The sequence below is a fragment of the Aythya marila genome (assembly GCF_965140915.1).
Source record: "Aythya marila genome assembly, chromosome: 14".
NCBI classification, from domain to species: Eukaryota; Metazoa; Chordata; class Aves; order Anseriformes; family Anatidae; genus Aythya; species Aythya marila.
In genome coordinates, this window is record NC_139055.1 from 1,722,486 (window position 1) to 1,858,994 (window position 136,509).

At 37.4% G+C, this 136,509-nt stretch overlaps 1 protein-coding gene across 3 annotated transcripts; it reads left to right on the forward strand.

Moving 5' to 3' along the window:
• The first annotated feature begins 49,030 nt into the window (after positions 1-49,030).
• On the forward strand, positions 49,031-93,409 carry GABRA1 (gamma-aminobutyric acid type A receptor subunit alpha1). Of its 3 annotated transcripts, none has more exons than XM_082771268.1 (10): positions 49,031-49,299; positions 51,485-51,572; positions 55,415-55,527; positions 67,600-67,667; positions 73,854-74,074; positions 75,812-75,894; positions 80,163-80,306; positions 84,817-84,969; positions 87,628-87,830; positions 90,702-93,409. In XM_082771268.1, the coding sequence occupies exons 2-10, from the start codon at positions 51,499-51,501 to the stop codon at positions 91,008-91,010; spliced, it is 1,368 nt and encodes a 455-aa protein (XP_082627394.1). In that variant the 5' UTR covers positions 49,031-49,299; positions 51,485-51,498; the 3' UTR covers positions 91,011-93,409. The 3 variants fall into 3 exon arrangements, with proteins under 3 accessions (XP_082627394.1, XP_082627396.1, XP_082627395.1); XM_082771270.1 differs by lacking the exon at positions 90,702-93,409 and adding an exon at positions 89,286-89,404; XM_082771269.1 differs by lacking the exons at positions 49,031-49,299; positions 51,485-51,572; positions 55,415-55,527 and adding an exon at positions 62,897-62,977.
• The last annotated feature ends 43,100 nt before the right edge of the window (positions 93,410-136,509 follow it).

Genomic DNA, 136,509 nt, shown 5'->3' on the forward strand with positions numbered 1-136,509 from the left:
CTATATAATAGCTCTGTTGTAATAGCACTATACTGCTTAAATCTAGTATGGAACAACCTATTACAAAAAATTACCTAAATCCATTTACCATAGATAGAGATGCCTAAAAAGGCCAGCTAAAGAAAAGCAGACTCCACAACTTCCAGTAATTACATGAATGCATTCTTAAAAGCTAAATGCATTCTTAAGATTCTTAAGAATGCAAATGCATTCTTAAAAGCTAAATTCAGAAATGCCTGCTATTATAGTACATTTTTTTTTAAAGAATTGAAAGAAAAAACAAACAAACAAACAATAAAAACCTCCCTCCATGTACCCTATGAAAGCAACACAAGGAAACTTTAACAGTGAATAAAGGACAAAATCCTCCCTGGCAGGGGAACTTAGAAACCAGAAAAGAGCACAGATGTGTTTAGGAAGCTCTGTATACAATGTACCTATTAATATACTATTAATATACTTCTATTCTGCAAGCATACAAGTATTCTGTAGCAGAAAATGTCTTTCTACATCTGAGATCTGTTCATTAACAGCTCTTATGGAGCAGTCACAGGAGTATTACTGTGTGCTTGAAATAAATTAAAACCACTGGATAAATGTCCCCTATTGAGGACCAGTAAGGACCAAAGTGAGTTTGAAAGCTGAATCAGCTTAAAACTCTTAGTTCTAGTTGTACTAAGATTCGCAAGACACGTCTACCTCTATGTCTATCATAAGACTGGAAAGTAATTTGTTTGCTTACAAGGTATCACTACATTAGGGGGCCGACCAAGGAGTCATGACTTTTATAAATGAGCACCTCAATGTTCTGAAATCACCAAAATCACCAAGAAACTATTCAGGTCAGTGATGTGCAAATGTAACACTTTTTCTCTCTAGGAGTTCCATTTAAAGGTGCAGCAATCTCAAAACATCTCCCATGACACCCTAACATTAAAAAAAAAAAAAAAAAACAAAAAAAAAAACAAGAAACAACAAAAACACAACAACCTGACATATCAAATTGTAATGGAAAGCTGTTCTGATTTTAGTACTAAGACGAGAAGTCAAAACAGGATTTTGTTACTTACATATTTCTACAGGAGAGAGTTTGGCCATCAAGATTATTACAATTCATGTCATTTGTAATGGTGTCTGAGAAAGCAATCTGCTAGTAACAGACAAATGAAGACAAATTCAATAACTGAGCCTATCGCCTTTTTGGCCATACTACTCACATTGCTTTGAAGGCTGAAGAGATGGTAAAGATGATGGCATGGTAACAGGGAAAGTCTGGACCTAGTGATTTTGCTGTGGTACTGAAGGACAGTGGGTCTTCTAGGTTCTCTGCATCACTTGAACTGCAAAAATTGTACTTGAGTACGATCTGAATACTTGCTATTAAATGTACTTTGATTGGCATAGAATGTTTCATGACAACAAAAACATCACATGAAAATAGCATCAATTACATTTTAATATGGAGAGTCCCTGAGATTTAGGAGTCTCTCTGGTCCTTTCCAACTTGACATCATATACTGACGAAACCCACAAAACCAGTTAAACAGAGAATATTCAAGTCAGCACAACTCTGCTTTACATAGTTTAAATAAATAAACACACACACTTGTGAAGCTTCAGAAATTGTTAGGGAACTGTTTTCCTCAGTCAGTTTTCATATTTTTCTGCTTACGTTTCTAGATACTTAAATAAAAATCTGATAGGTTAAGGTCAACACATAGTAATCAGTAGTGACACCAAACTACATCATCCCTGCTTAATAATACAAATATTACATATATATTTATGTATATATACATAATATAAAATATAATAATACAAATTATTCCAAATTTTATTAATACAAATGCTTTCTATGCATGAAATGTGAATTCTTCTATCTCAGAGGAATGCCAAGTATGGTTGTTATTTCTGTGAAGTGCAGCATGTCCCATGCCAAGCAAGGCTCAGTTGACACCTGGATGAAGGGACCCCAGAAAGGCTCCTGGACAGGTTCTCCAGAAGAAGGGTGAGGAGGCAGGAGATTTTGCTCTGATTAGACTCAGAGCAAAAGTGGTTCTTGCACTAGAAAGTTTATACATAGAATTGGCAGCAAAAATCATCCTGTCTTCCTTTCCTGCGAGATTTTAATCAATATAGATTAAACCAGAACATTCATGTAAGTTATTTGGTGATTTTATTAAGACCAAAAAATTAGTCTTTGAAATCTTCTTAATTTTAATCCTTTTGACTGAAGTGGTTTAGGTTTGGGTCTAAATTCACCCCCACTCCCACCACACCTTCCCTAATGAAAGCAGAAGGTTTACCATGTGTAAAAAAAATCTCAGTGGACAAATGCTTTGTTTTCCACTGAAAAACAGTACAAACAGAAAGTAATCAGAATTTTAACTATAACGTAGTCCAGACGGAAGAGAGGTGGGAAGTAAAAGACACGACACTCAAGGAAGTTGCTTCTTACATAAAAATCACACAAAGATCATTTAGTTAAGATGTACACCTGTCCAGAACACTATCCCTGGGAGGGGACAGCATTTAGTATTAAGAATTATAGAGGGTAGGAACTCTTACTTTGAGAGCAGACATTTTCACTCTCATTTTTGAGAATGCAATGGTTCCTGCTCTAAGTGTGAAGAAGATGAAACGAAGAAAACCGAGTGTGCCCTTAGGACTGGGAGGGAGGTCACTGTCCCCACAGCTGCCCACACAGTACCATACTCTGCACGTGCAGCCAGAACCTCCCTGACACCCTGCCTGTGTTTTGGCTGTGGCTGAGCGGTGCTGGCACAGCACCAAGGCTTCCCTAGCATCAAGGCTGCCGGTCCACTGGTCCAACCCACCCACCCAGTGGCCAGGAGGCTGGGGGTGAGCAAGAGATGCAGAGGGGACACAGGGACACAGCCAGGACGACTGACCCGAGCTGACCAAAGGGACGTCCCATACCGTGGGACATCATGTGCAGCAATAAAAGCCTGGGCAAAAACAAGGTGGGGGAGTGGGGGTGAGGCTCTCATTAGGAAAGTGTGGGTTTTCTTAAGAAACTGCTGTGCATGTTGCTACTTAACAGGAAACAGCTGAACATCACTTGCTGAGGAGAAGTAGAGAATATATTTTTTTCAACTTGCTTCTGCACAGCTTCTGCACAGCTTTTTTTTTTTTTTTATTAAACTGCTTACCTCAACCCATGACCTTTTGTTCTTCTTTTGTTCCCCCTCCCCCACCCCCCTGGTAATGTCTGCCCCTGTCCCCTCCTGAGGAGGAGCAGGGAGAGAGCAGTGTGGTGGTACTTCACTGCCCATCGGCTCTTAGACCACCTCAAGAGCCCCCTGTAACAGAACCGTGCATCAACTGAAATACAAAAATGCATATTGCTCCAGAAATAGAGCATAAAGGTACATGGTGGCAGCTGTCCCAGATACTGCCTGAGATACGGATACAAAATACAACCAGAGACTTACCAAGAGACTTCTGAGAAAGGGCACAAACCGAGTGAACAAAGTAGCATGAATCTGTCTGCAATATAATCTGGTTGATCTAAGGGTAAAAGCAAGAGGTGCAGATATTCACATAGAATGAATTCACGTAAGAATTATGACAGATTTCCAGAGAATGCTTACAGCCTGACTTATACAGCTAAAAATCTGATTCAGACATTGCCTGCAGCAGGGCGAATATTCTGTTATGGGTGACAAGCTGCTGCTGGTGAGGACAAGAGGGATGTGCAGCTGTGGCTCTGTCACAACTGTGACAGAAAGCAACCCTGACTACTTCAGTCACCAAATTATCTTGCTCCAAGTTTGCTGAAAAGCTTCTTCTTGCTTAGAAGGTGTCCAGGGACACGCAGTCCTGTGAAAACAACTGTTTTCACAAGTTCTTTGGTTGATCAGTATCACAACAGATTTTTTTTGTTTGTTTGTTCATTACATTAAAAACATAAGAGCAGCAGATATCTTTTAATGCGTTGAGTTATGACACATGCGTATTCCTGTGGGTTTATGTAGCCATCGCCTGCCATCATCCACTGAAGCCCGTGGCAGTCAGTCTCCGAGCATTTCTCATCTCTATAAAATGTGGTTTCCAGAATCTCATTCTCATCATTTCAAACTACACTCACAAAATTTTCTTCCAAAATATCAAGGCTATTTTCTTTCATAATTCCAAAAACCTGAACTTGCTCTATACAATTACTTCATTTTTTTTCTTTTTCCACATTAAAGAAATCTTTCTACACATGGCTGAATAATACAAATCATTATTTTATAACATTTTTGTCAACTGCTGAATATATTACTCAGGAAAAGGCTTTTGTTACTGCTGAACCAGCTCTAGAAATAGTGAAATAACATGCACCAAGTAGTTTTATCATGTCTTTTAGTTTTATAAAATGAAATAATTTGGGAATGCATTTTTTTTTCCCTATACAATAGACTGTGCTCATTTCAGGGCCAGCATATTCTTGTTACGAAGGACTTTCATAAATGCATTACCATGAGGAGGTTTTAAGACCAGCATATATCTCCTGATGGCTATTCTAAAAGTAGAAAGTATTCCAGAGTACGATGCCATCTACATATTTAAGGGCAGGCAAATGATCACCCTATACCTAAAATCCACAGTCCTTCTGGGGCTGTGTCAAACCGTCAAACCATTATTTTGCTGTAAGATTTGCAGACATGTGCTTTGTAAAAGCACAATGGTACCAAAATAAGCTAAGTCAACAATTACTTTTAGATCTTAAACAGCTCTTACCTTACTATTAATTTAATATCTACTTGCACCCAAGACTATTAATTTGGTTTACTAGTACATATTTATCATATGAACAGAGTTTTATGTCCAGCTTAGAATGCACAGTTTTGGAGAGGACTATTTACCACTGTAATATTATTTAACTATAGGGCAGTTTTCCTTGAGGAGAGATGAGTTCTTAACTTTTTATGGCACATACTCTGTGGGAAAAAAATTACGATAATTTATTTGAGTTCTATAATTATCTTACAGATGTTAAAACACACGTGATATGATACTAGAAACTATATTATTGAACGTAGGTACCAAGGAAGAACTTTTCTCCATTAGCACCATACATCCTCAATTTTCAATCTGTATCAGTCCTTACTACTAATTTCACCATCTCATAGCAAAGTCTAAAAGGGACAAAAGCAACTCAAGAGGATAAGAGGTAAAGACATGCCAAGTTTCCATGAAATAGGAAGATACCACTCATGAAACCCAAGACTCTAAATCAGTGTAAATCTAACACATTCGCAGAAAAGAAGTGTCTCTGAAAGTCATTTTGTAATCGGCTCCAAATGCAGACATTCCCAGCAAATCCATATTGATTCCCTGTTACATAATCACATACATGCCTCAGATGATGTGGCAGTTGTCACATTGTTCTATGGTACAGTACAAATCCTCAGAGGTACTTTTCCACAATAGTTTCCTCCAAGGGCTCGTTTCTACCTTTTCATTTCTAAATGTTTTGATTAAAATACTGTTGATATTCCTGTAATATATAGATCTTTTATTTACCTTAGAGACACACTTGGGTTAATCTGTTATTTCAGTGTATGCCAGTTAAGCACCCATAATGCATAGTTTATTGACTAAAATGCCAGTGGTTTGCTGGGACCAGTCAGTCTTTCAGATCAATAAGAGCTGGCGCACTTAAGTAATAAAATGACGCTAGAGTTGTTTTCCGTACTGTGTGTGCCAGCTGAATACACAGATTAATTAACCTCATGACAGAGTAATTATGCAGAAAATGTAGTATGTTAAGGAGATGTTTCCAGTCAAAACAGTTACACAAGCAAGTATGTTGAGAAGCCTCTAAAACACCTCATTGTACTACAGCTGGATTAACAGTTGTAATTAAACTCTCCATACAATGTTTGTGTAATGACATATAAAAAGTGTTGACTAATCTGAGTTGAAAAGATTAGGGAGAAGAGAGCCAAGAGAAAAAGAATATATATGTACAAAAAGCAAAGATGTAAATTATAGTTTACTGTAAAACACTGGTTATAGAACAACTAGAAACATTTGTAAATTTTAAATACACCAAGCCTCACTAGGTTTTACTACTGTGATTACACGTTATGTAATGCAGAATTCAGAAGTGAATTTGAGTGTGCCATGAAGCACTGATGAGTCTGAAGCTCAGCACTAGGGCTTCCCTCCCAATTTCGGTTTTGCTGAGGTCCCAGTCAACCATCAGATTAGACTGAGATAACTTGGGTCCAAAAAAAAAATAAAAATAATCCATTAGTTTACTTGGTCTATTCCTGTCCAATATTTCCTTACTAGAAATATTTAAGGTAATTTCAAGATGGAATTAGCATTTTTTCTTTCTAAAAACAAAATTGTTTACTTCAGAAAAGACTTAGCACCTGCAAGTGTCACTTAGTGGAAGATCCAAGGAAATTTTATATTAAACACATCTTTGATATCCTATTTTGGTCTATTTGGCAATCATTTAGCACATTTCTTAGCCATATTGCTCAATATTTCAAGATGTAATCATCATTCTACAGAAAGCACTTATATCTACACTTTATCAGTGCTTTTTGAGTTGAACTTGTTATTGTAGTTACATTATTAGCACCATCCATCTCAGCTCTGCACTTCATTACTATCCAAAAACAGTTATAGCAAATAATCCTGACTTTCTAATTCAATAAAAAATATCAGGTGTTGTTTTTACTTCCTAAACTGAATTAAATTGATATAAGCTTTCTGGTGATGGGATGCTTACTTGATATAACAATATTTGTAGTCAATTCTCTTGGACTGGAAAACATGTTGGACACGTGTTTTTCCTGCTTCTGTTTGGGTACACCTAAAATGGCCCCACAATGCTGGCAAATTAGAAAATTAACTTCTGATACCACCATCTTCTGCTTCTACATTTTCAAGCAGAAATTAAACATGGCACATTTTATTCAAAATGGGACATAAGGAGAATGAACATACAGTATTTCCATCTTGTTTCCTGGCATCTTACTTCTGTATAACCATGGGGAACAGGGGGACACAGGAAGCAGGTGTCATCATACACAAAAAGAAAAAAAAAAAAAAAAAAAAAAGAGGCCAAGTACAAAAAACTGTCAAAGCCCTGAGGATCACTAGCACTGCAGAATGGATTCTTATTTTACTGTCTCACATAATGTTTCTGAAGAGTAATTTTCCTTTCTATTGTAGGAATGGAGCAGGCAATGAGCTATGATAATCATAAACTAACAGCAGAGACCCCCTTGGCAGTATCACTCAAACCGCTTTGCCATTTTGAATGAGAGAAGGAAAGTTTGTTACAAAACACACTTTTTCTAAGCAAAACAGATTGGATTCAAATTTTCCAATATGAACAAAGACTTATATGGAAAATATTTCTCAAGAAGTTCTTAAGCAAACTAACCACTTCAGGTTACTAAACTTTTTACTGAACTTTGTGAATAGAAAAGTGTTCCTGCTTTAGGCTTCTCATTACTTCCTTGCCAGATTTGCAAAATTTGCAGTTGACTGCTAGAAGCTAAAAACTGGTACTAAAGTTCTCCTTTAATTAAGAGAAAACAATGTTCACAGAGCTCAAGGGGTTCACTCATTTTGCTAAATTTAAAAATTGTCAGAGGTGCCTGTTAACATGAGCAGATAATTATAGAAACTCATACATATACATACCTTTCAGACAAATTCTCACTTTGTGACCTTACTAAAATGATTTTAGGTACTGCTCTTACTAGAAAAGAGGTGCACTCTTTTCTAGTCTAAAAGACTGAGGGGTAGGTGAACATCTGTTAATGCCATTAAGCAGTTCTGTGATTTAACAGCCACATTTTTCAAGGATCAGAAACAACAAATTTATTGTGTATATTACTTATTTTATTGTAATTTTTTTAAAATTTTATTGTGTATATAAAATTATTACTTTAATAATTTTGAAGTAACATAGACAACTTGCACCATGTCCTTAAAACAGGAGATTTTCCAATCACTTCAGCAATGACAAGTCCCATTCATTCATTTCCAGAGCATAATTCTTTAGTGACTCTGAGCAAGCTGGCCATACAGTTCACCATGTTGTCTTCAATGGCAAAGAAGACAATTGTAAAAGTTTTCTAATGTGAGTTCTGTGCCATTCATTTACTTTTAAGTAACTATAATCTCTTGTAATCAGCTCTCATCTTTCAGTGTCTTCCTCCAACCAACATAACTTTTGTTACATCTTTCTTAAGATGAGGTTATCAGAACAGAATATGATGTTCCATGCAAGATTAGTGAGGTATTAAACATAATAGTAATTTGAATATATTATACTAATAGGTATCACTGGTTGATGCAGTTAAATGTAGTATTACTAATTCATTTTCAATTGTGAATAATCTGTTTACAAGTATGTTTTGCATTCCAGATTATGTTGGTCACTTGTTTTAAAAGAAAAGGGAAAGTCTGGTTTGGTCTAAATTTTTTCTTAGTTTTGGAACGGAGATTTACACTCTCCTCACTGTCCCCTCTTTCAACCCCCAGCCCCAAAACCTAATATTTTTACAAGAACTATCAATTAAAGACAAAAAGAAAGATAGCTATGCCTTCCATCTGTTGATGAACATCTGTTCAAAACAGTTAGGAAATTCATGTTTCTTGTTTAATTTGCTGGGTAGGCTCAACATCACTGATTTCTCTCCCTACAGGAATACTGTAAGTACTGATGTTCAAAGATCTTCATTGTTCACGCTCAGTTCAGCATACTGAAAGTTTGAGGTTTCTTTCCAGCCATTAGCACACCCATAAGTGCTAGGAATGAGAACAGACAATGTCCTTAGTAAAAATGACATTGATTATGTATATAAATCATATGTAGGGATGAAAATTAGTATCCATTTTAGAAACAAGAGGTTTTATTATATATAAAATCTGAAAGATTTAGTTCCAAAGTGCCTGACACTTTTTCCTAGCATATATATTAAAAAATGCTTAAAATTGGAACAATCATTTAAAAGGATTAAATTTCTATCTTTTTCTCCTTTGTTACAACAGTAATTCTTTTTAGTAGAAAATTTTTCAGAAGACTTTTCAAAGATAAACTACTACATTTTACATCATTCCTATGAGGTGAACACAGGGGTATTTTTTTTTTTTCTTTCTTATTTTTTTTTAATCATATAAGAAAATAAGTACAACAGGGTTAGCTATTCAATATGACATTCACCACCAGATGCACTCAAAACTTCTAAATCTCATTTATTTTATTTATGGTTGTATATATCAGCTGAGCTGTACATCAAACATTCAAAATTAGAGGCTGCTTTAAAGATCTCAATGCAACTTTCCAAGGTCAGATGAATCAAGACAGAACAAAAGTCAGCACTTACAAGTTTGCTCCTCTGTGGCATGTTTCATAATTACCAATAAAGCAACAATATCTAAGCAGCAATATCTATACAAGGAGGTCTAAGTGCTGTACAATTGCAAAATAATACATTTTGCAAAGGAATAAAATCCACCTGCTCTTTTCTTAGCTGGAATTTTCCAACACACTTTTGCACATTCAGCAAAACCTAAATTCCTGTTTTACAGAGAAAAAGGATAGTACTCGCTACCTAGGTGGATTTGCTCAAACATTCAAAGCAGTTTAAAGAGCTAGTACACAGTTTTCAACCACAAACCAGATAGAAGTATATCAATCCAGACCCTATTCTTCTTTACAAAAGGAAACCAGTAAGATGTGGGACATTATAAAACATGCACTAAAACGCAATTTTGAGTATTTACATTTATTTCCTGGTGTTGTCAGAACTCTTACAAATGACCTTGGGAAGTTCATGATCTATCTGGAATTTACATTTTGGGATTACACATGGTAATGATTTCTGTCCTTTCTACACAGATTATAAACACTAAACTCCCCAAATCTGGGTCTGCCTTATTACGTTCTTATTGTAGTGAAAATACCCAATTAAGTACCAAAATTATGATCACTCTCTGAGTTTCCACAATATATAAACACACCAAGAATAACCTGAGTCTTCCAAATCTTGCAAGTTAATGTCAGCAGACATTCTCTCTAGTTAAAGAGAATGTCAGGAGCCTCTTCATCCCACTTACTCTGCAATTGGTGAACATTCATCCACCTCACTGTGGGTAGAAACACCTCTCACTTTCAGAAGATATATTTTTATGCACACACTTATATGCAGCTGTTATTAAGAATGCAGTCACATCATTTTTTATTCTAATAGTGGGAGTACATAATCAGTTCAAGTGCTGTGCTACTAAGGAGAATTCAATATAAATTATAAGTCACAGATAATTACTATTAATAGAAAATTTGCCTCAAGGGGAATGGAGTTATTAGATAAACATCACTGCAGTGCTTAGCAGTTTAGGAGTAGATAAAAGAAAGAAGGCGTTGCTTTGGGATTCCTGCGCCCTGTAGTATCTGGTGAAGGATTTTTTTTATTTTTTTTTTAGCATCCTGCCTGTTCTTAGTCACGGTATATCATAAATGAAGATGTCATTTTAGAAAACACATGAGATCCTATAGGATGGTGCCACTGCAAAACAATGAGACATTTGGTGTTGTTGCAGGAGACTGCAATAGCTCCTCAGCCAAAGCAAGGCTCACTCTTACACCTGCACACCTTTCTGCCTCAACTAACTGACCTTGGTCAAACCTCCTTGTCAGGTTAGTATCGAGAGCAGGAATTAGTTATCACAACCAAGTTTGTGTGTACACAAACTGGTTGCTTTAGACCTCAGTTTGCAGAGAACTGATATAATGTGCATGCTGTGTTAAGTTTTATGCCTTGTACAGGAATAAATCTCTCCAAGCCTGTCCTCCTTCCTCTCAGCTCTATTTCTGTTGAGCAATTGGCTGGCGTTCTACCTGATGGTAGATGTTTTCCCTTTCTTATAGTATTAAAAAAAATTAATTGAGAAATATCCCATTTGTCGCCCAGATAACCTATCCAGAGAGGTGTACTGTCTTCCTGGAATGTGTGTCAGAGATGTTAGGAACGCTTTGCCACAGCTCATTAAACAGGAGGACTACTGTCCTCTTATAGTCATTCAGGCTGAGTCAAGAAAAATGAGAAATATTAAAAAGGACTTTGCATCCCTGGGAAGGTTGTTGAAGGGATCGGGGGTGCAGGTAGTGTTCTTCTCTGTCCTCCCACGGGGTGACCAGGACCCAGAAAGAAGGAGGAGAACGGGACAGATGAACAAGTGGCTGAGGGGGTGGTGTCTGGACCAAGGCTTTGGGAATTTTGATCTTGGGCAGTCCTTTGAGAAGCCAGGTATGTGGGCTGCTGACCGACTCCAACTCCAAAGTGGGGCACAAGTGTGTTGGGGAGCAAGCTCTCTGAACTAATTACTAGGGCTTTAAACTAGGTTTGATGGGGAAAGGGAGGGGAGCTAAAAGTGTTAGAGAAGGGCTGGGGGAAGTTGTCACTGCTGTCATTGTTGAAGATAGTAGGGAAAAACCTTTGAGTTGTCCCATAGGATTGTCCGAGGGCTCCTCAGAGAAGGTAATGATCCCGATACCCCATCCAGAATCTTCTTCTTGCATCCTTCCAGGGATAACTGCGCCTGCTGCTTCCATAAAATGCCTGTATACCAATGTGCAAAGCACGGGAAATAAACAGGATGAGCTCAAGGTCTGTGTTCGATCACAGGGCCACGATCTCGTTGCGATCACAGAAATGTGGTGGGACAGCTCGCATGACTGGAACTCTGTAATGGAGGGCTTTGTCCTTTTTAGGAAAGACAGGCTGGGAAAGTGAGGCAGTGGGTTGCCCTTTATGTGAGGGAGCAATTAGAGTGTACCCAGCTCCACCTGGGGGAGGGTGAAGGACAAGTGAAGAGCTTGTGGGTGAGAATTAAGGGGTGGGCTAGTATGGATACTGTTGTGGGGGTGTACTACAGGTCAGCAGATCAGGGGAAGGAGGAGGTCAATGAAGCCTTCTACAAGCAGCTGGTAGTAGCCTCATTGGTTCTCATGGGGGACTTCAATTATCCAGACATCTGTTGGGTAAGCAACTTGGCCAGGCATGCACAGTCCAAATGGTTCCTACAAGGCGTTGAAGATAATTTTCTGATGCAGGTGGTGAAGGAGCCAACAAGGTGGGGGGTGCTTCTGGACCTTGTCCTTACTAACAAGGATAGGCTTATTAGGGGTGTGAAAGTTGGGGGCAGCTTAGGCTGCAGCGACCACAAGATAGAGGAGTTCAAGATGGAACTTGGTGGAAGAAGTAAGGCTAAAAGCAGGATTGCTACCCTGGACTTTTGGAGAGCCAACTTCAACCTCTTCCAGGATCTGCTTGGGGGTATCTCATGGGATAAGTTGCTAGAAGGCAAGGGTGCTTGTGAGAGCTGGGCAACACTGAAACAGCACTTCTTCCAAGCTCAGGATCGGTGCATCCCTAAGAGTAGGAAATCAGGGAAGGAGGGCAGGAAACCTGTGTGGATGAGCAAGGAGCTCATCAACAAGATCAAAAGGAAGAGGAAGGTCTATGAAATGTGGAAAAAGGGCCTGTCCTCTTGGGAGGAGTATAGAAGTGTTGCCAGGGCCTGCAGTGACATGACAAGAAAAGCTAAAGCCCACCTAGAGATGAGGCTTGCAAAAGAGATAAAGGATAATAAGAAGTTTTTTTTTAATTTTTTTTTTTTTTTTTTAAAAAAAGCATGCAAACAGTAAAAGGAAGACTAGGGATAATGTGGGTCCCCTGCTAAACGAAGAGGGGTGTCCTGGTAACGGTAGATGCCAAGAAAGTGGAGATACTGAACGCTTTCTTTGCTTCAGTCTTTGCTTCAAGGACTCCCCCCAGTACTCCTGGACCCTGGAGGGAGGAGAAAGGGTCTAGGAAATGGAGGGCTCCCCCCTGGTTGATGAGAGAGTGGTTTGTGAGTGTCTGAGTGGGATCAATGCACACAAATCCATGGACCCGAAGGGATGCATCCATGTGTGCTAAGGGAATTGGCAGAGGTGATTGTTGAACCACTCTCTATCATCTTTGAAAGGTCCTGGAGAACAGGAGAGGTGCCTGAATACTGGAGAATAGCCAATGTCACTCCAGTCTTCAAGAAGGGCAAGGAGGAGGATCCAGGAAACTACAGGCCAGTCAGTCTCACCTCTGGCCCTGGAAAGGTGTAGGAACAGCTTGTTCTGGATGCCATCTCCAAGCAATTGGAAGAGAAGAAGGTTATGAGGAGTAGTCAGCATAGATTCACCAAGGGGAAGCCATGCTCAACCAACCTCGTTGCCTTCTATGATGGCATCACCAGCTGGGTAGATGGGGGGAGAGCAGTGGACGTCATCTACCTTGACTTTAGCAAGGCTTTTGATACTGTCTCCCATGACATCCTGCTAGCAAAGCTGAGAAAGTGTGAGATAGAGGAGTGGACAGTAAGGTGGGCTGAGAACTGGCAGACTGGCTGAGCTCAGAGGGTGGTGATCGGCAGCAGAGAGTCTGGCTGGAGACTTTTGACTAGCGGTGTTCCCCAGGGGTCAGTGCTGGGTCTAGTCTTGTTCAACATTTTCATCGATGACCTTGATGAGGGAATAGTGTCAAATATGCCGATGATGCAAAACTGAGAGGAGTGGCTGACACGCCAGAAGGCTGTGCTGCCATTCAGTGAGACCTGGAAAGACTGGAGACATGGGCAGAAAGAAACAAAATGAGGTTTAATAAGAGGAAGTGTAGAGTCCTGCACCTGGGAAGGAACAACCACATGTATCAGTACAGGCTGGCGGATGACCTGCTGGAGAGGAGCTCTGAGGAGAAGGAGCTGGGGGTCCTGGTGGACGACAGCTTGACCATGAGCCAGCAGTGTGCCCTGGTGGCCAAGAGGGCCAATGGGATCCTGGCATGCATTAAAAGGAGCGTGGCCAGCAGGTCAAGGGAGGTGATCCTCCCCCTCTGCTCTGCCCTGGTCAGGCCTCACCTGGAGTACTGTGTCCAGTTCTGGGCTCCCCGGTGTGAGAAACATCTCAAATAATTTTCTTCAGACAGGATCTTATGTGAAGCTATTTTATTCACAATTGCAATGGCGGGCGTCCTGTCAATCAGGATCAAATTTTAGTAAACAAATCATAACCTTTTATTCCTTATTACCCGATGCCTGATCACCTCCCTGATCAGTACTCACTCCTCATTGGCTGAGTACTACAGGTTCACAAGCTACTTGATGCTCCTCTATACCATATATGTACATTTTTTCTTTTTTTTTTCCAACCCTTTAATTTCTCTTTTCTTATGTTTTGAGAACTTGTGGTCTTTGTTTTACTGTTTTCACACTGCTTATCCAGTTTTTCTCAAGCTTCTACCTTATTTTGGGACAGTGAGACCTTCTACTGTCCACTTACCTATTTAGCATTTCTCCTTATTATGACTACTACCTTGGAATACAGAAAAGTAATTCTCTACTACAAAAAACACAACTTTGTTTCTCACACCGGTACAAAAAAGACAGGGATCTCCTGGAAAGAGTCCAGTGGAGGGCCATAAAGATGCTCCATGGCCTGGAGCATCTTTCCTATGAGGAAAGGCTGAGAGACCTGGGCCTGTTCAGCCTGGAGAAGAGAAGACTTAGAGGGGATCTCATCAATGTCTATAAGTACCTGAAGTGTGGGAGGCAGGGATTTGGCCAACCTCTTTTCAGTGGTTTGTGGGGACAGGACAAGGGGCAATGGCCACAAAATGGAGCACAGGAAGTTCCCCACCAACATGCAAAAGAACTTCTTCACTCACTGTGAGGGTGACGGAGCACTGAAACAGGCTGCCCATGGAGGTTGTGGAGTCTCCTTGAAGATATTCAAGGCCCATCTGGATGCCTACCTGGGCAGCCTGCTCTAAGGAACCTGCTTTGGCAGGGGGGTTGGATCTGATGATCTTTCAAGGTCCCTTCCAACCCCTACAATTCTGTGATTCTGTGATCCTTTCACCTTGAAAAGAAAAACGTGAATGTTGAAACACCTGATGTGCCTGCTTTCATGGCATAACTTTTGACTGTCCCACAGTTCCTCTAAACATTTGGTAGTTGGTTTCCTAGAACAATGCTCAGGGAAGGTTTACCTTTTAAGCCTGATGGAGCAAAGTCACATCAAGTCAGCCCACTTTCAGCCCTTAAGTAGCTGGCTGCTGTACTACGCTTGGAGCACACCTAAGATGTGAGGTGAGTGGTCAGAATGGCAATGCTTTTGACAACCTGAAAAATAAATCAATATCTTACTAACACACATCCTGAAGCATCTCAGGACTAACAAAGAATAGATTATTAACCTGACACAACAAAAGGTTTTAAAATGAATGTCCCTAGTATATTGTCCAAACCATTAAAAAAAAAATAAAAATAAATGCTTGTTTTAAAACCCTTTTACAGAAAGTAATAAGGAAGAGATCACAGCAATATTTCTTTTTCTACATTCAACATTTCTGGCTTTATTATGGATCCTTCCCCCCTTTTTGTAACTAAAAGAAAACAATATTTTCTCTAGCTGTCTTTAAAAAATAATCTGCAATTGTTTTAAACTCATCTCTTTTTTGCTATTTGGAAGGAAGGCAAAGCAGAAAGATGAGGGCTGGGAAGTCTGGGTATTGGCTTTCCTGACAGGCACAGAGGGGCTGTTCAGTCGGGAGGGTGTCTTTGGTGATCAAGGTCTACCCAGCATTGCTTTGTTTGCTTTTCAGTTGGAGTAGTACAGGATTATATATAAACCTCTGTTTGTTCTTAAGGTCTTCTTAAGTTCTGTTCTTAAAATACTTCCAGTATTTCTGGCAATGACATCACACTATGATAATTACTTGATAAATTAGGCTGATTTCACACTACTTTGCAGTCAATGACTGCAAAAGAGAAATGTTATCTGGCATTTTCTGTTCTATACGTCCATAGGCAATGAAAGGATATAGAACATTTTTCACAGAAAATATCCTTGGCTTACAGGTATTTCACATTTCACAGTAGGCTGATGTATGACCAATTTACAGACTCAATTCAATGTGATTTTTGTAAAAGCAGAAGATTGGGTAATTGTAGAAAACCAAGCATTATATTGGGCATCTAGGAAAAGTAGCATTACAAGCGTTTGTGCTGGGAGAAATGAAACTGGTGTTGCTGACAAAACTGCTGATCTCCAGATCACACACAGTGATGCAATAAGTGCCCAAGAACAGCTATTTTGCACCTCCTGATCACCCTTTTGAAAATTGATTCTTTCTGAAAACATATGAGCAAGATACAAGATACAGAGCTTCCTTGAATCACAAGTGATAACAATTGGTCTATTTTTTTCCTCATGAACAGTTCTTTTCCTCACAAACTGTTTGATCCTCTGTCTCATCCCCATCCAAAGCCGGACAGGGTACATAACCAAGTCGGTCGAGGCAGAAGGAGCCTATCCCTCTGAGCAATCGGCCTGCAAAAGGAGGTGTGCTCTGGCAGCAGGAACATCAGAGCTGGCATAATCACTATTTTTTCTGCATGTTATAAGAGAACAGTCCCCATAGGAATTAGACCATAAATCACAATCCATGTAACTGCCTGTTTGAGTGTGCCACGTTATATATGACTCCCCAGATATGGTTCTATGGTTTTGTGGTTTTTTGTTTTGTTTGATTGTTTGTTTGTTTTTTAAAATCAACATATCTACATGAGTTCACAGACGTGTAACTCCCCCTTTTGTGATGAACAACAGTGCCAAGTCTGGCACAGTTTGATTACACTCTGTGTAAAGACATGTCTCAGAAGGGACATCTGTGAACTCAAGTGGGAGGCAGGGACAGAGCTCTCCTGCCAGCTGCCCAAAGGGCAGCACGGATGTCAGCTGGGAAACATCTGCTCTTCCACCTGCAAGAGTCATGGTGTCAAGCTGTTGTCAGAACAGTGGGGGGAATATACAAATGTATATTTTCTAATTATGCAATTGCACTCTTCTGCCTATTTTCCATTTGAGAAAACTGAGCAAATTGGCACAACTAGAAGTTGGCCTAGTTGGGCTTAACTAATGAATACATGGATCGAACTACAGCCTGCATTACAGAAGAGAAACAGTAGTCAAAACAATTCTCTATACACTGTAATGTCAGGAGTTACTATATCCAATAACTTGAAGTCCAGAACTTAATAGTCAAATTGTAATGCAGAAGAAATGACATGAGGAAATATTTAAAGCCAAAGGCTACATTCCATGCTACATACAGATTTTTCCTCTCTATAAATCACAACAGTCAGAAGTAACATGATGTTTTTCTTTGAGACACTTCACAAAAGACATTGCTCATGAAATTGGGAATCTACAGTAGTTTTATCTCTTAGCACTATGCCAGAGCAGCCCCAGGACGTACACTCATTTGTTCACTTTGTTGGCAGAAACAAACCTGGACACAATCTTCATGGTGTGCTGCACAGTCCTGCTCTTAAATGCTTGACAGCTTGACTTCTGTGTTGATGCTGGCAAGGTATGTGAATAGGCACTTATGGTAGCACATACAGTAGCTGCTTTTGATACTTGAAGCATAGGTATTCTCCACCAAAATACAGGGTATTAATAACCCTTTTATTGTAGTTTCAGCCACTAAAATACCTTTCTATACCAAATAGAAAATAGGAAGGTGTGAAATAACAAAGACTGAGTAACTTGAGCAAGGCTTCTTGCTCATAACAGGCTCACTGGCTGAATAGTATATAAAGCTGTTGGTCATGCCTGAAAACCTTCATATGAAACAAAATCCCACTTAAAAAAAAAAAAAAAAAGCGCTATCTAATAATATATTACCTTCCTCATCCTACTGTTATCAAAAAAAAAAAAAAAAAAAAAAAAAAAAAAAAAGATGCTTTCAGAAAAGGAACACTAGAAACCCAGAGGCAAATACAATGCAAAAGGAAAGCTGAAAGCTACTTCTATCAGCATCTTGGTGATAAATAGTAGGTCAAAAGCCTCAACAATATGCTCATCTACAGAAAGTGAAAGGATTTGTGTTTTTAAAAGTGAGGTGTAAATCATTAGATAACAACTGAATATTTCTCAATAAGCCCCCTGTGAATCAGGGGCTATTGGCAAACCAAAGTAGCTTTGGACCCGAGCTTGTCAGAAGCTCTCAGTGACACATTTTCAGGCTTTTAGTGTTGGTGTTTGGAGCTGTATTTCCAAAGAAGGGCTGAGAATAAAGTGCTATCATTAAAACCAAAATACTAAACTTTTCTTTCAGGAAAAATAAGCAGTGTTACATAAAAATAGTTACAAATATTCAGGATTGTTTTGCTGTTGCTTTATGTTTATTTTGTTGGCTTTCTTAAAGATGAGAATATCTCTTCCAAAACTAGTGTTTGAAAAGTGTCTTCACAAGGCTGACTAAAATTAGAATGAATAGAATTAGAATAAACACAATTTCATATTAGTTTTCATCGGTTATTATTTTCAGCTCTTCATTTAACTGTGAATGATCATGAACAAAATTTGTTTCTCTTACTAATGATACAGTCTCGTTACTCTTTCATGTGGGATCACTCAGATTGAAACACACTAATGAGGCTTTCAGAGCTGAGCTCCTACTTCCTGAGCATCCCCTCAGAAAGCACAGATTTGCTATTCATGGAAGCAGGGGAGAGGAAGAAGCTTTAGGAATGAACCCAGGGCGGGTCCAAGGGATGATGCTCAGGATGCACCACTGCCTTGTGAAGAGAGCAGATGGGGGTGGGTGATGGAGGAAGGAGTCTGAGCTACCTGCATCCAACATCATTCGAGAAGTACCTAAGGAGTGGTTTCTAAAACATATACAGCACTCCTCAGTTTGTACAGAATGAGGCAGGCAATGAGCAGTACAGGTCCATGCTACATCTAAATAAAAGCTCTGAACCCAGTGCTTCTGACAGGCCAAGAAGCAGAGAATCATTATGAATGGCTAAAAACAAACAAACAAAAAAGCTATAGGAGCTCATTTGTACAGAGGTTCACTTTCCCCAACACCTGTACAACAGGTCAAAAGAATCAAATACTATCATGTCTGGGATCAAGCAGCAACTCATGCAGGCTGTTCATACCTATGACACTGTCGTGGTTTAACCCGGCCGGCAGCTAAACACCACGCAGCCGTTCGCTCACCCTCCCCCCTCCCTCTCTGGGACGGGGGAGAGAAATGGAAAGTGAAGCCCGTGAGTTGAGATAAAGACAGTTTAATAAGACAGGAAAATAATAATAACAAAATAATAATAACAATAATAATAATAATAATAATACAATGGTGATAATAGGAAAGTAATAATAATATGTACAAACAAGTGATGCACAATGCAATTGCTCACCACCCGCTGACCGATGCCCAGCCTAACCCTGAGCAGTCCGGCCCCCTCCCCCTGGCTAGCCACCCCTATATATTGTTTAGCATGACGTCAGATGGTATGGAATACCCCTTTGGCTAGTTTGGGTCACCTGTCCTGGGTCTGTCCCCTCCCAGCTCTTACTGCACCCCCAGCCTGCCTGTTGGCAGGACAGAGCGAAAGGCTGAGATGTCCTTGGCTTGGTATAAGCACTGCTCTGCAACAATTAAAACATCGGGGTGTTATCAGCACTCTTCTCATCCTAAGCCAAAACACAGCATTCCACCAGCTACTAGGAAGAAAATTAATTCTGTTCTAACTGAAACCAGGACAGACACCTCTGCTGTTGCCACATGGGTTCCAAACACAGTTTTCATGCTACAGAATAAATATGAAAATATTCCTGGAGCTGGAAAAGGGGCAAGGGAGGAAGAGACAGTTCTTGCATTTAAATCTTATACACAGTCAGATTATCAACTCTGTGTACTTGTTCCAATCTTATACTTGCTCCTTGACCTTCAGAAACTTAGCACTTGGATAGTTGTTAAAACTGGTGAACTTATTTTTTAAAGCAGGTGAATTGGAAACACGAGAGATCATATCCCCCAAAATAAGCTAAATTTGACAGATAATTTATTATTGTTTAATAGGGTTTTTGTGAAGGCAAAATAAAAGTTAGAAATATAACATCTTGCTTTCAGTAGTGTCTTAAGCCAGCTAGAGTAGATGTGTTAACAAGACCCCAAGGAAGCTATAACTGAAAATTTTAGTAGAAAAACTTCTTAGCTATTTGAACACTAGAAATACATTTAAAATCCTAGAATATTTGGGATGGTTAAAAATCAAGAAGCACATAGTTACAGAAAATATTTGAGACTGAAATTTATTCAGGGAAAAAAAAAAAAATTTAAAGAATATAGTTCTTAAGAAGGACAAAAAAAAAAAAAAAAAAAAAAAGAAAAAAAAAAAACCTCTACAAGTATTAACAGGAAGGCAGAAAAAAAAAATAAAAATCAAACATCATTCCAAAGCTTTGAGAAGGTGATTTCAAAGGAAACTGTGACATAAATGGATGACAACATACATATTAATGAGCCCAAAGCAATTCTCAATTACAGTTCATTATCATTAACCATTTGAAAAGTAAAAACCAGATAAACAACTCAGCCTACTCTAGGCAGGAGTTGAAAATTGCCTGGCAAGAGATGCTTCCCTCTCAGGAATTCTAAGTAAAAGCAATAAGCCTCTGAATGTAACACTTTGGATTCAATTCAGACAATGAAAAAGAGTTGGGGAAAGGGGAATTGAGCTGCATTGTCCAGAAGGACAAAAAGACAGACCCAAAAACAACACACTATTCACGCTATTATCAAGCCTCCATTAAACACCTCCACCTACGCTGGCTTGCATTAATACTCGAGTCTGAGCACCAGGTTGTAGTGCTATTCCCTGACCTATCCACCTTCATTTAACCTCATCTCACATCCAGCCCTGCTTGTTCTGATATAACGCCCCATCAGCATGTTTCAGGGTCTGATGATTGCTTTTTTTTTTTTTTTTTTAGGCTTTTTTTGGGTGCTCAGTACAATAGAAACCTTCCCTGAAAACTGCTGAGTAAATACAATTCCCATGACTGCATACATGCTGGGGATCTATTCACAGCACTCACTATACAGGTTCAATGTCAGGAACTTCTTGCCTTGAAAGGTAACATGAGTCACCTGCTTCATTTAGATCCTGAATTAAGTTTTGGAAGGAACAAGGATAGCAGAAAGACGCAGGATTTGAAAACTAAAAGAGTACACTAAGGGTGGCAGAGGAACTTCAAGAAGCAGACTGCACAGAGTGCAATGTACTCCTTCTCACACTGGAGAAGTTTTAGTTTCCTTCCCCTCCCAGAGTCTGTGGCTAACTCTCCTGGAGCCTAAGCCATCCCTCAGCCTCCTTGGGAGAAGCACCCAGAAATCAGTACCTTGCAAAAACCTGAAGTGGTTTTGGTGACCTGCTGGAGCTGGAAATGAAAGAGCAGAGCATGCATTGTTTTGCACCTCTAACATCTACCAAAATGCATTTTTTTCTATGGAGAGTACAGCATACAGCAATTATTTCACAAGACCAGATGAAGCACCTGAGGGAGGTGCTGGAGCACTCTCCAAATCGATTAAGGATGTTTGGCATCTCTGGAGGGGTTCTCAGAGTGTTACTACTGACAGGAGGGCTGTAACTGCCCCCTAGGCAAGCCTCCTGCAGGTGCTTGACCCCTGTAGATGCCGCAGCCCCCCCAGTGCAGCATAGGCACATGACCCCCAGGCGTGCAGCCTGTGAGCTGAGGGACCCTGCTGTGGGTAGCACCTCTGCAGTCAAAAGAGCTAGTTTCTATTTATTTCAGGACTTTGCCTTTATTTAACCATATTTCATCTATATTCTAAGACTATTTCATTTGTACTGAAAAAAAAAAAAAAGTAGTTCAAAGCTTCTTCAACAGCTAATTTATAGGCTCTTTTCCACAACCTCATCTCTCAGACCACTATGAGGTGGGACTGCCATGGATACACTTCAGTTTCAGTCAGAATAAGTGCATTTGTATGAATCTGATTTGTATGTCCCCACATCAGGAAAAGAACTAGAAAAAGACTGGCAGAGAAAAAGAACCCTACAATAATTTGATATAAGGACCAATCAAAAGGAAAAAAGTAATACTACTGAACCTCTCCTACTTGTTCATTCCCCTCTTCTATTTTTCTGCTTTTCAAACTTTTCACTTTTGGCAAATTATAAGCATTCTTAGTATTTTCATCTCCTCATGTTATGAAATTTGCTGCTTTCGTAGCCTTGTCTTATACAAAGTAGGAACCCATTTTGCTAGCCTCCGTATATTTTTTTAATAGACATTTCTAATCGAAGCTTGAAAGAAGCCATAACCTGCCACTTGGTCCGCAATTAATGATTCCCTTGATGACAGAAACATTCATTATAATTTACTCTAAGAAAGTAAACTGTTTTAAACTTTTATTGCCATCATGCATCTAGTACACAGGGAATAAAGTATTTGTCTAATACAAAGATTTTCAACTCTATGAAGATTTTATTTCTTAACATAAAGGCCAGGAAAAAGCTAAGAGCTTGTACATACTAACAGGAAAAAGAGCTAGAAAATGTATTTGTCTTGGTGCTGTTTGGGTGTCTTGAGTGACACTGTATGATCAAGATACTGGAAAGAATTTGTTGAGAAATTCAATTTATTTAAACAGAACAACGTGGTTCTTCTTATCTGTAATGAAATGAGGTGATTATCCTGTTCTGTACAGTATGGTCTTCATACTAACTTTTTTTTTTTTTTTTTTTTTCTCTTCCAAAGCCGCTGTTGTCTAGTCCTCTCCAGAACTTCAGCACAAGACTAAAACTTGGAACAGAAACCTACCAATCTGAAATCTTTTCCCTAATGAAATAAGCAGAACTGATGCCAAGTTCTATGCAAAAATTCAAGCACCTCTAAGTGAAAAAAAAATAATAATTTTCCAAACTTTTAATAGAGTAAGCAGGAGGTGTTCATCTGTGCATTTGTTCACTATTTGTGTTAGGTCACTAATATTTAGGAATTGTATCCTGATATTACAAGCTCTTGATTAGTTTAAAATATCTTTCCAAGAAAGATTTACATAGCAGCTCCTGTGTAGCACATATATATATATATATATTTTTTTTTTTTAATTCACTGTCGGAACACTGTGGGATTCTTTCCGATAAAAATATTATTTTTCCAAAGCAATTATGTTTTCTTGAAATGACTGGGATTGCAACGTATTCTGGGAATTATTTCTGCAGAGCAGAAATAATTAATCTGGACAGAACCCTAAATTATGAGACATTAATTTGTGCAGATACCCTTCGAACATTAAAACCAGAATCAACCTATCATAAACTCTTTGTCTGAAAAAGGTTCCGATGATATTTCTTTCTGCAATTAGGAATACCTCTTTTGAATTGAGATGAGTTGTTTAGGCAGGAAGAGACAGTGTGGAAATCAGGGAACAGAGAAGCACACTACTCTTACATGGCCTATTCATATAATGTGCTCATCTTTTAAACTACCTCTCTACATACATCGACTCCAATGAGGCTCAGGTAGTGAATGAGTAAATATATTTAAAATTTAAACTTTCCAAAGCAGAAATTTCTGCATAGGAGTATTGCATGATGAACAAATACAAAATGGTGATTTTCTGCTTGTATTTATAGCAGATCTACACCAATTCACAAAACTTCACTAGCACGTCATATATTTATGAAATTTCATTTACCTTTCTGTTATCCTTCATGGTGACTGTGATTTATATGACTTCTCGTAAACAGGTGACTTGGAGAAATCCCAAAACTGTTCAACAAAGCCTCTGAAGAAATCTCAGCAACAGTTACTGTTCTATTCTTAAAGTCACTGGTAAGTAAGATGTTAGGGATAAAGAGGGAAAAAAAAAAAAAGCCCTGAATTTACTTGATAGTTATTTTTTTCTCCTACACCTTTAATTAGAAAAGTAGTATCTATACAACATTAAAGACCATTTTCTGCTTTATTGCTCAATATCACAACAACATTGCATTGTTTCATGTCAAAAAAAAAAAAAAAAAAAAGTATTTTATTGTACCATTTGCTCAAACAACTTCTTGTGGACTACCAAACCAGAAGATTTACCACTGGTTTTGATAAGCATAAGCTGTCAGACTTATGTTAAGGAACATGTCTCACTGATGTGCCAGTAAGGAATGCAATTATGGAATATATTACACATCTATCATTTCACTGCATTGCTATTGCAATAAGATATTGGTTCTAACTAAATGCTTTGAAGTCTTCAGCAACCATGAAAATGGAGCATAACAAATGCGTGAATGGGAGACCTCTCCAATCTGGAAGTTAATTTGCATGAAATTATGACCTTGTTTGCATTGCAGAATATTAAAATGTTCCTTTTAGAAAACACTAGCATACTGAATACCCAGGAAATGCAGCATTGAGATTTTACTTAATGGGTTATTAGCTATATTTCAGCTTTCCCCAATTTTTGCAGATGTGTGTAACATAAAAAAAAAAAACTATTATACTAGAAAGAGTTTTTTTTTTTTTTTCCCCTTAAATATCCAGGAGAACAATGTTAACATGTATTAAAATATTAAGTTACTGCCGGTCCTTCCTGTTAATATTACACCACAGTTTATAGTAATAGAAAATGGTAGTGGTTGTGTAAGAAAAATATCTTGCTCAGAATAAAATTACTTAAGGGGGCAGTTTCATAAACCACTGAATATTGTTATTACATTCCTTAATGAAAGAATATCATGAAATAAGTGAGGAATCCACTTAGTTTGTCTTCATTTAATGGCACAAAATCTTCAGCATTTACAGCTTTAATGGAGTGGTAATACTTTATTACACACTACACTGGTTTTGGCTGGGATAATTAATTTTCTTCATAGCAGCTCTTATGGTGCTGTGGTTTGGATTTGTGATGAAAACAGTGTTGACAAAGCACTTGTTTTAGTTGTTGCTGAGCACTACTTAGACTGAGTCAAGGCTTCTCATTTTCTCACCCAGCAAGGAGTCTGGGGTGCAGAAACAATTGGGACAAGATACAGTCAGACCTAAAGAAATAATGTCTTTTCTTTAGCAGTGCTACTAGCAGCAGATAGCCTGCTTGACAGGAGTGGTTTAGTGTGAATATACTTAGTTCCTGCTGCTAGACAATCTGGTCATCACCTTACCCAGTATAGACTACAAGCTAACCCTAGACCTTGCCTATGATAGAATAGGTTTGTCACACCAAAGGACCAGAGACTCGGAAGAGTCTTTAATGAAGCATGTCACTTTCATATCTGTTTGGTCTGGACTCAGTGAGTAGTGCTGTTCACAGGTTACACAAATCTAGCCTTTCCTTTAACTCAGCGCATGTGGTTTTAGCAAAGCATTGCACCCTATTTTTTTTATTTATTTTCCTTAAGGGAATAGTCCCTGTGTTTCTTTAACCTTTCATTATTTAATTCTAGATAGTATTATGAGGCCCTTCCCCAAAAACATTCCACCAGAGGAAATCTCTAGGGAGGTGCGCTAGTTGAAGGACTTGTGAAACAAACTCAGCAAGAAGTGGTGTGAAGGGAGGAAACAGATTCCCTACAGCTTCCTGTTGCGACTTGGGGATCACCTTTACCATGGTAAGTTTCATAAATCTGGGAAAGTTTACGCTTTGATGCAGAAGCCTTTGGGAACACCCATTTCACCACTTGGATTTTAGGTAAGAATGGCAGTTAATTACTGGAAAGGCAGAAGCATGAGTTACTTAGAGCAGGTGCATGGAATCTCAGACTTGAATTATGCCCATGGTCAGATAACATACCTGAAACCTAGGTGCTCTGTTGACTTGATCTGACCATTCCCCCCTCATGCCACCCCCCAAGCTTATATATAGCAAGAATTATTTGTGTGCTCTGAATCATTATTTTTCTTTGAAGAATCTAAAAATACCACTGCTGGAGGAAGCCAGCCATCTGAACTATGTATATTTAGTCTTCTCCAGCTGCTGGAAATGCTGATAGGATTTGAATTTATCAGAATTTTGGTTTAGGCTGCAGTTTTTTTCTTAGCAACAGTTGCTATGCAAATTATTCAGAGAGTTTTTGCTGCAACTGATACTGGATGGAGATTTGGAATAGCAGATTCTTAAAAACCTTTGCTGTAAAGCACCTCCCATTCTTAATATTTTGATGTGCTGAATCAATAGAATTGCTTGCCCTTCCTTACTATTCTTCAGCAGTGCACTCTTAATACTTTCTAGGCAAAGAAAAAAAAATGGATTTGTAACATCCTCAGTATTACACAAAAAAGCACCAGAGCAGATGAACTTGTCCTTCTCTCTACTGTCGTTACCACACAATGCTCAGTCCTTTGTGGCAGGGAAACACTGTTCCTCTAGTGGCAGTCCCAGACTCCTCAGGAGAAAAATGGGGAGAAAAGCAGAACTTACCCAGTATTACATCTGTTAATATATTTTTGAAGTTTGGCTCAATTTTTCATCCATCCTACAGACAGGTAAATCAAGCCATGATAGGTTGCTTAAATCGCGTTGGAATTGCATAGTAGAGCTAGGAATAGAAGAATCCTGAACTCTGAGATTCCCAACACTTGCTGCAAGTCTGTAATAAAAAAATACTTCATACTGCTCATCTTTCCTAGGTCACCCTTTGAAGGTATTGAGTTTGCTGCTATTATACATTTATGCAACAGTATCTCCAACAACTTCACCTATTCTACCAAGAATCTCAGCTGGAGAACTAGCCCTAACTCTATTCCTGCCTTTTAGATGTAGGTATTAGATAAAGGCTTAGTTCTGATCATATTTCCTGTTTAGTGTAAACAAGATTTCAGTATTTGGGCTTCTCACTAAGTCAGAACTATAGCTGTACTACTCAGGCATTTTCTTTCTGCTAATAAAAAAAAATCTAATGAGATTAACACAAGTGGAAAAAAAAAAAAAAAAAAAAAAAAAAAGAATTGCTCTGCAAAGAGAATTTTTTATTTGATCTGGAATGAAAAGATTAGCCACTAATAGTTTGAAAACCAGAAGTATATTTCTGGAGCTGCAAATCTGCACATCCTTTCCTTAACCAAGGAAAAAGAAGATTCAAAGCAAAACTTCTAGCTCCCTGTATGATAAACATGAGAAAAATTAGCAAAAGAATAAATTTACCAATTGGGGGGGGAGAGGGGGGGGAACGACAGGACAGGCTAATCAGTGGACAAGAGGCATTTGGTTGATAGCTCCTGAACTTATGCAAATATGAGCAGATGGGAGAACGGCAGGTCTTTTTATACATTTTGCATATTACTACAGAATTGATCAGCTTAGGGGAAAACTTCAGTTTCCATCCAGACTAAGTGGTCACCAAATCACCAGCCTCAATCTCCACATAACAACCATGGGTTGGAAACACTAAGCAAAAAATCAAGTAACTTGTCAGAGATAACTACGGGGTAAAAAGAGTCAAAAGACTATTCAGATCTTGACAAAAACTGGAAGAGAAGACAGACTATTTTGAAAAAAATCCTCAAGTTTTATAGCTCTATAGTTCTGGCTGTGGCAATATTGTATAATGACTCTAGAGTTTGAGCTCAATCTCTACATGCCCTTCTGTAATCAGTGATTGCATTTGCAAATGTCATACTGATTAGCTAGATTCTCACTGTCAGAGAATTGTGCACTGTTTACACTGTTTTGTGTAAACAATGAACAAGAAGTCCTCTTCCAAGGACATAACAGACAAATACATTATGTAATATGTTACATTAAAGAAGTGGCAAGCAGAACATTCAGGACCTTCTAGACTCTCCAGCTAAAAATGACAGATCAGCAAAAAACATTTGTTGCTGTGAAGAGGATAATCTAGATTTCAATTATTATGTTAAATAATGTACAATGGAAACACTCACAACTTACATGCTCCCATCCTTAAATGCTCTAAGTCACTATAGCTCAGCATATGGACTGTGTGCTAACCTAACCTTCTTCTGTGTCAGCTACCGGAAGCGAGCATTTTGTAAGGCACGACCATGAACCACAACAAAACCTTTTGTGCAGGCAGCTTTCTCCCATAAAAGAATGTGGGCGGAAGGGAAGTATTGCAGTCACTTCTTTGTGAACCATTAGCAATGAATTTACTCACTGAACTGAACTAAGACATGAAATGCTAATAAAAGCTTGCCTTGGGCAACAGTGTTTTCTTTTTTAAACTCTATTTCTTTCTGTTTCCATCAACTCATGGCATTAAGAACCAAACTCCCCCCTCAACTCCATCCAACCACCCCCTTCCCCATCATCTGACTTGATTCACCAGAATATTTGTTCCCATGGCAGAAGAGCTGCAGTACTGCACTTGGGGTGAACGCTTAAATAACACATCCTAACCATTCAGTCTGCAGTCACTCTGCTGCAAGTCTGGAGCCACGGCATATGCAGGAAGTTACAGAACAGACTCAGAATAACTATTTTAATAACCATTTTTAAGCAGTGAGGACCACTGGATGGCTTCTTCATTCTTCCCTCTGCATATTCCTAATATTGGTGAAGGCGGCTTCCTCCTGCCTCAAGAATTCTTCTATTATGTCAGTAGTAGGCATTAGCATATTTGGGGTAACTTGTTTCTCCCAAGAATAAGTACAGTCCTCTGAAGCTGTACTGTGCTTTCTAGGTATGACATGCTCCAGAGTGTCACAAAATAAAGCTTTGCAATAATGGGCCTGTAAGGTGAGTCACCAAACAAAAAAAGAAGGGGAGAAATATGCTGTTGTATGGCTTTTTTAACCAAATAGAGCCCTTCCACTTGGAAGATTAATAGTATTCTCTGATTGAATAATGATAAAATTGCCCCGTGTTCCTTTCCGAAGAGTGCCTGTTCCTTGCCTGAGCTGTATACTGTGCTCATCTAGGGCAGTCAGAAAAAAAGTAAAATATTGTCTCATTAAATTTTCAAAGTACCATTCTCAGATCTTTTATATGCTATGGGTAGACAATTCTGTCATTATCATTCCTAGAAATATAATACAAAAATTAGAAAACTACTACAGTTCTAGGCATGAAGTCATAGGATGAGCCCTTGCAAGAGAGAGTAAACACTTCACCTCTTTTGCTTGAAGGGCTCAGCATGGCAACCCATATTTATTTTAATTGAGAAATGAATAAATACTTAAGTGAAATATTAGCATGAGTTAGATAAAAGACTATATAGATCATTATGATATGAAAAATTTAGTATTCTTTTTATTTTGTTATAAGGCTATAGGATAGTGATTTGAAAGTTGTCTTGAAAAGGAAGACAACTCCTTTTGGGTAGTTCCTGTTGGGTAGGAACTTTTTTTTTTTTTTTCATTTTATATAGCCTCAGCAACCTCAGACTAAGAAAACTAATTGCTTTGCTGTTTTTGAAATTGCTGTGAGCATTCCACTGTAGAGAAGCTGTTTTTTCTAAAGCAAACATATATGAATTTTTGAGATAGAAAGGCTTCAATTGACATCAGAGGGCTTAAGAATTGCTTCTTACTGTTTACATAGTTTTTAACAGGGCTGAATTCCCTTTATAGAAATCATTAGTGCAAAACTCTTTCACAGACTACAGTCACTTCAGTAATTTCAGTTGCTGTTTATTCCGAAAGGATTTAACATTCAAAGCAAATGATGGTCTGCTGCTGTAAAAAGACTACTTCTTGCTGTGCCACTGCATGTAATAAACAGAGCAGACAGTTTAACAGAATTACAGCAGAAGTGATTTGAACAGCAGTCACTTTTCTAATATGTTTAGTACTGACCAGTATTGCTTCTTATGCTGATATAACTCAGTGTGATTTTAACATCTTTCTTAGCTCTTTTGAAAAAGTCATATCATCCTATCTGACCTTAGTCACATAACACAATAAAAAGCTAAAATTTTACATCCAGTTAAGAAGGTAAACACATATCACCATTAAAAGCTATTCTTTTCTATGAGTCTGTCTCCTTATGACAATCCTTTCCTCACAGTTTTGAAATTCATAAGGAAGGTCTGGGCCAGTTTAGTATCAGACATTATTTCACCTTCCACAAGGTTTTCAAGGTAACCAATCGCTTGTCAGTCTCTGGCAAAATTGCTTCCAGTCTTTGGGATTTGCACAAGTACACATGCACACCAAACCTAGCTACTGAATTAGCATCAGACCTGAAGAAGTCTCCCCTCTCAGACCATGACTAAGTCACGTTATATGAGGAAAAATTAGAGAGACCTACACATTTGTTTCTTCCTCCATAGGGACTCTATTAAGTTCCTAGTGAAAAGGCACAAAGACAATTCAATCACCAGCCCACAACTCAGAAGGACTAATGCTTTCAGTGTATACCATAACACTTGCACACAAAGGAAGGAGCTGAACAAGTCTGTTTTCATCAGCATTTCTCCAGCACTAGATTTAGTTACCTGGAGACAGCTCATGTGGTCACACATAGCCCATCACAGTAGTTATTGTAGCTATGAAGCAAACCTGAGATGTCATTTTTGGTTGGAAGGAAGGGATAGTTTGCTTGGGAGGACAGTGTTATACAGAAAAACAAGAGACCCTGAAAACTGGATGTTGTATAGGAATTTCTTCCCTTTCGATTTAGCTTCCATTTCTTTAGACAAAAAAAAAAAAAAAAAAGGACAAAATTCCTCTAAATTATGTTTCAAACATCTCTAACTATAGCATTTCCTGTTATTTCTCTGCTCTTTAAACTGCTTTGTCAAATGAGTCTGTCCTACACTTAATAGATTCCATTTTAATCAACAGCTGTCTCTATGACTGAGAATAATAATAATTAAAAAAAAAAAAGTTAATCAGTCAAAAATGTATATAATCAAATAAAGAAAACTCACAGAAACTCCAGAAGACAGTCTGGAGATGATTAATAATTAACATTGCAATTTTCAAAAGGAAATTTTATTCTCAGAGGTGACTAATTTCCCAGTTCAAGACTCCATCTAGATACTACCTGTAGTATCCTTCCAGAGCAAGCAGAAGAGCTCTTCCAAAAATTCATAACTTTCAAATAAACTTTAACAGCAATACTTGCTTTCCAGTGGGTAATGTGGAACTTCTGTTGTTTTCCTTGTTTCATTTAATTGAAGTAAGATTAAGTGGATCAGAATGAATACTGATCAGAAATGGATCAATCAATTAACTATCCATTATCTGAAACACTGTACAAGCATGATATATTCTTTCTTGTCAAAATAGCTTCCATCTTAAAACAAAACCCATAATAAAATGTGTCAAATCTCATTGATAATTTCCTCTATTCTCTCACCTTCCATGCAGAAATATTTTGAAATTGGAGACCAGAGGCTTTTCTCACATTCCAAAATTAAAGAAATGTAGTAAAGGTAGGAAATAATTGGCATAGAGTATATAGCAGAAGGAGCTGCAGTATTTTTTTCTGCAGAATCAATTAACAGATTTGCTATAACCTTTAGTTGTTTTTCCTATCCCTCTAAGAAGATGAATCCAGTTCACATTTTCTAGTGGATCATGGTCAGTAGAAATTACTTGTAGTTTCACCATCCAGAACTCTAACACTTACACCATGAGTGACTGCAAAGTGTAGCATAACCTTCAGCAGTAAACCTCTTTGAAAAAGAACTCGTGCTCAGACTGCCAAGTGAATTTAAATACCTCACTAACAGTGGGGAAGAACCAAAATTCCCTGTACTGGCCTAAGCAGGCATTAGCTACCTAAGTATCCTCCTGTCCAGCTCTTTCAGATGCTGCACATGAACACTGTCTCTGCCAGAGGGCTCTGTCTGGGGCTCTCAGAAGCCCTTTGTTAAAATACCACCACCGAATTGAAGGTAGGATTGATTTCCCCATCTCTGGTGGAGTTCACCCCTTTCTGAATACTGCTTAATCATCCCTAATAGAAATAACTTTTCCCTGGGGCTTATGGAAAGATTTCTAAAGGGAAATACTTTTGCTTTCAGAATGTATCAGGCTGCCCAAAGTGGCAGGTATTTTTGAAGGAGATGTTCCCAAAGGAGGATAACCTCTGTACAAGGTCTTTACTACTTTGCTTTCCCAGCTCTGCCATCTGAGCACTGTGCTGGTATATTAGCATGCACAGCATCCCTTTATGAAAAAGCATAAACATTTTCAGCAAGGGCACTCTGTGCAAGTTTGTCTGCAAAGTGGCTTTGCCTTCTCCTAAGATTAAAATAAAACAGTTCTCAGCAAAACAGATTCCCTGTCATTCCTGCCCTGTAAAGTGTCCAGAGACATGACAATTTTAGACCCTCTCCCTTAATTCCTGTGAGTTTGCATACAGCCCCTCCAACCTTTTATAGTAAAGATCTTGTTAAAGGCTGACTGCCCTGTGACTGCACTTCACTGAAGCACTAGCAGCACATTGCTGGAGAACTATCACCCTCCACTTCAAATGGGCTCTGTACACTATAGGCAAAGGTAAGGCCTGGGAGCAGATACATGTATATTACATTATCTCAGAATCACTACAGAAGATATCAGTGATCTGAAGGTTACACATGATATGGGAAATTAGGCTTCAGTACTCCTGTGGAAGCTAGATTTTACTGGGAAAAAGTAGTGGGAGGAAGTCTCCTGCCCCTGCTCAGGTTTTGCTTGCAAATTAGGAATGTTAAAATACCAAACAGCCAGATATTTCCAGATTTATCTTCACAAACTACAATTTGAGGAAGTTCACAAGAACACAGCTGATTCTACTAACATGTCAAAGATTATTGTAGTGGTTCCCTTTTACAGCCCTGAGAAATGACTTTTACAAGTAGACCCAAAGGCTCAGCAGCCAAGATGTGCCTTGTGTTTAAAGGAAGAAAAAATGACTTATATGTATAAATATAGAATAATACAAGTTTCTGACGATCTAAGTTTTATTTAGTATTCATGGCTACAGGTCAGATATTTATATTATTTTCCTTTGAATTAATCAGATATAAAAAACAGGACACCAACATACATATATGCATTGCAATATATACACACACACATCCTTACCTGATGCTAGTCCATATTTGCTTCACAGAACAGTGACCTATTCTGAATATCATTTTCTTTATGTGCAGTGGTACAACAGAATCCAATTTCATTTGACTATACAATGGCATTTGAGGTACTTAAATTTCATCCTAGTAGAAATAACCATTTCTCACTTTGTCAATTTTTTTTGTATGGATTACATATTTCGATAGATTTTAAATACTATTTGAAATATTTAAAAACCTTTACACAATTCCTATTAATTTTATATTTGTCATTTTTCTTTCACATTGTATGGAAGATCTAAACAATTATATACATACACACACAAAAATATGTGCACACACACACATTACATAAACAGCAGATTCACACAACTGTAGAATATCTTGGGCTGGAAGAGACACACAAGGATCACTGAGTCCAACTCCTGGCCCTGCACAGGACCACCCAAAAAACAGACCATGCATCTGAGATGGTTGTCCCAATGCTTCTTCAACTCCCGCAGGCTCAGGGCCTTGACCACTGCCCCTGGGGAGCCTGTCCCAGTGCCCAGCACCTCTCAGTGCAGAACCTTTCCCTAACCCCCAGCCTGACCCTCCCTATCCCAGCTCCATGCAGTTCCATCGGGTCCTGTCCCTGTCCCCAGAGAGCAGAGCTCAGCGTGTGCCCCTCTGCTCCCCTCGTGAGGGAGCTGCAGGCTGCCGTGAGGCCTCCCCTCAGCCTGCTCTGCTTGGGGCTGAACAAACCAAGAGACCTCAGCTGCTCCTCGTGTGTCTTGCCCTCCAGACCTTTCACCAATCTTTATTGACCTCCTTTGGAGGATCACTAACAATTTTATGTCCTGATATTTTGGCACCCAAAACTGCCCATAGGACTTGAGATGAGGCTGCACCAGCATAGAACAGAGCAGGACAATCCCTTCTTTTGACCAACTAGCAGTGCTGTGCCTGATGCACCCCAGGGTACAGTTAGCCCAAGCACTGGGAGACCATCCAGGCTGATGGTTACTAATGCCTCAGTTCAACAAAATACTTCAGTGTCAGCTCCTCTCAATTCACTGGAACTACCTGCATTCTTTAAATAAAGGTCATGCTCCAGGCCCAAGGTCACAGAATACATTACTTTCATAACCACTCTTGGCCCCAACTCAATCCTCAAGTAGGGGGGTGAGCAGGCTTCATAATCCCCAGAGGATAGGTGTCTCCAAGCTAACTGCACGGAAGAGATAGTCACCAAGAAAGAGGCACAGAACAGGGCGTTGGTCCCCCCTGCCGCAGGGCCCGCTTCCCTGTCCCAGTCAGCACAGCAAGAGTGACAGACAGGTGGAGCAGATGAAAACATGAAGACACCATATACATGTATGTCTGCTTTCATACTCATAGGTACTTATACTTGATAATGCTAAGCACAGATTAGGAACAAGACTAGCAGCAAAAAAAGAATAGAAGCTTAATGAACACTACATTTTAAAATACCCACTGATATTTTTTTTAAGTGTAATAAATATAGACAATACAATCTCTGGCAGGGCCCCCCTCATTCTTCCCCCCTCCCCCTCCAAATCTATAGTTAGCTTAGCAAGAGAACAAGAGTAGAAGCAGAACTGAAAGTGGGTATATATTTTAAGAGAACTAATAAATCATTCATCAGCCTTTAATTATCATACTCTATAATCACAGAATCAAGTAATAAGTATTTCATATCCAAATTGAACACTTCTACCTGGCCATTGACTAAAAGTGGAAAGCACTTAAATACTTCTGTTTTGTTTTAATTATAGGCAGCTCAATTTCAATCTATTCATTTATTATATCATTTGCATCTCATCCTGAAAAATACATATGCATTTCATCATCTTTAATTGTGTGATTAGACCAATGATACTACTATCTGCAAGAATGTCTCTTATTTTTGAATAATATTACTCCCGTGCCAAAACAGATTCCATCAGAAAATATTCACTTACATTTTACTGTATTTTAAGAATGTTCTTCAGTATTCAAATTTTAGAAAAAATAAACCCCACCATCTCCCTTGACTCTTTATTCTTGTGAAGATCTATTCTTTGAAGCATGTTATTTCTACTACAAATCAAGAACTCTACCTGGGGCTCCAGGGAATCTATTCTGCTCCCATCCCTAGAGTAAACAACCTGCTAAAAAACCTGCATGCGCATGGAAGAAATGAATGCAGTTAAAGATCATTTTGGTGTCAGAGTCCACGCACATGGTTTTTTGACATGGACAATATTACATAAAGGGTGAGGTAATTAACAGATAATTGAGACATTTTGTTAATACCTAGAAAGAGTTATTTAAAGTAATACAAACAACAGAATTGTTTTAAACAAAACACCAAGCTTAAGACCTTTACCACTTCAAAGCAAATCTCGACCTGAGCAATTTCTCTTACAGACAGAATATATTAGCAATGCGTGGGTTTGACTATCTTACGGTGTACTTTTCCACTTGTTATTGTCATGCTCTCGTGCTGTAAAGAAATCCTTATGTAAAATATCATTCAATTTTAAGTTTGAAAAAGAGACCAAGGCTTTACTCTAGAAGGACAAGAAATACATGCAAGACCCCTCTCCCCCCCCCTTTTTTTTAATGTTAATTTAACTACATCATATAACCTCCAAGACATTTAAAGTTTTATTAGCATAGAATTTCAATACATAATTTTATTGCTTGCCATTTATAACATGACATACAGCTTAAATAAACAGACTATCAAAATCATATAACTATAAGCAATTTTTAATATCCGGTTTAAACAATCACAGTCAAAGCACTACAATTTCTGCAGTATATTTAGCAGGAGTATAAATGTACTCTTTATTATAACATCTAACACAACTTAAAAATATAAATTTACTGGTAATTAGATGTCCCTTGTAACAGGAATTTTTTCCCCCCAGGAACTTGATGAATACTTCCAACCCAAAATGGATTATATTACGGTGCCATCACACATGACCTTGGTTGACTTGATATTTTAAGAAGGGTGAAAATAAATCATCCAAATCTGTCTTTGGTATCAATTAACTTTTTCGTCTTGGTTTCAGCTGTATTGGAGACATGATTGGTTGGAAGTCTTCAAGACCTAGAGAGTCACAGGACTATTAAAGCTTCACCAGTCTCATCTGACAGACCATTGAACATCCAGCATAATGCTAGAAGCATCTATTGTGAGAAATGAGCTTTGGACCTTATATGCATAAGAAATATGATGCCTAGAGATAGTCTTGCCATATACCCAGAAAACCGTGCTTCCCTGTGAGCATGTCTAAAAAAGAAAAAAAAAAAAACAACACACACACACAAAGGGGTTCTTCTTTTCACAGAAGACTACTGGCCACATACAAGAAAGTTAAATCTCAAACCATGTATTAAATTTTATCAAAAGGTTCCGTTCTCAGGTTCTGCTCACCACTGCCAAATTTCAAACTAAATATGGTCCTGAAGGATAAACTGGCAAGCCAACTGGGAGAGTACATGATGGGATCTAGTTACACACCCTGCAGGTTAAAAGAAAAAGCTCCAGGACAGGGAGGGGTCTGACTGTCATGTAACTATGCAGCACTTCTCCACTGTTAAAACTTACGCATCTCCATGTGTTAATACTAAGGATATGCTTGCACTTCAGACTTCAAGCAATGAATGGCTAGATGTGTAATTCCAGACCCTGATACCTCAAGGTTTCAGTTCAGAGTTTGTTTCCACCCCAGCCTTTTTATAGGCAAAGAGCCAATCTCATCAAGGAAAAATAAACAGATTTTAGGTCCTTATATTTTATTAAAGGCAGAGAGATGACATTTCCCCCTTCCTATTGAAATCTCATCCATATTATCTTAGAATATAGTTTCATCCATATTATCTTAGAATATAGTCTTCATTCATGAAATCTATCCAAAATAACACTGTCAAAGAAGCTTGCCAATTCATTAAAGTTTTATATCCTGACATGCAAATCAGCTACTGGCAATCAATACTTTCAATTACATAGCAAGTTTTTTCCTTGAACTTGATAAACATACAGCAATCACACGAAAAGTCAAGGCAAGAAAAACAAAGGTCAAACATAATTGTTATCACTGTTCTCTAGATGTAAATTGGCAAGGGACTGGAATAGAAAATGTTTTCCATTTGTTTCTGTGCTTTAACCCCAACTACTGATTTACTGGAACTTTAGTGGCTGGACCTCATGCAATAGGATGTGAAGGTCAGGTGGTCTTGTGGTACATGTTATTTAGTTCACAACTACCTGTATTGTCAAAGGATCAACAACTATATAAGGATTGTTTCACTTTGGTTCCCCAGCTGTTGTGATACACCTCCGCTTTCTCTGTGTATGCGTTGTCTCTTTCTTGGTACACTTTTAACTATAAAATTTCTTTAACTTGGCAAACTCTCATCCCATGGTTGTGTGCTTTAAAAGTAAAACATGCACACTCACTGTCAAAAAGTTCTTTCCACAATTGTTATAAATTCAAATCTACACTGTCCACCTTTGCTGAAACAAACCTACCTGGACAGACCAAGCTGTAGGTTTTTGCCTGTGGTGAAACAAGAAAAAAGCATCTTGTCAAATGATTGGGCATAAAGACTTCCTTTCATTCCCTGTGTTGGGTCTGTCTGGGATGGAGTCACCTTTCCCTGCAGCAGCCCACACAGTGCTGCGCTCCGCATTCGTAGCTGGAACAGCACTGATATCACTCTATTGTTGTGTCTATTGCTGCATAGTGCTGGCACAGCATCAGGACTCCTTCCAAGCCCCCAAGAGCCAGCAGGCTGGGGGTGGGCAAATGATGGGGAGGGGACATCGCCAGGGCAGCTGACCTAAACCAACCAAAGGGGTATTCCATAACACCTGATGTCACACTCAGCAATAAAAAGGGGGGCTCTTGTGGGGGAGGGGGCTGTCCTCCTGAACAACCGCTACACGTTATCAGGCCCTGCTTCCCAGGATGTGGCTGAACATCGTTTGTTGATGGGAAGTAAAGAATAATTTTTTTTTTCTTCTCTCTGTGCTTCCGCACAGCCTTATTGTTTCTTTTGCTTCTTTTTCTCCCCATTCCCTTTCCCTTTAATTAAACCATTCTCATCTCAAACCTCAAGCTCTTTGTGTTGTATTTTCTCCCCCTTCCTCTCTGAGGAGAGGGGGAGTGAGAGAGCGGTTGTGGTGTAGCTCAGCTGACCACCCAAGTAAAACCACCACAGTCCTTTTTGGCACCCAATGCGGGGCTTGAGGGTTGAGAGAACGGTAGAATTGATTAAAGTATTTACAACTAACATAATGCTAGTCACAATGTTCGTTTTTTTTTTTTTTTTTTGTTAACATTCTTCTGTGTGGCCATGTTGTATGTAGTCCATTCTGTTCTCTTTTTTCCTCTACATCTGATCGGATAACGTGTTGAAATCTGTGTTTGGTTTCTTTATCATGCTGTGCTGTAACATGCTGGCCTTCAGTTTCGTCTGGTACTCAGGCCCTGCATTGTTAATCATTCTGGTCTCCTGGAGATTATCTTTTTGGAAATATTAAGAATTATGCCACCTTCTTCTTCTCCCCTAGCAGTCAATCTGTGAATAATATCAGGGCTGGTGCCTTCTTCTCTCCCTGTGGGCTAATTGCAGCAGCTTTTGAGTATTTTGGATACCCTTGGTCAGATGTTATCCTCCTATTACTAGTTCTAGTGTTTGTCTTCCTCCCTAAGGTCAAACAATTTATTAAGAATATCATCCAAGGACCCGTCCCGAGACAAAGTAGTTGTAGGTGGCAAGGTGTGTGGGGGGGATATGGGCAGGTACCTGTCATGGTTTTCTCCTCTGATGGTTCTTAACTTCACCCCTGAACAAGTGCAAAATCCAAGAAAACTGGTAAAATGTTTGAAAGACATGCCCTGACCCTGGCAATAGCAGAGAACTCTACCAGCTTGCTGCACTCTGCTGGGGTTTGGCTTATGCCTATCAAATGTCAATTAACACTGCCCAGCACCCTCAAGGGGATAGGGAAGTTTCTGAATTCAATGACAAGATAACACACACTGTGACCACCCCAGAAGACCAACCATTTATGGTATCAGTTGCCCCTATAGTCAAGGCAAAACAATGGAAACGGAAGTCAGCTCATTTAAGTAAGAAGCTCCTCCTAAGGAGGATGGAGAAGAGGAAAAGGCAAGCAGCTCTGAAGCAGCGTCATCACGGCAACATTAGTGAGAAGAGACCAAAATCATAAATGAATCAGAAACCACTCGATCTCTATCCCTGAGTGAGTTGTGAGAAATATGAAAGGATTTCAGTCGTCATCCAGGTAAGCACATCCTCGCCTGGCTGCTTCAATGCTGGGACACTGGGGTCAATAGCTAACAACTAGAAGGCAGTGAAGCCAAGCAGCTGGGATCCCTCTCTAGAGAAAGGCTCATTGATAGATTAACTGGGAGAGAGGCACAGGTTTTCAGCCTCTGGAGGAGACTCCTAGCAGCTGTGAAAGAAAGGTATCCCCACAAGGAAGATATTGTATATCAAGCAGGCAAGTGGACCACTATGGATAAAGGTCTCCAGCACCTGCAGGAATTAGCTGTGCCTCTGGGGGACTACTGAAAGTAGGGACAGTTGTACACAACACTAGAAAATCCTATAGAATTATTAAGGAGTAAGATACATGCAGGTGCTACAATTGATGGTCAGAGATGAAAAGGGTAACAAATGAATAGTTACAGCTTTCATTGACTTAAAATTTCTTCCTTCATGACAGTGAGCCTGTGTGGCCAAGATGAAGGGATTTTGCCTATTGTGCATTCCTATTAATTGCCTGTCCCCTGTCACTTGACTGAGGAAGCTGTCTTACACTATTATAACAATGAGAGAATCCATCAAATTCAGAGATGGAAAGTAAATGTAATTCCTCTGATTTATTTTTCCTAACTTTTAATGTAGAAAAAAAACAGTCATCTGAAATACCTTTTCAGGTCTCAATTCTTGCTTAATGGCTTTACTACATACTGTAAAGCACAGTTTCCATATTACCGTATATAAAAAGCCTTCCAAGCTACTCCTACTGTATTAGTGATATAAATTCCTCTGATGTTGATATTTAATTCTTACCATGATTATATAATCACCACTATCAAATAAGTGGGTCTTAGATTATTTGCTTATTACCCTATATCAGGACAACCCTGTGCATATTTGTATTTTCATGTTAAATTTAGCATCAGGAATTCCATGAGGATGAGATGTTTTATGAACACATTTCACAGTTCTCCACAGTATCTTAAGGCTTTGCTCAGATTTCAACTGCAATGGTTGCTACGTTATAGGTGAAAAGACAGCTCTTTTAAGGACTTCCTGGTTACACTGGGTGATTCTCAGCCTCTGAAAGCTTCAGGTTTCCAGTTTCTCCCTCCTGTAAAAAAAATAATGAGGTCCCTTCTGTACTGCTCCAAACTGTCAGTCATTTTCCATTGCAGTGGTCCTTTAAATAGCTTTTCTTTCAGGAATGTTGCTCTAAAGGTTTTTTAACTTGGCGTACTGAAATGAAGGCATTCACTCACCTAACTACAGAAACTGCTTCTTTTTATACATCTGCAAAATTATTTGGTTGAATAATACTCTAAGTTACAATTTCATTTTAAACATGATTTTTTCCAATCAGTATTTTTCTGTTGGATGTTGGAAGCAAGATTGTTCACTATATAACATTAATCATTTGGCATATTTTGTTCATTTTTGTGTAACATCTTTAATAACTCATATCTTGCAAAAGAAATAGAATAGGCTAACAGTTGTAAAACTGCATTTGCTGTTTCTTCACTAAAGACACTAAAACTAAACTTTTGACACATCTATTTCCCTCTGACTTTGTGCTAGTAACATTAATATTTAAGTATACACCAAATATTCCAGAAGGTATAGTTGAAGAAAGTTTATATTCAAAATAATTTGTCGTATTGCAGATGGAAGGGTCAACTCAATTTCTGTATGAGTCCAAGGCTTTTTTTCAATACACATTTGCTTTGACTAAGAATTTGGACTGAAATCCAACAGATAAGAGATTCACCTTGTGATGTAGCATCTAGCCCTATAAAACCTGGTTGAGGTCAAGAAACATTTTAAATTGTTCTACCACTTTTAAACAGTACTATCATCAGATAAATTTCAATAACAGGTCTATTAGAATAAGATTGTACATGAAAACAGGTAATTTGTTGAAGTGTAAGCTGTGTTCTCCCCCCCCGTGCATGCTACATTTTAATTTATACATTTCAATACATATATATCATGCAATTGAAGGAAGTTTTTTCCTTCTAAGAGTTGTTTTTTAGTTCTTCCCTATGTGTAAACAGTCACCATCTCACCATTGGTGTCAAGTTCTGTCAACAAATTTCCAGAAAATAAAAACAACAGAAGGAGACGTTTACAACAATAGCCAAAAGAACATTTTGAGAAAACATTTTTAAGTCCTAAACTTAAGAGGCACATGAACATACATCAGGCATTCCTGATTAATTCAGCAGCACTGCTAACATGCTTAAGATAGATAATTGCAAAGCATTTGTAGACCAGTACATAAGAGATGTTTCTTGTCAGGTGTTGGAGTTCTTGGGGCTTTTGTTTGTTCAAAGTATTTTCCTCATTTCTAGTGAGACTAAAGCACTCCATGCATCATCAGAAAATGAAACATCAGTTTACAGGAGGTACCCTAAATCACAGGATTGCATTCTAACTCATGCATTTCAATCATTGATTAATGGCATAAATGGTTTTATAGATAAATTATGCAAATATTCATAGAGAAAGAGCAGGACAATTCTTCACTTTTCAAGAGGGGCTTTGTATTTTATTCCTGCTAATGGACTGTTTTGTTTTAATTATATTTGAAGCTCATTCTTTCTTCTGAGGTCTGATACATTGTCAGTACACACTGACAACAAAACCAGAAAATACTGATTCTACAGAAGGACCTTTTGTCCTACTCTGACAAGGTAAACTGAAAGGTCTGTTCCAGATAGCAAGCGGGAGTAAGGCACAGGATGGGCTACATGTACATTAATTTCTTGACTTGCTAAAGAGGATGAGCCACCAGTTTTGACCATTCAACTTAGCTAGTTTAAGAAGTCATCCAAGTAGTCTCAGTTTTTAAAATAACAAAACCACTTTTACAATCAAGACGCAACAAATTAGAAAGGAGTCTTGCTTAAACTGCAAATCTACAAAGTTGTTTATACTATTCAACTTTAAAGTTACTGGTTTCATTCTAAAATAGCATTTGGATCATTATGGAATATCAAAGGCCTTCAGAAATGATATTGTTAAAGCTTTCCCTTAGTGAGGTAAAGCACAGATTTTGATTATAAAACACAGTTTCAATATTTATTTTTTTTTGCCTCTATAGCCCAGAAATTATTTCAGCTCTTTTTGAATGAAAAATAGTTTCCTAATATAACTACAAAGCCTACTGTAAATGCAGATTTCATATAGCAAAGATTGGCATATAGATATAGCAATTGGGAGGGATATTTAAATGAATGAATTACGTAAAACAGGAAATGTTACAACAATTAAGGAAAAAATTAAGTTCATCAAGCAGCACCACTCACATCAAAACTCCAGCTCTGCAAAGAAAATCAAAACATATAAACCAGGTTCCAATCTACAACAATAAAAGCAAATGAACAAGCACTAAGAAACCAAGAATAAATCAGAAAAATCCCACCTTAAAAGCCTATTGCAAAGAAAACAGGAGCCTGAGGCCAGAAAAGAGCTTGCATGCAACTCACTCTACTCTTATACTGCCTGTAAATGGCTGCCACTACCTGGGCCTTCAATCATCTCAGCACAGCAGTTTTTTGGATATTGTCTGTGTAATTCTCAACAGATTTAAAACCAAAAATGAGTAATTTTAAAATGTAAGGAAAATACAGAAGAGCTGCGTTAGGACCGTTTGGATAAGGACCTTAGAAGAGACAAGCACAAAAACTGTACATAAAATCATACCATTACACTACTACTTTGTTAATTATTGTCCCAGTATATTCTCATTTTTTTTTCTACAGCAGGCTTCCAACTGGAGATCAAGACAATGTATGCAAGAGTCCTTTGCCTGTGTACTGCAACTGGACGAGTGTATCTCTGTGCAACAACACCAGCAGGCAGGAAACATATGGTATATCCAGCTGGAGGGCAAACTCATCAGAAGAGCCTCCTGGCTACTGTCTTTAAGTGCGGAAAGGTGTGTAATATAGGACAGGTGAATCAAACATGGTGTGCTTCTACAGCAGTGGGAGCCAGCACCTGACTAGCTAATGTATGCATTACATTTGCTTCATAAACTTTTCCATGGTTCCTAAAGAGTATTTGCAGGAAAGCTTCAACATAGCACTACACTCACTGGAAAAAATCCCACTGAAATTTACAGGAATTTTGGCTAATTGAACTTCACAGGTTGCAGTGTTCTCATTTTAGATAAAAGCACCAAGAAATTAAATGTATCCAAGGTCACCAAAGAAGTCAGAAGGGTATTTGGCTTCCAAAGCAGCAAAATTCATCTCCGTATCTTAAACTCATTTAAGTTTAAGAATACTTATGGCCTACTGGCATTACCTGGATTTTTAAGTGTTTGGCTGAATAGGGATGGATTTAAACACATTTTAAGCATCTGTCTGAATTCAGGCTGAGATATTCTGACACTCCATCTTTTAGTTCAATCAAAGGCAAATATATACATGTATATACTAGGAAAATGGTGAACTGTGTTTTTCTCTGCTGTAGTTTTTTCTTCATTTAAAAAATGTATTTTACCATTTCTAATGTCTGGAAATATTTATTTTCTTTTCATGTTCACTGATTTTCTTTCCCTGCAAGTAATAAGTAACAAGGGCCTATTAATGGACTGAATGTTCTATTGTTATATAAATTCTTAAAAGGAAAAAAAGAAAAAGTTTCAACTTTAAGAAACTTTGAAGGTTCTAGAACTGTCTAGTTCTTCTGTTTACATAGATTTTACCTGATCTGATTTTAGGAGAAATCATCATTATGGATCGATTTTGTTTCTCAAGTAACTACAAAATTACAGGGTAGCTCATTGGTCCATAGGAATAGGAACTGTTGTTTAGGAATGTGAACTGTTGTTTAGTACACCAAATTGTCAGTCATAATTCAAAGATTTGAGTCTCAAACAAACATTTCCTTCCAAATGTTGAGCTGGAAGGCCAATGAGCCACAAAATCACTCACTGTTGAAGTATATTTGAACAGTAAATTGACAAGAGCACACACCATCTTCTGTGGAAGAGCTTTCTGGATGTAGTAGGCTTGCTAAATTTACACTAACGGTTCTATGAAAGCACCAGAAAGTTGTAGATATACAGTAAATACTTCACCTCATCGGAAGCAGTGAGTTAGAGAACAGGGAATAAAAACATACGGTGTTTGTATTCCAATACAGATAAATCCAGCTGTTGCAAGAAAAGCTTCCTGAAAAAGATCTGGTCAGTGATCACCACTGGATTTACCAAGCTCCTGTAATCCCTACAGGCTCCCAGTTTTGGCCTTTGTTGTTTCTCGTGGTTTTTGTTAATTCTGCAGTGGATTTTCTTTGCTTTGTTTCTTTGTTTTTAGAAAACAGAAGATTATCCCATTCTTCATTTCTGACATCAGGCAAGAATTCCTATTAACTAGGCTTTCCAGGTTGATGTTTGGCAACAGCAAGGGAAGGCAAAAGAAACTGCTGTTTCTGTGGATTAGAAATTCTGAGAAAGTAAGGTTTTCCATTTGAAACATCACATTTGGAGACTTTAAAAATCATCATCTCCAGGTTTCCGGGCATCAGATATTTTACATCTTTATTCCATTTTTAATAGATAATGGATTCAAAGACACCCCACTTTTAATTTTCAACACGGATCTAGAAAGCTCATATTTCTTTAATGGGCATTGTATCTCAGATTGACTCTTTGAAAATAGTGCAACTTGGTTTCGTGAAGATTCTCATTTGTATCTCCCTGGAAGTTCTTCTCTTTCTACTCATCTTTTGAAGAGGAAAGAGGCACTGGATAGAACCCTACTGTGAACTAAAAGAGGCGTAATGAGAGTGAACTTCTGTTTGAGCTCATCATGTGCCTTTTGTAAAAACATGAGGTGACAATGATATTTCCTGCTTTCTTTACAGTGGCTGCAAAGTAAAGGAAAAAATAAAGTTAAGGAACACTTTTATTATGTCTACTGAAAGGGCAATAGCTATTCTTTGATATATTTCTGAAACACATTAAATTACAAATCAAATTCAAATGATATATTTAACAAAATATTTCTGTGTAATCACACAAGCAAGACTTGTAAATAACAGAGTTCAAAGCTCTGGAGCAGATGGGCTTTCTGTTTTAATTCTTCATCTGATTTGCTGTGTGCCGGTAAATCTCTGAGTTTCATTTGCTTTATTCAAATCCCTTGGCTATTCAGGACACATTGTGTCTGTTGTAGAATGTCAGCTGTTTTATATAGACTCCTAAACTAAAACAAAACATATGTATATTTAGCACACACAAAGAATATGAAAAACAAAATGTTGAAAAAAAAATAATCCTGCACTGGTGACCTGTATAAATCCTCTGTATAGGTGTTATGTACACCTCTAAAGAGAGAGGATGCAGATACTCATGCAATAGGCCAGATTTTAAAAAGAGTTTACTAGAAATTCAAAAGCAAAAAATAGTGGTAAATTAGGAGTTAAATACTTTAAACTTTTACACTACTATAAAAATCTTTCTCTATGCCAATTTTAATTTAATTTAATTTAATTTGCCCAAATAGGATTCAATTGGTTTAACTTGATTGCTAGTAATCACTTACACTAACTTTAGAGCTCAGAGCACTGCACATAGAAGTCGTGCCAAGTTAGTTTGGGCTGACTGTTTAGATTTAATAATATTGTTTTTAAAGGATTTAGCTCTTTACTATCTTGTAACATCATACCATCATTTTGAAAACTTTCTGGACATAAAGCTGGCTTGGAAAAAAATAATCTTCTTTCCAAATATGACTATAACACTTTCCACTGAGATGCACATCAGCTTATATTGAGATACCAACAGATCTGTAGTGAATCCCTAACAGTCTTGGACTTGATAAATGCATTACCCTTAGTTGTGTTTGGGTAGGACAGGGAAAGAAAATAAGCATCATGCGATGTGTCTTTCCCTTAGCACTTGTTCTTTGAAAGAGCATTCCTGTTGCTAACAACAAATTATATTTGTCTTTAAAAGACTAGACATTTTCTTCTGTGATTTTTCCCTTAAAAGTCAGTTATTTTGTTACCACGGTCCATCACAAAACAGCCTGTTTGTTTGATTACATCCAAATATTTTTAGCATTTACTATGGAATGACATGATAACTGTGATAACAACCCTTGAAAAGAAAAGAGAAAATCTGGGTTACATGTGAGCACTGATGGACAGGAATCTCAGCCATGGAGGAAAAATAGTTTTGTCCTACTTTCTGAGCAGATGAGAATTAGAGACAGAATGAACCACTTCCAATTTTAGGTCAATATTTTCACCCAGGGAGAACTCAGAAAAACATGTCATCCTTTGGTATGCAGCACTCATGTCTGTGGAGGCAAAGACCATCCTGTGTAACCCTTGACACTTTTCTAAAATAAAAACAGTTGCCATTGTTTATATACCAATTAAAATAATTCAAGAGGGGAAAATGTGGGATGCGAGGTTATGTCTCTTTGGCTCTGAAGCTATTCCAGCTACCCATTTGCTCTTTATGGCACAGAGGTGCATGAACCTCTGCCATTGAATCATTCATTTTTTACTCTATCTGTCTGTCTGTCTCTCTGTTTACAGACATATAAATGCAGCAAATATACATAAAATTTATTTGTTCATACGAAATAAGGGGAAAGTGAAATACTGGAGCTATGTTGAAAATGTATTTATTTTTGCAAACACACTACTTGTCGAGACTAAAAGAGATTCTGTGTGTATACACACACAAGGTCATTGTAGATAACTTAATTACCTCTCTAGTGATAGGGCAAGGAATCTGAGCTGTTTTACAATACACAACTTCCATGTACTTTAACAAAAAAACCTTGTACTGTTTTTGTAAACCCAGGAAAGGATCTCAGCCTACTTGTTGCTTAAGCAAAACTCTGACATTTCACGTTAAGAATAAAAGCATAGTAAATATATTAGCAAAGAACGTGAAAACATTGCATATTTGGAAAATACCTTTAGCCACTAAGAGACAGTCTGCATGTTCATTATTTGAAAACTCATTTAAAATTCCCTTGGGAAGTCACTAGGTTTTCCTGTTCCCTACTTTTCTGTGCACTGCTAACAACCTTGAAGCAAACTAACATGAACTACATTGCAGATGCCAGGAAACAAAGTAAAAAGTCCATTGCAGATCTCTTTAAAATAACCTGTGGCTATGCTGATGATAAGAACTGTCAGGACTTGGTAAACTAAGGGACTTTGATTAAAAACAAAACAAACAAACAAAAAAACCTGCTTTCCTAGTGCTTAGGGAAATCATTGCAGTGTTTAGCCTGTTATAAGTCAGGCATTCATCCAAAATGACTGCCACCTTGGAAGTTATTGCCAGCCTTAGCTATGGTTTGTAGGATTAAATCAAATCCTTCTGATGCTGTTACAAAAACAAACAAATCATGTGTTCTGTGAGTATGTGTAGACTGTGCAATATTTGATTTAAAAACCTGGGTAAAGCTTGCAATAGATAGGTTAAGTGTGACACAGGATACTAACTCAAGTTATCTCTGGCAAAATATGTGGATTTTGCATCCCTTGGGGCAGCATCATAGGAAGGAGCAGAAACTGGATTGGTGATGGCAATAGGAGGGGAAGAGGGAAAGTAAGCAGTATTTGAGATCCAGTAGGTGCATATAATACGAGGATTTTTCTCCCCCCATGGATGCTGGCAGCGCCTTATAAGTAACAGATAGCGAGGAGCTGGTATTATCTTTACTCCGAGCAGAGCTGAGGCAGCTGACCATGCCGCGCTCCCGGCACTTCGCAGCGCCTGCCACTTCAGCAGAAGGCTGGGAGCGATGAGAGGTGCCTAGAGCCCGAGCACCGGTGCCCGCAGGTGAGCAGCTGCGCGGCGCGCTCGTGGGGCGGCTGCACCCAACTTTCTCGTCGCTTCTCTGCACGAGTAGCGGCGCCCTCCCAGCGCTCCCGCTTTGCTCCCGGAGGCCGGGAGGGGGGGGGGGGGTGTCCCAGCCCGGCCCTGCTCCTGCGAGCCCACGCGTGGCCCGGGCAGAAGCGAGAGCTGGGGAAGCTGTCCCGGCTGCAGCGCCCCGAGGGGCTGCGGGGGGCGTCCCCGGGGGACACCGGGGGTCGGGGGGGGGAGGTCGGGACGGACACGCAGGGCACGGCTTTGGGGCCCTCCCCGTAAACGCGGCGCCCACCGGCAAAGGGCGTGGGACAGCGCCGGGAGGTGTGTGTGGGGGGAAGCAGGTCCCTAAACCGGTTTCCTCGGGGTCTGGCCCCAAACGCAGGTTACCTATGGTTAATTAGGATTGCAAAGCATCCCTGGCCCCATCTGGCTACATGCATAGGCTACCGGCCCGGCTCGGTAGGTGTATGCGGTCTATAGGCGCACACGCGTAGTGCTGCATCTCCTACATTTCCAGCTAGCCTTCATTCATCTTTGTGCCGCGATTCAATGCTTGATCAAAGGTTGAACGCTAACGCGAGCCGCTTGTATTTTTGTAATGCACGGCTCTTAAAATAGAGTGTTTTGTAAACTGTAGGTGTCAAAAGGTTCCCAGTCCAGTCGTCCCCCTCTCTCCCCCCTCCCCCCCCCCCGCGCAGCCGTGCAGCTACCCCCTCCAATAACAATAATGCTGCAGATTGGAGAAGGATTTGAGGCTGCAGCCAGAGAGAAAGGGATTAGGGCGAGAGCACTGAAAGTTAAATTGTGCTGCATATAAAAAATGGGCGGATTGGTCTCTAGACGAGAGTTTGGTACCACCTTCCTTTCTAAAATAAAATCTCTCTGGCATGAAGTCACAGCCTATTTCACATCCGGTTTACCCTGGGACGTATTACTACTGTCTTGCTAAAGAGAAAGCTTTTGTTGTAGAGAGCGGCGGCCGGAATACCGGCAAGGGAGATTTGGCTTCTAAAAGCCCGGAGGAGCGGAGCAGCGGCGACGCCGGCAATGGCCGAGGCGGAGTGAGCGGCGGGGCCGGAGCCGCGCGGCCGAGGCGGAGTGAGCGGCGGGGCCGGAGCCGCGCAGCCTCCGCGGGCGGGCGGGGACCCCCGGCACAACCGGGCAGCAGACCCGCGGGGCTCTTGGCAAGGGCGGCTGCACTCGAGCGCACCCCCGAGCGCGCCCCGGCTGCTGCTGCTGCGGGCTCCGCGGCCAGGCGCGGCTCCTCCGCCCGCTCTCCGCAGGTACAGGCGGCCGCTGGCGTTTGCTTTATTGCCTCTCCCCCCCCCCCCCTTCCTCCCTCCCTCCGGCTGGAAAAGCCGCAGCGATCGATGGGTGGTTAAATGTATTTGGGGTTCTTCACCTTTGAGCGCGGACGGATTTGCACCGCTCCCCTTGGAAAAGGTTTATGGGGTTGGGGGCTTTTTTTTTTTTGCCCTTTTTTTTTTTTTCTCCTCTCTCTCTCTCTCGAGGGAGGCGGTGGGAGGGGTGGCTTGCTCAGGGTGAGGGGGAAATACAAAGTTGAAATGCCGGGAGGAAAACAAGTCGCGATTTGCACCTCAGAACTGTGAAAATCTCTCACCGGGGGTCACAATGCATCAAAATACCTATTTTTTTTTTCTTTTTTTCTTTTTTTTTTTTTTTTTTTTTAATTTCATTTTCTTTTTCCTTTTTTTTTTTTTTTTTTTTTTTTTTCTTTTCTTTTCTTTTCTTCCTTCCAGTGAGCGCTGCTGGAATTCTCCCAGACGCGTGGCTTTCTCCCATTTTCAAGGGGAAAACCAGCGCTGGTTGCACAGGCGGTGCGGGCTGGGGGAGGCCGGGGGCAGGGGCTGCTGCTGTCTGACGCTCCGTGCAAGTCTTTAACGTTTGTTTTTTTTCCAGCTGCAAGAAACTTTTCCTTGTCCTGGGTTTTCAGTACCTTTATGGGTTCATTGAAGCAGGGGCTGGTGTTGGGGGGCTTGGAGGGGAGCGCATGCAGAGCTCAACAGATCAAGATAGTTCAAAATAATTCACTTTCCATTCCTTATCCCAAGAAGGCTTTTGCAAAGGCAGAAGTTGGCAGGACTCGGAGAAAGCAAATTTTGAAGCCACAGATGTTGCCTCTCTCTGTAAGGGGCTGATCGCAGCACAAGTTCAGATGCAGTCTCATCCCTGAAAATCATTATTCCTGCTTTCATGCCACATTCAGCTCCTTCCCACCCAGTTAGGTTAGCTTATCCCCACTCGATGCTTATCTGATGATCATTTGTCTTTAAACGTATTAATTATATCTCACTGCTTACAGGCAGCTTTGTAATGATATTTTATTGATTTAAAATGTCTCTGAGAGCGTGCAGTGAATTGGGGTAGCTTTATTTAAAGATACAAAACATTTCCATGAACAGTGCTTCATATTCTCAGGCACTTGGAAAACTCCACTATCGTGGGGAAATTACAGGCTTCAGATTTTGTTTATTTAATGTAATGAATGTTAAAAATCGACTGGATTCCTGCACACAGTATAGATATGTAAAGAGATATGTAAAGAGACCTGCAGCATCTCCTGGGGAATCAGTTGAATCTGGAACACCAAACCTACAAATACCAGCTAACTTTGTATTTTATGATTTGTTGGAAAGCAAAAGAAACGTTCTGGGTTTTATTACTTTCTACTCAAAGGTAAGCTGAGAGTAACTCACTCTGGGGAGAGGACAGGAAACGTTTGGAGAAGAGGAAAAGGCTGCTAATGCAAAAACACTTCCTTGCAGCCATCAGAGACTGGTAGAGACTTAGGAGACGGTGTGTAAGCACATGGTTTCTTTATGAACTGAGTCCTTTAGCCTGACAAAAATGTTAGTGTGCATACCTAGCAGTAGATTACAGTCAGAATCTGGTGTTTGTAACTCCTTCTCTGACACAAATATTTTAGGGAAGGGGGAGTGGTAGAAAGAAAGTCGCTTCCATCACACCAAAGTGAAGCGGGGGCTGAGATGGAAGCACCGCTCTCCTCAGTCACACAGCCACATGCTGATACCTTTGTGGAAGGACTCAGGCTGCTTCAAGTCAAACAAGAAACAATTACACTCATTCTCTGGAAACATTAGGGAGCTGCCTTGTCACTTTTGCAATACAGGAAGAAACTGAATAAGAACTCTCACAGACTTTGTGGACAGCAGCTTTAATTCGTAATTGTTTTTAAGTTCAAGAATAATGCTGACAAGAATGCCTCCTTACCACAAAATAAATCCCACCCAAGGCTTCCATGTCCAAAAGCAGAAGGTAAACAAAACAGCCGTGGCCATGCTCCTTTATACTGAATGACATGAAATAGAATATTGTGAGGTCATTGTCTGACATCAAATTATTTTGTAAAAGTTGCGTAAACTGGATGTTCTTTTTCCACTGTACCTGTTTTAATGCAGGAGTCATTGATGATTATTTTTCTTCCAGTTTCAGAGTCCGCCATGAAGAGAATCCTGGTGCTTTGTGACTGCCTCTGGGCCTGGAGCCTCCTCCTAAATGCACTGACTGAAAGAAGGTGAGGAGATACTTTTTAACGCACCTACATATTTTAGGAACCTTGCTATTAAATAATATAGAAGCATAAAGCAAATATTTCAAGGGCTGTACTACTACTCAGTGTATTGGGGAAAGTTAATCCCTGTTCAAATCCCAGCTAAATCTAAGAGAAGATTGAAAGAAAACTGCAATTTGTTTGCGTAACATCTTTTTTTTCTTTTTTTTTTATTTCCTTTTTTTTTTATTTTTTCAATATTGTGAATGAAAAAAAGCAAAAGCTATCTGAAACAAATTAAACTACCTTTAAAACACCTAGGCAATTCTTTATACTCTTACAGAATGACTGCTCAGAAATAAAAGTTTCTTTAGAGGAAAAAAAAGTAATTTAGCTGTTTTTTTTTTTTTTTTTTTTTTTTTTTTTTAATTAAAGTGCTACTTATTAACTTTATTATCCCTACAAGCAAGGAAAAACTTTTATTTTTTGGTTGGGTCAGGATTGTGACCTGATTTAGTACCTGTTCTTGCAAAGCCAAAGCAAACCTTCCTGGGGAAGGGGACTGTTTGAATAAGGAAACATTTGCAAACTCAAACACCCAAACAGTTGATGCATTTGAAAGACAATGCTGTACTGAATCTCTATGAAATACATGTTGAAGTCACAATCTAAAAGTGACTATCATTTGTAATTGTATGACAGCTTACCTAACAACTAATAGATTAACTAAAGACTACAAAGCAGTTTGGAGTATACTTGAAGTACTCTATTCAATTCAGAATTCAGTAAAGGGATTCGAGAAGACTCACAAATATATTTCTGGATTTTAAAAATATTAAAGTCCCACCAATAATGATACGTAATGACCAAAAAGTATTAGCAGTTTTGTATTGTCAGTAGTGATACCTAAAGGATGTATTTGCCTTGATGTTCATAGTGTCTTCTTATACACTAGTGGCTCTAGATAAACTCTTCTTCCGGCTACCCTGAAGTATTTAAATATAAAGGTGTGGGCAAAGGGGCAAAGGTTCATCAGCACAAGTGTTTTCTCTTGGGGAGAGGAAAAAAAAGAATAAAAGCAGGTGATGAATGCAACAATTGTCATCTGGAATAAAGATAACATTTATAAGAAATAAATTTATCCTGGTAATATATTAAGAAAGGTGAGATTTGAAGTATTCACGAAGTATTTCATTTGGCCTACCTAGAGAATTTTGTGAAACTGTGTTTAGCTGTATCTGTACCTATATATGTGTAGGCATATATCTATTGTATTTGTAATGTATGCAAGTCTATTCTTAATGTGAGAATTTAAATGCATTTGACTAGTATTTAAAAATTCTATGGTGTGTCACTATTATAATGACCTGTAGATGGAGTTAGTGCACAGTGTTTTATTACACTGTGGTTTAATATGAACACAATCATATACAGTCACATTTTCCTCAAGATGTACATAATTTACATTAAGTTTATCTGTTTTAAAGTCATTTTGTCATAGTAACTTTGCTTGCCTTTTCTTCTGGATCACTGTTAATTCTTTAAGAAAAAAATCATCAAATTAGATAAAGTGTCTGTGATGCAGAACAGTCTTTCCGTATCATTCATTCTTTTCATGAAAAATAAATTAAAAAAACAACAACAAAACACAAAACAAGCACACAAAAAAAAAAAAACAAACAAAATGGCATTAAGAATATTTTAACATGACTATTTTGACTGAAAAATTACAATCTCTGTGGAATTACAGTATACTTTATAGGTATACAAATGTTCAGATTCTTCCTGTTGTGACCATATGTCAGTTAAAAGCAGACCTAATGGTGCTTTTTGCCTCTGAAAAAATGGTGAAAGGAACAGGTAAGGGTACTGACAAATGTGTCAGCCAGAATGGAAGCGGTGTATTGTATTGCATCCTTTCATGTTGCGCTGTCACTAAACCATCTTTCTGATGCCGCTCCTGCAAATATACACATTTATTTACCCCTAGAATTTCTGAAGTGTTATTATATCCTTTTGCCACCTTTATCCTGATGACCTTCTGCTATCCTTGAGATATGTACGTGCAGCAGCTTGTTTACTGGTGGTGAGTGGTAATATAGAATTTAATCCTGTGAAAAGTCCTCTGTTGCAATTCTACATAAGATGTATGAGAAAAGATCCTTTGAAAGATACTGCTCAATGGAGCCAGCAGGAGAACTTGTTATTTGGTAACATATAGGAAAAATTAAAAAATAACATCTGTGACTTAAAATGCAACTATGGGTATAAAAAATAAGTATAGACCAACTTAATTTTTATCAAGTGAAATTATATGATATATGGCTAGAAGGAATTCATAGTATTTTTATTTTTTTTAAACTGTTAGAGATTTTGTCTTCTTCGTTAGGAACAATGATGTGTATGCATTAAAACACCCTGAAAATTGTTCTCAACAGTCACATACTCTGAGTGTCAGTTTTAAAATTTGTCCAAATCTGTAGCATTATTTATTGAAATCTGAACTCCAACATAGCTTGGAGGCATTTCCAGAATATCTATATTCACAGTATCAGTGTACCTTTCCTCCTTCTTTCTGGATTTGATACAAGTAAGATGATTTGATACACACGAGATACACAAGGATACCTGACTGATGTGGTTTACATAAAATAATGTTGCAGGTATTTTGACAGAAACATATTATTTTGAATATCAGTAATATGCTTTGCAAGGTGGTCTTCGCTGGTGAAAGCAGGAGTGACTGGCAGAGCACTGAGACCCATGTAGCACCAGAGCTGTATGGATAACAGGCTGCCTAAAGAATCAATTGTGTGGCTAGAACTGATCCTAACAGAAGCTTTTGGTATTGAAATGTTGATCCAGTTCAGCAGCAAGTGTGAGAAAGTGCTGTTTTGGAAGGCAGCACTTTGTATTTCAGTTGTGATGAGTACTCGTGTTGATAATGGAAGTCTTCCCAGCATTGAATGAAAAAATAGTACTGGGTTTGGCTTTAAGACAACTGTAAGCAATGATTAAGGGAATTATCCATGACAGGGTGTTTGGTGAAGGTTTCAGATTTACAAAAAAAGTTTGATTCTTATGCCATTTGCAGCAGACAGAAACCAGCAAGCCCAAGGACTTCATTCTGATTTCTACTGATGGAAGTAAGATTTTGGTAGCAGAGTTCAAAGAGCTTAATTCTATCCTCATTCAATGAAAATTTCAGGACCTTTATCTGAGTTAGAGATGTACATTAGGGATCTGTAAGTGAAGCTTTATAGACATGATAAATTTCCATATCAACAGATGATTCCATTACACATTTGTAAGGAAAAGTTGGAGACATTCTTCTGAATGAAATCACTAGAGAAAAATGGGAAATAAGGCAAAATTATATATTGTTCTATGAAAGTATACACTCAAATGCTTTACTTGTAAGGATATCTTTGTGGGGTTTTATTTTTGTTTTAGCATTTATTTTCAGTACTTAAATATCAGTGTTCTAAACTACTGTATCTTTCTTATGCAAACCCTTTATGACTGTATTGAATTAAACACTTTTGCTGTAAATGAGCCTTTTACTGAAGAACATGTTGTAATATTAAAAACATTAATTAATAATGAAATAAACATTAAGCAATTTAAGTTATATTTGCTCACCGTTTATGGAAAGGTACTAGTTTTGTAAGATTTTACTAAAAATATACAATTAAAAAGAAAATGTTTAAGTGAAAAGACCCTATAAAGCTCTATATTGTAGTTTTATGGAGGAGATTTTGTGACCATAAGTCAGTAGTAGTAAGATTAAACACGTTTTGGAATTATTGTTTTGTAAGTTTATTGGTTGATTACTGTTTTTCAATTTTAACTGTTCTGTACTTCAGCTATGGGCAAACCTCATCACAAGATGAACTTAAAGACAACACCACAGTGTTTACCAGAATATTGGACCGTCTGCTGGATGGTTATGATAACCGCCTGAGACCAGGACTGGGAGGTGTGTTAAAATTTTAAAGGTTACATGCTTAAGAAAAAACAGTTAAAATAATGTTATTTTTCTAAGATATACTTACTTTCATTCAACTTATATATACATAAAATAATGCTGATATTCAAATCCATTTTTTTCACAAGTGCCATTCTGTCTTCTACATACTGTTTTCGCCCATTTATGCACTCAAAAAGAAGAAAATGGTTCACAATTCAAGAAGACCTCTGAATACTTACTAAACTTTCAAATGTACGAAGAATAAAAGATGTGATCTGACAAATGAGAAAAGTTTATGAATTAGGCCAAAACAGCACCTCTAAATATGCAAAAATCCTACTCACTGTCTTCATAAGAGGACTTGTTTTTCAAAGAGAAAACATCAATCAACCTTAGTCACATAAATGTCTCAGAGAAGTTTGTAAGTTTTTGGGGGGTATGTCAGAATTTGTTTCTTTAACATTTTGTCTTCACAGGTTGGTAAAATGTCTTTCTTCTGCTCTTGGAGCTGAATCCATAAAAAGGTATAAAACCACATAGCAATTACATCTTTATAAAAATGTTGTTACAAAGTCTACTCTTTATCAGCATCTCTACATTCCAATTGACTCTGACATGTTCTTCAGTAATATCAGTCCAAAACCGGGTCTTAAAAAGACGTTATTCATAAAGTTGGATATTTTAAATGTCTGTTATTTTAAAAATATGTTCTTTCCAGTGCATGGAAAGGACAGCTTTATTTCTTTTTTTCACATATCACTTTTTTTTTTTTTTTTTTTCTTTTGGATTGTCCAAGTAAAACAAAACAAAGCAACCCACCCAATCCACAAAGTATAGTTCAACTGATTTCATATACTAGTTTTCAGGAGAATTGCATTATAAGAATAACAGGGCATTGCATTAAGAATTTTGATATCATCTCCTGCAGATGAAAAGAAAGATAATTACAAGTAAGCTTATTCTGTGACTCATGACTACCATCATGCAATATTTCTTGAATTGTGAGACAACTTCTTCTATAGTTTGATTTCATTGACTTCAAGGAATGGCTAGAGATAAAAATCTGTTTATAAAGTGTCCAGTAAGAAACACACTTAAAAATGGGTTGGTCTGCATTCTTTTTGTGTGCAATTTCAGATAATACATAAAATACATATAACTTTTTATCTACCAGTACTTTTGCCTGTTTGCTTGAAATCCTTCAGATTAGTGTAAAAATAAATGCTCCTTAATCTTTGATTAATGCAACAGTAGAATTCAGTAAGCTACTATATCACAGTAAATAAGCATAGCACAGAAGGCAATAAATAAATAAAACTCTGTAAACTGTTTAAAGTCTGGTACATGTCTACAAGAAAAATCTGAGAACACAATGATTGCTTCTATGAGTTTTGTAGCTGTTATGATGATTTGTGTTATAGCTACTAGAAAAGCAAACAAAAGGAGATGCAGGGAAAGGAATTTCTCTCATTCTTCTCTCATTCTCTGGATTGCAATTTAGAGAATTCAGCACTTCAGTGTAGACACTTAGGTATGGGTGTTTACAAATATGTTTTATGAAGTCAAACTTCAAGGGTGTATTAGAAGAAAAGGTCTGAATACGTCATGAAAGGATCACTCAGTCCAGTTAAAATTCATTCCTTACTTAGAGACTATATTATGTAACTGCTTCTATAGGAGGAAATGAATTTCTTCACAAACTTTAATAGCCTTTTGCATCATTAGAAGTTAAAAGCAAAAATGAGCAGAGCACAGGGGATACAAAGTGGAGGAAAGGCATAATTGGAATGGTTTCTATGAGCTAAGAACCTCAAGATGATGCAATTTTGATATATTTGATTTAGAGACTTTATATGATGGGGGAATATATGCTGAAATGTTCCATATATAGAAATATCCAGCAAGAAGTCTAAATCAATGTATCCGTTTGGCAGGTTTTTTAGAGGTGGAAGTTCAACAACCTTCTGTTATAGCTTGCTGCAAGTTTTAAATATATGTGAATTATATATATGTGAATATGTAATAGCGGTTTCCTTTTTGCTCTCAGCAGTGTCACCGATGGCTTCTTATTAAATATTTAATCCAGACCAGGATTTTTATTTACTGTTTTTATTTACTAATACAAGAACATTTTTAGATTTATAGAATTAGGCCTAAGACTCATTCATTCTGTATCAGTTATGATGCAGCTCTGAGAGAAATTAAGAAGCCAGAGACCCTCATATAGACCCTGACATATCCTGGAAGCACAACACAGCCCTGAGAAAGCAGTCTAGGAGGTTTCTGGAGAGCGTGGAAGATAGCTTCCTGACGCAGCTGGTTAGTGAACCTACCAGGGGTGGTGCCCCGCTAGACCTTCTCTTCACAAACAGAGAAGGACTGGTGGAGGATGTGATTGTCGGGAACTGTCTTGGGCAGAGTGACCACGAAATGGTGGAGTTCACTATTCTTGGTGAGGCCAGGAAGGGGACCAGTAAAACCGCTGTATTGGACTTTCGGAGGGCTGACTTTGAGCTGCTCAGGACACTAGTTGGTGGAGTCCCTTGGGAGGCGGTTCTGAAGGGCAGAGGGGTCCAGGAAGGCTGGGCGCTCTTCAAGAGGGAAATCTTAATGGCTCAGGAACGGTCTGTCCCCACGTGCCCAAAGACGAGCTGGCAGGGAAGAAGACCAGCCTGGCTCAACAGAGAATTGTGGCTTGATCTTAGGAGAAAAAAGAGGGTTTATAATCTTTGGAAAAGTGGGCAGGCCACTAGGGAGGACTTTAAGGATGTAGCGAGGCTGTGCAGGGACAAAATTAGGAAGGCCAAAGCTCATCTGGAGCTCAATCTGGCTACTGCCGTTAAAGATAACAAAAAACGTTTCTATAAATACATCAACACAAAAAGGAGGACTAAGGAGAATCTCCATCCTTTACTGGATGCAGGGGGAAACTTAGTTACAAGAGATGAGGAAAAGGCGGAGGTGCTCAATGCCTTCTTTGCCTCAGTCTTTAGCGGCAATACCGGTTGTTCTCTGGATACTCAGTACCCTGAGCTGGTGGAAGGGGATGGGGAGCAGGATGTGGCGCTCACTATCCACGAAGAACTGGTTGGTGACCTGCTACGGCACTTAGATGTGCACAAGTCGATGGGGCCGGATGGGATCCACCCAAGGGTACTGAGAGAACTAGCAGAGGAGCTGGCCAAGCCACTGTCCATCATTTATCAGCAGTCCTGGCTATCAGGGGAGGTCCCAGTTGACTGGCAGCTAGCAAATGTGACGCCCATCTAAAAAAAGGGCCGGAGGGCAGACCCGGGAAACTACAGGCCTGTCAGTTTGACCTCAGTACCAGGGAAGCTCATGGAGCAGATCCTCCTGAGAGTCATCACGCAGCACTTGCAGGGCAAGCAGGCGATCAGGCCCAGTCAGCATGGGTTTATGAAAGGCAGGTCCTGCTTGACGAACCTGATCTCCTTCTATGACAAAGTGACACGCTGGGTGGACGAGGGAAAGGCTGTGGATGTGGTCTACCTTGACTTCAGCAAGGCTTTTGACACCGTCTCCCACAGCATTCTCCTCAAGAAACTGGCTGCTCTCGGCTTGGACTGGCGCACGTTTCGTTGGGTTAGAAACTGGCTGGATAGCCGGGCCCAAAGAGTCGTGGTGAATGGAGTCAAGTCCAGTTGGAGGCCAGTCACTAGAGGCGTCCCCCAGGGCTTGGTACTGGGGCCGGTCCTCTTTAATATCTTCATCGATGATCTGGACGAGGGCATTGAGTGCACCCTCAGTAAGTTCGCAGATGACACCAAGTTAGGTGCGTGTGTCAATCTGCTCGAGGGTAGGAAAGCTCTGCAGGAGGATCTGGATAGGCTGCACTGATGGGCTGAGGTCAACTGCATGAAGTTCAACAAGGCCAAGTGCCGGGTCCTGCACCTGGGGCGCAATAACCCCAAGCAGAGCTACAGGCTGGGAGAGGAATGGTTGGAGAGCTGCCTGGCAGAGAAGGACCTGGGAGTGATGGTGGATAGTCAGCTGAATATGAGCCAGCAGTGTGCTCAGGTGGCCAAGAAGGCCAACGGCATCCTGGCTTGTATCAGGAACAGTGTGACCAGCAGGGCTAGGGAGGTGATCATCCCCCTGTACTCGGCTCTGGTGAGGCTGCACCTCAAGTACTGTGTTCAGTTTTGGGCCCCTCACTACAAGAAGGACATGGAGGTGCTTGAGCGGGTGCAGAGAAGGGCAATGAAGCTGGTGAGGGGCCTGGAGAACAAGTCCTACGAGGAGCGGCTGAGGGAGCTGGGCTTGTTCAGCCTGGAGAAGAGGAGGCTCAGGGGCGACCTTATCGCTCTCTATGGGTACCTCAAGGGAGGCTGTAGCGAGGTGGGGGTTGGTCTGTTCTCCCATGTGCCTGGTGACAGGACGAGGGGGAATGGGCTTAAGTTGCGCCAGGGGAGTTTTAGGTTAGATGTTAGGAAGAACTTCTTTACTGAAAGGGTTGTGAGGCATTGGAACAGGCTGCCCAGGGAAGTGGTGGAGTCACCATCCCTGGAAGTCTTCAAAAGACGTTTAGATGTAGAGCTTAGTGATATGGTTTAGTGGGGACTGTTAGTGTTAGGTCAGAGGTTGGACTCGATGATCTTGAGGTCTCTTCCAACCTAGAAATTCTGTGATTCTGTGTGATTCTGTGATATATACATATTATGTTAATGAATTTTACAGTTAGGCACAGTGTAAATCTTTTTACTCTTGATTATACTATAGCAGTCTTCTAATTATCCAAAATTATCCATTCTCTATTCCCTGTGCATTCTGAGAATCAGTAGATGAAGCAAAACAATGCAAGGTATAGCTACTTTCTCCTACAGAAAGGGCCAGATTGCAATAAGCTTTGTGCTTATCCCTGTAAGACCTCTCCTTACGTACTATAATACTGCAAATATATACACCCATAGAAAATCAAATTATGTGCTTGAACAGAAGCAGAAAAGAGAACCAGTTTCTCTTTTTTTCATCTACAGAGGAAAAGGTATATGATAGTTTCTTCAGTCTGTTTTCCCTTTCTTATTTGTATACATGAAGAATTCAGTGACAAATAAAGGTTTGTTTACCCAAAAAAATTGTAATGAATTGTGAAAGGGCTTTGATCTTCATTTTGCTCTACTTGCTTGCAAGAGTGATTTCCTCCTTTTTGAAATAAAACCCCATGATATTTCTCTCTCCCAAGTTCACAAACTTCCTGTTACTGAGTGGCGTGAATAGTTTCATTGTTATGTGGAAATATCGTGGTGGAGCAGATCGTAGTGGCAGCATGAAATCTGTAACAAGCTCCTGGTGAGATCTCATTATAAAGATACATTATCAGAGCTATACAGTATATTCATTGGTAAGACAGGTTAAAAGGTGAGGTGTTAAGATAATGAAAAATCTAGAAGAGTTAAATTTTGAACCACTCTTTCACCAAGTGTGGAGTCAGTGCTGTATTACTTTTAAATCATCCTTTTTCTTTTTTAACATCTTTTGAGGTATCACTTCAAAAAGGAAAATGAAAAAACACCTATGGTCCATAAAGAGTAAGGTAATCAATGTTAGTATTTGCCAGATTATCTAATAAGTCAATACCTGAAATAAAGTGAACAGGTCTGAGCATTTTGCCATTAAACAAAGAGTTACTTCTCATTATAAAGAATAGTTAAAAAATGAAGCATGTAACTCATGGGGAAAAATTATTAAATATAATTGAATATGCTAATTTGAAAAAATGACATTGTGGCTAAATTTAATCTGATTTTACTTTAAAGGAAACACACACAGTACTTTGTTATGCATTGACACATTTACACCTGTTATCAATAATTATTGATATAAATTATGTTATTTAGACGCTAACAACCTCCATACGTGGGCACAGTCACTTAGTCAGGCATCGCTAGGAAATAGCATCTGTTGCATCCATCCATAAACACGGACAAATAACTACATTTACAGTTACTTGTGCTTGGAAAACAGAACTTTTAAAATTAATCTAAAAACATTCTGAATCACATTAGAGGACACCTATTTACTCTACGAGAGGATAATCATTTACAAAAAGCAAGGAGGATGAATTTTATAGAGTAACATATTGAAAATGAAAAAAAGGAAATCATGTTAGACATTAAAGTATAAATAAACTGTAAGGTCACTTGGGTAATATAATTTTCAGTGAACTATTTAGGTCGTAGAACTAGGAGTGACAAGATGCTGTCCTCTTTTCAAACACACAGTCCTGAAGAAAATAAAGGATCAGATAGTAGTGGAAAGGAGTCAAATAAAGAGGAAAAGTGAAGTTAATGTTTGGTGACCTCTCTTGGTAAACCACTATATCTACAGTGGGAGTTTAAAAGAAATAGAAAGCAACAAGAAATGCTGGAAAAAAGTAAGTTTTGTGGATAAATGAATATTCCATTGACTTTTGTTCTGGATTGTCTTCATGTGGGGAATACATACAGAATCACAGAATTTCTGGGTTGGAAGAGACCTCAAGATCATCGAGTCCAACCTCCGACCTAACACTAACAGTCCCCACTAAACCATATCCCTAAGCTCTACATACATACATACATACGAGCCCTGGGATGCCAGTGAGACAGGTTTGGAATGCCACAAGGCAGAGAGGGCTTGCACAAAGGAGATTCTTTGCACATAGTGCTTGAGATTCAGTAACATGAAATCGAGTTTAGATACAGATTTTTACAAAATTACAAAATTTGCAGTGGAAAAAACTGTTTAATACAAAACTAAGAAGAACTAGAGTGGGTTTGATTAGGCAGATCAGAGTAAATCTTTCTAACTGAAATTTGCTTTTATAGTTTGGTTGAATTGCCATTAGGTCACACCAAATAGATTATAAATATTACTTTAGTATTGAACGGAATTATATTTTTTTGGTGTTATCAGTAAGAGCAATTTGTTGATCTCTCCACTGTGATGTATATCAAAACTGGGTGTGACTGTCCCTAGGTGGAAAGTTGGTCTCTCTTAGGCAATTAATTACTTCCATAGAGTGCTCATATTTAAAATGATGGGGAGTAAACCTGACACTATTATGTTAATTAGGTTTTAAAATTCAGTTTTATCAGAACATTATATATTAATGTATAATAAACTTACCTTTTGATGATTGCGGTCTCAACAGAAATTGTTGAATTTGAACTCACATCTGAACTAACTTAGAGTTTAGTGAAAATATGGTTTTGGTTTGCATGTGCAATAAAAATTTAGTTATACCCAAACGTTTCTACTCTAAATAAAAAGAGACTTTTACTGGGCCCTTACTCATAATCTGGTGAAGAAGCACTAGATATTACATGTAATTCTGTAAAAGTTTAAGGGGCTTATTTTGGTCTTTTTTCCACACCATAGGCACCGCACTGATGTAAAGAGAACAGTAAAAATCCATAAGAAGATCCAAGGAAAATTACTTTGATACAACAGTAAGGAGGTGGGGAAGATAGGAGCAGCTTTGAGCTGTTAATTGCTGTGGGGATAACTAGCATGACACTGCACAGTTCTCAGTCATCGCTTCATAGTGGCATGGACTATGGCAGCTCACTCTTCTCCCTTTTTGGTCTCTGCTTCTGTAAAAGCAGCAGCATAAAATTCTTCTTAGTGTTTTTGCTGTGGTTCAACCAAAACAGCAACACAACTAGTGTGTTTTTTTCTTAGTAGGAATGGCATCTGCTAAACAGGCATCTAAACCCCTTTCAGTCAAAACCACAGGAAGACTCTTCACCATTTTAACAATTACAGCACGTGCTTAAACAAGATGTGCAGAGGGAGCAGGTGCATTAATAGAAAAAATGGAATTAATTTAAACTATCAAAGTGAGTAATTTTAATAAATGTTGTGCTCAAATTCCAGCAGGTGAGAAAGGGGAATAGTTAATGTATAGTTTCCTATGATTAATGGGCTTATTTCATGCTGTTAAAATAAATCTTCTCATTTTGTTCTCAATTTGTAATCCTATCACAATTCTAGAAATAATAAGCTCCCTGGGAGTTTAAATCAAAACACTTATTGTTTTCACTTAATAGTTTTGAGAGTTTACATTAGTCTAGAATCCTTAGAAAAACACAGTACTTGCAAACAGTGACATTTCAACAGTTCACTCTGACTGATGCTTTCATAGCCGTATGTGGATCAAAATCATTTTCCACTGGTATAAACTAGTTTATTGCCTGAGGTTGTGTTCCAGTGTCTAGGTCTTGAACTCAATTGTTATTGTGCTGATTAGTAACCACTTGGACGCTATGGTTGCCTTATAGTGTACATCATTAAACATACTGTAAAGCTAGTAAGTTATTAATTTACTTTTTTTTTCTTTTTTTTTTTTTTTTTTTTAACTGAAATCCTTACACTTTCTATCCCTATATTCTATTTCTCGTTCATGAGATAGACGGTACAGTCAAGAGACATGGTTAATGTGTCTTCACAACCGATGGATTTATCCTCAGCAGTAAGATCTGCTCCTGGCCTAAGCTGGTTTTGTTCAATGGCTTAGAATTTTCCCCAGTTCTCGGGGACATTGCGATGGTATTGAATATAGCTCAGGATTTGAAGGGCCTGAAAAAAATCTCAATGCATTCTGAGCATTTGAAGCAGAGTTTCAACTTTGCCATGGTAATCAAGCTGCAAACTGAACATGGTTAACCTTGATTCTAAATATATCCCAACTGTATGACTAAACGTATGTTCTGTGCAGGAGTGACTCAACTTTTGTAGCTTTTAACAAAGCACAGTTGAATCATCTAATTAGTAAAACAGTAAACACAAATTTTGAAACTTCTACATATGTTTGGAAGGGCTAATCCTTTTCTGTGTGCTCATACACATTTTTTCACAGCTTTTGAAAATGAGGTACATACCAAAGAAAAAGTAAATTATCTAGTCATCTTCTCAGTGGTTTTATTTGGACTTGAGGAGGACTGGTCTGCAAAAATCTAACTGATTTTTGGAGGAGGATGGTCTGCAAAAATCTAACTGATTTTTGGAGGAGCATGGTCTGCAAAAATCTAACTGATATGAAAATAACAGTCTATTGTGATTTCAGAGTCTACATTTTCTATTGTCATTATTTATGACTTATATGTCAATTATCTTCAATGCTATATAGAACTGAAAGGCACCACTAATTTTTCAATTTCCTCAGACATTTTCCATCTTACTGTGGAATTCTACAGTTTCCATTTTTTTTCCTTAATGAATAATTACCATTTCCTTAACAAATGATTTCCTTAAGCTTTAACCTCTGTACTATGACCATATGTCTCTTAAAACTAAGATTCAGGATACCACCACATGATTCACTGCTGATTAAGTGTATTCTCTGTTTGTATGAGGTAAATAAGATAGTTGCATTACATTAAGTAGCGGCTCACCATTTTGCTTGAGCTGTGATGTGGTTGTACCGTTGGTTGTACCATTGGTACAACCATGTACAATGTACAGCCATGTACAATGGTTGTACCATTGGTTGTACCATTGGTACAACCATGTACAATGTACAGCCATGTACAATGGTTGTACCATTAAGAATGAATGCAATGGGACTGAAGATCTTTCACCATCTGTTATATCCTAACAACACAGGAGTGCCTCAGTGGAAAGGAGATAGAGAGACTGGAAGTTGGAATGAAAGATCTTTTAAAGAGTCATTTGAGTTTCATTTTTCAATATCCAGAAGGCTAATAGATTTCATGATAATGTTAGTTTCTCAAACTTAAGAGGTGATAGAATACCTGGAACTTAAAAAATCTATTCAGCAATGTCTTACCGGACATCATGAAATCTCCATCTTCCTTTTCTGCTAGCTAGCTGTTTCATACAAGGTCACAGTCTTCAACTCTTGAACTTTGTAAAAGTGATGGTCTGAAGGAAAGAACACTCTTCCAAGCCGAGTAGCTTCTGGATAACCACATGCTTCTTCCTGTAATAGAAGGAAGTTCACTGTGAACTTCCTTAATTCCAGAGGCAGATGTCAGGAAAATATTTAAACTTCTCTTAGTCAGTTGAAAAGGTTGTTAGAAATGATAGGGTCACGGCTTCATTTCACTGGACAGCAGAGGAGGAAATTTCACCTATGAGACATTTTTGTCAATATTCACTGTAATTTTAACACTTAGTCATGGATTCAGAGAACCAAAAGAATACAATTAGTCAACTCAACCTCACTGTAGTATCTTACTTTCTATGGTTACAGATAATACATTAATAATTTCATCCTTCAGTTTTCCTAATGAGTGCTACAGATTTCTTTTGCTACTACCTATTTTTTGAACCAACTTGCTAAAACAAAACAAGTGTTATTCAGTTTATTACAAGAATGAAGGTAGAATCAGAACTAATTTTACATCTGGATTGCTGCTATAAAGGACATATTTTGTTGTATACATATTAATAATTCATATAAACCTGATTAAACAGAAGTTGCAGACTTCTTTTAATGTAATTGAAAAACCTATGTGCATTGTAGAGTACTGATTCTCATTAGAACTTTGGGGTCATATAGAAAAATGTATATTGTCACTAGCTTCCTAAACATGACTCTTTATTTCACTTCTCTTGTGTCAGAACTCTATTAATCTTTGTTATTGACTGATGAAAAAAAAAATCAGACCAAATTATTTTCAAATCAGAGGGTTGTATTAATTTTTTAAAATTTAGTTTACAGTATTTAAATAATATTATATAGATGTTATAGCCACATGTTTCTTACTTTTATGAGTGTTTTTGCCTACTGCATGACTTGTTTTCTGTAATGTCCTTTTCTGTTAGCATCTTTTCTTTAATATTACTTTTATTATCACACATTTCTCAAATTATTTATTTTTATTTGAAAGTTACTTGAGAACTGCGTAACTCTTTCCACATCTGATATTTGTACCAAAAACAAACCAATAACAACAATAAACACACTGGCTTGTATGGTACTACAGTAAATATTCAGACTTACATCACTGAAATTTCTGAGAGCTGATGGGGTTAGCTCCACTCAACACTGTTTGCATTTATTCCTCCAGGTGCTGTTACTCCCTGTGCCACCTTGGGTAAATATTTTCTGATGTGTGGCCAATACATTCAAAATGCCAATACATTCAAAAGTGACTGGCAGTCTGTGTGTAGAGGAAGGAAGGTGTCTCATGTTCAACATTTGTGGCACCTGTAATTGTTAGGTTCTTCTGAAGTGGCTGAGGTCATTGTGCCACTAAGCAAATTTGCATCCTACAAATCACAGAGAAGCCTAGCTTGGTGAAATAGCATATACAAATGATCTATGTTATGTACACAGTATAGATTACTGAATTATTATTCATGCTAATCTGTCACTGAGGCCTATAAAATAAATTTGGTAGTTTAAGGGAAATCTAACATTAGTTCCAATGTAATTTAAAGCACCTAAACTTACACCAAAAAAAAATCACCTAAAACTTACAAAATAGAATGTTTATACAAATGTCAAAGAGATGTAGAGAGGTTTAAATTATATTTACCTGGTAAATTTTTAACTTGTTTTTTCTTTATTTTAGTTAAGAATAATGGAGCTTTTCATGGCAATAAAATATTTTTTATGTTTGTATACTTCATGATGTATTACCTCTCTCTTTCCTCTATGTTCCCCTGTCTCAATATTAAATACATAATTCATAAGCCTAGGGTTAATTACTAGAGATCTGCAATCAGGTTGCCCAGAAACACTGAGTACCCAATGAGACTTTTTGAGTACTGTGTAAAATATTCAGCACTGTTTATAATGTCAGACAAGAAGCTTTATTAGTCAGAGTGACAGGATTTATACAACAGCAGAACTATGGCTGCTGTACTTCAGCATCATAAGTCATGTCTCAAAAAGTTCTGTGGAAACAATGTAATAAAGAAGTGTTGCTGACAATATTGACTGTAAAATTACATCTCAAAGCAATAAATTATCAGGGCTATATGGTAGACCAATTTTAGAATGGCTAATCAAGGCAAATAATTTTTCTATTTATTGTGAGAATTTGTAGTGGTTAGACCTAATGAAGATGGTTGATAGACACTCACTGTCCTAATTTCCTGCTTCATCAGAGCGTGTAACTGAAGTGAAGACTGACATCTTCGTCACCAGTTTTGGGCCTGTTTCAGACCATGATATGGTAAGTGATGGCGTATTTCTATGGCATTTGTTTTCTCTTGTCTTTTCAATTTGAAGGATGGAAGATATATGCAATAATTTATTTACTCCTTTTAAAGCTGTTAAAGCTCTTTTTTTGTTGTTGTTTTTTAAAACTCGATTCCAAAATGTCGTCAACTTTTATGTGCAATGATTCCTGTTAACTGTGACCGTGTTCAAGTGCCCTGAAATTACCATCTTCAGTGACTTTAATGATGTGTTTTAATAGACCTTATATTTACTATGTAACATATTATGAAATGCATTATGGTTTGGATCAGTACTCTTCTGAGAATGATTGTTCAGGTCCTTGCTGGCACCTCACTGATCCAATTTGCTGAGAAAGATCATCATCTTAAAATGCAATTAACACTTACAGTGTGACATCCATACAGTCCAACCTGCATTTTTATATTAAAAGCTACTGATCAGTGGGAAGTGAGTTTCCTAGAACTTGGCTGCTGAATGATAGGAGAAGATTAATGAGCGAATTAGTGTCACTTATTTATGGCACGAATTTGAAAATCAAATTGCTAGATAACTGCAGGGGATTCAGAGGTTCAGAAGACTGAATGAAGATTTTGTGATCTCTGGTCTTAAGAGATAATAAAAAATGTGTAAAAATATGGATAAAATACTTTAAATTTTTCATATAAATGACGCCATTACAAGTAGGTTGCTACTGACAGGGAAAGCCTGGTTTGATTACTAATATCTACTGGATACTGTGTTAGGACGAATGCTGAAAACATCCTCATTAACTTAAAACAAAAAAGAAAACACTTCAGTATTTTAACTGACCATGTTAAACTAAAGACATTCACAAAAGAAAGAAAGAAAAATAAGTGGAAAAATTATCACAAGAAAGAAAGCAAGTTCCATTTACCACTACAAAATAGTCAGTTGTTTAGTTGAAACTAGAAATGTGGACAGGTCTTAAACACTTCTAGTAAAGTAACTTTTACAAGATAGTTTATTTTCCTGAATGAACTTTACACAAAGCCACTATTTTCCTGACTGCATGGATAACAACAGTTATAAAACTGCAGTCAGATTTATATTTCCAACCAATGGCATCATATTTAGTTGAGAGAGAATAGCTTGGCCAGCACAGACTTTTTGACTAGTATTCTGCTGAGAACCCAGAGAAAGAGCCACACCGAAGACATCTCAGCTCATACACAGAATGCTATGCCTAGATACTATACCACTATACTCTTAAGAAGAGAAATTCCAAAAAAACAATCATTCAATAACTTCTGCTTTTTTATTTTTATTTTTTATTATTGGATAATCCTCTGAAATTAAAATGCCTATTTATTACTCCAAATTATACATTGAAAGATGGGAAATTTCTTGTATAAAGATTGCCACTGACATCCCTCATTTGTGTTCTGGTGATTAGCTGAGCAAAATATTTCATCTTGCTTTCCCAGTTCTGTCTGGAAGTAGGTAAATGACCACCATCAGACTGAATGAAAACTTCAAACACAGTCATACAACTAGTACATATATATATATTTAGTTATTTAGTTAATAAGCATTGAATTAAAATGGTAGCAGCTGCAGTTTGTGAGTGATCTGAGGTTTCTCTGTTTTCTTAGAGATCTGTCTTTTGGGAAAGTAGACACTGAAAGGTTCCTGAAAATTAAACGAATTTAAAGTATAGGGCAGCACACAGATGTTTGTGAGAGTTGGGGAAAAAAAAAAAGTAATAGATATATGCTGGTGAAAATACAAAGTAATACTTGTTAGTGTTGTTTTCTGTTAGCTTAGGGATATGGTTTAGTGGGGACTGTTAGTGTTAGGTCAGAGGTTGGACTCGATGATCTTGAGGTCTCTTCCACCCTAGAAATTCTGTGATTCTGTGTGTTGCCTGGCTAAACTGTTGTTTGATTGGTTGAGTCAGATTTACTAGGAAACTAGTAAATCTGTACTCCAGTACAGAACAGCAGGCTAAATAAACAGGCATGTATGTTTTCATACATAAAGACGTAAATTGAGAGCATCCAATAGGCGTGCTGAATTACTTGGTATTATCTCACATATAGGCTTCAATGTGTACTTATCCCCGACAGTTTCAGATGATTTAATTCTTAAGTAGAAGGTAAACCTAATTTGATGTTCCTGGGAAAAACTGATATGTGTATAGGATTTGGTTTTTAGGGATAAAATATTGAGGCTCAAAATCAACTACTTTCAAAATTAGTAATAGGTATATTTGAAAAAAAAAAAAAAAAAAAAGACCTCAGTTCAGCTGCATTAATACAGCATAAATATTAATAACCCATGAAAAAAGGCTCTCAAAAATACTTAAAAACACATAACACATTGGCTCCCAATTTTCATTTAGTTAATATAGGAGAAAGAATTTATCTACATCTTAATAAAGTGTGACCAAAAAACACATAGGCAGGTGTTCATACATTTTGAAAAGTAAGAGATTACAGAAAAGTATTTTGTGTAATACTCCTACTCACCTCCCAGAAAAAGTAATGTGTGTACAGCCTACTCACACTAACTCTTCTGCTTAAGGAAATGTGTGAAATACAAGGAAAACAGAGAGGGAAAGATCAAATGAAGTCCTTATCAGAATAGAAATTTAGATTATTATCTGTGTACATTTAGTGCAAAATCTTCCACACGTACTACAGTTTGGTTGTAGATACTCAGAATCACAGAATCATTTAGGTTGGAAGAGATCTCCAAGATCATCTAGTCCAACCTCTGACCTAACACTAACAAGTCCTCCACTAAACCGTATCACTAAATCTAAACGTCTTTTAAAGACCTCCAAGGATGGTGACTCAACCACTTCACTGGGCAGCTGATTCTAATGCCTAACAACCCTTTCAGTAAAGAAGACTTGTTCTCCAGACCCCTCATCAGCTTTGTTGCCCTTCCCTGGACTCACTCGAGCACCTCCATGTCCTTCTTGTAGCGAGGGGCCCAAAACTGAACACAGTACTCGAGGTGCAGCCTCAACAGAGTACAGGGGGACAATCACTTCCCTAGACCTGCTGGCCACACTGTTTCTTATGCAAGCCAGGATGCTGTTGGCTTTCTTGGTCACCTGAGCACACTGCTGGCTCATATTCAGTTGACTATCAACAATCACTCCCAGGTTCTTCTCTGCCAGGCAGCTTTCTAACTACTCATCTCTGAGCCTGTAGGTCTGCCTGGGGTTGTTGCCCCCAGGTGCAGGATCCATTTGAGGGCTACCCCAAATTTGCTCCAGCAAGCAGACTGACAATCAGTGTTGCTGGGATTATGGGATACAGTCACAGGAAAGCCTCACTAGCAGCTGTATTGGCACACCAGGGAAAGATGTGCTGCTGTCTGGGACCAGGACTGATGGATAGGAGCTGGGAATGAGCTATTCCAGCTGACGCCATATGTTATGAAACTACAGCCACAGCGAGACACCAGCATACCTAGACCATCTGTTTGCAAGAATCCAATGAGGCAGTTATATAGATAGTAGGTTGATATATCAGGCAGTACATGGTGTTCCTACCCACTCTCAAGACACTCTTTTAAGAACAGCACAGACATAACCTGCTATTCTATAAAGAGAATGCCTTGGCTCTGTCTTAAACCTGGGAATCAAGTTAAACAGGAGAAAAGCACTTTTTAAAATAAAAACGTCTAATTTTGGAAGAACTTCGCAAGTTTTCAGGTATGATCTCTCAGATGGTGGATTGAACTAATGATCAGATAACTGTCTATTCTCACATCACTATCATTTTGTGAAAATTTTGATATATATTATCTGAAATAAGAACCATATAAAAACACACACTTTTTTTTTTTTTTCATAAGGACAAAATGATGTTTTTCTAGTAAGCTTTCATTCACTGTTTCTCTACTGTAAGCTCTTCAGGAAAGAATTTCTGTCTTCGTACCTTCCTGTACAGCACCTAATAGAATACAGACCATGGTGTGTTCTACCCTGTATATGAACAGTCTCTGGGCAGAGAGAACAGATGAGTGAATTAGAGAATATATAAAATACTAAATTATTTCCTGCCTGGATCTCACACGTAAGACAAAATGTTATAAATATTCAATGCTATACAATTTATTGCAGATAGCAATCTTCTTTCTTTACTTGCACACTAAGAGATGAAGAATCTCCTCTGTGGAGAATTTATTCTGAATTCTATCTCTCTGATCTGCTTGCACATAGACCAGTGCTATAGTACATGGTTTGTTCTGCATGGCACTCTCCTGTAGAAGAAAGCTCTAATCTGAGTAAAAGATCATCCATGTGTCAGGATTCATTTGAGAGAAATTACTGTACATGTTAAAATGGGTAGTGAAAGCTAAGGAGGTGAGAAAGCTCAGCCAAAAATGATGCAGTCTGTGTGCACTATGACCTATCCGCTAATTTTTAATTGAGTTTTGTCTTCTGCTGTCATATTCCTTACCAAATGTCTCAGACTCTTTGATCTTTTCCAGCCTAAAAAAATTGTGTTCATGTAAAGGGAAGAACCAAACTCCCTTCTTTCAACCTGTATCACTTTCCACTCACCTCCTACTTTGCAATTGCTAGAAATAAAAAGGGAATGCACACTGAAGTGATACCACCTTCTGGGCTTGTCTTTTACCTTTCTCACATGTGTACGAAGAAATCTTTGGAGCTAGTAAAACACTGAGAAAATACAATATTTTAACGCCTCTTCCTCTGAACAAATACCAATTCCAGAAGCACACTAAGCATGTGATTAAGAAAGTGGAAACACTATTATGTTTGCAATTAAATATGCATCAACATGATTCACGGGTCTCAGATATAAAGAAAAAAAAAAACAAACAAAAAAACCAAACATGACAGCAAAGACCATTCCATAGAACTACTACTATTGTCCACAATAAATTTATATAGTCACTTCATGCCTTGAAAACCAAAAAGCCACTGCTAGACTTAGTATTGTTGCTTGCTGATAGTTGCACAATTAATAAGCAGCTCACACTTGCTTATGTCATACAGAGTGTTACAATTTGTTAAAACAAAATTCATGAGTCTGAAGGAGTCTGCTATGGATAGATTTTTAAATGTTCATTCCAGAATGTTTCTCTTTACTAGCATATTCCTTGGGGAAGCTCTTTTACTTGTAGCAGTGTGCCAGAGCCATTTTCCTTCAGGATTTGCCATCAGACATTGGCACAGGATCTCAGCAAAGATTCAGCTTCTCAGCCAAATGATTATAATTCAGAGTAATTTTGAACAGTGTTTGGATAGCTGCTTTTGATATTTATCACAAAAATCTTGACCATGAGTGATAGCATAATCTCATACAGCACTTCCATGTTAGAATGGGATTTTTCTCTCGGTAAATATTAAATTATCCATAAGAGTTTTCCACATTTTTACCACATCAGAGTGGGAAAGTACTCTGTGTTTTATCTAAAATACACCAACATATGTTTCTTAACTTCACTGTCTCCCTCTTAACTTCTTTTCTATTGCTTTGTAAAAAATAATTCTTTCATTTCATAGCAAGTTTTTTGTTTGTTTTATTCTCCCTATATACACTGACTCAGCCAGTGCATCTCCTCCCCATTGCCTCAGTCCTTGCATAACCAAACTATTACTGTTGGTCCAAAGCAATCCTCAGCTTGCACTCTCTTGAGTCCAGTGATATGGACCAATGAGCCATTTCATGTCTTTTAAATAAGACCACATAATTCTAGTAGTGTGAACTTTTCACAGGTTGACTACCTCTTTATGCTAATGAGACACCTAAAACAAAAGGCTCTAGTAAGATCCTGTCTCACCAGGCTTATTTTATTCTAAGATACATATTCTTTGCAGGCTATGCAAAATGGCTGAATATCCACAGCTTCAAGTCACAGTTTTATGGAAGGTGAAAGGAAAGGGAGAAAAGGGCAAAATATGTTGTTTCTATTATATTATACCTTAAATTCTTGTTTAACTTTTGATATGCTATTCTTCCCAACATTTGTTCTATTGAACACAGCAATGTTGTTGTAACTGTTAAAGAACCAGCAGATACATTGTAAGTAATACAAAGAACGAACGTTCTGGTAATTACTAATTTCATTAATTGTCTTGCTTTTAGGGAACAGTAAGAATATAATTTTCAAGTTCCTGTATTGCAACATATGACAATATTACCTTTTTTTTTTTTTTGAATTGGTGTAGGAATACACTATAGATGTATTTTTCCGCCAAAGCTGGAAAGATGAAAGATTAAAATTCAAAGGACCTATGACTGTTCTCCGGTTAAACAATTTAATGGCCAGCAAAATTTGGACACCTGATACCTTTTTCCACAATGGAAAGAAGTCAGTGGCTCATAACATGACAATGCCAAATAAATTACTACGAATTACAGAGGATGGGACATTGCTGTATACAATGAGGTGAGCCCTAAAATATTATATCCTTCATTTAGTTTGACAATATAACTTTGTAAAGCAAGATATTTTCCAAACAGGAAACAGGTTCCTCTTTCAGTGTAATTTGATTCCTGCTTAGTAATTATTTTCACAATAGGTCATAGAATGATGGATAAATAGACATTTGCAGTGTTCATTTTTTTCCTCTTGCTGTGCCACCTTTATGTGCCCTGGATGCATCTCAATACTTAATTTTAAAAAGGTACCTAGAGTATTAGGAATCCATCAGTTTGCAAAGAACCTTAATTTGGAGCTGCTTTCAAGTATTCCATCAACAAAACAGAATTACAGAAAGGTTTGGGTTGAAAGAGACCTTAAGGACCATCCTGTTCCAATGTCCCTGACATGGTTAGGCACACCTCCCACAAGATCAGGCTGCCCAAAGCCCCATCCAGCACGGCTTTGACCATTTCCAGTAGAAGTAGAATAGAGACTGAAAGTTGAACATAATCTGGCCTCTAGATCATCTATAAGGGTCTCTAATTTTTGTTTCCTATAGAAAGCAGATTCTAAGAACTAGCAGATGACCAGAGAATTCATTGCACATTCTCATTTCTTGTGCTAGTTGGTAATACAGAACATGAGAATCTAGAAATGGACATTTCTTATTCCATTTGTAACAACAATACACTATAGTGTTTGAAAAGTTAGGGGTATGAAAGATTCCCGTACTGGCATCATTCTTACTGGAAATGGGGTACTCTCCATGACAATAACAAATTGAACTAACCAGTTGTCAGCAATAGGGTAAATATATCCTTTGAAAATAATGATGGTACACAGTGGTGGAAACATTCTGGATTAAAAAGACCTTGAATTAAACAATGAAAGAAATGGTATTTTGTAGCTGTCTACAGAGCTACATGTTCGTGAATCTTTTGACTCAAAGTCAAGATGGATAGTTTAGTGTGTAGGTGAATATTGAACTTTCATTTTACAATTCTAAAAATGCTTTTAAAAGCAATACAAGTATTTGGAGAAAACAACATTTCCAGGATTTTTGGAAGTTTGTTAAGTGTGTTCAATGTATCTGAAACATCAATCAAGGCTCCCTAGGCTACAGTAGAATATGGTTGGCTTGTGCTTAGAGAAGTCCAGGTCTACCTAAATGCTTGGGCTGCTAGGGATTTAATCCACAAGAACACTACCATGGCAGCACGTGGTTCATGTCTCCATTTTTGACCATAACCATTTCTATTTCTTCATCTTTGCAAGTGCCTTATTGAAGTCTTCTGCCTGATAGTCAATGCTACTGTCCATTCCTTGCTGATGTTTGATATGCAATTGTTTCAGCAAATGTTTCTAGTTTACTTAACCTCTCATATTAAGCAACATGCTTGCATCCAAGCCAATAGCATCATAATGATTTCAGCAAATGTCCAAACAACCAGAATGGGCCAGCTGAGTGACAGCAGCAGGGAAATGATTTTAGTTTCCAAGAGAACTTAATCCTCACACCAAGGTACAAGTCTGAGTGTGTTTCTGCTGTATAGTAAGCCAAGGTAGGGGGCAGACTCAGTCCCACTACTGTGTTTACACATGTAGCCTGTCAGCATGCCTGTCAGCGCCCCTAGAGGGGGCCTGTTCTAGCTGTTTATTAATTACATAAAAATAGTATAATGCCTGTTATGTGTCTTTACAGAAGTCTATTTGCTATTTCTATGAAACTAGAATAAATCTGTGTTTTTACTCACATTATAGATTGACTGTGAGAGCAGAGTGTCCAATGCATTTAGAAGACTTTCCTATGGATGTACATGCTTGCCCTTTGAAATTTGGAAGCTGTAAGTTTATTTTTAAATTGAGGTTTCTCCATTTTAAGGCCATTTTAAAAAAGTATTTTGCAACTGGGCAAAATTCAAGGTTTTAATTGTGTATTTTTCTGTCTTAAATATGTGTCTTAAAGATCCTCCAGTGTCATACTTGGACATTCACAAAGAGAAAAATGTTAACACTCAACTTCTAGAAAAATAGCTTAGAAAACATTAATCTTACAGTTGCTTTATTTTTTTTTTAAGTCCCCAAATCAATTTTAGAGAGAAGTAATATGGACTGTGGATAACTCAATTGGTTTAGGTAAAAATAGTTTTGCTACCATAGTCTTACTATGTTTAGAACAAAATTTTGTCTTAGACTGCAATACCATTCATATTTCAATCATGTGACACATCTGGAAGCGGAAAATGTAGGACTCTCTTAGGAGATTTGTGACACTTGCAGCATTTTTAACCTTAGATGGGGAACACACTGACCAAATATAATGCAACTGAAACCGGAGTAATAACTGACACCACTTACAATAAATTGAGAATTTCTCCCAAGAATTTTGATTTGAACTGTAGCCAACCTGTAACTGATACTTTGAAATTTAAACATATTATTTCCATAAATTAAAATATAATCCCTGCTACAACTCTTTAAGATTAAATAAATAAATTGAAGAGTTGTTTTACTCTGGTTGATTCAACACAAACATAGAAGAAAAAAATATGTGGAAAATGTAATAGTGTACAAATTGTTTCCTCAGTGGCTATTTTTTCTTGTAGAAATGGATCATTTCACTGATAACAGGTACTTAGTGGCTTGATACATTTTAGAAGTCAACACACAGAAAACATAATTCATTCTTCAAGTGGTACCAGACAGGGTGATAACTTACTTTGGGCTGAATAGCTCTATAGTTACAATGAGAAAGGACTGACCTTTTGTCTTTAAAGACCTACTAGCCTCCTAGATAAGATATACAGAACAAAAAGCTCATACAAAGTTGGAGTATAACTGACAGGAATAGTTTACTATTTGAATGTTAAGTTTTCTTACAGCACTTCCAATAAATCTTTCCAAATCTCTTGTGAAACAGATGAGGGGAAAATGTTAATTAGTATAGGGCAGTGGGTCCTGGACCTATAACAGCAGATCTGTGCACCTGGAATCACCCAGGATCCCAGTTACATCAGAAGTGGTCACAGAGCTAAATTTCTCTTGAAAGGCACATTGAGGAGTTTATGCTGACTGTATGTTGGATCTGGAAGCTAGGAAGATGGATACTTGTGCATAAAACCTGCTAACATAAAGTTAAACCATCAAGAGGTTTTGTATAAAGGTGAACTAGCGGACTGAATTTTACACTTCTATCTAAATTTATTCTGTATTTTTTATCATTATATACATTTATTTTCTTAAATAATAAAAAAACCCACAGAATTATTTCTAAATGAAATATCATTTTCTACACCAGACTCAGAGGTGAATACTAACATTCTAATTTCAGAATGCAGGTATGGGCCATTATATTTTACAGGCTATTTAGAGTATTTTTGTGTTTTGAACACAAATGGTCTTCAAGACAGCTGTTCTTAGCAGGAGCTAACAAAACAAGTAAGTCCAAATGCTGGGAAGGGCCATGAGACAAGATCAAGGTCTTTTCAGGGAACCTTTGCTTTCTGCTACTAATTTAAAAGGAGTTTCTAATCTAGGGGAGTGGCTTCCGCAACCTGCTTTTACTGCAAACGCTGCCTGGGGACTTCACCGTCCAAAAGAGGACCTTAAATACGTGTCTTTCCCATTCTTCCCATTAGATTATACAACATAGTTATCAGATTATGAAATATTTCTGTCTGAATACTTAGGTATTGATACCAATAGAATTATCTCCCACTGGACAAATGGCTAGACTCAGGCAAGTGAAAACAGGTCTCACAGTTGTACATATAAAAAGAGAACAGTTCTTAAATTTAATTGCTGATTTTCAGTAGGAATCTCCTTTCAATACATTTTGACGTTTTTATCAAACAACTAAAGCAATTCATAAAATTCATCTTAATGAACTGAAGAATTTAATGTAAAAGTCCTTCAGTTGTAATGAAAGACACTCCTTATGTGCAGATTACAATACCAGACTTAGTAGCTCCCCAAGGTAGTGTTTGCCCAGCAGTGTTTGTTTTGAATTAAATTGGATAAGAGTTTTTCCATATCCTCCACTATTACTCATCTCTTGTTGAAGCTGGATTCAGAAAAGCCTCACATTTGAAGGAGTGGCATATATGGACTCTGTCCATACTGTAGAGGCCAACAAATGCTTGACCCAGCTCCAAGGCTAAAATGATTTGCCAAAATCACAGTTTGAGCTAGAGGTTATTCCAATGTAAATACAATGTGACAAATGCTAAAGAGGCTTCTGGAACAACAAAAAGCCGTATGTTGGCATAACAAAATCAGAAAGGCAGCTGCTGTCCTCAGCTCTTCCCACAAAAATCTGATTGTCAGTTTAAAACTAAGGCCACTCTGGAAAGCAGCACTGAAAGGAGCAAAAGGGTATGTTGAACTTATGCAATGTGTCAACTGGATGCTGAAGGTAGGAGGGAGAACAGACTGTCCATGATGGAAATGGAGAAGTGAACCCGGTGGGGTGAGCTCATTTCCAGCACTGGTGAGCATGCTGCCTTCCCTCTGACTCCTAATCCACTGTTTCCCAGTAGCTCAGGAAATCAGTTCCCTCTCTTCCAAACTACTCTTGTGATCCAAAATAAGTAAAATGCTTGAAAGTTTAATATTAATATTATCTTTTTTTTTTTTTTTTTTAATTTTATTTGGCTAGACTAGCAGGCCAATTCTTGTACTTACTGTGGCTATTATTTTTAAGGTTGGAGTTATTAAGAAGTAGATTTGCATTTACCACTGCTTCCAAAAGAGCTAAGTATATGTTGTAGTGTTTAGGGAATAAGAAGTCTGAGGGCAAAAGTAACCTTCCACTTAAATAATGTGGGATCAAATACCATGCAATTAATTTACCAGCACACTCCATTCAAAACCACCTCTTTAATTACTGTTATCTCTTACACTGATACGATAAAATTATTAACTCACAAATGAGGTCAAGGGAATCAAATTGTTACTTTCCCTTTCCTGGTTGCCTGTTCTGAAAGCACACAGAGAAAATCTCATCCTGCAGGTAGGAGTCAGTTAGTCACCTATACACACATTTATAGTATGATTTTAGGTGTCCTAAGATGTCCCATCTGGCTTCCAGCTGCCTCTGGTGGGTGCAAGCTTTATGTAGGTTCTAATCACACATTCAGTCCCATACATGTCTTGGATACTCCTAGGTGCCAAGAATGACACTCAATGTCTGTATGTAGACAACTAACTCCCACCCTGAATGCTCAAAGCAAGAGCTGTCAGACTGCAGACTACACAAAATGGCAGAAGAATATTACAATACTAAGGTAAAAAATGTTATGTATAGTTTAATTCATTAAATAACAGAAATAGTACAATAATAACAGCACAAAACACTTGGATGATATACGTAGGATACTACTGAATTATCTATATAACATGCTAGACTAATTGGGCCTGGAAAATACAGTGGTTTTTGTTTGCTCTTTTTAGGACTTAAATAAATGTAAACTTTAATAAGTGTGAGCATTCCGCAGAAATAACCAGACAGGAAAATAGATTCACTGTGATTTAAACTCATGTGAGCCTAGGCAGCCTCAGAACTATCTGCTATACTTGTTATACAGCAAAGGCACCGTGAGAGGGTGATGACAAAATGGAGAGTTCTAGCCAGGCTGAAGAAGAAGTCACTGGAGCTACTCTGAAAAGGACTTATTTTCTGACAGTGGCCCAGACACCACCAAACCACCACAAATTAAAAATAGTGGGGCTCGTCTGTCTTTATAGTAGTTAAAAATTAGAATAAGAGCTGGAGTCCTTGCATGACCATGAAATTCCATGTCTAACTCTCCCTTCTGGTTATTCAGATTTTATATAGGTGGTAATGATGTAAGAGAGAGAAAGACTTTCAATGTCATTGAAGGCGAACCTTAATCCAGCCCTACAGCAGCTATTTAGCTGATCATAATATGGATAGACCTGTAAAATCACTTATATTCCCCATAATCAGAAAGTTCCAGTATGCTAATCATGGTTTTTCTACAAGTTATTACAGAGTATTAAGTATTCAGAGTACTGCTCAAAACCTTGTTCTGTTAAAGACATAGCGGTAGATGGACAAAAGCTGAAATGCAATGTATTCGTTTTAAATTAGATGCTTATACCAGAGCAGAGGTTGTGTATGAATGGACACGGGAACCTGCAAGATCAGTGGTTGTGGCTGAAGATGGCTCTCGACTGAACCAGTATGATCTGCTTGGACAAACTGTGGACTCTGGAATTGTTCAGTCCAGTACAGGTTTGTGAAAAAGGGTTACCAGTTTATAGCAAAATGAGATCTCAAAGATAATATTCTTGGAGGCAGTGAAATAAGATGCTAAAAAAAAAAAAAAAAAAAAAAGCATATAGTCTCATAAGGAGGTATTTAGAAAGTGAAAAAAAAATATGTCACCAAATTAAAAAACAAAACAAAACAAAACATTTGGAACATCCAAACATAGTATTTTGGTACTTTAATGCTGCCACTACCTTTTACTCCAAAACAATTAAAACTGAGATACACAAATATAGCCATATAGTCCTTGTTTAAAGTATTAGTTAAGTGTAATGTTGAAGCTGGCTAAAAAATTTTGCACTTTGCATTTGCTGTTTCAAAATTTAATCTTTGGGTGTGATTTGTTGTTGTTGTTTTGTTTGCTTGTTAGTTTTTTATTACTTTGGAAAGGCACAAAAATCTGAATACAGTAATAAACTGAACTTTGAGCATGAACAAGATCTTGAAGTGTTGACTGGAATTAATGTTCCATGAATCAGAGGGATGCACTCCATTAGACATAGCTGTATTGCTCTGAATATCTCTGCAGTTGTAATGGGATGCACTCCATTAGGCATAGCTGTATTGCTCTGAATGTCCCTGCAGTTGTAATGGAACTGAAGAAGTACCTGCCTATGCCAAACTTTCTAATCTGTCATTCATAAAGTGAAAAAATATTTAAAGGAAAGTGAGTCACTTTAAGGTGAACCCTAAATTGTGTCTGATTTTTTTATTTAGCTTCTCAGTATATGTTCATGTGGCCTATTAAGCTAACAAATTTTCTCATAGACTAAAATTTCCAGTGGACCACTATTCAGGTTACTGTTTGGAAGCTTCTGTTGATGTAATCGTAAAAGTAAGTGGGATGGCAGAAATAAGGACTTCACATAAGAACTATCAACACAACTGCTTCCACAGATTCACCACTTTCATTATTGAGCACTGAGGTCTGCATTGGTCAAAGAGAAAGAAAAGCAGTGAGAACTTTTGGCCTGGCCACAGACAGAAATATTCCTGTTGATTTCTTTGGAGCCAGTAATTCACCTCACCTGCCCTTTCCTGGCAAGTCAGTGTAATTTGTGAGGGACTGCAAGGGTCCTGAGCTCTTTGCTCTTTCTCTTTGGAGGCTATTCACTCAGAGAGACCACAGCAACCTGCATGGTTGCCCTTTTGCACTCATTTCCAATTCCCTGCTTACCCGATGCATTTTAAGGGCAGCAGGACAGTCAGAAAAGACTCCAACTTGGGAACATATTTAAACTGAACAGATAATAGCAGATATAATTCATGGTAGTTAGATGGTACTGTGAGAAGCACTCTTTAAATTCATAAGACAGTCAGAAAATAGGTGTTTAAATAGAATTAAGGCAAACCTAAGAAATGTAAGAATTCTTTATATATTTCCATGAAGTAACTAAATTACATTTCCTTTGCCCATGATATTTCATAGTTTTGAATTCTGCCTCCTTTTTTCTGCCTGAAATTTTTACCATGCCAATCCATAAAGTTAAACGAAGTGTTATTATTTACTAAAACAAATATACTATTGTTTAGATGCAGAAAAACGTTATAAAAAATTAAATACAATGATTATCAAAACTAAAACCAAGCCTGTTAAATAATCTTTTAGTACAAAACTTGCAATTCTCTTAAATTAACACCTGATAAACATATACAGTGGAAGAAACATTGATTGCTTGCAAATTCAATATCTCAAGGAAAAGTGCTTCTTGACATTTGCCCTCACCAAAATAGTGGTGGGGTCAGAAGTGGGTAATGGCCTTTCTTCACATTCAAATAGCTGGGCAGCTATCTCAACACAATCCTCCAGCACATCTTTATCCTCTGATCATCTCTGTTTTAAGACATGACATACGTAATGAAAACTGTGAAATCCCTCCCTGTTTTTAGAGGGATGGAGATTGACTCATCTGACAAAAGGGTCTTTTTTTCTTGTTCGGGGTCTAGAACAAGATAAATACAATCTGATTTTTTTTCATGAAAAGAGATCTGCAATTGTTGTTGTCTTCAAGATAGTCTTTCAAATACTAAAATGCTTTTACAATCTAGTTATTCACACATCATAGAATGCCTCAGGTTGGAAGGGACCTTAAAGATCATCTAGCTCCAGCCCCCCTCAGGTTGCCCAAGGCTCCCATCCAGCCTTGCCTTGAACACCTCCAGGGACAGGGCATCCACAACTTCTCTGGGCAACCTGTTCCCATGCCTCGCTGCTTCTACAATGAAAAATTTTCTCCTAATGTCTAATCTCTTAGTTTAAGACCTCTTTAAGACCATTCCCCCTTGTCCTTTCATTATCTATCTGAGTAAAGAGGATCCTCCATCCTTTTTATAAGCCCCCTTTCAAGTATTGAAAGGCTTCAATGAGGTCTTCCCAGAGGCTTCTCTTCTCCAGGCTGAGCAACCCCACATCTCTCTGAGTGGAAGAGGAATTGGTTGAAAGTTGGACAGTGGTCAGTAGTGGTCACGTGGCCATATATTTTAATTAAAGACAAAATATGGGAAACTGAAGATTCCATAAATAACTGGAGTGTTTTAATCTCTTATAGTTATTTAAGTAAGTCCCATTAAAAATCTATTATATTCTAATAAATGACTCCAGTCCACTGGTATTTTGGAGACCTACAAAAATGTTTTTGACTTATAACTAAACTGTAAGAATTATTCTAGGTCTATGTTTTGCCTGAGATGCTCATGACATTACCTTTAACTGACTTCTAGCTCAGAACTATTTTCTTAACAGATGAGAGTAGTCCCTGTCTTTTAAATTGCCTTCATGCTTCGAATCTTGTTCTCATTTTCCAGGGGTTAAAAATAATTTCATAATTTAAGCAGCTAAGTAAAGCTTCAGAGCAGAGTGGTGTATTCACTCTATATTCTTAGCTCACCAGCTATAATCACTGAATTAATTCTGACACATCATTGTGAACATTTTATATCTGATTGCATTAAAATAGTTTCCCATGACATATCATAGCAGATGAAATTTAATTATTGTTTTTTCTAGCTAAGACTGGCACCCTTCAGAAAATTATAATCTCTGTTACTGGTTGTTCTGGTGAAAGTTACAGAATAATGGGTAAAAATCAAGTCAATGCCCCCCATGCTGTTCCTGAAGTCCTATTTTCTGAAAGAAGATTTTCCTTGTATGTCCTTTGCTCTAGCTCTCAATTTTTAATTGGTTCTCTTTTCTGTCCTTTGCTACTGACTTCTATTTTATATTAAAACATACAGGGAATATTGTCATGTCTTATAAATAAGATTTCCTCAGGGTTATATATTGAGAAATATTGTTCAACTGAATGTTCTTTTACACTCTGAATTAAAGAAAAGGGCATTTGACATGCTTAGTACATAAGCAGTCAATGTCTAGACATAGTTTTTCAATCCAATTTAAGCTTTTCCTGTACAAATACAACAGTCTCTTTCCAGTCTCTTCTTCTGTACAAGTGCAACAGTCTTTTTCCAGAGAGTGTGAAATGGCAATTTCACATCATCTCTAATCTAGGCAGAGGTTTTCATCCAGTCACATTTCCACCTGTTTCTTTCCTAAGCTAATGTCTATTGAATAAAGAATCAATCTTCGGTGAACAATATGTCACAAGTATATGTTTTGCAGTCTATATACTGTTTCTCAAAATCTGTTTTCAATGATGTTGTCAATATCTGTAAATATTTGCTGTCCTCTGGAAGAAATGATTTATATAGTTATATAAATACTTAAGATGCCTTTTGTATGTAATTGGAATACCCAGATCATATATTCTTACAGCACCTTAAAAGTTACCGGTAATGAAAATATTATACATTATTCTTGTGTTGGCCATTTACTATGGGAGAGAATATTAATTTAGTAAGGTACTGAATTAGTGGTATAGGGATGCTTAATCTTCACAGCAGATAAAGCACTAACAGTGATAATACAAACATAATCACATCAACAATTACAACTACAGCTTGGCCCTACTGAAACATTTCTGACTTCCTGTCTCCATTCAGTCATTGTTTGATGATTACATGTGTATGTTACAGTGTGTTTCCATCTTCTAATGGAATAAAACCTTTCAGAAGAGGCCTAAACAGCCACCAGTTAATGCAGACTTTTATTCAGTACTCAGTGAAGAAGATGAAAAGGATGGTAATTTAATTAGCATTTCCCAGAACTGTCTAGTTTTGTATTATTAGTGGAACTTTATTATTAAATGGGGGAACTTTTATTATTAAATATTTTCTTCAGAGCTGACCCAATTTGATCTGAGGTCTTATTTTTATAACAGTAGTGATTACGATGAAAGTTATATAACTGTATAACTATGTAGTTATAACTATATAACTATATAACTATATAAAATTAGATATATATAATGAGTTCCTATAAGGTCTTGTAATTTGTTTATTTATAAAAGCTTTAATGTTTTTTCTGTTTTGTTTGTTTGTTTGGTTGGTTGGTTTTGTTTTGTTTTTTGTTTTTTAGGAGAATATGTTGTTATGACTACACATTTTCATTTGAAAAGAAAGATTGGTTACTTTGTCATTCAGACTTACCTGCCATGCATCATGACAGTGATACTGTCACAGGTGTCCTTCTGGCTTAACAGAGAATCTGTTCCAGCAAGAACTGTATTTGGTAAGAAAGATCTATAAACTCCTTGGCAATCACATGCCAGATAATTTTAAGAAATTTTGTGATAAAACTGGTTATGTGTAATGTGATATTGGAGAACAGCAGGAGTCTGTACACAGTGCAGTACACAACAGTTAACGTGTTCCATTGTGAAGATGCATCAGAAGCTGATACAAGTTCCAAAGCTTTTAAACTGACTGTAAAAACAGACCTGAAAATATCTCAAACAATCTATTCCAGTTCTACTTTTCCAAAACAATAAATATATGAATAAAACATTTCTGATAAATGGCAATGGCTTTCATGGCGGGGATTGTCAAAAAGTTTTAATCAATGGGTGTTAGTCCTTTGAAAATTCGTATCTTGAAAACACCTTTTGTAGGCTGCTGTCTCCTATTGAAATCAGAGATCATCTATTGGGTTTATAGCAGTGAAAAGATGCACTTAATGAATGCAGTAAGGAGGAAGTCTGAGGGATTCTAAGTTTATACAGTTGGTCCCTAGTGTTTTAACTGCTGCCTGTAAACACTTATTTTAAAATTAGGAAAAAACAAAACAAACAAAAAAAACAACTAGCATGTTTTTTGAAGCTATTATTCCAAGTCAAGCACATGGTTAAAAAATAAATTAAAAAAAAAATATATATATATATACACACATGTATATATACATCTATATGTATATATAACAAATCTGGTTAAGGAAAATAGAACCTAAGATTTTTGAAATGTGACCTAGTCTTTTTGTGGGAGGCCTGAATATCTTTGGCAGAGGAGGTGGAAAAACACACAGCCAAGTGGGGTTTTAGACCCATTTCCCTGCCTTGGGACAGTGCTGGGGCAAGATGCCATGGGCCCTTCTCCTTTGCTGAAAAGTGTTTATGTATTTACAGTGTACACAGCAAAACTGGAGAGAATAACAAGGCCTGATGTTGAGAAACATGCAGACACTGTTCAGCTATTGTTGAACAAGAGTTGCTTTTACATGTATTGACCTTTCTCTTGCTCTCTTCATAGTTTTGCTTTAGTTTCCCAAAGCCTCTGGAAATAATTCATAACTTGCATAACCTTAGACCTCATGAACCAAGTAAAGACTTTCTGTAGATGTATGGATCTGCATTTACAAAAGAATGGTTTAAAGCACAAGAAAATTAAATTTGATTTACGTAATATGATTTAATGTCTAAAATTAGTTCAGAAGTTTTATCACTGATAACTAATCTGGGACTTTTATGAGCCTCTGTACTCAAAGCTATTGAAGTTGTAACTATTTTATCTCTCTTTGCATATGCCATTTAAAAATAAATGTCAGATCAGCATTTTGCAATGCCATACTTCATTGTCCCTAGATGGAGAACAAAATTTTCTAGTCTCATAATGAATAGTAAATAATACTGTATGACGTTGCAGCTGTTATCTTGAGATATCTCAAAATTTTCCTCTTAGAAGGCACTATTTAGTAAATAGTGTTGTGTTTGTTTTATTGTAACATAACAAGATAGGTTTTTTCATTTCCTAATGACTGAAAAAATGTCACAATATTTTGCATGTATGTATACATACAGAAGCACAGCTTAGATATTTTAGCCCACTCTTACTAGCACAGACCATATAAATTATAAAACCTGCTTGGCTACTACATAAGAGAAATATAAGCTCACTAATAATGAGTCAAAGATGAGATTAGGTTGTCTTTTGGGGAAAGAAACTGCTTCCTCACTAGGCACTAAAAATTCAAGTTCTTTACACCAGTACATAAATACATTGTTCATTATTTGCCCTGTTTTATACCACTGCATGTTTTCAATAATACTCAGTGCAGTGAAGATGTACCAGCAAAGCACATTCAATATGTGACACTGCAGTTGTCAAGGTAACTTGTGGACATACGATTTGATGTAAACATCTAGCCTACGCTTGTAGATTTTTTTCAAGCTGCTGTAGGCAGAATGAGTTCAACACAGCCCTGCCACTCACTGAAAGCTCCATGGCCAGCTAAGGAAAAAAGTGTCAGCAGCAATGGGACAAGCGGATATCAGAAATACAAAAGCATTGTTACTGTTCTTATATAAGTTCTTTGCTATTTTCAGTGAATCAGTAAATAAAAGGACAGATCTCTAAAACCATCAACTTAAATATATGGAATATATCACATAAAGCTTAGTATGTTTGAGTATAGGTTTGAAGGAACATATGCTACATAAACTACCATTAATCAGGCTGAGTAACATGAAAACAATAGGTTTTCAATATTTATATCTTATTATCCTAGAACTGTTGCAAGAAAGAACTAAAAATATGAAATACTTAAATCTGCAGTGCAATTCACAGGGCTTGGATAAGGAACAGCAACAATAATTCCTCAAATTCCATGAAGCATAAAGTAGCATCCAGTCCAAAATGCAAAATATTATTTCTATCCCCATTTAAAAAAAATACCATTGTACTAAAACAATGTCAAAGAACAAAAGGTATAGAAGAGATGTTACAAAGAACCTGCAACTTCCACAGAAATTGAAATTTGATTTTAAGTGAATTTAAGTGTAGAGGTCTACAAAAATTAGGGGTAGAAATACGGGTTTCACTTCTATTGTGGTAGTTGAGAATTGAAACTCAAAATATAGCCACTCATATAAAGACCTAAAAACTGTTTGTTTTTCAGGAGTAACAACTGTCCTAACAATGACTACGTTGAGCATTAGTGCAAGGAATTCACTACCTAAGGTGGCCTATGCCACTGCTATGGATTGGTTTATAGCGGTTTGTTATGCCTTCGTGTTTTCTGCACTCATCGAATTTGCAACAGTGAACTACTTCACAAAGAGAGGTTATGCATGGGATGGCAAAAGTGTCGTTCCTGAAAAGGTAACACCACTTAATTCCAACAGGTCATATTATGTCATGCATGATCTCCGTATATTTTAGCCTATTAGAGCTCCTGTACAATTTAAATAGTTATTCTAAAAGTTTCCTCATGTTCACCCACACAGCATTTCTACACACACACACAGAATAATTGCTTAGACACTGAGTACCTCAATACGCAGTCTTCTTCTCTGGATGATATTTAGTGCTATTATTATCATAAAAAATTTGCATAGTCTCTGATTTTTCATAGAGAAAAAAACATTTTTGCAAACAGGCTCTGGGATTTTGACTTGTGCAGATAAGCAGGAAGAAGACACTTTTTTTTTTTTTTCTTTAAAGGGAAGGCAATTCGTTCTCTAATATTTTATCAAGAGAAAATGTTCATGCCTCAATATATACGTAAAAGAAAATCTTGTGACTGCAGTACTTGAGAGTTTTCAAATTGTGTGGCTCCCCAACTTAAACTTCAAGAGAGTTACCGTGTAACCATGATCACTACCGAGCCTTTTCTTTCCTTTGCCTCCTATTTTTTCCCTATTAACAGAAAAATGTTATTCCTAATTCTTAGCATATAGGAGAAATTGAATTGTTCTTGGGGAAGCACTGACTGTCATTCTGTAATCCTGTTCCACACATTCCTCAAGGAAATGAAGGACATCACATTGACTCCTTTGGTATGGGATTAGACTGTCTGTAAATCACATATGCATCAAACTGTTGAGGGTGCGTACAGGATGAAAGAGAAAGTTTCTGATTTTCTATGAAATATCACATGACCTCCTTCTGTGAGGAAGCTCATTTTGATTTTTTTTTTTTTTTTAAGAGATCTTGAAAGAGACTTTTAACTTTCCTAATTACTTATTATGAACATTCACAGATTAGAGATTCAGCAGAATAAATATTTGAAGGAGCAGATGTTAGTCATTGGTATGTGAATATATGTGTTTAATTCAGGAATGTATGCCTATATATAAATATTCTTTATCTTTTTTTTCCCCTATTTTAGTCGCATAAGACTCTCAATGCGAGAACAGAAATAAAATTAAGACATTTACAAGATGAGAACAAACGTAAAAGTACTGCGGAACAAAGTGAAGTAACTTAAAAGTATAGTATTGAGCTTCATGACAATTTGTTAATATTGAGTTTTCAGTTATTGATGAACTTTTTTACTTTACTGAAAGTAATTTATTTGCTTCTTTTTTTGCCCCTATCTTCATGATATCTATTTTTTAATAAAATAGGTGGTATTAATAAAACATAATAATTGAATATTAAATATTGACTTTTGAACATAGCCTACCTGGTAGCATAAGTTACTATTACCAGCCACTTCATTTGTTTCAAATAAAACTATTATTTTTGGGAAAACAAAACAAAGCAAAACAAACAAACAAACAAAAAAACAACACTAAATACGCAATATTCAGCTTATGTTTCCTTCCTGTGCAGGACTCTATATGATGCTTCTACAAGCCTCTCTCCACTTGTCTGGATGCGTTTGTAGCTTTTCTGCATACTCTCAAGTGTCCTGAAGGAACGCTTCTGCTTCCTTAAACGTTCACCACTTGAACAAGATTTTTTTTTTTATACTAAAGCCAACTACTGGCTTGTTTATACAGCTATAAATCTATAGTTGATCTGTTATAACTAGTAAAACAAAAAAAAAACCTAACACTCCCTCCCTGGGATAGGTGCAAGTTGAAAACAGAATTATGCTTGCTGTTTAGTGAAATGTAATAAAAAAAAAAATAAAATCACATGTGGCTGTTTCTCTTTATCCATAGCATTATTATTTACCTTCTAGAGGACTAAATGATCAACATTTGCTTTAGCTTTTTGGAGCAAACAATGCCTAATGATTTTCTAAGCTCCCTCTAGTCTTTTTTTTTTTTTTTTATCTGTTTCCTCGTAAATGGTGCTTTTTTATACACCTCCTTATCCATCTAGTATATCTCTTTATATTTATCCTTGTGCAGTGCTGGAAGAAGGGTTCAGACTGTCTGCAACCTGGACAGTTGAATTCCAGCTGACATCCCCACACAAGACTTTTTTTTTCTCTCCTAACTAAAATACTGGAAAACACAAGGACCCATTTGACAATCTAGATACTCTTTCCAATAGTTCACCACTGAAAGCTTTTCAATATGTTATTGCTTTAGCAATACAGGTAGGTGTACTGGGTCTATACCACACTAAAAAATTGAACAGCTATTTAGGGCCCTATATTCAGAATGACATTTCATCCATTAGGAACCAGTTGTAACACTCAAACATGAACTTCAATTTTGTTTTCCTTAATTCATATGCTTCTGGCATGTATCCTTAGTGTAAAAAGACCAGTAGATTTACCTATTCCTAAATAATTCATTCTTTTAGTGCATGATCACATTATATTTGTATTGCGTATTTTTATGTATGAACTGTGTGAGAATGCGTTATAAAAAACATTATTTGTTTAAACATTGAAAAGCTACATTTAAAAACTAAGTGTCTTTTAAAGCTTTTGGCCTGGTCAAGTTTGTTTGATTAAGGCAGTGTTGAATTCTGAGTCGATCATCACTGCTAATTACCATTAAAGGTAATTTTGTGTATCAGTAAGCCTAGCTATCAGTACAAGTCCTTATTATAGTTTATCAATCACATATGTTGGTTTAACTAATACAAGTAATCCAGACTGATGATTTTGTCCATATCTTCATCTAAATATTTTGCATGAGTTATGTGCCCAAATACTAGCTTCTTCCTTAGAGCCTATCACAATTTGTGGTATAAACTTCTTCTTTTGTTGCAAAAGCTCATGGTGCTTTTTCAGTTTGTTATCTATTGAGAAAACAGTACAAATAAAATATTTTCTTCTTTCTTCAGCCAAAGAAAGTGAAGGATCCTCTCATTAAGAAAAACAACACATACACAGCTGCAGCTACAAGCTACACCCCTAATATTGCAAGGGACCCTGGGCTGGCAACCATTGCTAAAAGTGCAACAATAGAGCCCAAAGAAGTTAAGACAGAAACAAAACCTGCAGAACCCAAGAAAACTTTTAACAGCGTCAGCAAAATTGATCGACTATCAAGAATAGCCTTCCCATTGCTTTTTGGAATCTTTAATTTAGTCTACTGGGCTACCTATTTAAACCGGGAGCCCCAGTTAAAAGCCCCAACTCCCCACCAATAACCTCATTTATTCATCTAGCTCTGTTTTGTCTTTTGCTCTGGGAATTGCTTCCAGTTTTCACATACAGTAATTCCCATTTGCTTCATTGCTTCTGTCTTAAAGAAAATAAAGGTTTCTTCGTTTAACCAGAAGTAAAATATATCCGTATACGTAAAAACCCTGTGTCCAAGGGAGAGAACGATACATGCTATATAATTTAACAAACTGATTCCTAAAAAGGGAAAGATCTAATAATAAAAAAGGAAAGCATTTTAGATACCTTAAGTACTGACTGTCCCCAAGAGATACTGTATATGGACATGAAAAAGATATTTTTATTCAATGGATTGTGAGGAGCAGGATAGTATTACAAAGTCCATGTTGCATATACTATGCTGTACCATTCAACTGCTGTTTATAATCTTCAAGGATGTAAAGCTTCCCATTTGCCACGTCCTTGCCGAAATAACATAAAATGTTATTTTCTTAATCCTTTGTCCCTTCTATACTCCAAACCACCTGATTTATAATATTAAATGATCTTTAAAAAAAAAGGGAAATTATTCACTGTAGGTACAGTTTATCACTGTATAGCACATAAGATCTAATGGTAACAAATGCTTTAATCTGCTGTTTTACTGAAGTCTTGTTCTAAGCATTGAGTTGTCACTAGAATAGATTTAAAAAGAGTTGCACAATCAAGTGCATATCCCAAGTCCCCTCTATCTCCTGTGTAATCCAAACAAATCCTGGATGCTTTTACAGATAGGTTTTATTCATCATTATGTTTTAGAGAGTTAAAAAAAAGTCGCAAGCTCTAGATGTTGAATGTATTCTTTTATAAAATGATACATTAAAAAAGGTTTAGATTGAAATTTATGGATAGCAGAAAGACAGAATATAGTATTTAAATAATATATGTAAATATGCAGCATGAGATTGTACTTTTTTTTTTTTTTTTTTTTTTTTACTTTTTTAAACTTTTGATCTTAAAACATTGTTTAGGATTCACCTCTTAGCTCTTAATATGTTACTTAACACTCAATAAAACATATTTAGAGCCTAGATGAAGAAAAAAGTATTGGTACTGGAAAGCATAAAAAAATACATAGAAAGTGCTTGGAATTAATTCCATTTGTAAAGTGGTTAAGTGTACAGTAGTTTGCAATTTGACAATGTCATCTGATGTTTACTATTAGATTAACAACTGGTCTGCTCAGGTCATGCATAAATAATAAAGGAAGGGATTATATTTGCTAGGTTAAAAATGGTGAAATATTAAGACAGAAGTTCATCTGTATATTACTGCTATATTTGCTGATACATAACTGTTACAATAAGTGATGTAATATATGTAGCATTAAATACAAAAACAGAAGTCATACACAAAAGAATGTACAGGAAAATAGATTTTATTGAGTAAACTTATAACATTTCATTTTTACTGTAGCAATATATTTGTAGGAACAATATGTAAGGGCTTTAAATACAAGATGTCCATTTTACAGGTACTGTGCTCCCTTAAAAAAATCTAGACAGTATCGCTATTGCTGATTCTTAGAAATAAAATTTCAGATAAAGATTTTTCAAAGAGATGGGAAGAATGATGGTGCAAGCATCAATTCAAAAACCATAATACATGGTACAGAATGAATTTTAAAACAATACTACATGGACCTCCAGAGAAACTGCGAATGAAAATCAAATTTCATAGGCGTGTTTCAGGCAATGTTTTATAAACTTTCTCAATAAATCAGAAAGTTGACATTCTCTATGTTAAAAAAAAAAAGAAATAGTTAATGTTTTATTTATTTATTTATTTATTTTTTTGATTCTTTTTAACGCTTCACTGTCTAACATCTAGTCCTGTCTAAACTTGATAAGATATCTGATTGGATCTTATTAAAAGGGGATGTTTTCATCTTCTGGTATCATGTGTAGATATATGTATAGAAAAAATAAACTATGGCTCTTTAACTTCAGTGTACTTGTTTATCTTGTTATTTTTGGCGTTAAACTAGTGTGTTCATTTATGGCATTTTATCCTTCTAGTAATTCATAGCTACCTTTTGGTCTGCATTTTGCACATTAGATGTGAATATTACTTAACTAGTCTGCTTTTTGCTATGCAATGACTGCATAATATCACCTCTTAGTTTGTTAGTCTATGCCAATAGTATTATACTGTACAAACTTGATTGCAGAGTTTATCAAAGATAAGGTATTCAATGTAGCTTTTTTACAGTGCTTTGCTAAACCATGTAATAATAGTAAGTCTTCCTTGAAAATAATGATACACTCTTATAGAGGACAGTTTCTGTTTACTCCTGGGATAATTTTAAAAAGATGACATTGAATGTTTATTGCACCTCAGTGCAGTGATGTGGCAATAAAACCTAAATCTAATAGAGGTTGTTTATGGCAGAAGCATGTATTGCTTTACAGAGTTTAGCAAAAGCTCTTTATTTTATGTCAGACTGTAATTCTATTATAATAATAAAGCTAAAAATGTTCAATAATGAAAGTGAATGTTTTACTTTGGTTTTCTTTAGTTACTGCTTTTTGCAACGCATTGCTTTATAAACTGCTATTCATTCAAAAAACTTTTTGTGGATTTTTTTTGTCATGAATGCAGTTTAATGGTTGTAATTTTCTGTTCAGTGTTTTCAACGGGAATATTTCCAAAATCTGATTTGACTTTCAAAAAAATATTGTTCAGTCTACATAATGTATTTCCAGTAAAGCAATAAATTGAATCTGATGAACAATTGGTGAGGTTTAGTACCACAAAATGAATATGATATGTGGTAGGAAGAGAATAAAATATGATCTCTCCCACCTAAACTGGCTGATAGACCATTAGTAAAGATGTGGACCTTTTTATTATAGATGTCATATAAATATGGATCTAAGGTCTAAGAAAGACTGTTAGGACAGGACCTCAGGTGGTATAAAATAACACTATTTCACTTATTTAATGAGTTATGGGGATAGCATTTAGACATATGAGCATGTATAGTTTAAAAATACTCAAGTCTTTATTTTCCACATAGAAGAATACAGATACAGGAAAAGTCATTCAAGTGCACTCAGCCCTCAAGTTTTCTTGGGAAAATTCCTGGGAGCAAGCCTCATGCTCTTATGTAGAGGAAGAAAAACAACCAGTGGCAGGCATTTTACAAAGGATCCAAAGCAGGAAAGACTCTCATAAATATATATAACAATATTTACAGCACTCTTAAGAAACTAAGTCTCACAAAGCAACTTACCAAAGTAGAAGGAAAGATAGCATTAATATGTGCTCACTCAAAAAAAAAAAATAAAAAAAAAATATATATATATATACATATATATATATATATATAAATTATTCTGGTTTCCTCTATTTTGAGAAAAGAGAATTATGCAGTCAGAATCCCTGTTCCTTGCCTCCTCCTAACTATGCAGAGCTGAATCCCTATGGAAACCCACACAGAATTTTCTGGAGGAGTAGGGAAGTGGCAAGTGACACCGAACATCCACCTCCTATGTTCACATGCCAGATGCAGAGCATACATGAAGACTCCCCCACCTCCTTTATCACCGCTCAGACATTCTTGGACAGAACTTGAGTAAAATGAGTGAAAAATACAAAGATGAAACGGGACTTGACTCAGAAAAACATATAGCACCATTCAGCCTCACGGAGTGGAAAAACAGCTCTGCCAGATGGCAAATTCAGTCACCAGACAGTCCAGAATGACACCCCGACGTGGCATTGCTCTATGATATTACATCAATAGGGGAAAATCCTCTATTTTTTCTGGGAAGCTACTGAAAAAATGTGGGAGAACAAGATTAGCTCAATTTGAAATCTGCTGGTGCCTCCTTCTGTAACCTTATTTTTTGGCAGAGGATAAAATGTTTTTTCTCTCAGTCATAAGCCACCTCTCGTGGAAATGGAGAGATGATGAAGGAGACCATGTCCACAGGCCAGGATAACCTAATCATTAGGTTACAGAAATAAACCTCTTTTGATGTACATTCTACTTGTCTTGATCTTCAGGGGTTGATCACATTATCAGAATCTCAAGTAGTAATTTGGTGTGCTACACTTAATGCCACACTAGTACAGCAGGCTGAACAAGTCTGGCTGAGGGAATAAGTGTTTCACTTGCTGTCAGAGTGCATACCTGTGCTTAGCTGAAGCATCCATCAGCAACCTGGTAGCCATTTGGTTCAACAGCCCAAGCAGTCAGTGTCAAAGGGCAGCCATACTTTATACAGTCTTAGTCACAGAAATGCATGTGCATAAGCCACACCTATTGACAGGTTTAACAAAGGCAAAGAACTCTGATGTTTTGATGGGATTTTTAATATTCGGAGTGTCAAAGAAAACCACAAAAAAAAAATGCTAATTATATTAGTTTGCTTGGATTGACAGATGGGTAACCTGAGAAAAACTGTTTTCTCTTTAACTCCTCGTATTCTCCACCAATATGGCAAATAATAAAAGCTTATGAAACACTAACAGTCAGAAAATGGGGCATGCAGGCTTCAGGGAGCGAATAATGAGACAAATTCTTTCAGCTTTGGCTTTGTATCAAAATGACTGTCCAAATAAATTAGTGTGACTGGGGAAAGTTTAACTTTTTCTTAGAGGCTGGAAAAATATTGGCTACATTTTAAAAGACAAAAAATCTCAAGATCTCAGACTTTGTGTAATAGGGATGTAATAGGGATAGGGTAATAGGAATTTCCTTTTCCACAAGGGGAAAACAACAAAAAAACTTACTATGCATAAAGGAGACAGCTTAAATATAAATGTGTTCACATTCTTAGCACATGAATTTTGCTAGTGAAGTGTATTATCAGCTTGTCAAGCTGTTGCTGTCAGGTTACATCTGATTACAAACTGTACAATACAATGAGAGAGGTAAAAGCCTCTGAATGACAAGTTTCTGTAGGCTCATTCAGTCAGGCTACAGGCCTATTCCAACAGGCAGGATGACTTCACAGGTGCTGGTAAACTCATTTGATTCAATTGCTTTAGGGCACTTGAAGATGCTCTGAGTAGATTCTACACTTGCAGCACAGCTGTCTGTTACAGGAATTTCACCCAAAAACTAGAGATGTGACCTCCCTAAAAATTTTCTTCTGACTGACCAAATTACATTGATTTTTAAATGTAGTCTCAAGGGAGGAAAGATGTATTTGCTGAACGCTGGCTCCAAACAAGGACATTTGAGTACAAACAGATAGGACAAATTTCTTTCCAAGTGCTTTCATATATTAAGGACACAATTAAACTCAAGTTGTACAAGCCTAAAACCTGAACTAGGACTATGGTACTGAATTTGGCTAGAAGCAGTTTGCTGATTGCTGCCCAGAAAGCACCATCCTTACTACATGATTGCTTTACTACATTATTGTTTTACATTCCCCCGCTAGGTAATTAATGTAAGGTGCTTAAAAACAGAGAAGATACCAAAACTTAAAGCTCCTATTTGATTACTGCTTGCAACAGCAGAACACCACTTCTAAATAAGCCTCTAGGATTTTTTCTCCCTTGTAGACATTTGTTAATGTAACAAGTTTTCCACAAGGATATGAAAAACTCCATCAAAAAAAATGAAACAAAAAATATTTCATGGTCATCTAAAATCACAAATAAAACAAGTGAGTCTACAATAGAAAGATCCTTATTTTCTTCATGAATTTACCTTTTCTTAAAAAAGAAAATCTATCAAAAACATAAAAAAATCATAGTAGACAAGGCGCATTTTAAGTGAACGCACAATTTCAATAAGGGAAAGAACAAATAGAGAAAGAAGTAGAGATATCTCTGCCAATTGTTAGTACCAGCCATGGGGGCAAAAATTTAAGCAACATTTAAGTAACATTTTGGAATAGGTTTTAAGCAACAAAAGACACCACCTACTTTTTGGATGAAAATGGTACAATTTCACTAGTTTCAGCAGCCCTTTTAGATTCTCCCCCCCCCCCCCCCACACACACACACACACACACACACACTTTGATGTTGTTTCTCTAAATACAAGCAAAAAAGCTACCCATGAAATTCAGCTTCCTTTCTTTCCTGTCAGGCGGGCTAAAGCAGGCATGGAGATATGAGGGACACAGTTCCCAAAAGGTAATTGTGTACATCCCACAACAGTGTGGGAGTCTTACATAAAAATTGTTTCATACTGCCATATTAGAGCTGTTTTAACTCATAATGTTCAGCTAAGCCTCATGGAGACAACAAAATAATACGCAGATTAATATAAAAGCAAGGGCTTGATAGGATTTTGTTTCTTCATTTATACCAGACAGCTAAGCAAGCTTTGATGAAAAAAAAATATGCTATGCACAGCTATTCTGAAAACAACACCTACTGTAAGTCAGCCTGCTGATTTCTGCATATTTCCATCATCTCCTCCCTATTTTGCTTGATTTGTAAGAGCTGGGCTAATTTAGACTAAGCAAAATGTGTCCTTGGGTCATCAGGGTGTTTACCAGCTTGTTTGCTATTATCTTCTCTCCTAAGTGTCTCTTCTGCAGCAAGGCACAGAAAACAAATGAACACAACTATTTCAACAGTTTAAAAGGATACACTGTGTATTGTGAGTAATATATATACATTGGTATATTTAGATAGCTGCAAAGCCAGAATTTTCACACCTGAATATGCTTATTTTACTACATCCATATGTAAATGCCAGATAAAATATTCCGCCAGATTCCCAGCAGAGAAAAGTCTTTTTGCAGTTCCACAAGATAATTCCAGAGCTTCTCACCCATGATTTTAATAGCACACTTCTAAGAAAGAATAGGAGTTTTTCCCTGGTCATTGTGTTACTGAATCTCAATGGTTATGTTTATTTGTAAATGCCTCAAACCTTCCTTGGCCTTCTTTTTCAAGAGAGGTAGCAGGGCTGAGAGTATCCGCTTCCATTCTGGTTCTTCAATGGAAGGATTTTTTGCTTGCAACTCCTGTCATTAGAAGTTTAAATTTTGAGCAAATTAGTTTTTATAACATTGAAACAGAAGAGAAAGATGATTGTAGATATTACAGAAACCTGGTAAACCAGAAATTCACATTTGGAGGTTTGTTCCAGCTTTAGTACTGACTATCGACAGCTTCACACACTTCCTAGACAGAATTTCTCTTAGACAGATTTGGTCTTGTACTAGCAAAATGATTATATAACACAACAAAAATCTTTTCAAATGGTAAGAGCAGAATAAAACCAGCATTGGGTGCTTTTGAAAACCTTACTTCATATTTCTATCCATACACAGAATGACTTTTAAAGCATACTATGCCGCTAAATAATATTTAAGAGAAAGCAACTGAAAGCAGAGAATTTGACATTGCAGCAAGTTCAGCTGATGATTTTCTTAGTTTGTATTTTGCCAGTACATGGGCTAAAAATCTTATTCCGGTAGGCACAGGACCAGTGCCATGAATACTGCATTGGCATGCCACAGAAACCTGTGTCTCAGGTGTCTGAAAGAGAAAAAATTCTAGTTGTGTTCATGCCACTCTCAAAGCTTTTTTAAATTATAAATCAGAACTGGAAGACTGATATTGAGGGTTGCCACAAAACTCTGTGGAGCCATAGATCAAATTAGAAACACAAGTTAATCATCACCATCCTGCATCACACCTTGATAACACAAGTGGAAGTAACAAGTTAACTCAGTTTTGTGAAATAGGCCTTTCGCGTTATTCTAGACCTGACATTTATAGTTCAGTGCTTCCCCCCTCCCCTCAACTTAAAGAGCATTCTCAGTCCATTGCAAAGTAGGACTTCTAAAAAGTAAGAATGTTATTTTTTTTACAGCCTTAGATTCAAAGGGTAGAAAGTAGTATATGGTCATATTTCTTGAAGCTCTCCTGAAGAAATGCAATTTCATTTGGCCACTGCATGAACTAAGTGAAAAGAAGTCTATAAACAAACATGATTCATTTATTTATAAATGTATAGAGATAAATAATAATTCTCTGATATAGCATGATCTGACATATTTATTAGTAAGCCATGTACTTGGCAACAACACTTGTAAGACAACAAACTACTGCCTCTTAATGGGAATTACATGAATAATAAGTCTCAGGAGACACCAGTGATAAAGGTAAATATTGGCTCTAAAAAATCTCAGACAGGCAATTATACCTCTGTATAGCAGGCAAGCTAGATGGGTTATTAGCTATTATTTTGTTTTATTATATCTAATATTCAATAGCTTAGAAAGTAATGTTTAAAAGATATGAAGGCTGATGGTATCTGAAACCATGGTCAGTGCAAATAATCATCCACTTCACATCATAACTGCCTCTGGACAGCGTGCATCAGTGAAGTAAGGAAAACTTGTTTCAAGGTCAACAGCTTGAACAGAAAACCAACACAGCAGAAACTGAGTTGTAATATGCCTTGTCCCCAAACCCAGACCAAAAATATACCTTGTTTCTATTATTACTAGTTTTTGTACTGTAGCAGAGAAAAACTTGTCTGAGATTTCAACTCCATTACTTCAAGCACTACACAAAGGGTTCTAGCCCTATGCACAGTTATAGGAATGGACAATGGACACATTGTTCTCATAAGTGTTCGGGGGAGAGGGGGGGGACGACTTGGCCTATACAGGACCAGGAGGAACTGAAGACAAGGAGGCTGCAAAGTGAAAGGTGAAGCAGCGCAACACAGGTCAAACAAGGTTGGCAAACAGCGGACAAATGCATTTGTATATGAGGGGAAGAGGCAATGCCACAGCTGTCAGATCTGCTTCTTCGTGACTCCAGGTCTGGTCAGGGCTTCAGCAGTAGCCAGGAGCCCAGAGTGGCCTGAGCCACCAGTTCCTGCATCGCCCAGCTTCCCCTAGCCACAGCCAAACAGGAGTAACTGAGCACAGGGCAGGATCACACCAGCCACAGGTTTCTGTGGAAAATCTTAAAACCTGGCATGGGGCTGCCTCTGTGGTATCATCACAAGGACAGCGTTAAAAAAAATAAGGCTGCAAGAAACAGTCCTGTTTCCCCTTGTGGCTCCAAACACAGGGCAACAATCCTCACAGAAGCTATTGCCCCACATGACTGAATACTATACAAGAGAATAGCGTGGCTTAAGACAGTTTTAAGAAATTTTAAATAAAACGGGAATTCATTTTGTGGAGGCTTTTTTATTCCAGCAAGTCTCTGTAATAAAAAAAGGGGGGGGAGGGGGGAAGCGGGTGGGTTGAGACAGATGACTCTCACATAGTTCATAAAGTCTTTAGCAGAATTCTAAAACATGTTCAAAATTACTAGGAGTTGAGCACGTAGAGGGTAGACACATTCCTACTCATGGGATTTCTCCACGAAGAGGAAAGTTTCTGAAATTTGAACTGCTTTTTGTGTGACTGCTTCACAGCTGTAATATATTTTAAAATAAATGCCTCAACTCTGTTTACTCATGAAACCACAAGCCCTGAGGTCTCAGAAATCACCAGTCTGACTTGCATTTCTTCTGCTACTCATGCCACTACTGGCAAGTGCAGTGCAATAGGTCAAGGGACATAGCTGTAAAGATGTGCCAAGATAAGGAAAATCAATCTCAGAGCCCAAAAGGCAAAGCTACTGATGCAGAAGATTACTAAATACAACCAGTTGCCTTATGGCATGGGAATCTTCCATGAACGATACTGTGAGGCTGCTTTTCAGTAAATATAAGATCTTATTCTTTGTGATTTGAGAACACTTTTCCCCCCTCCATTTCTTCTCATTTGCTCAGGGAAAAAGTGGTAGAGTATATCTGTACAAAATACACTATGATCTTTCTGTGGCTAATATTAGAGGAAATGTAAAACATTCTGACCCTTAGACAAATTTGCATCATCTCTGGGACTTAGCCAAGGGTAGAACATCCTTTGGTCAAAACATCTTAGTATTAAATATGTATATTTGGAGCTCAGATTAGGGGGATGATTTGGGCTCTGTCAACCCTAATGAAACAACACTAACCCTGTAATCAATTGATTAGAATACTGTTAATAGTTTATAAGTATAGAGATATAGATATTATATATAAATACACACGTGTGTTAACTTCCTCCCTAATTTCAGCTGGTTCTTCTCTCATCCTTAGCTTCAGTGTTCATTTGTACTTGCTTAAGTTTTACTGTCTAGTTACCTACTAACACAACAGCCTTCATGCAAATTATGCTATTTTACATAATCTCTCGAGAAGTGTAAATGGTAACATTTTCCTACTAAACCCGATGAAATAAATGGAAAGCTTGGGGTTTGGCATCCACTTCAGGTCAGGTACAACATTCCACTACTTGACAGCTGCTAGTATGGTGATTTTGATTAAATTTAATTTAGTAAGTTTATGAATTTGTTTTCATAGACTTCAGTGGTGCAACAGTACACATAACCTGAAAACCTTCCTTATTTGTCAAATTGTAATTATTAACATTTTGTTAACACAGTGTAAGATACCCTAAAAGTAATTTTTCTGATCTGGTGTTTATTGTTGTTTAGTATATTTAAGTATCTTCAATACCAAGTGCATGTTTGAGTATAACTGCACAGTGCCACTGAGACACAGGCACGACAACCTTTGAGGCCGATGTACCTTCCAACCCCATTTCTTCTACCCAGCTAGAGTACACCTCTGATTTGCTGTGAATGCATTGGCTGAGCAAACTGTGAACACAGGCACAGCTGTGGAGAATCTCTCTAAATCCGTGGTCTGAACTGTGACCACAATTCTAAATGAGCTAGCATTTAGAGTAGCACTCCATGAGTAACCCCAGATCTCAGTTCCAATTTCCCATGGAGAAAACTGGCAAGTTATTCATATGTGTGAATCAATTACATCCCTATCCTGGAAGCCTGATTCTAAAAGGCTTTAAAAGGCTTATTGCAACTTACAATAGAGGTAGAGCTCTGCATTCTGCTTTGCTACTCTATTTTGCCATCTTCCTCCTTGCTTCTTAAGATAATGGTCTTAGATGCATATTGGGTTTGAAGGTCTTCTGATTTTTCTAAAAACCTGTTTTTCAAGCTATGTTCACCTAGGTAGAGTCAAATCATTTGAACTATGAAAGTTAATGTGGCTGAGCATATGATCACCAGGTATCTCATCCTTAACTTGTAAGAAACACTAAAATGGGGTTGCCTGAACAAATTTGGGTCTCAGACCATGTTGGCAAAAATTACACAGTTCTGTGCAGTATTACTTGAACTGGAATTTCTTTCTGATACACTCTAATTTGCTAAAGTTTTAATTACATGCTTTTGTTTCACTCTTCCTTTTGCTGAGTTGTGAGGGCTAACTATAGGGAATGGACTCAGGACAAAACTGAGATGATGGATTGGATTATGCTATAAGGACTGTTGGACAAAAACCACAAAGAGATTGTGGAAACATTGTGTAGCTGCAGACAACCTGGGTCAGGATTAGAAAGCAATAGTCCCAGGACAACAGAGCCTCATGGCTGTGACTTATAACAACTGTGTATAGCCTAAATAAAAATTAAAAAAAAAATAAATAATAATAATAATTAAAAAAACAGCTTAGTTAACTCTTATCTGTTATCTGTAGCTACTGCCCCCACCTCATTCTGAAAACCTTATCTTTAACTAAGTGTCTTGGTATTTGACAAAAAATAAGCTTTTAGAAGCTTTTATTCTTCTGAGAGATATTATGACACATGACCAAAATTACCTCACCAAAAAGAGTTAATTCATGTGTAATCTGAGATATATCATATCTGCCACTATAAAAAAGCAATCACGTACCTCTCTTTGACTGATTTATAGTTGGTGCTATATAAGGTCTTCAAACAGCAAGCTTCTTAGTATTATAACACAGGATAAGATAATATTTCTCACCAGATTTTTTTTAATATCTCCACTTCACTTGGTGTACTGTGTCCAGGTCTGGGGCCCCCAGCAGAGGAAAGATGTGGACCTGTTAAAACGCATACAGAGGAGAGCCACAAAGATGATCAGAGAGCTGGAGCACCTCTCCTGTTAAGAAAGGCTGGGGATGTTCAGCCTGGAGAAGAGAAGGCTCCATGGAGACCTCGTTACAGCCTTTAAATACTTAAAAGAGTTCTTATAAAAAGGATGGAGTGGGACTCTTTACTCATGTAGGTAAAGATAGGACAAGGGGGAATGGTTTTAAACTGAAAGAGGGGAGATTTAGATTAGATGCTAGTAAGAAATTCATCACTCAGAGGGTGGTGAGACACTGGAACAGGTTGCCCAGAGAGGCTGTGGATGCCCCATCCCCAGGTGTGTTCAAGACCAGGCTGGATGGGACCCTGGCAAAACTGATCTAGTGAGTGGCATCCCCACCTATGGGAGTGGGGTTGGAGTTAGACAATCTTTAAGGTCCCTTCCAATCCAAGCCATTCTATGATTCTATGAGAAATAGCTTGTTAAATACTGGTATATCAAAATCTACCTGACTGACCACTTTTTTTTTTTTTTTTTTTTTTTTTTTTCCTGCAGACTTTTAAAGATACAGATGTATTTGACTTTGAGCAATATATTCTTGCTCTAAAAGAACTGATGAGAAGTTGTAAGAATTTTATTTCCAAGTGAATAAAGGATATGCTATGAAAAGAAATGTGAAAGTCTGAATACGATGACTTAAATGCGAGGTTGATAGTGTAGCATTATTAATATAGTATCAAATGGTTCACAGAAAATGAATAGCTGACAAATCAGTTCCCTGAAATTAATAAAACTTATTGGAAGTTTTAGATATATTCTGCTACATAAAATGATTTTTTCCTGCCAAGTCTTCCTTGTGATTCTGGAATAGTGTAAAAACATACTATTTACAAAAGGCAAGATGATGAGTAGTGAGGCCTGTCAAGGAAAATAAGCAGCACAGTATTGGATTTTAGAGATCTGACAGGACAGGGAGAGGAGGAGGGGAACTATGAAGTGAAAAAACCCTATGTGCAAGAAATGAAATATTCAAAAAGGCTGCATCAGAAACAGGGAACAAAATCCCATTCCCTGGTAAAGAAATCAGAAGACGTTATTGTACAGCTAAATGGTAAAGTCCTGGAATGTATTTGCATGTCTTCATTTTCAGTTCATGTTGAGAAACCAAGATCTAAGCAGTGATTTTATCTAAGTAATCAGGCCCCTCTCCAGCTACATCATAAAACTTTTGTTATTGTAGGAATTGAGCCAGCATACAATTGAATTTAATTCCAGATTCATTTGGAAGAAAGACATCTGGAGAAAAAAGAAAAACCTGCACTTACATCAAGATAATTGCCACTATCACCTCCTACCTGGCCAAAAGATCTAATGAGAAACTGCAGCCCTAATTAGGAAAATCAGTTTTAACCATCCAGCTTTAGACCCTTATGCATTCAGAGTTTAAAATTATGTGGGTTATAGCTGTGGTTTTTTTGCACCTCAGCATTGAGCAGAGATTTGAGTAATGTGAAACAGTTCACAGGTTGTGAGTACGTTGCTGAGTCATGTGTGAAAAAATACTGTATCCCAGCACACAAGTGAGACTTTCAGCAAAGTAAGATTTTCAACTAAGGTGGTAGTTTTTAAGCAAAAATTCATCTCTTATGAGGTGATTAAATTAATGGGGATTGTTGTAATATGATTGGAAGTGGATTATAGTATCATTTTACTTCCTGGGTTTATATGATAGAAATTGCAGATGATTGCAGGTAGTAGTATCCTTTAATTTAGCAATAAAAGGAAAACCTCCAAGCCAGAACTGGAAAAGTAAAATAAATGGAAACTAAAAAGATTTTGATGTGACATTTAGGCTTATACTGCTGCATACTGACCAGGGTAGGGATTTGGGAGTTACTGTTGAAAATGTGCAGACTTGAATACAGTGCACTGCTGTCATGGAGGAGGAACATAAAAATACAAAGCAAAGCTCCAGAGAGACAGAAATGGAATGTAAGTAAGAAAGAGTATTGATGGTGGTATCCTACAGCACTACAATGTAAATGCAGAAATACTGTCCACCCCAAATGAGAAAATTGAGACAAGGAATGAAAAAGAGGTGACCCAGGAGTGCCTGAGCAGCATACCTAGATGTACATCACATTGTGTAATACTAATCAGAATTAATTTTTAAAATACACTGTTAAAAAAAAAAAAAAAAAAAAAAAAAAAAAAAAAAAAAAAGGACATCTCCAACAGGGAAGTTTAAAATGCAGTGGCAAGAAGAACAAGGAAAGTCTGTGCAGTAGGTCAGACAATGAAACAGAAAATGAAAGCCAGTTTCATTATGAAGCCAGTTAACTAGACAGATTAATATTGTATAGCAAATTCAAATTAATACGCCCACTGGGCTATTTTCGTTAAAGGTAGAATTATTGCTTATCAGAAAGCTCCCATACCTAATCCAAAGTGAAGGAAATTAATCTTCCTCATCATCACATCTTTTCAAGTGGCCAAGCGTGAACCCAGAAGTGCTAATTTTTGCTTAATTCAGACTGCTGAGAAACACATAAGCAAACTGGTCTGGGAGCCTTCATTGTAAGTTATACTGGTCAATGATCAGTTAATCACAGTTAAGAGATTTGGAAATGCTTTTTTCAATATCTGAAAGACATCTGGTCCCCCTTGGAAGGAACTTTAGTTTGTTAGCACTCCATATAGCCCAGAGCCCCCAGGCAATGCCATAGCTCTGTTGGTATAGTGACTGTTTCAACGACAAGTTTTCAAGAAAACAGCACTAACTAAGCAAAAGAAAGTCTGAAGCAAGAACCAGACACACAGTTAAGAGAACAGATCAATATCAGAATGAGAAGCACATCTGAGCATCGCCCAGTGTCATCTCCATACAATACTGTATCTGTCACACCCAGGATATATAATTTACACCACTTGCTCTCCTTTTGTTCTTCTCTCCTAGTCCCAAATAATTTTTTATTTCTCCCCGCCCGCCTTGTCCTTTTAAGATACCAGAAGATTGCAAGATAACAGACTGGAAGCTCACTTTCAAAGCTTTATGAGAATAATTTCACAAATATTTGAAAGGCTGAAAATGATTGTGTATAACCTCTGAAAAATTAATCTCCCAACCTCCCAGCTCACCACAGCCCCTTGCCATTCTGAAATCTAAAATAAGTCTTTCTGAACCCCTCTACTAATCAAAGTGCTATAGCCCTTACTATAAGTAGATTTAAGCGATCCCAGCTCACTTGTGTTGTCACTCTACCAGATAATCCCACTATCATGAAGAGTTCATCATAAAGGGACTTGAAATTTATGTTAACTCACAATGGCTCCAGCCTTTTTAAAGAACAAGATGCCTTAGTTATTTCTATTCCCTACACTTATTGATAAATGGAAAATTAGTACTTCAGGGACTTCCTTTCCCTATTTTTTTTAAATCATTTATTTTAATGAATATGAACACAACTAAAAACAATCATAGATATTACTATAAATTTAACAGTTTTGCTAATTTTGACCTAAAAGTAACGGAAGTCAAGGTTAGTTCCAAGGCATTTTCTTCAACATACAACAAAAACTAAGTTCTTTGCACAGTTACACTCCAAGTAGCTTGTGAGTGACAGCTGTCAGATTGGTTCATAAACAGGATTCCATACAACAGGTATCTAAAGAGACCAGGGAACAAAAAGTGATAGAAAACAATTATGGTAAGTAATCAAGTTGTTAGTTCACTGCGAGTTTTTGTCATTGCGTATAATACTTTATTGATTTTTAAGCCCAGCATGGAAAGAAAGAGCCAGTTTTTCCATACTAGAAATATCTACTGAAACTTATAGGTAACTGCCATCATCCAGAAATGAAAAATTAAAAGACTTCCCCCCCGCACCAAAAAAAAAAAGAAAAAAGAAAAAAAAAAGAAAAAAAAGTTTCTAAAGGAATCTCTGAAATAGCTTAGAATACTGAAGACAGCATATGCAAAGAAAAAAAGGAAATAAGTGAAATGCACATTTTAAGAACAAAAATAAAAGGAATATAGTATTCCTGAAATTGAAAATTCCTAAAATTAAGAGTGCCAGACATATGACAACATAATATTTGTATTCATTCAAATACATGTATTTAAGTTAGAAATTTTGTAATCATTCATTTTCAGACTTGCAATTCTCTTCCTGCAACATTTGTTCACTACATCACACAGTAGCATTTGAATTGCTATATTCTAGAAATTCTGCACTCTGAATTTCGCCTAGTGTACAACCAGTCCTCAAATGGAAGTAGAAAAGCTGTCAGAGTAGCAATTGCAGTTCAGATCACCTGTCTAGATTGAAAATAATAGCCCTAAATATAATTTTCCGTGCTTTAAGAACCACATCTGTGTTAGCCCCCTCCTTCCATGTGTTCCCATGCAACAGATAGGAAAAAAAAAAGTCTTGAAAGCAACAACTAGACAAAGTTTGGGACAGGCGTTGTCTTACTGTGCTGATTCACTAAGCTCTTAATCATAGCATCAATAGTAATTATTAAAGTGTCACCGAGAAACTCAAGATGTTCCTAACTCAGCAATACAAATAGAGCTTTGTTTATTCAACCAGGAGAAAAATTTTGACATAGAGTACCCTTCTCACACATATTTAATGAGCTCATTTTCTAGTGAGGATTAACCGATAGGATGTTTGGATGGAATTTAATTATTCTTAGTGAGATAAAGTAACAAATTACAGTAGACTGTGAACTAGTAAATAAGTCATTTATTTTACCATAATTAAGACCTAACTTAGAGCACTAAGTAATAACGTTATTGAGAGACTGTAAGCTATCTTTTTAGCATTTTGAGTTCCAGTGTATTAGTTTATAATCCAGAATTTAAGTGCGTTTAATAGAAGTGGAGAGGATACAGTTAGAAAATAAAAAGGTAAAATTTTCTGCAACTTTATATTATAAATATTTACATTTGAAAGTTTTCTAATCACATTAGAGAAATATTTGAGTTGAGGAGGCCCAACTATTTTCAGTATCATAAGACAAAATAATACTTTTGTACCAGTTGCACCTCTTTAAAAAAAAAGTTTAAAAGGCAAATATAAATTAGCTGTCTATAATACCTAAAAGATGGTTAATACGGATCACATAGTATCTGAACAACTATAATATCTATTCATCAATAGCATTATGCATGATCCTTTAGTACCTCATCTCACATAGATGCCATAGGCACAAACTGTCCTGTTTTCTATGACAAAATTTTTAAGCCTGGAATTTAATGAAATATTTCAGATTAGCAAAAGCTCATTTTAGCTGGGTGACCTGCTTTCAATTTGTTTTTAAGTCTCTAGGCCTAGAGTACTTATACCATAGCACTGAACCAGGCTGTGAGCTTAAATCCTGCTTCATTATATCATCAGTAGCTATAAACATGGACCTATTGCACATACATTGCCATACCTTGGCCCATTCAGAACTTAAAGCAGAATAGGTATCAGCATCCAAACCAGTAACCTTTTTCCCCCTGCCAGGGTAGCTCAGAGACTGTGTGGAACAGGCACACTTATGACGTGTCAATAACACAAGTTTCTTTGCTAAAACTCACTTTGGGCTACTGTATTAGCATTTACACTTGTAATCAAGCTGTTAGCCAACATTTCTGAAAACAGGTACCTCAATAGTGATTGATCATGCAAATTATATCACATAATTTGCATATGCTACCTAAATATAGGGTAGGCTCCAGTCTCCCCTGACAGAAAGATGAAGAAGGACACGCTGTTCCCAGTGTTCTTGCCATCAAAACTTGAGGATCTGCAATTACACTCAATAACAACCTCCTTCTTCCCTTTCAACACTCAACAATAACCACGGCAGCAAGGACATATGTACTGCCCTCCACCATTCAAGGAAGACTGCAGTTTTACTCCAAAAGTTTTCATTTATTTCTGTGTTTTAACTTAAGATTCCCTTCTGGTATTTTTCTTAATAAACCTGATGTTACTGACAGCCAGCCCACCAGGTGTGATGACCACCTGACTACTACGCAGAGAACATTAGCCAAAAATGGTACAGAGACATAACAGAAGAAATATTGACGCTTCACCTTTTCCTCTGAAGGCACAATACCTAAATAGCCACAACACCAAAACACTTTGATGTTTCAGGGGAGTGTTCCATTTTTTATACTTTGATTAAACCCAGAGAAGGATTAGAGACAGCCTTGTTTGTTTTGATGCCCAGGAGTTGAAGCAATGTCCTGAAAGCATTTACTCTAGCTACTGCTCTGTTTGATTCTTCCAGGAAAAGACACAGAGCCAGATGTCAGACATGCCATTTCTATATTATACAAACTACTGGGCAATCAGTCAACAGCACAGTGGGAAAGAGGGAGGCAAGTGATGGATTCTGACAAGGTTTCATATTGCTACCTTTCTTTCCACAGGTAAACACAAGTCAACATTATGTGTCATTCAACTCAAATCAATTAGCATATTCTATTCATTGGCTGTATTCATTTGCAACATTTTTTTTCCCTAAGTTTATTTCTTTTCCATAAGCAAACAACTTTTATTTCATAAATAAATATGGCTCCCCTAGCACAAAGTTTCATTTCAGCTACTCCTATTTTATAGTTGTCTGCTGCTGCTTTGCCCTAAAGCTTTGATATTCTTTTCTCAGAGTTAACTGCAGCCACTCAAAAGAGCCTGATGTTTATACCTGTATACCTTGTTTTGTTACTGAGGCTTCATGCTTGCCAACATCAGTGACAGAGAGGTAAAGTGCAATCAAGTCACCACAGGGAAACTGCATTAAGTTGCATTGATTGTTCTTCTGACTACCAGTTACCCTCCCTACTCAGTTCATAATCTACCGCAACCCTTAAACCGGCACTTTTCAGAGCAAGTACCCATACCCAATTCTGCAGGAACGGGATGCCTGTATTACTAAACTCATAAAAATAACGTGTGTATTGCTCTTTCATAACTGTCATCTAAAGAAATCAGATAATCCTCTATTGGTGAGATTTACTATGCTTCCTGTTCTATCTCCTCATTTTGTCTCATATACAAACTCTGCTAGGCAATTGCTTTTTGTTCTCTCCTTGATCAAGAGAATGCTAGAAACTATAGATCTGTAAATAATTGCTTTGGGAATTCATTAGAATACACACAGGCATGATATATTTTATTTCCTACTTTTGCTCTTGATTTATTAGTTTGTAAAATTTAAAGACCAATTTCAAACTATTGCAAGCGTGCCATCTTGATTTTCTATCATAACTTGCAATCCATAACACAGTATGCTCCCTTATACAAGTCAAGTATGACAAAGGAGTTCTTACTGAATCTATTTCCAGTTTCTGTAGCTCTTCGGAGAGCTGTACCTTTTTAATACGTATGCTTGAGATAATAAAATGACAATCATTTTGTTTTGCAGGAATTACGAGATGCAGATTCTAGGCAGATAAAATGCATTGATGCTATATTAGTAGATATCAGCTCATTCTCAATTTCTTTGTATCTTTGATTGCAAACTTTCTTTCCTTAATGATAAGATACAAACAATAACTTTAAAGTTCAACAAAAAATGTTAACGTTCATTTCATACTCAGGCTTGTTTCTCTTCAATTGTTTTCATCCCTGTCTCCTTCATTTTGACTTGGGTAATTTTTTTCATTTTGAAAAAAGTGTTGCTTTGGTTCACAAGACAACAACATGCAAAACCTGTTCACTAACAGGTTGTATAGCCTTTAAGATACATAAATTAAAAAGAAAATTGAGGTACTTGCACATAGAAGGATCTATACTACAGCAGTCAGCTCCTTTAATTGCAGTGGATTCATTTACAAATCCACCACCAGCTTTGAATCACAATAATTAAATTCAAATGATTTAAACAGGCCTAGGGAAATCAAAAGAAAAAACTGCTCAGACTACTGTGATAACTGGTGAGGAAAATGTTTCCAGCATATTGCATAGCCAGAAAGACAGGCAACTGAAATTAACAGTGTATTGAAGTGACTGTTTTTCATAAATTCTGATTTATTGTTCAGTTTCACTGAACTGACAATCATAATTCACACTGGCACAAACTGAAAGTAAAGTGACTGTTAAAAGACTAACAAACCACAACAGTGCTTTATGTTTACTTGTACCCAAAAAAAAGGAGCCACAGAAAACACCAGACAAGAGTGAATCAGAGGATGTGCCTATTCTGCACTCAATTTCTGAACAGTGTAACTATTTTCAAATACAATTTTCACCAGAGAAGAAGAAAGATTATTTGCTTTTAATGCTTTCATCCCTTGCTATAAGAGGGGCATGTTCTCATGAGATCCAGCAACACCTCATCGAGGTAAGGCAACACCTGGGCACAGCCCTGCTGTTTGTAGGTTACCTAACTATTAATCTAAATTTTTACTTTTAAAAATATGCAACAAATATTGGAAAATGCTCTGCCCTGGTCAGGCCTCACCTGGAGTACTGTGTCCAGTTCTGGGCTCCCCAGTACAAGAAAGACAGGGATCTCCTGGAAAGAGTCCAGTGGAGGGCCACAAAGATGATATGGGGCCTGGAGCATCTTCCCTATGAAGAAAGGCTGAGTGACCTGGGTCTGTTCAGCCTGGAGAAGAGAAGACTTAGAGGGGATCTCCTCGGTGTATATAAATATCTGAGGGGTGGGGGACAGAAGGATGTAGCTAACCTCTTCTCAGTGGTTTGTGGGGATAGGACAAGGGGCAATGGCTGCAAGTTAGAGCACAGGAAGTTCTGCACTGACATGCGAAAGAACTTCTTCATGGTGAGGGTGACGGAGCATTGGAACAGGCTGCCTAGGGAGGTTGTGGAGTCTCCTTCTCTGGAGATATTCAAGGCCTGTCTGGACGCCTACCATGATGGTCCAACTGATGATCTTTTGAGGTCCCTTCCAACCCCTACAGTTCAGTTCTGTGATATTCCACCGATTTTTAAAGAACTAAATACCTTCTCAGAACAAGCTACATCTCAGTAGTCCTACATAGGAACTACTTTCAAAATCTGTCCTTTGCTCCATTGCAAAAGTACATATAGATGAGGGAAGTGAGATGTTTCCCAATAATAAACAATCTGTCATCATCTATTCAGTTCAAGCCTAAACAATGTCACCTTTTTAGTTTTAATTTGTCTCTTATGTAAACCAGAGTACTAATCTCTTCAAAAAGCATCCCACTCTCAACTTTCATAATTGCTTACGTTTATTTCTTGGAGTATATAAAGGCCCAAATGTATATCTGTCTTTCATTACTTTGATCCCAAAGAATTTATATATACTATTTCAATACTTCAGTATTTGTAGAGGAGGGGAAAACAGATTTCACCAACATTAAGGCAGTTAATTTGGAAGAGGTTGAGCCATATTCAAGGACATCTACTGTGGTCTTGCCTTGACTAGAAGTCCACAAATGTGTAACTGATGCCCATAATTCCATGAGTTCAATGCACAATTTTCCTATTTATAATACGCAGTAGAATACTTCAGGCAAAGCTGAGCAATTAGTGACCCTTTTCAAATTGTTACTATTCTCTGCTGGTATTAGGGCTGCTCCCTGCAGTCCCAAAGCAGGCAAAACACTATTGACTTCATGGCCTTTTTCAATCTCATCTCCTGCATTAACATAACTCAACTTGTTTTTTCCAGTGTAAGGGAATTTTTTGGTACTATGACTTTCTTGCATTGTTATAGATGGAGGTTACCCCACTGCATCTCATTTCTAGTTAGTTCAAGCACACCAGATTGCTAAGGTCATGCCAAACTTCAGAATTATGAGCCCATCCTCTCCTGTGACAAGGAGAAATGGAGAGAAGAAAGTTAACATGCAATGCGGACAGAACCTGGAAAACAGTCTTTAAGAAGTTTATGCAGGGAACTTGCAAAGAGTAGTACAGTACATCTTGAAACTTAAACTTTATTTGTACAGACCTACTTTCTTAGAGATACCTTTCCTAAGATTTGAGGTACCTGTTTTAAATTTGCCAACAATTTCCATTGTAAATAAAATTCCTGAATTAATGAAAAGTCTATTTTAGATTTCAGAAGGTACTGGAAAAAAGTTCCAAAGTTTTAAGAAAGCAGTACCAGAAAATATGTTACTGTAACAATTTCATTTCGATTTCTTTCTGCCTTAGTGATTCCTGTGAGAACCTCACTTGTTATCTCTGGGGAAAAAACAAAACAAAAACAAACAAACAAACAAACAAAACACAAAACAAAAACAAAACAAAACAAAACAAAACAAAAAAACAAGACAGAGCTCTGTTTTTCCTCATTTTAGCTATAAACTGATAATACATATGTAAGCATATATATATATACATATATTCATTCCTCTATCATTATGAAAGGCTGATCTTAAGATATGAAAGAAGGGAGGAAGAGATTTTTGAAATGCGTTCAGCAGTGGTGAGTAGGTTGTGTGAGTAGGTGACCCTGTTAAATTTGAGCTCCCTCTCAAGAATAGGAGAGGAAAAAACTAAGATATGCATGTGGATGTTGCTACTTTTGCCCCTCTTCAAATAGATGCAGCCTTTCCCAAAATAAATATATATTTTTAAAAGCACTGATTTTATCTTGTTATACTACAGATACAGAGCATAAAGCAGCTCTTGGTTTATTCATTCTAGTTCACTCTGCCACATTCCTTAAGAAGTTATAAAGTAGGTAATTGAACCACCATTTCAGCATGGCTATCCTATGAAATTCAGCATCTTAAAAACAAACACCAGCAAAATTCATTTTTCTTTTTTCTTTTTTTTTTTTCCCACAAGTCATTTTGAAGAAATTTAGCCAGTTTATCAGTTGATAACTCAACATTATGATAAGACCAAAGCAACCAAGAATACAAACCATGTTGTTTTCCTTTCTAATAATGAAATTAATACTTAAGTAATTCAGTTTCTTTTCAGAAAAATTTAACTTCATACTTCTCCCCTCCCCAACAGAGTTGAGGTGGACTTCTTCCACTATAGAATTCAAGAAGTACAGAAAATTTTGATCCTACTGAAGTCATCTACATATTACCACTGACTTCAAGAGGATTTCATGCATACATATCTGTAATGTTATTCCCAACTTTCCCACATCTCTGTAGGAACAGGTAGAATGATCTTCACATTTCTCAAGTGGTCCTTCTTCAAAGATTCTTACCTCTTTGAATTTAACTTTGAAGTGTCTAGATTTAAGGGAGCAAGTGATTATTCTCTATGGCTTGAAACATCCTTTTTTTTTTTTTTTTTTTGTAGGTGTTCTTTTCTTATAGTAGCAAAGCATATGCATTTAGAACACAGCAGAAGACTCATAAAACAGAAGCTAAGAGAAAGCTACAAAATTATAAAAGAAAACAACAGGTATTTTTACAGAAGGAATTCCATCTTTATTTAATCCCTACATTGTATAAAACAATTAGAAATTTAATGTTTCTAAATGTGTTCACATTTTAAATGCATTCACTTACATTTCTGTGCTCATTTCTCATTAATATTCTAACAATTAAGCCTTGTGCAGTTTTTCTGATACTATCTACAATATGAATACGAATATTATGGACTAATAATAAAGATGAGGTCATGAAACCACAGTCAAATACAAACATCTGTGCAAACAACAATTCATGTTTCCCCTAATCAAAACGGAACCACAACTATATCCCTGTATTTGTAGTTGGATCAATTTAGATTAGAATAGTTCGGTTGGAAGGGACCTACAAAAATTAGGTCCAACTGCTAGAACATTTTAGGGCCAACCAAGTTAAATCATATTATTGAAGTCATTATCTGAATCCCTCCAGAAGAGGCCCTACCATCAGACAGAGGGTCTGATCACCTCTCTAAGAAGCCTGTTGCAGTGTTTGACCACCCTGTGGGTACAGAAATTTTCCCTGATGTCCAGTCTGACCCTCCCCCTCAGTGTTGTTCCCTGTGCCATGCCATCGGTTCCCAGGGAGAAGAGGCTGGCATCCCCTCTGCTCTTCTCCTCCTCAGGGAGTTGCAGAGAACAACAAGGGCACCTCATTAAGTTTTTTATGCAGCAACATCCCCAAGCCCTTCTTCTCAGGGTTACTCTCAATCCAGTTATTCCCAGATCTCTATCTGTGCTTCAGATTACACCGACCCAGGTGCAGGACTTCACACTTGATCTTGTTGATCATTAAGGTCTGTATAGCCCCACCATTCAAGCCTGTAAAGATCCCTCTGGATGGCATCCCTTCTCTCCATGTTGACAAATGAGACAAGTGCAAATGAATTTAATTATGTCTCTTCATAGAATCCACTTTGTTTTTAAAATAAATTCTACAACTTTATCTAAGCCAAACTGAGTCACCAATGGGATATGCATTGTGAGAGAGCCAGGTGACCTAATTAAGTGACCAACAGTGAGATCCTGAAAAGTTGATTAATCTCCAAACCAAATCCCAGCCATTCACTTGAGTCACAAACCCTTCTTGTGATATTTGCTGTGTAAACACACTGTCTGCCTCCCTCTTGGAAAAATAAAATACTTTACCAGGATTCACATAAGAAAAAAAAATTCCATCTGAATAGCTTATTAAAAGTTATTTTGAAACCAAATTACCCAGTCAAGTTTTATCCACTGTTAGCACCACTGTATATCAAGTAACGATAGGAGCTATAAAAGAAAGGAAGAAATGGCATGCCCATGTTCATTTTTTAGGCTGAATTTTGCCACGTTCCACACTACATTTATAACTAATACTGTCCTTGAAAGTGTCCTTGAAAGTTCCTACAACATAAACTCCACCCCCCGCCCCCCACTACCATTAAGGAAGACCCTTGGGAAACAAAAAAAGACCCTGCTGTTGGCAGAGAACATCTCAGCCGCTTTACACTCCCAGATGCAAAGGCTAGTATTGAGAAATGAAAACAGTAGCCTGGGATCTGGGAATGTCGTCTGTCTTCATTAACCACCATCTCCAGTGCTATGAACTCAGAGATAGCCTGAGGCAGAACCAAGTGGCACAGAAAAATCTCCAAATAAATCACATTTTTAAAGAAACGAGTCAAGCACTCACATGGCAGCCAGCTGCTAGTGTTATAAAGTATAGGATGGATTTCTGTGTGTGTGTGTGTGTACTTTTCAAAGCTTTCCAGCTTGTAATGGGAAATTATTGCCATTAGTAAGAAAGAAGCAACCAGCAATAATAACCCCATTTGGCACCATCTCGTTATGCCACAAATCAGAGTTTCAAGGTACAGTTACATAGTTTACTATTCCCGTCCTTGATCAGCCAAAAAAAAAAAAAAATTTAGAAATAGGCATGTATGATAAATTAGGATTTTTAGTGCTGTCCAGTTCTGTGGTGGATTTCTCTTGATCTGTTTTCCTAGTTGAAATGTTTGGTTAGCAAGCAATGTAGGACTGTTGGATGTAGGACTAGAAGGTGTTTTGAGCAAATTTGCTGATGACACCAAACTTGGAGGAGTTGTGGACTCGGGTGAGGGTGGAAAGGCCTTGCAGAGAGATCTGGACAGATTGGAGAGCTGGGCGATCACCAACCACATGAAGTCTAACAAAGGCAAATGCCAGGCCCTGCACCTGGAACGGGGCAACCCTGGCTATATGTACAGACTGAGCCATGAGACACTGGAGAGCAGCCCCGCAGAGAGGGATCTGGGGGCTGTGGTTGACAGCAAGTTGAATATGAGCCAGCTGTGTGCCCTGACAGCCAGGAAGGCCAGCCATATCCTGGGATGCATCAAGCAACAGCATCGCTAGTCAGTCGAGGGAGGTGATTGTCCTGCTCTACTCTGCGCTGGTGCAGCCTCACCTCGAGTACTGTGTGCAGTTCTGGGCACCACAGTACAAGGACATCGAACTGTTGGAGTGTCCAGAGGAGGACGACAAAGATGGTGAAGGGCCTAGAGGGGAAGATGTATGAGGAGCGGCTGAGGGCACTGGGCCTGTGCAACCTGGAGAAGAGGAGGCTGAGGGGGGACCTCATTGTGGTCTACAACTTCCTTGTGAAAGGGAGTGGAGAGGCAGGTGACCTATTCTCTGTAAACACCAGTGATAGGACCAATGGGAACGGTGTTAAGCTGAGGCAGGGGAAGTTCAGGCGGGACATCAGGAAGAGGTTCTTCACTGAGAAGTGGTCGCACACTGAACAGGCTCCCTAGGGACGTAGTCACTGCACCAAGCCTGTCTGAATTTAAAAAGCAATTGGACTGTGCACTTAGTCACATGGTCTAAACTTTTGGGCAGACCTGTGCGGTGCCAGGAGTTGGACTTGATAATTGTTATGGGTCCCTTCCAACTTGGGATATTCTATGATTCTATGAATGTCTCTTAAAAATCCTTCCAGTTTTAATTGTAGGAAAGCTAAATGAGTGAGCACAAATAAATGACTTCAGAGGACAGCGGGACTATCATAACCTTCAGGTTTGGCTTTATGTAAAACAAAAATATCTCAAGTAAGGCCCTATAGCTAATCTCAGGCACTTTTTTTTTTTTTTTTTTTTAGAACCTCCAGTTTTTCTTCAGAATCTTCAATGATTGGATTAAAGAAAGTAACTACCAAAAGCCACACAACCAAACACTCCCATGCATATAGAAAGACCAAGAATATTACAATACTGAGTATCACATTCCCAAGCTAGGTTAGTTGAAGGTTAATTATCTAACCTCTTAGTGTCCCTGATTTGCATCCTGTGTTTGTGAAGTAACGTTTTCTACATATAGCATTTCTGGAGGATCAGTTCCTCAGTGTTCAGAATTTTACACATCAGCTTAATTCTCTTCTGTTAGTAGTTCCATCTACCTTTTATCTTCAGAAGTGATTTACAGCTTTCCCAGCACCTTCTCTCAAGAAAAGTTACACTGAGTTTTGCAACGTATAAAAGAAACATCCTGAATAAGGTCCAGTAAAATAAGTTGAAAAAGAACAGAAGAGTAAGTAATGAAAACTGTTTTAAGTAGCATTTCATTGTGCAGCTGTTTCCATAAAAATACACAGTACCATTTTTTCACTTAATTCTTTTTTCCTTTCTTTTGGATGTATGTGGGGGCTTTTCTAGACAATATGAATCTTCATACAGTTACTGTATTTCTGCCAGCTTTGTTTTAGTAGTCTAACCCCATTTAGCAGCCAAATCAAATATGTCTGCCTACTCGTGACACTGAGTACCTTCAAGACTCCTGTAGATCAGTTCACTGATCTTTCAGCAGCCAGCAGTGATTGTGATGAAGTCAAAGTAAAGATGAGAAAGGTATCTGAGCTGGTGTATCCCTGTGTAGAGAGGTGTTGGCATGTTGCTCGTGATGAGAAATCATTATTCATAGAACATGTTCTCAGGCATCTACTAGAAACACGATGGCTTCTCTCTAATACCAAACAGCTGTCATCTCATAGACGGTGCAGAGAATGAGCTGTGCTGAAAAAAAATAAGTGACTAATCCTTATTTTGTGGGTTTAAAAAGATGTGATAGTCACCTCCACGTGACTGTTTCATCGCTCTGCACAGACAGTATCTGCTCCCTCCCCCAGCACGTGGCAGTGGAGATTGTTGCCTACTACCTTTGACACTGCTTGGTGCAGAATTGTCCCCAGGTATTTTGCAGACTTCCAGAAAACTCCAGCTTACTGTAATTGGGCTAGTAACTATCACCATCAGCCAGCCAGTAAGCACACACACACCACCCTCGCTGTAATCCTGATTTGTCAGAGTATTCACAACACCAAAAACTAGCATCTTGTTTTGCTAAATGCAGTCTCAAACTTCAGTCTTAAAATAAGACTGGATTACCTCCCTTTGCATCATAAAATGGAAGCTGGATCTGACAAAGATACAGAACTTGGCAGGAAGAGGAAGTTTTTACTTTGTAACAAGTTATAATTTCCTGACATTATGATGAACTGCCAAAGAACAGATGAGATTCAAAAATGCTTCTTCTTTGGAGTGCCTTCCCCCCCCAAATCTGCAGATAAAACCAGAAATCTTACAGTGTGGCGCTGCAGAAGTAGCTATTGCTATAGTTTAAAAACCTGAAAAAGCCACACACAGAACACTTCTATATGCTTGTTTCTTTTATAAGCCTGTTTCAAAAACCAGGGGAGATACTCTGAGAAGGGCTAAACTAATCAAATTTGACCATAACTCCATGTATTTTTTCCCCAAACAGATGCATCTGCTCAGTCACATTTGAGCTGCAAACAGATCAACATCAAAACCAGGTTCGACCTGGCCAGCAGCATTGCAGAGCTGTTGGGAATGCCCAAAAACTAGGTCAAGACACAGATGAGGATAATTTGTTTCAAAATGGCAACATCACCTGACAGTTTTACCTAATGTTCAGTAATACTTGGTATAAAGCCTTGCTTTGCAATTTATTAGTTTTCTTCTTACTTAGATATTTTAAAAATATCCCAATCCATAATCAAACAACAATTTTTTTTTTCGATGAACTAACCCCAGGTTTTGTTCAAGGTGCTATGAAGTCTGTATCTTGACATTACTTCAGCTGTACTTGTTCAATCACAAATTCCTGCTCTACTCATGAAAAACTGGCAGCATTACAATCAAGAATCAGTTTACCTTCAGTTTACCTTCTGGGTACAGAACCAGCTTCACGGCATTTAACTTTCTGATCACTGTTTCAGCTTTCACAATGAATTAGAAAAATGGCCCAGCAAGTAGAAAAAAGGCCCCAGTTGGAAAACAGAATTCAAGAAAGAATTGAGTACGTGACCTGTCTTTAGTGGAATAGAGTTTTACTAAGGACCCAAAAAGAGACTGGCAGAATTTGTTTTAACCAACAAAGCCACTAGCTCACTATCCTGAGCGCAACTCTGAAGATTTACTTAGAAGATATAATGGACAAATCTATGGGAGGTTTGCCTTACTTGTATCATACCTCACCAAATTGTGTTTCCAAAACTTTTGTCAGTGTTCTGATAAAACTCAGCTTTGAAGCCTATACACCACACAGACATCTAGCTTTAGACTGTCTAAATAAGTGTGAGAAAAACATAGTGCATAAATAGATGAAGAGAAAACTTGGTGTCCTGTACAGGTCTCACAGCAGATTAAATGAGAAGTAATATTATACTGCATGGTGCCTTACTCCTGATTCACTGCTCTTAAACTAGGTTGCCTCTTACACCATAATAAAAACAAACAAGCAAAAAACAACAACAACAACAAAATAAAACTCCAAAGTCTGGGTCAGGGTGAATCAAGCAACAAATTCAGCAGCTTTCCAGCATGCTCTCAGTCCTATATTCCTGACACTATCTGCCATGGACAGAAAGAAAAATGTTCAGCTGACAGTTAAATCAAATTTCTGTCCTGTAGATTTCATATTTGGATGCACTGGATAAAACAGGACTCCTTTGAAGTGGGCTGGGGGGGGGGGGGAGGCATCATTATCTATGAAAATGACAGAAGTAGAAAAAAAGATGAAATAAAAGTGCAAACAATCACATCGGGAGTAGGTGGCAAACTGTAGACTTGGGGGAAAAAATGACGTAGACTTGGAGCCTTTAGAGGTTCACTGCTTTTGTCAAGCTAATGGCACAATTATTTTAAGTGCTTCTATGGATATAAAACTTGCAGTGTTATTAATCAGCTCATGATTTTTGGAGAATCAGACAATTTGCTCTTAGCTCATATATCTAATGTATTGCATTGCCCTTTTTGAGCCAAGCCCACCGTATTTTACTGCACACATTTCTACTAAGTTTAATGAAGAAGAGATGTTCAGTAGAAATCACACTGCACAGAACCCTTTCTGCAAAAGGTTTTGTCTGGAATATTTAGAGTCAAAGGCTGCAGCTTTATTTCTACCACGTTCAGAGCTGAAACAGTGGCTATCTCCATTTAGGACACTATTATTAGGACACCTGTATCACTACAGAAGAGTGATATAGGAACTTTTAAGGTCTGCCGTTAAAGATAACAAAAAATGTTTCTATAAATACATCAACACAAAAAGGAGGACTAAGGAGAATCTCCATCCTTTACTGGATGCGGGGGGAAACTTAGTTACAAGAGATGAGGAAAAGGCGGAGGTGCTCAATGCCTTCTTTGCCTCAGTCTTTAGCAGCAATACCGGATGTTCTCTGGATACCCAGTACCCTGAGCTGGTGGAAGGGGATGGGGAACAGGATGTGGCCCTCATTATCCATGAAGAACTGGTTGGTGACCTGCTACGGCACTTAGATGTGCACAAGTCGATGGGGCCGCATGGGATCCACCCAAGGGTACTGAGGGAACTGGCAGAGGAGCTGGCCAAGCCACTGTCCATCATTTATCAACAGTCCTGGCTATCGGGGGAGGTCCCAATCGACTGGCGGCTATCAAACGTGACGCCCATCTACAAGAAGGGCCGGAGGGCAGACCCGGGAAACTACAGGCCTGTCAGTTTGACCTCAGTGCCAGGAAAGCTCATGGAGCAGATCCTCCTGAGAGTCATCATGCAGCACTTGAAGGGGAAGCAGGCGATCAGGCCCAGTCAGCATGGCTTTATGAAAGGCAGGTCATGCCTGACGAACCTGATCTCCTTCTATGACAGAGTGACGCGCTGGGTGGATGAGGGAAAGGCTGTGGATGTGGTCTACCTTGACTTCAGCAAGGCTTTTGACACTGTTTCCCACAGCATTCTCCTCAAGAAACTGGCTGCTCTTGGCTTGGACTGGCGCACGCTTCGTTGGGTTAGAAACTGGCTGGATAGCCGGGCACAAAGAGTCGTGGTGAATGGAGCCAAGTCCAGTTGGAGGCCAGTCACTAGTGGCGTCCCCCAGGGCTCGGTGCTGGGGCCGGTCCTCTTTAATATCTTCATCGATGATCTGGACGAGGGCATTGAGTGCACCCTCAGTAAGTTCGCAGATGACACCAAGTTAGGTGCGTGTGTCAATCTGCTTGAGGGTAGGAAAGCTCTGCAGGAGGATCTGGATAGGCTGCACCAATGGGCTGAGGTCAACTGCATGAAGTTTAACAAGGCCAAGTGCCGGGTCCTGCACCTGGGGCGCAATAACCCCAAGCAGAGCTACAGACTGGGAGAGGAATGGTTGGAAAGCTGCCAGGCAGAGAAGGACCTGGGAGTGATGGTTGACAGTCGGCTGAATATGAGCCAGCAGTGTGCTCAGGTGGCCAAGAAGGCCAACGGCATCCTGGCTTGTATCAGGAACAGCGTGACCAGCAGGGCTAGGGAGGTGATCGTCCCCCTGTACTCAGCTCTGGTGAGGCCGCACCTCGAGTACTGTGTTCAGTTTTGGGCCCCTCGCTACAAGAAGGACATCGAGGTGCTTGAGCGGGTGCAGAGAAGGGCGACGAAGCTGGTGAGGGGCCTGGAGAACAAGTCCTACGAGGAGCGGCTGAGGGAGCTGGGCTTGTTCAGCCTGGAGAAGAGGAGGCTCAGGGGCGACCTTATCGCTCTTTTTAGGTACCTCAAGGGAGGCTGTAGAGAGGTGGGGGTTGGCCTGTTCTCCCACGTGCCTGGTGACAGGACGAGGGGGAATGGGTTTAAGTTGAGCCAGGGGAGTTTTAGGTTAGATGTTAGGAAGAACTTCACTGAAAGGGTTGTGAGGCATTGGAACAGGCTGCCCAGGGAAGTGGTGGAGTCACCATCCCTGGAAGTCTTCAAAAGACATTTAGATGTAGAGCTTAGGGATATGGTTTAGTGGAGGGCTGTTAGCGTTAGGTTGGAGGTTGGACTCGATGACCTTGAGGTCTCTTCCAACCTAGGAAATTCTGTGATTCTGTGATTCTGTGAAATGTCACTTATTGGCATGCAGGAAGCGATGCTGGAAGCGTATACCTTAACACTGCCTGTGCGAATTGGATTATTATTATTATTATTTATTTTTGACTGGCCTAAAGCCAGTCTCTGCAGTCAGGATGTTATTTGAGGGAAGATACCATCACTTATATGAAACATCGCAAAAGGAAAATATTCTATGTACAAAATTATAATTATTGTTGGAATAGCAATCAACAGCCATATTTTCTCATCACCGTGCATTTCTGAATTCAAAGTCTGCAACAACATTTGAGAAAAACTTTCCCGACCATATTGTGGTCTAACAGCAAGTTATTCAAATGCTTAGAAGGCTTAGAAGATGGGAAGAAATGATTGATATTTGATGAATAGAAAGGTGGCAGAGGAATAACAAAGATCAAGTCAAAAAGGCAGACTAGGAAAGTGACCTTAGTCCAAGTGGAGAAAAGACAAAAAGGAAACTGTCTTAATAGAAATTGAAAAAAGAGATATACCCCTATTTTTTCATGCTGCCTAATCACACTGCTCAATAGAAGATACTAAGTTTGTCATAGGATGAACCCATGAGAAATACATGGTAATTAAAAACTGGTGAAAATTTGTAGTTGGTAGGTCTCGCTATTATTTTTTGATGTGGAAGTAAATCATGTACTGTCTCATTCTAGAACTGCTTGAAGTGACCCATTTCACTATTAGAACTGGACAAGTTAATTGCAGCAAATATTCACTTAACTCATTCTTTTAAATTAATTTAATAGATGAATTAATTGAACTTACCTCTAAGCTATATAAATTTGCTTATTTAAAATTATTAAGTGAATGGTTTATGTAGGTTAATTAGACTAAGAATTAAGTGTCAAATTTAAGTTCATTTAGACACCTTGAATGTATCGACTCTTAAGATCATGAAAGCTTACCTAATTCTGTTAGAAACAGCCTTCTCCCAAAACAGTTTGAGAGGCAGCTTATTTGCCTTTCAGGCTTGAATAATTTAAATAAAATAAATCAACTCCACTGTAAGTCACTCTTCATGAATGGAGAAGCTTTCACTTCAGGAGATCTGGCAAGTTGTAAGGACTAAAACTTTCTATGAACAAATATTAAAGAAATGCGTATTAGCTGTGCTGATCCCTCGTTCAATGCTACCAAAACTATACATCATGACTACCCTTTAATGATTTTCTTACTCAGATGTTAAAGAATATTATCATTACTTCTCTAGGTTCCAGGGCCGTGTTGCTGAAAGCCATTTGCTGATGGAATGGTGTCATCTTCCTGATCTGAGTTTAGTCCTTCCTTCACCTTATTCATTTATTTATTTATTTTTTTGAACTATTAAACCATTGGAGAGCTAACCACTCATATACTGCCATAGCTCAGGCAGTTCTCTGGGTCTCAAAGAAAGAAAAAAATAGAATTGGGCCTACTGTGCCTTAGCCGAAAATTACCAGCTGTTTTGAAATTTTGATGTTAGCTACATATGCCATTTTTATTTATCACAGCTACCATTCTGGAACACGCAAGAACCATATGCATACATTTTGGCCAAGCAGTTAAAAATACCCATGGAAAGAGTTACAGAACAGACTTGGCTTGTATTACATCTGCTTTTTATCTCACATGGCTCTAACTGCACAAATTAAATATAGCCATTATCTGAATAATAATTTATGTCACAGGATTTGAGAAGGGGTAGATAATGTCATCGTGAAGTCATGCATACTTCTATTGACAGCCTTCAGCACAGGAGAGGGATAACTTTGTGATGATGTCCACCTGTGAAAACAGCTCCTCTGAGATCACTGCAGCTGGATGTGAAACACCAGTCTCCAGGGAGCTATCATTTACACCTGTCATTGAAGTGCCCAGCAGTAACTTTGTAATAGAACTCTTTTTTTTGCCATAACTGCTGTTTCTTTGCCAAGCAGAGTGCCACTAATTCAAATGGCCCCTAAAGCTTACCATAGTTCTTTCAAAGTATCGAAGTCTTTACTCACAGCCCATAGATATCATTTAATGACAATTCATTAGATTGCAATGAGAGTTTAATTGAACAAGCTGTGATTTCAAATTTGTTTCAAGGTGACTTTGCCCTGTATTAAAGTGAAAGAAAAATACAACAAAAATAAAAAGTCTCTCCCTATCAACCTGCCACAGCCTGCTGTACCCAGTGAGCCCGTTCTTTTATTGCTGAGTATTTGAATTAAAACATGGTCATCTGTTTGCATTCAGCTCAAGAGGTGAAATGGGACTGGAATCTATAAAACTGTATTGTGAGCCAAATATTGAATTTAGTCCAGCCATTTTTCCATTGCTCATTGCATACAGAGTGTCTTTGCACTTAATTTCCTGCATACTAATATAGTCAGAAAGAAGAAGCATTTGTGATAAGCTTGGTATGTCACTCAATCTTTCCAGCAAGACTTTTTCAAAGGAAAACCACACCAATTTACACACACACACCTCAGAAACCTTTTGAATGCTTTTCTCCAGGTATCCAAATATGGATTTCACTCTAAAATCATTTGCAAGATTGTTATTATTATTATTTTTTTTTTTTGTGAAGTATTCCTAAATTCGTTCAAATAAATACACACCAATTTTTTTCAGTTACATGATGAGATGATTCAGATTAGGAAATAAAGTAACAATGCAGGGAAGTTCCCCTCTACTCCCTCCCACGCCCCCCTCACCCCTCCTTTTTTTTTTTTTTTTTTTTTTTTTGGCACGATGTTAGCTCCATTAGGAGGAGCTCTTGCAGTACTTGGCCTATATCGGATTCTGTTTTAGCTAGTTATATTCAAACTAGTTACCCACTAAAAAGGGATATGGCTTTAAAAGTCAGAGTGACAACATTTGAAGATGTGTGACTTGAACCTTACAACTTTCATTATCATCACTCTCAGAAAAACAGAGAAGTGAAAAGCAACAGAACTGCTTTAATAGTAGTGCTGGCATTTGTTGGCTCAGGGAATACTTTCAGACTTGCCCAGAACACACCAGCCCTAAAAAAGCATCACAAGCATATGCTGAAAACACAAAAATGTTAAATTATAGGACATAGGCAGTCAGTCATGAGCCATATCCTTTGTGTTACCACAGTAATAAAATATTTTCCACAAATAAATAAATAAATAAAGGCACATCCTGGCATGGCAGTAAATACTAGAGTATCAGTCTGACACCCATTAAGCTTCCTGACTCTATTATATGCCTCTATGGCATAGAAATAGCAAAGTTTAATATAAAGGTACTTCTGGGAGATTTATCCTGAAAGAAATTGAATTCATTTCTAAAGAAAACACAGAAACAGCTGTACAAAGTCTAGTTCCTGCACACAAGATCACTGTACATTGGATACAGTGATGAGACAACATTCAGGACCAAAACAGAATTCACTACTACCGACTTGGGTAGTCTTTATTATTCAGCAGGTATGACTACCCAGCACATCTTCTATTGCTTATCTGACCAAAACAAAGTCAGACATCTCATGAAGATGGAATAGCCCAAACTTAATAAGCTTCAAAGCACCTACTGCAAGTCCCTTTAGATACTGTACGCAAGTTAAAGGACAAAAGCTGGAAGCTTAAACTCCTTCATACAGTCAACTGAGACACACAAACCTCAACTCACATAGTTCAGTGCTATAAAATCACTGAAGGAAGAAAGCCTAAAATGCTCTGTGAAGCCAAGCTACGAAACGCGTAGATGAAGTTAAAGATAACTCTTCTGAAAACAATTAATTAATTTTTTCATAAACATTTCAGTCTTGCCAGTTATGTTCAATTGCATGTTGATTTTCACAATGCTTCTTTTTATTTAAACTCCACTTGGCAGTCATGCACCATTAGCTTTTTCACTAAAACAGCATTTATTGTACTTTTTGGAAAAGGATAAGCACATCATAAAACCTGCCCAGTCTGATTAAAACATCCAATAAGACAGCAACTTTCAAAGTTTCTTGTTTGAAGACACTTGAAGCAGCCTTTAAGTTGCTATAATATCCAACTCTAGGGAAAAAAAAGAAAAAAAAAAAACCTGACTATCCGGTAAGTTACTTTTTTATTTAGTATATACTTTTTTTATGAAGAAACACTTTTTTACGAGGAAACACTTATAATGTGCTGTTACCTTCTATAGAATGAGGAGGAAGTGACACAGCAAGACAGTTAAGAACACAGTTTGCAATACTTTAAGGTCTAATTTCAAATACAAGAATGGTCATATTAGATAAATATCCATAAATCATATATATCCTGCTGGACTTTTTTGTTGTTGTTGTTTTTTAAAGTCAGTAGTAAAGCAAATCCTTTTTAAAGTGCTTCAGCTACTAGGCTGGCAAAGATGGAAAGAATGAGCTAAGTTCTAGCTCTGCAACTGAATTTATTTGTATTTGTTAGTTCATAGTAAATTCTTAATGATTTTTTTTTTTTTTTTTAAAGGGGGTCTGGTATATATAAACAACAATCTTAATTACTTTTAGGTACCCCGTTCATTTTAAAAAATACAAATACTTGGTTAGTCAATATAAATAATTCATGTAATTCGACTTGATGTGAACATCATTTCTTGCATGACAAGTTATGAAGAATGTGAATTGCCTAGGTGCTATTTTTTCTCCTTGATTCACTACTACTCCTTTGGAAGTTCAGACTAATTTTATGCTTGATAATATTTTCAGACTCTGTATTTTCATTAATTAGATAAATGTTTCACAAAGACAGCTCTAATGAGAGATCGTATCTTAAGAGACAAGTTAAAAGAATAGCCCAGTCCTTTCCTTAATCAGGGCTCTTCTCCAATTAGATTTATATAGTATACATAGTGTCGTTGTCAAACATCAGGTACTATGGAAGTAAAAGGTCCAGTCACAGGATCACTAGAATAATTATAATGTTTGGATTTAGGAAACACCCTCCAAAATGAAGAGGACAGCATTACCTTGCTGCTTCTTGAAAACTGAAAGCTTTTGACAGAGAACGATAAAATATAGCATCCTGAGAACCTACACAGGCTTAGATATAATACAGCTTAGTGATGTACTGGAATTATTTGCACTACTCAGTGACTGTCTCAATGAGCAGCGATAAAGACAGTTACAGATGACGTTTCAAACTCAGTTCAAAATACGTTTACATATCATTGCTTCATATTTCATGGGTTCTGAATATGAAATGCCTTGAAGACACAAACTAACAATAGGATAGTATTAGCCAGCAAGGTCATCAGTAATGACAGTATTTTAGATAACCACCCTAAATTTTGTTAACCATTTTCTGATATAATTAAGGATATTTAACCTTGACATTTTTTCCTCTACAATCGTTAATGTACTCTGTAGCTGGTTTGGTAAAATTTAAAAATCCACATTTGACAGAAAACTGCCTCTGAAAAAGTTTGAAGAATTGTGCATATATGAAAATAGGAACAAAAACTGAAGCATGGGATGCGGATGAAAGAGCTGTAGTTTTTGAGAAAGAAGACAGTATAAGGCTATCTTATGTGTTTTTGTCTAAAGAGGCAGTAGAGTCACTGCAAGGACAAGTCAAGAAAATTTGCTGTGATTTCACATTAAGGCAGTGAAGTTATGTCAGACTGCCATTCTAGAAGCAGGCTGAAAAGAGTGTTTGCAGAAAAGAACCTCCGGATATATGCCACAAAGCTACAAAAATAAAAGCAAAAATGTTTAGGAGAATATACATGTACATGAAAAAAGTGCTGAGGAAGTGAGTGACGGAAGATTAAAGTCAAGAGAAGATTGCCGAAAATGAATATAGACTTGCTCAGGTATTGAGATGATTCTGCAAGAACACTGTTAACTCTAATGGCTGGATATAATCCTTTATAAAACCAAATAATATGAATGGTATCAGATCAGATATAGCTGATGATCATGATCCCCAATGGTCATGATCCCCAATGGTCATGATCCCTAGACATGAGTGATAGATCAATATGTTTTCTCTGGCAGTGACTATAAAATTGTTTCAAATTTTCGTCATCCTGAACTTGACCGTGGTTGTAAACTTGCAAGGATTTAGAACGTGTAACTCTATGACTGCTCTGTATCACACTGACCAGCTTGCATACACACTAGATTTAAAACCATGGGATAGAAAATGTTTTTTTCTTTACAAAAATCTTACTGCAGAGTCCAGTAATGACAATATGCTTTCCAAGAAAAAGTACAGTTATGGCACAGCCACTTGCATAACATAATCAAAAATAAGATAGACACAGCTACACAGAGTTTTAAGACCATCATAAATGAATCATGTTTCAGAATACTGAATATAGTGTTCGATATTTTAAGATTTACATATACATGTATGGGTAGCATTTAAAGTTTCAAAAATTATCCCTTAAATAGTAAATTCTTTAAGTTTTCTATTGTCTTTTTCCACAGATGCTTTTTAATAAAATGGTTAGTTTGTCTTGTGCAGCAAGTTACTTTTCCTGCCTAACTGCCAAAGATAGGATAGAGAATATATCATGTATTTTTCAGTTCTTTAAAAAACAGAATTTTGAATCTAAAATAATTAGGAATATGCCACATTATTTACATGAATGCATAAAGAGATCTAATATTTAATCAAATACTCCTCAAACTGTTAATAATTAGAATATTCCTGTCCCAGTCATTATCAGATGTTATTTCAGTAGAAATACTAAGTTTTGAAGTTTCTTCCTTCAGATCTACATTGCAATGTGTATTTGTCAAGCCACTTAGATACAGAATTCCCTCCACGTTGTATCTATTAAATTATTGTAGTGCTGCTGGGCCACATTGCTGCTGTACATCTTTAAAACAAATATGAAGAAAAAGATATTCTTTTCATGAGGCCACAGAAAAACCTGTTAAGATGGATGCTGTCATGCCTACTTGACAGATAACTAAACTAAAGCAGCATACTGGTTTATTAAAGCTAACAAGTGAGTTTGAATGGGAGCTAAACCTGAACACATTGATCTTAATCCCATACCTCAAATGCTAGCCAGTCCTCCAGGAAGCAAACTCCAGTAATGCTGCTGAACATCTATTGCATTGTTCTTTAACACATTTGAATACAATTTCATGCATATAATTCAAACATCATACTTAAAACTTGTTACAATGAAAACTTCAGGTACTTAGAAATAATTTGTCAAGATACCTACTCTCAATTAAGTTACACTTGAAAATGAGTGCAAAAATAGAATGGGAGCAGAAAGGGTGCTGCTTTAACTAAGTTTCATCGATAGCATTTACAAAAGTTACAGCAAAATTATTGAGTTCCTTCAGTTGGACATTTGGATAGCTTCAGTCAGCATAACAGTTACAGTGATTGTGCTGGACAGACCCTGCAGAGATATTAGTTCAAGCAGTTTCTAAATCAACAGATGCCCTGCTTCCCCATAAAAGTCTGGAAAGACAGATAAGTGTACAAATCATTATTTTTATAGACAGATCATAATATTTCAAATAAACCATAGTAAATCAATCATCATGAAATCTGGAAGTTAAATTTCACTTTTTTTTTTTTTTTTTTAAATGGTGCTACCAAATTCTCAAACTAATATTACACGCCTAATTTATATGTTTGCACCATATTTGCCCATTTCCACTCTCTTTATGAAATATGCCTGCCATCCTGCTTTTAAACCATCAGTTGCAGAAAGATAATCCAAAGATAATAATTTGGTTTTGACTTACTATATAGCTAGTAATATTAATCTATTCTACTTTTTAAAATTTATAATATTAAGAACAATTAAAGCAAATTACAAGATGGAGTTGCTATTGAATTGGATGCTCGTTCATGGGCGAACAGGCTTGGTATAAAAAAAGTATCTTGAACTCAACTACTGGGAATTACTTACCCTATTACCTGGTTAAAAAAAAAAAAAAAAAAAAAAAAGAAAAAAAAAAGAAAGAAAAAAAAAGAAAAAAAGGATGTCTTATCTCCTTGTCTCAAGCTGACTAGCATTATTTACAAAGCCACAAGGTGTACTGGGTGTAGATGCCAATGTTTCAGCAATGGGGTGTCTGCAGGGGAGGAGAGGCTGGGACCGCGCCACACAGGCCGCACCTGGCTCTGACTGACCCAAGCAGCAAAGCTGCGGAACTGCTTCCAGGTGCCCACACCCAGACAACCCTGCAGCTCAAGGAAGAGGCAGCAATAGAGCAGATAGCCAAACTGGAGCCTAGGTGGAAGTTTCTGACAGAACTGCAGGCCCATGGGGAGCCCACATTTGAGCAGGCTTTCCTGACAGAAACAGCCTGTGGAGGATTTGTGTGTGGGAATAGCTTCTCCAGAGAGAAACTACAGCCCACAGAAAACACCCACTGGAGCAGATTTTCAGGGAAAATGTGTTTTATTTTGTTGTTGTTTTGTATTTTTTTTTGTCTTTATTTCTCATTACCCACTTAAATTGGCAATAAATTAAGTTTTCCTCAAGTTGAGTCTGCTTTCTTTGTGACAGTAACATAGACAGTCTCTCCCACCATTTTTTTTTAATCCTATTTCCTTCCATCCAGATAATAAGGGGCAGCTGGGTGAGCACCTGGCTGCTGGCCAAGGTTAATCCACCACCACAGGTCAGTCTTTCAAGGCCATGGCTAAACAACCTAGCAAGAACAGGCCACATGATGTGTTTTTTAGTGACTGCATCATTTTTATTTGGTTTTTATTTAATACTATGAGTGGGTGTTAATTACTGGTCACACTGAGGAATGTTTTAGCTGTTACTGTAAGTTTAACAGCCACAAAAAGTGAGATATTCTGCTTACTTGTTGTGGATCAAAAGAGTAGCCTTCACTTGGCCCTCATCTCACAAGAGCAAAAAGCACTAAACATTCAGTTATATTTTGATTGCCTCCCTATGGGATCCAAGGAGCATAAGAAGTCACAGTAGATTAGAGACAGTAATGTAAATTAAAAGAGATTAGAGATATTTGAAAGGTATCATTTTAGAGAGTTTTTCATGGACCTTCAGTAGATACAGTAACTGTTTCAGCTTTCTTTACTAGAAGTGGTTTTACTATAAAAATATGTGAGTTTTGCTTCAACTACCTATAGAATTTCAACTAATACTGAACTACCATGTCAGCATGTCTTCTGAATGCATGTGTTATCAGCCTTTTTAACATGCAACTCTATTGACACAATACAATCATTTCGGCTCAACAGGCTAGAAACTGCTCAAATACGCATAGATAACTTCAGATCCACAGAAAAATCTACCTTACTTATACTATGCTCATTTCTCAAAACAAGTTTAAAAGCTACTGTGTAAATTATTACACACAAAGTGTAATTTACACAGTAGCTTTTTTTCCCCAGAGGTGTATTATTACTGAACATTCTTTAAGAAATCACACTAAATTAGGCTTTTTACTTTAAAAAGAAAAACAAGGTCTTGACAAACCTATGAAGGTAAATACATATTTTTTTAAAGAAACTAGTCATGGTCAGAAGTACCAGTTGCACTCGATATAAAGAAGATAGGCTTGTATGCTACCTTTAGGTTACCTGAGGAATAACATAAGTAAAACATGTCAACAAAAAGATTGTTATTATAGTTTTATCCATTACATGGCAACTAACAGAATGACAACTGAAATTTGATCATTTACTTCCTTTTAATCGCCTCTGCAGACAAATTCTCTAAAGACCCACATTACATTTACAACACTTACTTCCAACTCCTCCTCCAACTCCAACAACTCCAACTCCAGGGTTGAGTTTTAAAAGTATTTAGGGGTGCAATTTCCAAAATACCTTCCTCACCCGATGTGTCATTAATTAAGTAATCAGTAAAAGCAAGGACTGATATGCATCCAAAAGCAAAGAAGTGACTCTAATGAGACATCATTTTCAAGATCTAACCAGCAAAAAGAGCTCATCTTTGTTTCATATTGATCTTATAATTCATCACAAAGGAACAGATTATTCCATGACCTGAACAAATTCAATTCATGAGACCCTGAAAGTAAAGCAGTAACTAAAGTATATATGAAAAGATGTCAATTTCTCTAATATTCCTGTTGATGAATTCTACTCCTCAATGTTTTGAATCTGAATATCCTGGTCCCCTAAAGTTTGTCTAAGGAACTTGCCTTATTTTTCTTCTTCTTTAATCAAAACAACTTGCTAGATAATAAAAGGAATTTCAGTTGGTCAAATACAAGATAGCCTTAAATGTAGAAAAAAAGAACTCTAATGATTTCACTGTACATTCTTTGATTCCACATTTGGCTCACAGTAAATCTCTGGAGTAAATCACACATGGAGAAAGGCCCTATTATCCACTGCCAAAAGGAAAATAAGTTTTAGAGTTGTCATCTCTTTTTTAAGAGAGAATAAGAGGAGATGGCTTCTATCAACTTTGTTAGAATAAGCAACCTTATAGTACTTCTACAGCTAATCTAAGAAAAAGTTAAATTTTCCACTAGTGAAAGAACATGAGAAACAATCTGAGGACAGAGTACGTTCTGATATTAAGTGAATGCTATCACTGATATTTGTTTGCTGTTTACACATTACCACTAAATAAATAGATAAATAAGAACTGTAAATAGAGCAAAACCTATGTGAATTCAGAAATAGCTTCCTGGGAAATGTGGTAAAAGCAAATCCTGATATAACTAACAGCAAATCTTGGTCTAAAATCTTTCATACATTTTATTTTAGCAGGTGATGAGCAAGTTGAAAGTGGAAGGCTTGAAATTTATTTTCAACGCAGTGGGGCCAGTGCTGTGTCTCCTTATTCATCATGTTTTTATTGCAAGCCTTTCAATGTACCCAGATGCAGAAAAAAAAATCCACTCTAAGAAGAAAATTAGGACCAATACATTTGTGTCCAGAATGAGGTTTCTCCATTCCATGTGACTAGCACAGAAATAATAACTCTATGATGAATTAGTCCCATACTGTTCATAACTGGCACTGATCATAGACTAAAATTCTGAAATTATATACTTTGAAGAATAAAATTTTAAGACAAAATGTTCTCTTGTTGTAATACCTTTATCTCTCCTAGAAGTTCTGAATTAAACACTACTTGTCAAATCAAATCCTTAACAATAAAAATATTTTCCTTGAATGTTTCTCTACCTTACAGAATATTTTTCTACCTTTGTATCATTTCTCTGTTAAGTGGCAGACAAGTGTATTTTTCCCTTTAGTCTCTTGATTAAATTCAGTGAATAATTTCCTCCAAACTACTGAAGAGAAGTACTTACACAGCTTGTCTTATAAATAGGTACTATTTAGTTACTAATGTTACTAACTTATGGTCTGTGTTTTACAAGAATTATGTGGAAAACATGAGAAAAATTCCAGAGCACAAGCAATCAGTGGACAAAAACAATTTATCAGGAAGTAATATCTAGTAATAAACCCCCTCAAAGGAAGCTAAACTTCAATTTAAAAGTTAAAGCAAAATGGATTAAAATTCAAAGAATTACCTTATTGCATGTGTGGCTTTATTCTACTAAGAACAAGTTTTGTGAAAGGAATGAATCAGGCAGAAACAGAAATCAAAATAATCTTTTGGATGTCTATTATTTAATAGTGTGGAATGTTCTCTTGTCAAGGTCACCTAACTGTTGTATATCATTACTGAAGGGGAACGTTAATTAAAACCACTGATGATGAATACTGCATCTTTAGATGTTAATAAATGAAACTAAATGCTTGTTAGATTTTCCAGAAGTCAACCACAGCTTTAAATTAAATATCACACTAAATACCCCAAACTGGCACACAGTGCTTCTTCTAAAACCAGTACCAGAATATATGTACATATTCAGCAGAATGGTAAAGTAATACATCATTCTGAGAAGATTTTTCAGATTTTTTTACTTATTTTTCTCTCTTGTCTTTGATAATGTTTTTTATTTTTTTATTATTTTTTTTTTTAATATATGATAGATTAATTGTGTTTATCAATGTTTCCGTTAATCATGTATATAATATAATGAATGTTACCTCCTGTTACCCTTGGGCACAGTACTGTCATGCAGGTAATGATATTACTATGGAAAGCCCTACAGTTTCCATTTAGGGTCCCTGCCCTTTAGAATAATTAATTTTAGAGCTAGCACATTTTTTCTGTTCCTCTCTCTTTATTAGATCTAAGACTGTGGGGTTTGGGTTACTTTTTTTTTTTTTTTTTTCCAGTTAATTTTATTTTTTGCTATGATATAAGACATTCAGTGGAGTCTAATTCAATCTAATTCAACTCTTCCTCTTTTCATTCAGTAGTCTATTGTGGTAAGTGCAGTATTTAATTTTTGAAAACATTAGTAGGTTTCTTGCACTTATGACCGTATGTCCAAGCCCAACAACAGTACTAGGGACTGACAATGACAGTAAAATAAGTAACATGCTCTAACATAAATAAAGCTACCAGACCTGATTCCTACAAAGATTTAGAGTCTGTCTGTCCCCACTACTTATATGCAATGTTTTTCTCTCAAGCTAAGATTTCTTGACTGCAGTTTTGCTGTTTAGACTTCAAAGGAAAAGGCCAGCAGTCACGTTTTTAGTTTAGGCCTTGAGGAGTCTGATTTCAACTACATTCTCTGCTGTTGACTTCCCAGTGACCAAAGGAGAGATCCTTGTTCCAAATACCCAATATTAGTTTGCAATCTACGTCATGTTGATTTCAGCAGATCAATATACTATTAGATGATAGTATCTTTGTGAATATGGAGCTAAGATTAAAAATGTCATGGGTTTCCTGTGACAGACAGCACATTCCATCTGCAAATACAATTTAATAGAGTATTGGAGCCCCAATGTTAGAAGCAGTTACTTTCCTAGTTCTCATAGTGCTCTGTGTAATATTATTTTTTCCATCCTATGTTAGTGCCTGGGAGATAAAGTAAAATCTTAATCCCAAATCAAAAGCAGTGAAAGTACACACCAAAAGACAGATTCTGCCTTAACAGAGCGATATCATAGCCTGAAGTACTTTTACTAAACATTAAGGTAGCTTTAAATACCTCAAGTTCTTAGATTTCCTAAGTAACTCCCAATGCATTACTTTGTTGTTTATTATGCTATGAAATACAAATAGATTCTGTTTCTAATTTCTCTTTCTTGCCAGCCCTAAATACTGGCTCTAAATTCACATCAGGCTCATCTTCAATAATATGCCTTTTTTCTTAGCTATTCAATCTCCCTTCATATTTCATTATGTGATTGTTGTTGTTGTTGTTGTTTGCTTGTTTGTTTTTTGTTTGTATGCTGATTATTATTATTTTTTTGGCTTCTTCTTAATGAGACATAAAGGTGTTATTTACCCAGTGGTACCAAAGAACCAACAGTTAAGAGAAGTTACCTGCAATTTAAATAGAGTAATTAATTACCGAACCCAATACTTTCCTTCCTTGTACGTCACCTCTCAAGCAAAACTGAAGATTATCTGAGCACAGTTCACCTGGGCAAACAGCCAAGCAACAAGGGCATTGCTGGGAGAGAGAACAACAGTTAGAACAATTAGAACAGTTACAGGATATAATGAAATTACACTTTCTGTGGGTTGGATTTGTTTCAGACCATTGTGAAAATCATTTCTATTTCTCTTTCAAATCCCCTAGTTAGAGAAAATCACATCTAGAAAACCCCATTAATGTTCATTATTATACAATGGGATTCTTAAGAATGAGCTCAGAAATAAACTCTGAAGCAATAGAAGTTAATGAGTCTCACCAATAACTTCCGTAGCTGCGCTCAATTCTTGAAAGTTTATCCTGGGTCCAGAACTTTAATTTTCAGATACTTAAGCTTTCTGAACTGCCATTTTTTACCATGCAATTTTATCACACCTCTAGCATCTGTGACA

What these genes read in the sequence shown, in the direction of transcription:
- GABRA1 (XM_082771268.1), top strand. Translation starts at nt 51,499, where the DNA reads ATGAAGAGAATCCTGGTGCTTTGTGACTGCCTCTGGGCCTGGAGCCTC. An exon ending in AATTGTTCAGTCCAGTACAG is followed by an intron (nt 80,307 to 84,816) that starts GTTTGTGAAAAA and finishes TTTGTTTTTTAG; the next exon opens with GAGAATATGTTGTTATGACT. An exon ending in AAAGTGTCGTTCCTGAAAAG is followed by an intron (nt 87,831 to 90,701) that starts GTAACACCACTT and finishes TTCTTTCTTCAG; the next exon opens with CCAAAGAAAGTGAAGGATCC.